Source organism: Wyeomyia smithii, chromosome 3 (assembly GCF_029784165.1).
Source record: "Wyeomyia smithii strain HCP4-BCI-WySm-NY-G18 chromosome 3, ASM2978416v1, whole genome shotgun sequence".
Taxonomy (NCBI): domain Eukaryota; kingdom Metazoa; phylum Arthropoda; class Insecta; order Diptera; family Culicidae; genus Wyeomyia; species Wyeomyia smithii.
Window position 1 is genome coordinate 194,105,432 of NC_073696.1, and position 143,162 is coordinate 194,248,593.

The following is a 143,162-nucleotide window of genomic DNA, read 5'->3' on the forward strand; positions in this document are numbered from 1 at the left end:
TTCAATTTCTTACTCTTATGAGTAATCAATTTTTTTTGACTAAAATTCAAAATTGAAACCATATTTAAAACCTTTTGGATGCTATCAAAGATTCTTAAGAAACCTTTAAAGTATGTTCTAGTAATTACCATCTTTATCATGTTCTTGTAACCAATCAAAGACTTGCTCAGCAGTTTGACAGTTTTCATAAATTATATTCGTCAATCCTACTCACAGTCGTTGTGTGATAAATTAAATCATAAATTTGTTGTGTGACTCCGCCCGTTAGTTTAGATTAAAGTTATAATTATTATTGCAATTTAATACAAAACAACGTTCGTCGCATATTGTTACTGTAATTAAATTTCAAAATTTGGATGTCATCCGCTGGGACTATTTGAGGTGATGTTTTACGTTGAAATTTACTTGCCTCCCGTGTCAAATAACCATCGTTCGGAATACCAAGCTAACGAAAAGTTTTGCATTATCGCACATCATTGCATTACAACTAAGCAATGACTTGGAAAATTGTACGTAGTAACCATCATCCTCCAACATGGGCAGTATTTTCCGGTGTCTCCACTATAATGAACAATCACTTTTCCGCTTTGCAGCCGCCAGCGGGAAAACACCATTATCAATTGTCATTTAATTGACAGTTTGCGGCAGCGCCTGTCGAGGGTCCACCCAGCGGTACTTTGTTTAGAATTTTCTCTACAACTTTTCATTACCAGTTAGTCGATTGCCCTCTAGCGTCCATTAAAGATGAATTTCCGCGATACGATTGTGGGATTTACACTGCTTGTTTTAGTTCTGTTTGATTACTTTTTAAATGTTTAAAATTTTTCCTAATAGTGACCTACCCTTTCAGAGTGCTGCAAGCCAGCTTCCTTCTAAAGCGATAGAAACTAAAGAAACTTTGCTCCATGAGTTGCACTCACTGCAAGAAGTAATTCCGAATGGTTATCATGTGAAAAATTCCGCAAATTCGGAAAATGTGATCAAAGTACAGAATCTCTTCGAGGAATTTCTTCAACAAAACCAGGATAGCATTAGTGCGGTGTTACGCGTTCTGAAATTGGTAGATCATGATGCTGAAAATGTTATTCTGGATTGCATACGAATTTTCGATTTGGAAGTATTAAGCAGCGCAAATATTATCTTCGAGCACGTTAGTAAGCCGCTGCTTTTTCAAGTTAGAGATCTTTGTGAGTTGGTCGCGGCTGGCCGGTTGGATACGATCGAAACTGTCTTAGAAAAGGTTGAACGTGAAGCAGCTGATTATCGGGTGAGGTTGGATGAAACGATGCAGGACATTGCATTTGTTTCGAGCCAGCTTAGTGGCGATCACATCACTGACAAAGTTCACTCGAAGGAGGAACTTATTTGGACTCAACTGGAGCGGTTGAACCAAACGTTTCGGGCACAGCTGGATAGCACTTTCACGAACTATTTTACCAGGTGGATTGGGAAGTATAAAAAATTCGCCTCAATGCTTCCGGAAGGGTTTGGTTCCGATGAGCAATCTGGAATTGTAACTTTGTTCGATTTTCTTGACTTTCTAGATAATGAAACTAGTGTATTGCAAGACGAATTGCAAGATTTCTTAGACTATTGGGTGTACATAGTTGAAGAGTCTTTAGAATCGGTAACGAATGGTTCTTTGGAAGTTGTATATTTCCTCCAGGATTATCCAATAGAACGTTTGTTGAATGGAGAAACTGATCTAAAATGTGTTACCGCTTACTATTCAAACCTGGACCGGACTCTCTTAAACTTTTTGGATAATTTTTACGAGTGTGTAGAATATGAACAGGAAATGTCCAAAGCATTTCGGCAGTTAGAATCCGTACTGGATTCCACGGATAAGGCAGTTCAATTTATCTTTGATAGTTACATCACATGTGGTAAGCTTTCCGAAAAATTCAAAGACGAATTAGCACTGGACGAATGTTTACAGGATGTAAGTTGAAATCAGTGCAACAAAAGTGAGAGCAGAATGTTATTTGTGTCATTGTTTTACAGTTGTCTGAGCCACTTGAACAAACGGAAGAATTTGTCGAGCGCAAGGCGAACGAAATCTACTACCATGTTGAAGATGCAATGGTCTTCAGTGGAGTCATAATGGGTGCATGCGTTCATATGAAAGCACGGGATGCGATCCTGGAAGTCGGTGAAAAGTTTGGTAATTTTGATAAGTGCAGTATGGGCGCTAGGAAATAGAATGCCATCCAAAAGAAACATTCATTTTTACCAGAGGATAATAAGTAACAGTTAAAACTAACGAACATTAAAAGTGTTGTTGAAGGGATGTTATTGAATTACAGTGTCAATAGAGGAAAGTATCTGAAGGATAAACAGTGTAAAATAAAAAAAATACTTAAAAGGTTTAAGCTCAATTATTAAACTCAACTATCAAAAATTTATGACACCATTAGCAATAGAATTCAGGTTTTTTTATAAAAATTTAGGGGCGCTGAAAATAAGTAACATAACAAAAAGTCATGAAATATTGTGTTACTAACATTAGAGACATCTCTAATTTGTTCGGCCCTAGACCGGTGAACGGTCCGTAAGCCAAAAAAAAAACTTAAAAAAAAACAGAGAGCACCAGAAAGTCGAATGACAGAAAATAGCAAAATCAACACTCTGGTTAATGGTAATGAGAAAGAACCGTTATTAGTGTCAGTAAACGATGATTCAAGAAAATAAAATGTCACATAAAATCTACATAAAGTGAAATTTCTAAGCATAAATATCGTGAAGGAAAACTGATGGCACTCATCAGCACTGGTTTATACTTTTGTAAGTCATTTCCATTTATTTTCGATTATGCTGGGTATGACATTCGCTCTAAGAATCGAATTGCTCCAAGCTTCTGTATTGACGATACCCGATTAGGCAACAAACACTGAATGCACTCAGTAAAAGATTCTCAACCCTCCGTTGGTTATGTCCCAGCCGTACATATTCGCCTCATGCATTACAATTTGCAGCGGATTTACCTGTTTTTCAACCACGTTCGTGCATACATAAATTAAACGGAAACCAGCGACTTCAAAGCTGCTGAGTTGCGGATCGTTCGGATTGATGGCCGGCAGTAGCATAACTGACTGGTTGCAACATTTCTCAGCGTTGATCGATGCTACCAAGAGCAAAGGTAACATAACCGTAACGAGGCCTGCATCAAATACAGGGATTTCGAAACCTGTAGCAGAACCAGAACTATATACGAAACCTAGCCTAGGTTGGGATATTGATATTCAGAGTTGCACCATAACTGGTGCAGCTTATAGTCGACGATCAACTCCATTCACTTTATGCTTAATGATGCCCGGGCAGGGTTCAGGTTAGTTCAATATATTAGCTGTCAGGGAGCACCTAGGTTTATTATCTTATGAACCGATGAAAGCTAGCATTTTATTTCCAATTAACCAAAACTAATCAATAGCCTCGAACAAAAAATACAAGTTTGTTCGTGTACGTTGGTGCTCAGGACTGCTAACGTTAGCAATTCAGAAGCAAAGAACAGACGGCTCTCTTCCGGTAGTTTGGTAAATATGTGATTCTACGCTGATAATGATAATGTTAATTTATAGCTATTTCACAACAGGTCAAAACGCAGATTTCGTGACTTCTTGTAGGCCCGTACTGAGATGTTTGTGCGGCTTTCCGTAGCAAATTATGTTTAGCTTCTTTTGTACTGAAGACTTAGGTTTAGATACACTCATAGCATATGATTGGTTAACTGCTACAACGCTAACATCAAAAGTATAGACGGCGTATCATTTGTTTCGGGTCATTTCATTTCAATATTATTCAGAACATGAATTCCAAATCGTCGTCAAATGTTGCGTTCATGAAAAGTATTCCCTAGCATTGAGCAAGTCCGATGCTTTCCAATCAATCCTGGCTAGGTATGCTACCTGGCGTCTTTCAAAAAATATTATTCGTATTTGTAAATCCCAGCCGTAGGGAACTTCCAGCAGTACCCGAAAAAAACTACCATGTGTTTTTCAGTGAGAACAGAAAACTTGCAATGTTTTTCGTTGTAACCATAAAAAAACATAGTATTGTTATAGTGAGCTTCCAGTCGCTACCATGATTGACCAAAGTTATTTGTTGTTGAAAAAATGCCGTTAAGATACATGAAAAACCACCTTTTAGTTAAATTATGATAATTGCATCAAATTTTAAGGTTTTTAAGGTATTTTTTTGGTGTACTTCGATGGAGATAATCAATGCGTCGTTGGTAAGCTGACATGTACTAAATATTCATCACATCATCCATTTTCATGCTACATATTATTACTTCCATTTTCTGGTTACGTGATGAAAATCGAATATCTCCATACATTTTACATTAAAGCAGGGTAAAGCAAAGCACAGGTGAGCAATTCTCACTGAAACCGTCCCACTGGTGACGCGAAGTCTTTCGAAAAAATATGATAGGGGAACTGCTCCATTATTCATTTCATTAGGCCGATATTCACGGAGAATGCACGGATTAAACACCAAATTTCCACGAAATCATTGAACAAATAAACAAAATACGCTTACGCGCTCTTTTGAAATCGTTCAGCATTGTATATTTAGTCAACTTAGCTAGATTTATCCTGAATTTTGTTAAACAAACCATTTTTCACAACGCTTCCATATCCATCTTAAAACTTGAATCACTGCTCAATGATTCATCTCACGACGCCCCCATATTCATCACAATGTTAATCATGAATGAATCACAGTATCATGAATGAACGTGGCCGCAGCCCGTTGTAGTAGGTTACCTAGGTATCCGCTGTAGTTGTTTACGTTAAAATATGGTAACCTAGGTAACCACTGCAGTGCCCTCGATTTATGTCAATTATGTCGGAATAATTCAACATTTTCAGTATGATTTTTTCGTATCAACAGAAACTGATTTGGCAACTTTTGATTTTCTTCAACGCAGTGAAAACAGATGAAAATACATACAGTTGAAATTTAGGAATTGTAGAAATTCATCTCATATATTTCTGCTAGTTCAAACTTGTATTTGGAAATTTGAGGTGAACATTTCGATGATTAAAGTATTCTTAATGTACTGAGTGATTTAGTTTAGTGATTGATAACAGAAGAGTTATGTGCAAAGCCATGACCGCAAGGATTAAGTAGAATACTTTTACAAGAAAGATAACACGGCTGCTTGTGTGTCAGTCATTTTTTCTAGTAAATAAACGTTGAATAATCAGATCAATCGAATTTCGCGCTTCAACAAGGATTGACCATTTTCAATAATATAGTGAGTTGCTTGTCATGGTTGGGGCTTGACAATTTTTAAAAATTTTGAGATGAATTTTTTTTGGATGTCGCGCTCATGACTGAACGAAAAGATAATTCAGTACGTTCTAAGACACGGAGATAAAGTAAAATTTATAACTTTTACAAATTTAAAAATGTGAACTGACTCATTAGAAAATATTAACTCTTCAATCAAATTTTTATTTCATCCTGAAAAAGACAATTTGTTGTTCGTTTTAGTATCGGATAAGATGCCGATCACATCTTTGCGTTATCACTGACAGTGTGAATAAAATATTCCTAGTGATAAAATAAACAGTGAAAAGCTGATTTAACAATCAAAAATAGACGGCTCACGTGTTGTCAAAATGAGTCAACTTTTCATTGAATGTATTTACTAGTGCCCACTATCGCACAGAGACTGCATTTCACTAAAGGGCGTCACTGCATCAGCCGCTATCGATGCTGAGATCCGCTGCAACTAGTTCGCTATCCATAGCCATGCCACAGTTGTGGCCGCTACACGCTGCCATTGGTATCCACTGTCCCTGAATCAGCTGGCTCAGCTGCTATCATTGCTGGCATCCGCTGGAACTAGTGCGCTATCCATTGCTACGCCACAGCTATGGCCGCGAAGTATTCTAGGGGTAAGCGGGGTAAGACCGCCCCCTTAAGCAATTCTGTTTATAGAAAAAAAAAAGTTGCGGCTGCAATTTCATTTTTTCTTCGCTAAGAGGTTCTTCTATTCAATACCCGCATTTAAAAAATAAGAACTGAAATATTTTTGTTTATTTTCCAGCTTTTTTTTTAATTTCAAAAATTCATTGAAAATGTGCAGATCTTTTTCATGCGGGGTAAGCCCGCCCACCAGCGGGGTAAGATCGCCCACCATTTTTTGAGGATAAACAATATTTTTAGGGCCGAAACGGTTGATTCTATCGGTATAGTGTCTCTGACAAAGTTGTAGATGGTATTTTTTTTTCTTTTTAAATAAAATATACACTGTGAAAAATCTGAAAATTTTTTTTTTCTAAGTTTTAACTTATTTTGTTTTCTGATTATTCAAGTTAAAATCAATGTTTAGGTAACTTTTTTGGTTTTCAAAATAAATATATTTTTCAGAATTGGGGTTTTTCAAGATATTGAATTCATAATATACCTATCTTTATGCTAAAAATTAAAACTCGTTAAACCTATCTGTATGATTCTTTTGAAGACTTATTATGTATAGAAAAATACTAATAATTATTATTTTTTTTATTAAAATTTTTAAATTTTCTACGTTTTTTTTAAAGAACAAAATTACCAACGACTCTATAAACCAAATAAACCGTAAAAAAAAATTCTTCACAAAAATTGAGCTATTAATATTTGTATTACTCCATGATCCAACAACCATAAAATTTTAGCTTACCTTTTGTAGATTCTACAGGCAAAAACATGTTTTTTTAAAAAAAAATTGAAAAAAAAATATATTTTTAATTCTATTTCTATATTTTTTCTTTAAATTTTTTCAGAGTGTGTACTTTTTTCGAAAGTAAAAAACTACTATTTGCAATTCTGCTGGAGACGTCATACCTATCAAACACACCGTCCTGGCTCTAAAATTATTTTGGTTCATTGACACCATTTTCACACAGGTTCACTTTTTTCAAATATAAGTCTTGTTAAAATATATTACTAGAAAAGCTTAAACCAAATCGAAAACGGTCGATTAACATCGATGTCTTATGTGGCTTGAGGTTGCTCTACTGATCCTGTAAATATTCCCTTTGTAGTGTCGAGGCATTTGGGTCTTGAAGTAAAACAACAAGCAGTTGGATTCGTGGCGGTTTTACCCCTTGTATAGTGGGCGACTTTTCCCCCAGTGGAACATTTTCATATTTGACCGAAAAAGTAGTCAAAATTACAAGATTACTCACGGCCTTCGATATTTCCGAAAGAAGATAGATTCAGGCAAGCGATTAAACGTATATTCACGAACAAAACAATAGATTTTTAGACTGAAAAACCTTAAGTCCCGTTGCCGCAAAACAATAGCGCATTGACTGGTTGCCAGCTGAAAGGTTGTTTTTGATTATTTCTGCAACCGTTCGTGCACTATCAAAACAGAAAAACGTGTAAAATGTTATGTAATTATACTGTAATAGACACGTTAAAGAAATTTTTCAATTATTTTATAACTTGGTAGTAAAACTACGGTGGGCGGTCTTACCCCGCAGGGCGGTCTTACCCTGTTTACCCCTACTTCAAAACAAAAAGTGGTTCGCTAGTGATAAAAAAAACTTTGGTTGGCTGCTGAACGAGTCCCGTTGTAGTCGTATAGAACAATGCGCGGATTTTGTTTTCTGAGGTAGGTGATCGAATTAAATGAGTTTTCGAGTGCAGATGCCCATGGGCGCAACTAAGGAAAATTTCTAGGGGGGGCTAGTTTTCATGCATGTCATTTAAAAAAAAGAGGAAAAAGTGTTAAAGTGCGCCCGTTAATAATGTATAAAATAGTGTCGTAACAGTAGAAAAAAATAAAAAAAAATGTCTAAAATGCATGACACATTGGAATCTGGTGCTATCCAATTTTTTTTTTTCAAAATCTCGGACTCAGCTCGAAAATCATAGAAGGTCGAATATTTAGAAAAAAAAAATGTTAGTTAGATAACACCCCGATGTCTCGTGCATTATTAAGACATTTGGCACAAAAAAAATCGATCTCGACAATTTCGTGAACCTGTGCATTTTTTACTAGGTCAAAAAAGTGAAAACTTCGCCGAACATATTGTTGCTGAAAACTTAATCAAATCTTGCATTCAAGGAGGTGTTCATGTCATAATTGATGATAAGGCAGTAGAATTGTTAGATTCGATTCCCATGTCGAACAACACGATCTCTGGGCGTATTTTTGACATGGCTAATGATGTCGAAAGCCCCTTTATTTTTCGATTGGAAATTTTAAATGTAGATTGATGAAGCCACAGATGTCGCAGGATTAGCATTTATGATGGTATTTGTACGCTTTCAATTTTCTTGAGGTTTCCAAGCAGATTTGTTCCTTTGAAAACCGCTGCCAATTTCAGTAACTTCATATCAAGCTGATCAATGATTATGTAACGGAAAACAATATTCCATGGGAAAATCTTATTGATGTATATACGGAAGGTGCGAGAGCTATGGCAAAAAATATTTAGTCCTGGCAAGAATTCAGAAAATAGCAAAAAATTGTCAATGCATTGTTCATCGTCAGGCACTACCTCTGAAGAAACTGTTATCATTTTCGAAAGAAGGATTGCAGGAAAGTGTAAGTGAAATAATCAATTTCGCTCTATACTGGAGTACGCTGGTTGTATGGATTGTAGTGGAAAGACGTTGTCCCGCGCATCAAGTTAGCTTATTAAATGAATGATCTACGCATTTTAATACAAGGTGAGATAATAACAATCTTCAGTACAAACAGCAAAATTACGTCCTTTAAGAGAAAAGTTAAAATTCGAGCAGAATTGTTAAAAAAACGAATCTGGGCAGCTTTCCAAAAACCCAAGCAGAAACTACATAGTAAATATCATCCAAGAATTTCCGCGAAATGAACGAGCTTTTGCAAGTAGGGATAATAATAAATAAAACCCTTCTAGTTGAATATTTTCGAAATGCGCAGGATTTGTTGGAGAGTTTTGAATAATACTTCCCCGATTAGTTCCACAGAAAATCGAAGGGATGGCGAAACGAAGTCAGAATCATTGACGTAAGGCGAATACGAACGCCAGGTTGATTGGACATCAGATACGAGCATGAAGAAGAAATTCAAATCTAAAAAATCGTTGGAAGATTTTTGAAGTCAGATGAAAAATGAACCCCTGCTATAGAGGTTTGGAAAAGTATTTCTGGTAATTAATTTCAGAGTTAGCAGTTCCCAAATCAAAACAATGCAAGTGCCTGAAACTAAAAACGCATTAATACTAGTTCTAAGCCAATGGATGATGACATCTCAATTTGTGTTGATTTTCACGCTCTGATAAGAAGTATGGAATGTATTTATATTGAATACAATCATTCTCTGGAAAAATTCTAGGGGAGGCTTAAAGCTTTCTAGGGGGGCTGAAGCCATGGATTAGCAGATTGGTTTAGTTAGAAAATATGCGTGTTTTCCTGTTTTCAATTGTATTTTCATGTTGTATGAGATGAATATATGAGCTGAGATGAATAACCTATGCAAATAAATTTACTGATAACATTCCCTATTCATTCTTAGGAGGATTCAAGCCCGAACTACGCGATGGCCAACCCATTAAAGCAAAATTATGGACCTTTAGAATTTTTTGATGGTACCGGCTGTCTAAAATAAAGCAATATATTGCTGCAAACTAACATTTTCGTTCATAACTTTCTTCGTGAAAGAAATCAAAGCTTCCTGTAGCCATACCCAGTACTTCTCGGAATTCATTTTGCTTTATATAAAGCATATTGGAGTTTTTATAGCGTTATTAATGCCTGTCCAAACGATTACGGCACCTTCTCTGAAGTTGCAAGGTTGTCTCGTCTCCTGAAACATCGGAATCGTCAAAAACGAACTTTTTCTTCACTGGAAACCTCTCTAGATCATTTTGCATTTCAGAATTGGTATTCCTCGAAGAAATTCAAGCGTGTTTTTTTGTATGCCGCGGAAGAAGTCGTAATATAGCAACTGCTTTCCTGTATGAAAAATTTGAGCCGGATTTTTGAACTTGTTGGATGTCCACCGGCGACTAAGTCAGTAGAAGAAAACAGGCCTCAAACTCCTGCATTTTGATAAATATCGACAATTTCAATGATGGAAACGAAAACTTTGATTGTCTAACTGTCTTACGAATATAAGAAATACCGTTAATCACAAAGAAATCTGTTAACAATTGCAATTGAAAAAAATTGACCTCTATTGCAGCCATTCAGGAGCCACTTCGGGTCCTGAAAAAACAACGCCTGCAAAACAGACGAAAACTGCTCAAAATAGGTTCGGGGTGATTGGAATAGTGTCCCTCGATTGGTAACTTTAATTGATGATTGGTAAAGTTTGCTAACTTAGTTTTACAATCTGAAAACAAGTTCTGACAGAAAAAAAACGATAGAGAACAGATTGATATACTACTGATTGAGTTTTATCTAACACATTTCGAGTATTTCGTCTAAATACACAGGCGGTTCCTAAAGCTGCTTAGAATATGTTCCCTACCTCATTTCAGTTGATGAAAGCTTGGATAAAACAACAAGGCGCTAGACTGCCGTTGTCTCTACCTGTAAAGCATGAACGTCCGCTAGAACGTTTCCTTGTAGCATATTGTGCACCAATACGACATTAGTAGGGAGTAGAAAACCCTTCTTCATTTTAAACAACGATTTTACTACGCTCGTTCTCTGTTAAAAACGTCCCCTGTAGCATTATTCTTAAAAATCTGGAAAATTGAAAATTATTTTAAAGCACGTATGCCTTAAACAATATCTTACAACCTTCAGTTAACCTGGCTAACAGTTATTTTGAATGATGTTTGAGTCAGACACATGCTAGCGAACTGAGCTAAGAAACTATCATGATGGCCTTATAATTATTTCTATCTCTTAATACACCAACCAAGTATTCCATGCTCACAAACACAGTAATAACACAAAATGTTTCCATTATTGGGCTGGGTATACTAGTGTAAGTAAGATGATAAACCATTGAAATTGACAATTACACTGAGCAAAAAACTAACACCAAAAATGATAGTGGCGTTATAAATATTTCCACCAGTGTATAGTTTTACAATGTTCTTCTTACGTGCTAAGCATTATTTCTAGTGTAAATTAATCCACCTAGCGGTGAGACCCTGCCTTTCTCCTTCGAACTTATAATTTGTTCAAATAGATTTACTCCAACACTTAAAAAATACACCTTGATTATTTCTGCTGGATTTGTTATTCATTCTAAACAACAAATTTTTGGTAGCCAACAGCACAACTATACCGAATATTTAAAATTTAACATATCATCGGCTTCGTGCAACACTGGCACAACTCAAAATTTTGCATTTTTGAGTTTTTTAAGGCAAACGATGCCAAATACTGTTAAGTTTCATCACACGAAATCCCATTTCAAAAATTACAAAAACCCAGAGTTATGAGTAGAAGTGCCTTTGCTGCACCAATCGAAAATTCTCCATAAAGTTAGTAAAAATAAGGTTTTAACTTGGATAACGTGAGCACGTAATATGTGCATAATAGACCCAAAGGTGCTAATTAAGGATTGGTAATCTTAAACTTCAAAGTTTTCTTGAAAATCGAATAATAAATTTTCGACGCAAATTTTCAAACGCGTTTTTCTCGAAACTATGTTTTCTGAGTTGTGCCATTGTTGCACGAAACCGACGATATGAAAATCAATTAACACATATACATACAAATATTCTATATATATTCTATAATATATAAATTCTTTTAACTATATAATACGATTTTGTTCTTGATTGTGGTATAATCGATTTGTACTCATATACTGCCTATAAATACTCAGATTCTTTAAGTCAACGTTAGTCAGTAGATTTCAAATAATGTTTAATTAAATGTTGTTCCTTATACATTAATTTGAATGATCCTATCAGTGAAATTGAAATTCTTTAACGCAGTTGATATTACTGATCGTTTCTGAGAGGTATACAATGAATGGCCAAATACCAATCAATAGGTGTTCTTGAAATCTGGATTATACCCCGTGGCCAGAATCCGACCTAAAACCCAATTTTCAATCTAGATGACGACTTCTGGTCGCCTGATAATCATAAAATCATAAATTCCATCATACAATTGCCGAACTGCCTAATCTGGGTATTTCTATGGCGAAGATGGCGACAGTTTCCGATCAACAGCCTAAAGTGACAAATATCATCCAATACGATTTGAAGAAGCGGTATGATACCCTGAGGCCAGAAATCATCTTCAGACGCTATTTTAAATTTCTAGACAGTAGCTTTCGGTTTCTACCAGTCTAAAAGGGACAAACATTGTCCAATGTGAGTTTTTAAGTACCCGGGATAATGCTCAGAGACCAGGAATCAACTTCATACATCATTTTAAAATCCGAATTTGCGACACCTGTTTTCTTGAAATAAGTCGTGTAAACTTTGAAAGAAGAGATTTTCAACATTTTTACAATTTAACACATAGTGGATAAAATAAAAATCCGATTACACTGGTCAACACAAGTGTTGCCCCGAAGGTCAAACTAAGAAAATATGAAAAATTATAGCTTTTCGTGTGAATATTTTTCTTTCTAGGGCAATTATTATGAGCTTTAGAGAGCATTTTTTTTTCGATTTTGTCAACCAGTGTTATAATCAAATTAAATGGGTACCAATAAAGCAACTAAACCTTCAATTTAAAACTAAGATTGTTTAAATCAGTGATGCCATCTTTGGCAAAACGAGTGAATTTGATCAAGTTTTCTGAACACGTTTCTTTTCATAACCTTCGAACTACATGTTCAATCATCATAAAATTCGTTAGTTAGGGTTTTCAAAGACAGCCCGGTCATTTGATACCTATTTTGTTCAAATCGGTTGTGTAGTTTCTGAGATAATGGAGTTTCATAACTTCTACATTTTGATACATAACTAGGGATGTCATGTAGAAAACTTCATGTAGTTTTCGACGAGTTTTCTACGTAGAATACCTCTGGTAGAATACCTAACCAAAAACGAGTATTCTACGAAAACCTACTAAGAGATTTTTGTGGTAAATTACATGATGAACAATCCAAATTTAAGTTTAAAAATACTCTTTCTTTTTAATTGTGATGATTATTTTGTGTGAATTGAAAACGAATTTTACATTTAAAATCGTTGCTTTTACTCTCCGTCGATTAAATTTGTTTTTGATGTGATTCATGAGTTTTCGTATTAGAAATACCTCCCGTTTCCAAAATATTCTAGGGCTTCCTAGCCAGTACAAGCAACAAACCTAGGTATGTTTAATTTTATCTTCAAAACTTTATATAAATTTGTAAATTAAGTAGCAATTCAGAACCCAAAAAATTAGTATTTACTTAACTCAAAACTGAGTAATACTGTACCCGCAAAATTTTGCAATTTTGTTACCTCTAATGTTGGGTACCCCAAGAATTTTTTCCGAAAAAACTACCTTTTGCCTCACAAAATGACTGCCAGATTTTTTTCAGGTTTTATTTTTGCCCTTTCCAGATTATCAAAATATTGACCTGGCAACGCTGATTGAGATGTTGGGTATGCTCTAAATATATGAGATTTGAAAGCGATGGCATAATTCTGTAGAAATCAGGCCTTAGATGCGCCTTTGCTGTTGTACTGATTTTGTATGTGACGTATATTATGCAAATTTGCTTTCATTTGCATTTTTGGATGACGACAAATATGTTGTTGAACCGTGAATTACTATTGAAATTATTGAGTGAAAGCTTTGTATGCTTTTCTGAGTTTCTTTATCATTGCTTGTTTCGCCATAATTACAAAATAGTCCGGAAAAACACTTTCTTGCTCCTTTGTGTTATTTTTTTTTGTTAGATTAATTCTTCCGTTTCTTGAATACACCCAATCAGCGCAGCGAATGGCATTTTAAGATTCATACTCTGAATTTTCGAGTGTTTGAGAGTTTTCTACTTGCAATAGGTTTTCTACCGTAGAAAATGTAGAATACAGTTTTCTACGTAGATTACTTACGAGTCCCGAAAAATCACGTAGAATACCATCCCTGTACATTACAGACAAAGTTACAGTCCGATTATAATAAAATTCCATATGGTTTAATCAGGCAACTAGACCTTTCTATTGCAACTTATTTTGTGAAAATCGGTCTATCCATATCTGAGAAAAGTGGGTGAGTTGAAACAGTCTTTGAAACATGTTTCTTGTAATAGCCTGATTTCACATTATTATACATAACGGACAAAGTTAAAGTCTAATATCAATAAAATTCAATAGAGTCTTATGGGGCAACAAGACACATGACACTAATTTTGTGAAAATTGGTTCAGCCATCTCTGAGAAAAGTGAGTGAGTTTAAACAGTGTTTGAAACACGTTTCTTTGCATAACTTTTGAACTACATGTCCAATCATCATAATTTTTTTTTACAAATGGTTCAAAAAATAAGCCCGTTCTTTTGATAACAATTTTGTTCAAATCGGCTTTGTAGTTTCTGAGATAATGAAGTTTTGTGATTTTCACATTTTGATACATAACCTCGAAACTAAAAATCCGGTCACAATAAAATTCAATAGGGTCTTATGGGGCAACTAGACCTTTCATTTGCAATTAATTTTATGAAAATCGGTCCAGCTATCTCTGAGTAAATCGAGTGAGATTGGGAGACCGTTACATACATACACACACACACATACAGAAAATGCTCAGCTTGTCGAACTAAATCGATTGATATACGAGATTCGACCCTTTGGAGCACTTTTATACCTTTGGTTTTTTCAGTGATTGCTATACCTTTCTAGGAGAAAGGCAAAAAGCTTTCTTATTCTAAGATGCCATGAAGGTGTATAAAAGCTGAGTTGTGATAGTAATGGAGATGAATCTATACGATTTGAAATAATAGCATTGCAAATTCGCGGTGTTGTTTAGGGGCCATCCACATACCACGTGGACAGATTTTTAATGATTTTAATCCCCCCCCTCCCCCTCCGTGGACAACTGCCCATATAAATTCTAAAAAAAATGTTTGAACCGTGGACATTAGCCAACCCCCCCCCCAAAGTTGACCACGTGGTATGTGAATGGCCCCTTACGTGTTTGCTGATTAATGAGCATGCAACGTGCTTCATACGATGGCTGAGAAAATGCAGTCCACTTCAAGTTGCGAAGCGCGTAAGGAATTGTTTTTGGACTGATTCTACACGTATTTCGTGTGTGGCAGCATAAGGATTCCATATGAGATTACAATATTCTACAATAGGTCTAACATATGTAATATACAATAATTTGATAGTGTACGGGTCTTGAAAATTGTGGCTGAACCGCTCAATAAAGCCCAGCATACTATTTGTTTTACTTATGATGGAGTTATAGTGTCCTGTAACGGTGTAGAACCAAGTGTAGAATAAGTTGACTTCTTTCTGGAATTCTTCTGCGTCGCATGAGTTGCTGATTTCCATGAAGTGTTTCATGTCGTCTGCGTAAATTAATATGTTTATTTTTTTTAGTATGAGGGAAATGTCATTTACATGCAATATGAAAAGAAGTAGACTCAAATGCGAACCCTGGGGCACCACGGAGGTGACTGAAATGGGGTTTGAAAGTTTGTTTTGGAAGCGCACTATTTGTTTGCGATTTGTTAGATATGACTGGAGCCAACTCAGAAGATGAGGCGCCACTCCAATTTTCTGCAATTTGAAGAGTAATAATGGTATGTTGATTCGGTCAAATGCTTTACTGAAGTCAGTGTAAAGGGCTTCTACGTGCCTACCATTATCCATTGCGTTGAGAATAAAAGTTACAAATTCCAAACAATTCGAGGTCGTTGAACGACCTTTAAAGAAGCCATGCTGTTTACTAGTGATATGGATTTTTACTCACTGAAAAAATTTGTCATTTACAAGTGATTCAAAAAGTTTTGGAATGCAAGAGATAATGGCAATTCCATGATAGTTACGAACGTCATATTTCGCGCCTGTTTAAAAAATAGGCACTAGATAAGAACAATTCCAGGTTTCAGGGAATTTCCCACTTTTCAGAGATAAATTGAAACGACATTCTAATAGAACTGTGAGTTCTTCTGAAAGATTCTTCAAAAACATGGGAATAATTCCGTCAGGTCCAGGCCCTTTCGATGCGTCTAAGCTTTTAAGTGCGTTTAAGACTTCGTGTTGAGAAAGTTGATTGACAGATACATGATTGGAGACTTCAGGGATGAACGCAAGGAAGTCACATTCGCGATCTTCTTCGGAGAATGTAGTGTAAACTTCCTGAAAGAAATTTGCAAAAAGATTACGAATTTCGGATGTGTTCTCGCCTACATTTCCATCAAAATGCATTCGTGACGGGAAATTACTACTTTTCAGTTTCGTGGTTACATAGTTGAAAAAATTTTTTGGGCATGATTTGACTTCATTTTCGATTTTATGGTTATACTCTTTCTGTGCGGTATTAAAGGCATGGTTGAGTTGGCTGCACATATCTAGTTAGTTTTGCAAGTTGGTACTAGTTTTTACTTTTTTGTACAGTTATGTGCTTTTTGCTTTTGATTTTTAAATTTTTTTAAATGTGGATTCCTTCGAAAGCTAACAGCATTCGGATACTAGTGGATGTGTAACCATCTACACATACTGCTGGCTGCTGGTCGTTCCTGAAAGCCAGGTACAGGCGGACGATTTTCATTATATTAGAGTCACGAAGTCTAGCCTTTAAAAAGCGCCCATCGCCGTTCGTTGACTGCTGCGTTAAGCGCACTATATGAGGCCGCATTGGGTCCAGTTCGAATTGGCTGTCGTGTGGTGCTGTGTTGTTATTGCTGATATCGCTATTATTGTTGTTCACATTTTCAGTCTGACCAGTGCGAACCTGTTCAGTTCTGTACGAGTTGATTGATTAGCCTTTTTGAAAGTTAATGAATTTCGTCCTGACGTTTTTGAAATAGAGCAATAGCTGCGAGAGAAAGGGCTTGTCATAAACGTATTGATTCTTTTAGAAAATGCTCCAGGTCTTTAACAAACTGATCACCCTAAGGTAAAAGTTGTTGTCTGACACCCAAACACCATATTAGATTAAAAACCATTGGATTTAAATTAAAATTTAGATTGAGAAATAATTGCAACATTCAAGATGAATTTTTCAACAATAGTTCTGATTAATTCCAGGAATGGTTGAAAAAAGGGAATGGTTTGTACAAACATTGTGGCAATCGTGGTTGATTTGGCAGACAATTAGATCTGAACTCAAGAATGATATGAAGAACCTCGACCGTCAAGGTCGAGTCAAGTACGTACGTCAAGTACGAGTCTAGTAAAAAAGACATTCTAGATGTTTTCGTAATTTGTTAAATCTTGGGGGCGTGACCTAATGTTACCCCGGCATACGGTATAGCTCAATTTTCAGCAATCAGAAAATTTTTACTTTTCTTAAACGTGCTCCTTGAACTGAAAACATTTTCGTGCATAAAAATCCGCATGTCATTGCTTTGTTTCCCAATGTTCGATCCCGAGTAACACCGGGAACTTCGAACTTGTCTTCGATAACAACTTTCAAGTTATTTATATGAGCATTTTTTAACGTGTTTCCACAGAGTTTTAGGTTACATGCAAAAACATATACAACAGTAACTTTGTTATGTTTCCAAAGTTTTTTTTTTTTCAAAATTTCGTAGATCGAGTTATAAACTGAAAAGAAAATTTTGCCTATCTGATATACCGAAAAGAGAGTTCAGTTTACTTCTAAAATGGTTAAGGACAGTGGATCAACATCGGAGACGCCTGTTGCGACAAAAGATTTGACTAAACAAGCTAGTCTGGGTTCTTCATTATTTACAAAAATAAACAATGAGTTCCAAATTTATTTGAACGATTGCTTGAAGAAGAGATTGCTTCCTTTGTATATAAAGCATACCGTTCCTTTTGTATTCTGGCCAGATTTGGTGTTGACTCATGACGTCAAATCTACTCTATCCAATCGTATTCCGATGAAAATGTTATGTTCGTTGAAAATGACATCAACCCACCGAACTAACCACAAATTCTCTCAATTTTAGTTCTACAAAATAGGATACATTGCGCGCGATTCAATGACAACATTGATATCTGGCTTGTGAATCCATTTTACACGTTATGCTTGCATGATAAAATATGGTGCATAACTCTTACTTTGCAAAACTACTAATCGTGTAAAAAGTATCTTTGAGGTTTCCATAATGTTCATGCATTGCTAATATTTATTTCCAAACAAGTCCTATATAATTTAACTGTAAACCAGAACTAGATGCAATCCAAGTATAGAAGGCATAGAATAAACAAGGTGTGTTTGACCAGAAGTGATTCAGGCTTTAGATGTTCAAGAGACTGTAAGAACATCTAGACCGCAGACTTACACTAAGCGACGCTTATGTCGAGATAGAACCGGATAGTTTTGTTTTCATTTTTCAAATGGATATTCATTACGACACCGCGATCGAGTAGACTAGCTTTTACCCATATCTATCCTGCCCTGTGGTGTGCCGAGATTTCACCCCAGTTTCTCTAGATGTTCCGACGGTGTTGGCTAATCCGGTTCAAGGCACAAACGTGTTCTCTCACACGTTTGCGAAATCACTTACCAGCGTTACGAAATCTGCGACGATGGAATGGCATTTTCGCTGGAAAAGGTTGTTCAACCTTGCAGTGCAGTTTTTCGCACACTGAAACCTAGCTGACCAAGTCGCGTGCTCCGGTTTAAGGTACCGCTACCCAGCGTTCCTTATTATGGCAGCCGGTCGACATCAATCATGTGTTGCAGTGTACACAGAGACGACTATAATTACAGTCTTCTATGCACGATTGGCCAGTGGGTACTAAGAAAATGTACTCGAAAGTCAATGGTTCTGGTGGACTTCAAGTTGCGTGCAGCCACACGCAGCACGATATGGATGTGTGATAATTTGACGTTTCATCGCAGCGCTGATTGTGGGCCTTGATGCATCGCGCATCGTTGGTTGATTTAATTCCAATTCGAACAGAAGTGCTAATCAAACATGTTAGTTTTGTTTCTTTTATTGATGTTATCCAATGTATATTTCAAAACCGCATACTGCTATATCATTATCGATTTGGCGAAACCGGTAACTATTGGTTGGAGTATAAAACTGAGGTACCCTTTGGAACACGCACGGTATGTTGTGGCAAAACAATTTAATAAAGGTGAGTTACTAATCGGGGTACATGTTTCTAGGTTCAAGGAATACCCGGTGCTCGGTAGCCAAGTGCATGGAAACTTTGAATTTGAACTTGATATCTTGGTACTTCATATCCGTGGTCAGCTTGTAGTTTCGTAAGAGTTCCGAGATGATGGTTTTAAGACTCATCGTTGCGTAGCGACTTCCTGTGGGGCGATAAAACGAAATTACATTATCAATTCAGCATTTCTTTCAAACAGAGCTACTAACCAATACACCCTCTTGGACCAGCACTGAAAGGAAGATATGCGAATGGATGCCGCTTTTTGGTTTCTTCAGGCAGGAACCGATCAGGATTGAACTCTTCGGCATCTTCTCCCCAAAACTCCTTCCGCCGATGCAGTGCGAAGATGTTGAGAATGAAAATGTTCCCTTTCGGAATTACAAATTCATCCAACTGTAGATCACTCAATGTTTGCCGACCGAAAACGGCAGCCACCGGGGCGAGGCGTTGAGATTCCTTAATTATTCGATCCATGTAGACCAACTGTTTCAATACTTCGGGATTGTATCCGGATTCACGTGTGGGAAAAACTTCTCTCAGTTCGACCATGGCTCGTTCCTGAATTTCCGGATGCATAGCCAGCAGGAGCGCCGTGTGGGCAGCTTGCGTAGCAGAAGTTTCATTCCCCTATCACATCAGGGACAGGAGTTAAAATAATTTATATGATGTTTATATTTGCCCATACTCACAGCAGCGATCATAGTGTAAATGTGATCGGTTATTTCTTCATGCGTGAACATTTTACCATCTGGCAATGGAGTGGTCATCAGCTGATCGATGAATATTTGAGGCTTCTTATAGGACAGCATATCGTCTTCCACCTCTTCAGGTTCAACCTTGTTCACTTGCTTATTGCCTCCTTTCGGAGAACCATTAGGATTGTTGTTGGAATCATTTTTGTTCTGCAGTTTAGCAAACTCTGCTCGTTTTTCGTGAATAATCTATCGGAAAAGCAGTCCCATGAATTTAAAAGAGTTTGTTACAGATAATACATAAACTTACCTTATCAGTAAATGCATAGCAAAACTTTCTAGCTTCCATTTCATAGCGGTAGAAACGGGTGAATCGATATACAATGTCCGGGTGAAGATTCGCATTGAACATGCGCAGACCCACGTTACGAAGAATCCTGCAATAGAGCAGAAGATTACGCATTCACCCTTTCCAAGCAAATCCAACCTCTAAAACTCACGCTTCCAATCCTACAACGAATTCCTGTGTTCCTTCGCGCTCCAAAACTTTACCACCCAGCGAGGTCCTACAGATCATGCTCAACGTACAGGGCGAGGTAAACTCTATGATGTTGAGCGCCTGGCCTGGCTTCCATTGTTTCTCTATACTCTTGATCATTTTATCCACACAGTCGGTGAAGATCGGTATGAAGCTGTTCAGGATGCGGCTGTTGAAGGTAGGATTCAGTACCTTGCGGTGAACTTTCCAGAGATCGTCTGTTGGAGGGAGAGAGAAAAAAGAAAGGAAATTTGTTAAAAATCGAAGTTCGTATGTGTTGTTGCAGGGGATATAGCATGTTTTTTCGAAATAACAAATTGAATGCGTATTCACTTCACATACCTACGAAAAATGTTTGAAATTTGTAATTGATTGTTGAAAATAATTGCAACTTAAAACAAGAACGATCAATGCAATGTCAATGGCAATGCTGAAGATAAACGAATGTTTTTTAAGTAAAGACATTGGAGGCGAAAGTTCAGTTATATTCTAGTGTAACTTATTGAATGGATTTTCGCTTGAAAATTGTTTCTTTGTTTTTTCCTGATATAATTTTTTTAACCCTAGAAAGATAGTCTGCGTCAATTTGACTTCTTTCAGAAAACTGGATTCTGGTATTTGTTATGCATCGATGTGTTAACACCGTAATGGTCACTCATTATTAAATTTTCAACAAAAATTTGCATTTTAAATGATTTAAAATTCATGCATCAATTTAATACCAGAATAAGATTATCTTTCCAGGGTTAAGCAAAAATATATTGCTGTGAAACGTCGAAATTCCATAGTATTTGTTGATTGATATACCTATTTAGTTGATTCTACACTTGGTATGTCTTTTGTTGAAGCTTAGAAACTATTTTTGTTCCAGACGGTCAAAACATTTTTGATTGTTTCTAGCGTTTTAATTTTTTTTTATTTAATTCAACTGTCAACTCTTTCGCTTTTGTAATGCGAAGACAAAACCTCGGAACATCTGCTGTGAGGCTGTGGTAGATTATACATAAGCAGAATCGAATTTCTTAGCAAGGGCTGCTTGCAACCGAGTGAGATTAGGTGTGCTAATCCTAGGAAGCTAGTTGGCTTTATAAAGCACATTATACCTGACTGGGAGCGTGCGGAGGCAACTGGCCATTTGTCCGATCAAAAATGTGTGACTAGTTATTCTACATGGTACGTATAGTAATGGGGATATACTACAATAGTTCTAATTATTGCGTCCATTCCATGCGTCCGTCTTCGAAGTCTAGTTCCACTTCAAAAAAACGTTATTCCCTTAGCGCATAAGATAATCTCCGTAAAATCCTAAGCAGTGTTGGATTTTAGTCAACTCTAAGCGGAAAGATAAATGGGCTTCCCGTTGAGATGTTTCTAGATCACGACGTAGCATGCTCCCCTTCTGAAAAATGCGAACTTTTCGCCACCCATTTTCGAAGCACATTCAACAGCTACTAGTAACTGAAGTACTATTCTCAATCACGAATCAGGTACAATTTACTTCATACTGCCTGCGTAATATTGATGCCGGTTTTCAGGTTGACGCAATATATACTGATCTCAAAGCTGCTTCCGTTAGAGATGATCATAGCGTATTGCTTCTAAAATTACTTCGAACTTGGTATCTCCGATGATCTTATTAGTTGGTTCTGGTCCTATCTCACCGCAGACGGCTTTATGTTTAGATCGGATCTGGATCATTTAAAAGCGTCTCCAACATATAAGGCGTACCACGAGGAAGCAACCTCGGTACACTTCTGTTTTCAATATTTTTCAATGAGCTGTCGATTTTGCTGCCGCAGGGATGTCGTCTTTTTTATGCGGATGATGTAGAATTGTACCTAATTGTGAAAAGCATCGATGATTGCTTTGTGATACAACTTGTGTGAGTTGACCACATTCGAGACTGAAGAGTAATACTTTAGTCTGGGCTCTCATTTCCCCTTCACTATGACAACATAACTAAAGCCAACAGACAGCTCGGTTTTATGTTTAAAATGTATAACGAATTTTGCGATCCTCATTGTATGCGCTCGTTGTACTGTGCTTTAGTGCGATCGATTTTAGAGTCCAAAGCAGTTGTGTGGTGCCCATATCAGCACACTTGGTAAAACAGATTCGAATCCGTACAGAATACAGAATACGAGATACAGTGAACTTGCCACCCTACTAACACCGGTGCAACCTGTTGGGTGTGAACACACTAGAACACAGGACATTTGTTGCTCAGGCTGTTTTCGTCGGAAAAATATCGAAGGAGAGGAGATTCTGAGCAAATTCTGACACAACTTAATTTTCACGCACCTGAAAGGACGGATTTTCAATCTCTCGATGCCCATCGTACGAAATACGGTCGCCACGAGCCGATCCGTTTTATGGCTACCAGATATGATGAGGTTTACCACTGCTACGAAACCAACTCCTCTAATGCGGCATTTCAACGAAAACCTCTGAATAGTGAGCGAGAACTTCAATGACGAGAATCTAACGCAACAAACTAACCAGGATAATTGACATTACTTCTAGTAATGTATTAGTTATAGCTTTATACTGACTGACCAATGTATATGCAACTTGTTCGTTTTTTTTTTGTGTAAGTTCATGATTATGCTTTGTAAATGTTTAGTAGAATGAGAAAAGGTATGAGGTATTTATGCCTTTTTGAGTAACAAACTGTGACTCGAAAGGGCTTTTCCTCATCACGAAAAATTCATTAGGGCTTATTTAGCCAGATGAAAATAACTAACAAATGAGTAAATAAGTAAATGATAATATCTCATCCCCCCATTAATTTCAAGTAATTTTATAATGTTTTAATATATTTTCTACTGTAAACCGCCTATTTATCTTCTTTAACAAGATATTCATTAAAAATATTTACTAACTGTTAGCGCACGAAATAAATGTAAAATAACACAGTGCAACACTTTTTTTTGCCTTGACTTTTATGCATGATTTTTTGATGCGAAAATAAATTTCCCCAAGTTTGAACATATTTCAACATAACGGGAAGCAATGGCGCCATTTTGAATTCCAGAAATTTTCGATGATTTTTTGACGCCATTTTGTTTTAAGACCGAATACCAAAATTCTAAGAGTTTGTCCACATATCAGCATCTTCTTACCTATCTTTTAAAAAAACAGATCTTAAATCGGACAAAAACTGAGCTCAAAACGGTGAATCTACGAAACCGGTTTTGGCATGGTTTTAATATCGAGTATGTCTGAGCATTAATGGTAATGCGCTAATATCTAAAAGTGGTAGTCAAATTATATCTTATATTGAGTAAAAAAGTCTTAGAAATTGATTGGTTGGTGTCTGATCTACGTATAATGTCAGCAACATGCCGATTTTGCCCCAATTCCCCTACAATACTAAAATAGGTTTATCTCGACTTTAAATTAACTTATTTGAAATCTGTTTAATGTAATATCAAGAGTGTAAGTGATACCTAAAGATACAATAACAATTTGTCTTCACATAATCCTCCCTTTTTTGCGTGGAGGGGGTTATTTTTCAATGTATTTTCACTCTCAAATCCTTCGAATCCCTTACGTACGATTATAACTGAAAAGTTTCACTTTTTTCGTAAAATCAACAAAGACACTAAGAAAAATCCGGAGAATGATGCGAATCGAAACATTCGGTATAGATTTAGGTAAATAAAAAAGGACAACGATTGAAAACATGGCGTCAGTAATGTTTGGACTCTGCTCGAAGAGGAGAGAAATGGTGACTTCGACAAAGTTGTAAATAATGTTGTCATAAAAATCTTTGCATAAGACACTTTTTATCTAACTCTTCTTGTTTTATATTAGGCTAGTTCCAAGAGCTCGATTAATTTTGAACATCTGAAAAACTGTAGCATATAGAAAGCATCAATGTTCAGCATATATATGTATATCATTGAAACACACACTATTGCCAAAAAAATATAAAAAAATCGAAAGTTTCAATCAATTTCGTAACGTGATTATGATGGTAATTCATCCTATGCAGGTTTTGTCTGCTAGTTTTTGCTTGAATGTGGTCTAGAAATATACAAAAAATGATATTTTTTTATATTTTTGGCAATGACTCGGTCTTTGTAGGTGCTATCTTTTTTGTGTCTTCTACAAAGTTGTGTGTTTCTATAATGTGTAAATATATGCTGAACGATGTTATCTTTAAAATGCTTTTAAATGTTTTTAGATATTCAATAAAATCGAATTTTTGATACTAGTCTGATACGAAAGAAAAAAGCAGCTATAAGAAAAAAGTCTTCAGCAAAGTTTTCCGATGGCAAAATTATCCATAACTTTGCTGAAGACATCATTTCTCTATAGTACAAGACTGAAAAGCAGGACTTTGAAGCCACTAGCCACTAGCGGCAAAGTTTCGAACTAAAACTTATTATCATTTTCTGATATGTCGAAAAAATCAGTTTTTGAAGGGTATATGACAATAGTTGAGTATATGACGATTTTGAGCTCTCGTACCACTGTGTCTTGGCCAGAGCGCTGTGGAAGGTAAATGTGAAGGTAGTAGCCGACAAAGAGTACCTTTCACATCTACTACAGCGACGACGACAAAGCGGAACGGGGTCTGAGTTTCGTGCTACTAGGGAACGAAATAAAGCGTGTCAAGTCGTGTCAGGTGAAGGCCTCTTAATGACCATCTTTGTGTGTTGAGGATCAAGAGCAGATTCTTCAAATGCGGCGTTGTAAAGCTCTTTGAGGAAACGTATGAAGAGTGTCCGCAACAACATGACATAAAGATCGTCGTCGGAGATAAAAACGCACAAACCAGACAAAAGGAAAGCTTCCGCCCCGTAGTTCATGGGGGAGGCCTCCCCGATCAGTCAAAAATATCAGGATTATAACAAAACCTGTTACGAACTTTTTGTATCAACTTGTGTTCTAAGCTTGGTCTCGTTAATAGTTAACATATCGAAATTTCTATCAAAATTACTTACTGATTCTTACAGATTATAGCAAGTTTTGTAAGGTTTTTGGCAGAAAAAGATCAGATTAAGTTGAAATGTACAATATTTTGTTATTTGACTAACAAATTTTGTTATAAATACGCTTTGAAAACTCACTTTTGAACATTCAAATTTATGGTAGCAGAATTTTATATGATTCTGACATCATTCTGGCATATCAAGAATATTACGGATTTTGATATTTCTATCAAGTACAGATATATTTGTGTTACCCGTGTGTTTCGATCCACCACTAAGGTTGCATATTCGATTTTAGGGTGCTTTTAGCAGCGTGCAGATTCCGCAAGTACAATTTAAAGAAACGATGCATGATAAACTTGTAGTCCCTAAGAAGTACTACAAGTTCGTTGTATATAGACCGTTCCGATAATTATAAATACACTCACGATCAACCGTCATTTCAAATAACGTGCAGTATTCAACCAAACGTTGGCTGCGTCCTGTTGTTTACATCCAAAAGAAACAGATGCTGTCATTTTTTCTAACATTTAGTGCGAAATTTTGAAAATGCGTGGCCTTTCTCCCGAGCAAAGAAAGCGAATTGTGCACAAATGGGGCACCGTGAGTGGTCTTTCTATAAGAAAATTAGCCAGAGAAGAAGGTATAAGTGTCGGAGCAGTTCAAACCGCATTGCGTAAGTATTGTGAAGAGTGCACATTTACTGATGCCCCAAGACGTGGTAGAAAACCCGGGCCTGTTGATCCCACAATGGACAAAAAGGTTAAGGAATACTACAAGCGGCATCCTTCAGTATCAGTACGAGATGTGGCGAGATAGCTTGGAACCTCGGCGAGTAACGTTATGCGTGCCAAGGGAAGAATGGGTCTGCAGACCCGTCGGAAGCAGAAGCAGCCAAAAAGAAATCCAAAACAAGCTGAATCTGTGAAATCGAGAGCTCGGAAGCTTTATGACAAACTTCTGACCAAAAAAATGGGGTGTGTTATCATGGATGACGAAACCTACATAAAACTGGACTATAAGACTCTGCCAGAACCGCAATTTTATACATCACCGAAGGAAAAGGATGTCCCTGGACCAGTGAAAGCCATTTACACCGAAAAATTTGGCAAGAAGGTAATGGTTTGGCAGGCCATTTGTGAATGTGGGAAAATATCTCGTCCATTCATCACGAATGGTAAAATTTACGTGAAAGAGTGTTTGCAGAAAAGGTTGTTATCCATGGTTAAGCAGCATATCAATCCTCCAATCTTTTGGCCCGATCTTGCTTCCTGCCATTACTCTAAGGATGCACTAGGGTGGTATAAAACAAATAATGTCACATGTGTCCCAAAGGAGATGAATTCTCCAAACTACCCTGAAATTCGCCCTATTGAAACTTTTTGGGCTTTGACCAAGGCAACCAGCGGACAATGTTGAAAAATTTGAAAAATATTGGCTTAAAGTGGTAAAAATGGTCGGAGAACACACTGTGCAAAAGCTTATGAGTAGTGTTAAGAGAAAAGTTAGAGAACTCGCGTGTCCTACGAAAAATAATCCCAACTTGAATTGAAACTGGAAAGAAAACACTTATCATCTATATTTCAGAATAAAATGACCCGAAAAATCCTGTATTTTTTGTTTTATTCAAGAAAGAAGATGTATTTATAATTTTCGGAACAGTCTATATGTGTAATGTCAGGGAGAGGAACTTGATTATCGATATGGCACAGATGGCCAGGTGTGACCAGAAAACAACACTTCGATGTTGTATCGAAAAGTGAGCATGGTAGGAGGAGGGGAACAGGAGCTTAAATGGGGCTTACCGGCTGAACTTTTTAAATTCGAAAGCGAGCGACTGTATAGTGCAATTCACCAAATTTCCCTGGGAGTATATTGTGAACTACCGGCAGACTGATTGGAAGGACTTATATGTTCGATCTATAAGAAGGGACGCAAACTCGAGTCTAATAACAATTGAGACATAACCCTCCCCAATTCCGTATATAAAATTCTCTTCCGCATTTTGTTCCATAGACTTAGGGTGTTGCAGGAAAGCTTTGTAGGTAAATACCATTGCGATTTCCAGCAAGACGATCTACAACTCACCAGACCCATTGCGACAGATCCTCGACCAGTTTTGAGAACACATCATCTGTTAATAGACTTGAAGGTGGCGTAGGATTCAGGGAAACGCGGCGAATGGGACAGATTATTCTTCCCAAAAGAACTGATTAAGCTTATACGTGCGACTTTTAATGGTTTCACAACAAGCTTCAGGACAGGCGGTGAAGTCTCTAATCCGTAGAGTTGGATGGTGTGAAGCGCATGTGTAGCGACAGGAGCGGCACCATCATCAAGAAATCTCACATGATTCTAGGCTTTGCGACGACATCAATATCATCGGTCTTGATCTGTGGAGAAAGCTTTTACGGCTATCAGAAGGGAATCTGTGTGAATTGAACTCACGGTATACACTTCCTAAACGAAATACATGATGGCTTGTGGAGAGTGTAGTAGTTCTACGGACTTGTTGGTACTGCGGTGGTGATGTGTGGGGATGCTTTCGAAGTGGTTGATGAATTCGTTTATCTTGGTACACTCGTAATGTGTGTGAAGGGAAAAAGACGGGCTGCGGCAGCGAAAGGGTCTTTCACGGATTGCGTAGTCAGCTCTACAGATCTACTCGAAATTTTCGCTCTACAACACGCTAATCTTATGAAGAAAAAAAAACACGCTAATCTTCCCGGTGGTGCCCTACGGACATGAATCGTGAACGTGGATGGGGGGCCGATCAGTGAGCGCTTGAGGTCTTCGAGCGTAGAAACCTGTGATCAATACCCGGTGGCAGGTAAGGTAATAGGCTGTGATGCACGTGTAGTGAGTTGTACACGACGATATCTTCAAGCTGATGCAACATGGCAGATTACAGTGGACTGGTCACGTAACACGTACAGGGGGTAGACAAAATGATTGGGACAGGCAAAATTTTGTCATTTTTTAAATGACCAGAACTTCACGAAAAATTCATCAATTTTGATGAAACTGGTTTCATTTTACTGGAAAACTATCCTAGTTTCCTTGCATTACTTGGGAACTTGACGTGTCCAGCGGACACTGGAAATGTTCCGGATTTTAGGAGTGTGTGTCAAAATGTGCTTTCGCAACGCGTTGAAGTTTCTCTGACATCTTGTTTTATTAGGTTCATATGTTTCCAATAAACTAAAATTCATTCCGAGTTTATTAGCACCGAAAGATTTACGGATTTTCGTCAAGGGACCACCGAGATATGAATTATTTAAGTATGTTTTTCACAGTTTGTTTTTGCTGTTGGGTACATGGTACACGAAAAAGTTTTTGTTAGAAAAACTTTTTTTCCCTCAGAGTGTACACTGTAATTTGTTCCGAAGAGTTTTAGACAACTAAATTGCGTACCTTAAAATTTCATTTAAAAAAAACTGAGATTACCGATACAGGTCGGATTCGATTATCCGGAACATCAAAAAAATTTCATTCCGGATAATCGAGTTTTCCGGATAATCGAATCACACAAAAAATACTGAAATTTTGCGATTAACGAATGTAAAATAAATATTTCTTTTTTTTATTTTACTTGTATGATGCAGTAGCGTAACCAGAAGTTACTTCTGAGGCAAAAGGGGGTAAAATCTTAAGAAGCAAAAAAAATAAATTGGACATTGATTATTTTCACTCAATTCGAACTTATCCCAAACATGCCGAAAGTGACTTAAATGGTAACAAATATGCCAGAAGGGATGGTAAAGGCAAAATTTCGGAATAAAAATTGAAAACGGACACCAAAAAAATAAAATTCCGGATAACCGAGTCTAAAATTCCGGATAATCGAATTCCGGATAATCGAGTTTCCGGATAATCGAGTTTTCGGATAATCGAGTTTCCGGATAATCGAGTTTCCGGATAATCGAGTCCGACCTGTATTTTTAAAAATCACTTTTGGTTTTTAAAATTATAGTTTTTCAAGGTTAAATTTTCAATTCAATCCTATCAATACTTTAGAATGAAAGCTCAGATCATTTTCTAGAGATCCATTGACAACCAATCTCCATCTCTCGTAATTATTTAGATATACTGATTTATAAGAAAGTGTCCGTTGCCCGGACGAACACATACGATTCGCATAGATTCTCTAGAATTCCTCACATTGGATTCGTGAGCGTGCTTGAAAAGGATTCCTGAAAAAGGATCCTCAGGAATGCCCTGCATATGGCTCTAGGATTCTTGAATAAGAATCGTGAGTGGGAATCCTCCGGATCGTGTTTGCGATTCCTTTCACGATTCCGTCACCGTGTTAATCGGTATCCTGGGGATTCTTACTCAGGATTCCTTGCGTGTTAGTAAGGGTGGACACGCATCACGCACAAAAGCCACTTCCCGACGTAATACTTAACCGTCGTTCCGGGAAGACCAGGGCTGGAGACTGGAGGGGTTTTAGTGGGTCGGGACAGGGATCAGTAGGTGTTTGGGGGAGTGTAACTACCCCAGCATCTCTCCCCTAGTCTCATCCCCACACCCTGAGTTCCCTTCTCAGGTGTCTGTTTGCAGATTTCCCCGCCACCTTTGAAAAAAAAAATGTGGACACGTCGAAGAATTAGAATAGTTTTCCAGTGAAATGAAACCGGTTTCTCAAAATTCGTTCATTTTTCGTGAAGTTCTTACTATTTATAAATTGTCAAAATCTTGACCATCTCAATCATTTTGTCTAGCCTGCGACTTCGCAGATAACTGTTAGTGTACAGAATAGTTGCGTGGCTTGTGCTACTATGGTGCTAGTGTCACCAACAGTCCCTTCCAAGTCAGCATTCGATCATACAATGAGTGGCTTGGACCTGCGTCTAATCTCGACACCAACTGGAAAGCCGAATTGACAACGTTTTATCCTAATACGGTCGATTCTCCTTCAATACTCGAGAAGTCAATCTTTATACAGATCTTAGATGTGTAAAATTTGGTAAACTTTATTCTATATTTGAACGTCTTGAGAGAGATTATTCATTTGCCGACTTTAAACCAGTATTATTGCAAGTTGTTTGTCTGGCTGTCTGCAACTTACAGCAGCTATAAGCGCCCGATCAGAAGAGCATAACTAAAAAATTACAAAATTTTATTAACACGAGGTACAATCAACAAATTTTGATACGATTTTGTATTTTCCCATATGCTTTTGATAACGAAATTGGATCTGAATGAGTTATGACCACAAATTCTGGAATGAAGTTATTCTGAAACAAGTCCAACAGATTTTTCATCTCTATCAAAACCTGTTATTTCTAACAATGGTTGCTATTATACTGTTCTTTATGCTAACGTATCTCACTGATACGTTAGTAACAAAGCTCGATATGGGTTTGATACTAGTGGAATAATTTTTGTTACAATTTCTGTTATTTTAACACCTAACGGGATCAAATTGAAAACACAACCTGAAAGGTTTTTCTCATAACACACTAACAGCTTCTGTTAAAGTTTTGTTTTGCCTTTCTGATCAGGCAGAGCTGACACATAAAACAGTTTTTTCTGTATCCACAAGTGTCTAGAAAAGGGCACAAACAAGAACCACAATTTTTCTCAGGACTTAGGTATTTTATCAGTTAACAAAATAAAAAAAAAATCAATCAATCACAGACAGCGAGCCTTAAACGTTAGAAGCAAAAGAAGACGTTTATCACAGTGAAAAGTCGTTCTCTCGTAAACATTTACAAGCCTGGTCATAAGAGATCAATAAAACTACAGAGATGGCAAATTTGACAGTCTGTGATTTTCAAATATTGATCTGTTTTGAGTGATAAACAGTATTTAGCTTTAATTACTTCAATAATGTTGTTCAATTACAAGTAGGATTATGTAATGTTGTGTTCATATGTTTCGCGTACTCTACTTTTCGTCAATTCAGTATTGCCAAGATATGCCAACTACTATACCTAAAATAGGAATCAGTTGTTAATGACTGTAAAACATTTCCAACACATCAAAAAAATTGATTACATAACTGATTCTAACCAAATTACATATAGTCAAAGTGAGCACCAAACACAATAAAAGGTTTGATCTAACACATTATGCAGGTACTGAACCGCAAAAATAATATCCATAATTAAACTCAGTCGATCATTCAACAAGCAAATTAACCCATAAATTAACAAGTCCAATGATCATTCTGTGCCGAACACGCATCAGTACTGGACGTGTTTGGTGATCGGTCCGATAGAGTATAAAACAAAAGACGTGTGAACAAGTGTTGGCATTGTTTGCCTGGTCGAGTGAAATAAATCCGGGTTCAAGGTCGTTCCTTTGTGCAACTGTTTCGCATCGTGACTGCCAGCTGGTGCGTAAGCCGATTTGGCTGCTGGCTGGATTGTGCTACAGCAGTGGACGAGACACAAACGAGGAAAAAGAAGAAGCCATCAGTGTCAGCGAGTCGTATCGCTGTGTGGAGTGATCTCACACCTGGCTCGCTGCTGGTGGCTGTTTGGTGCTGCTGTATTGGTGCTGCTGGCTGTAACGGCTGCTACTTCGAACGATCGGACAACCAACCTTACTGGAAGGGAGAAATAAAAAGGTACGTGTTCTTGTCAGCGCTAGTGCGCTAAACATAGCGCGATGGATGTAGATCCCTCGCCTCCCGCGCCACCATCCCCGAACCCCTCTGACCCTGACCCTTCTGTTACCCCCTCCCCTGTTCATTCTTCAGTCCCCCCTCGCCCCAGGCTTTACCCAGACGGAGCCCAGGGCAGCTATACTGTTTATTTTCGGCCAAAGGCAGGACCGAAATCGAAAAAGTTGAACCTCTTGCAGATTTCTAAAGACCTGACGAAGGAGTACAAGGGCGTGACCGAAATTTCCAAGGTCCGGCCTAACAAGCTCCGTGTCGTGGTCGGTAACCTGAAAGAGGCCAACGATATAGCTTGCTCTGAGCTCTTCACACGCGAGTATCGCGTTTACATACCCGCACGAGACGTGGAGATCGACGGTGTCATAACCGATTCGAGTCTGTCCGTCGAGTGTATACTGCAAAGTGCCAAAGGGTGCTTTAAGAACAAAACGTGTCCCGAAGTAAAGGTGCTCGACTGCAAGCAATTGCGGTCAGCATCGAACATCGGTGGCAAAACAGTATACACTCCGTCAGACTCGTTTCGAGTTACGTTCGCCGGGTCTGCACTACCAAGCCACGTCTCGATCCACCGGGTTCGTCTCCCTGTGAGGCTCTACGTGCCCCGCGTCATGAACTGCCTGAATTGCAAGCAGTTAGGCCATACAGCCGCCTACTGCTGCAATAAGGCACGTTGTGGCAAGTGTGGGGAGTCTCATGCGGAAGATTCTTGCAGTGTTAACGCTGAAAAGTGTATTCACTGCGGAGAAAATCTGCATGAGCTCTCGACATGTGCGGTGTACATGCAGCGCAGGGATAAAATAAAACGGTCTCTCAAAGAGCGTTCAAAGCGTTCCTACGCTGACATGCTGAAGAAGACCGTTACCACTTCTCCCGTTACTTCGAACCCCTTCGATCTGTTGCCCTCTGAGGAAACCGATTCTGACGATTCACCAGCGGGAGCGTCTTACGCCAATCCTGGGGAGTCTAGAAAGAGGAAAAGTGTTTCCTCTCCTAAACTTCCCAGAAAAGGTCCTAAGATTTCTCAAAGTGAAATGAAGGTTACAAACAAACCAAACAGTGCTGCGGAAAAACCGAAGCAAACTCCTCCTGGGCTGGCAAATTTAAAGTCCCAGAAGGAGTTCCCAGCACTGCCAGGAACATCTAAAACCCCAGTTGCTCCTTTTACACTCCCAGTTGATGAAACAAACTCTGGATTAGTGAAATTTTCTGACATTGTGGACTGGATTTTTGAAACTTTCAATGTACCCGATCCAATTAAAATTTTTCTTACAGCATTCCTCCCAACAGTTAGATCATTTTTGAAGCAGTTGACTGCCCAATGGCCTCTCCTTGCAGCGATTGTATCCTTCGATGCCTAATTCAACTGCGTATATGAAGGATTCTATCTCTGTCTTACAGTGGAATTGTAGAAGTATTTTACCAAAAATTGATTCGTTTAAAGTTTTGATAAATAAAAACAAATGCGATGCATTTTCCCTTTGTGAAACTTGGCTTACTTCAAATATTGATCTCAACTTCCATGATTTTAATATTATTCGCCTTGATCGAGACACCCCATATGGAGGAGTACTTTTAGGGATTAAAAAGTGCTATTCTTTCTATCGAATTAACCTCCCCTCGATTCCAGGCATCGAAGTTGTCGCATGTCAAATGACAATACAAGGTAAAGAGCTTTGTATTGCCTCAATATATATTCCCCCAGAGCACAGGTTGGGCAACGGCTGCTCTTTGATTTAATAGAACTTCTTCCCTCGCCACGTTTGATTTTGGGAGACTTCAACTCTCATGGCGTGGCTTGGGGTTCCCCATACAATGATAACCGCTCCTCTTTAATCTATAACCTTTGCGATGACTTCGACATGACTATTTTAAACAACGGTGAAATGACACGTATCCCGAAACCTCCAGCGCGCCCAAGCGCTTTGGATCTATCCTTATGTTCGACGTCGCTACGGTTGGATTGCACATGGAAGGTAATCCTCGATCCTCACGGTAGCGACCATCTGCCTATTCTTATTTCAATTACTAACGGGTCAACTCGCATGCGACCAATTGACATTCCGTATGACCTCACACGAAATGTCGAATGGAAGTTATACGAGGAAATGATTTCAAAAGCGGTCGAGTCGATTCAACATCATTCACCACTTGAAGAATACAACCTCCTCGCGGGCTTGATTCTCGACGCCGCGTTGCAAGCCCAAACGAAGAAATATCCCGGCGTAACGATCAAAGAACGGCCTCCCACTCCGTGGTGGGACCAAGAGTGCTCCGATGTCTACACGCAAAGATCCGACGCGTTTAAGGCCTACCAGACGGGAGGTATACCTGGCGACTATTTACGGTATTCGGAGCTTGATACCAAGCTTAAAAGCTTGGCTAAAGCAAAGAAACGTGGATATTGGCGTCGGTTCGTGAACGAGACGTCGAGGGAGACATCGATGAGCACTCTTTGGAACACAGCCCGAAGAATGCGGAATCGCGTAACGGTCAACGAAAGCGAGGAGTCTTCAAGTAGGTGGATATTTGATTTTGCCAGGAAAGTATGTCCGGACTCTGTTCCTGAGCAAAATATTGTTCGCGATGCGTCTCCGGGCCACGACGCGATAGAATCACCTTTTACGATGGCAGAACTTTCAGTTGCCCTCCTGTCCTGTAACAATAACGCGCCTGGATTAGATAGAATCAAATTCAACTTGTTGAAGAATCTACCCGGCAATGCCAAGAGGCGCTTGTTGAACTTGTTCAATAAGTTCCTGGAGCAAAACATTGTACCGCAGGATTGGAGGCAAGTGAAGGTGATCGCCATCCAAAAACCAGGGAAACCAGCTTCTAATCACAACTCTTATAGGCCGATTGCAATGCTATCCTGTATCCGGAAATTGATGGAAAAAATGATACTCCGTCGTTTAGACCACTGGGTCGAATCAAATGGTCTACTATCAGAAACTCAATTTGGCTTCCGCCGTGCCAAAGGGACGAATGATTGTCTTGCGTTGCTTTCAACAGATATTCAGCTGGCGTATGCTCGTAAAGAACAAATGGCGTCTGCGTTCTTGGACATTAAGGGGGCTTTTGATTCCGTTTCTATTGACATTCTTTCGGGTAAACTTCACCGACAAGGATTTTCTCCAATTTTGAACAATTTTTTGCACAACTTGTTGTCCGAAAAGCACATGCATTTTACGCATGGCGATTTGGCAACTTTTCGCATTAGCTACATGGGTCTTCCCCAGGGCTCATGTTTAAGCCCCCTTCTTTACAACTTTTATGTAAATGACATCGACGAATGTCTGGCAAATTCATGCACGATAAGACAACTTGCAGACGACAGTGTAATCTCTGTTACAGGAGCCAAAGCTGCCGATTTGCAAGGACCATTGCAAGATACCTTGGACAATTTGTCTGCTTGGGCTTTACAGCTAGGTATCGAATTCTCTCCGGAGAAGACTGAGATAGTAGTTTTTTCTAGGAAGCATGAACCTGCTCAGCTTCAAACACAATTAATGGGTAAAACGATTTCTCAGGTTTTGGTACACAAATATCTTGGTGTCTGGTTCGACTCTAAAGGCACCTGGGGTTGTCACGTGAGGTATCTGATGAAAAAATGTCAACAAAGAGTGAATTTTCTTCGTACAATAACCGGACAATGGTGGGGAGCCCATCCAGGAGACCTTATAAGGCTTTACCAAACAACGATATTGTCTGTTATTGAATACGGGTGTTTCTGCTTCCGCTCCGCAGCAAACACACATTTGATCAAACTGGAGCGAATACAATATCGTTGTTTGCGTATCGCCTTAGGTTGCATGCAGTCGACCCATACGATGAGTTTGGAGGTTTTAGCTGGAGTACTACCATTGAAAAACCGCTTCTGGAGCCTGTCTTCTCGTATTCTAATCAAATGTGAGGTCTTGAACCGTCCCGTGATTGAAAATTTTGAAAGGTTAATCGAACTTAATTCTCAAACCCGTTTTATGACATTGTATTTCAATCACATGTCCCAAAATATTAACCCTTCTTCGAATATTCCAAATCGTGTCGACTTATCAAATACTTCTGATTCTACTGTGTTTTTCGATACATCCATGATAGAAGAAACTCGTGGAATCCCGGATCATTTACGCGTGCAGCAGATCCCTAAAATTTTTTCCAATAAATATCGAAACATCAACTGCGACAATATGTACTACACTGACGGATCACTTCTTGATGGGTCCACTGGCTTCGGTATCTTCAATAACAATTTAACCGTCTCCCATAAGCTCGATAATCCTGCTTCTGTTTACGTCGCAGAATTAGCTGCAATTCAGTACACCCTAGGGATTATCGAAAAAATGCCCACGGACCATTATTTCATCTTTACGGACAGTCTCAGTTCCATTGAGGCTCTCCGATCGATGAAAGATGTTAAGCACTCTCCGTATTTCCTGGGGAAAATACGGGAACATCTGAGTGCTTTATCCGAAAAATCTACTCAGATTACCTTAGCGTGGGTCCCTTCTCACTGCTCGATACCGGGTAATGAGAAAGCGGACTCTTTGGCTAAGGTGGGCGCAACAAACGGTGATATTTATGAAAGACCAATTGCCTTTAATGAATTTTTCGCACTTGTACGTCAGAATACGATCATCAGTTGGCAAAATGCTTGGACCAGAGGGGAATTGGGAAGGTGGTTACATTCCATAATCCCCAAAGTATCGACGAACCCGTGGTTCAAGGGGTTGGATGTAGGTCGGGATTTCATTTGCGTGATGTCCCGGCTTATGTCCAATCACTATAGATTTGACGCGCTCCTCCGTCGTGTTGGGCTCGGGGAAAGTGGTATCTGTGCCTGTGGTGAAGGTTATCACGACATAGAGCATGTGGTTTGGTCATGCCCTGTACACCGTGACGCCAGGTCTAAATTAATAGCTTCCCTGCAGGCCGAGGGTAGACAGCCGGCTGTTCCTGTTCGTGATGTCTTGGCGAGCCGTGACCTATCCTACATGTCCCTTATATACGTTTTCCTGAAATCCATCCACGCCCCAGTCTAGTCCCGTTCCCCTCCGTCTACACCCAACAAAACGACAAGAACACGTTTGAACCTTAAGCACAAAACCAGCAACCAGACCCCGCACAACAGAACCAGGACCCAAGGACTACGAGCCTCTGTCCCAACTCACGACATCGTGGCTCAGCAGAACGAATCCATACATGCCATTCGACGATTATCAGACGACCATTGAACAACAAAACACTGATTGGAAATCCCATGCTAGTTTTAAGTTAGACTTAATTTCAGCTCGTAGTCGGCAGCGAGGATAAAAAATTTGCTTTAGTTTTTAAGTCATCAGATATAATTGGCGCCGTTAAACATTAAATTGTATTTGTGCCGTGTCAAATAAATGTTATGTGAAGAAAAAAAAAAAAAAGTCCAATGATATTAGGATACGCTCTCCAAGCAAAAGCAGAATTTAAAAACAAATGCATGCATAGTTTATTATGCTGCGGTCCGTGCATTTTATTTCGATGCTATGCTCATTGAAAAACGTTTCTGCTGCAGCAGCAGGCAGTATAATGGCATGGTGGACTGCGTTATTGCACCGATACAGGGTTTCCATTACGTTGAACCTCAGCCGGTCTGCAAACTCACGCTGAAACATAAATACTATTTAAACGTCGTTGGTACGTGTACCGTATCGGGAAATCTCGTACGGTGGCAAGCATCCTTTTAAAATTGGTCACGAGCAGGCGTTTATTATTACTGGTTTCTTGATGTCCGCAATTGTTGAGTTTAAAAGCCTTTTGATTTATTTCAAAAATCAAACGGATTCAACTGACCGTATCAGAATTTTGTTATTTCCATATTTGTACCCACTGTGAACAAGCTTTAACTTTCCAGTAACGATTTTCCCGTACCATATCAGTACGGCGAAAACCTGTCCTGATGTTCTTCTGTTTAAATCCACATTAGCTAATGGGATGATATTACGTAACGAACCCAATCCGCGGAGTCAATCAGTTGATATTTATCCATCAGTAAAATTACCGCTGTTGCTGGCGGTAGCATTCTTAATGATATAATCGTTACAGGTTGCACTTGCACCTACTCGTGAAACGGTTGCTGCAGGCCGAGCGCGAAAAGTTAAGCTTTACTTATGCACGCAGCTCGTGGCGGCTAGCAAGCAATTCACACCAGTTCGAACACAGCCGTCGCAGCTTATTGAGCGGTGATTGAACCGATGTCGAAATCTCACCTATTGATTGCAATCAGTAATTTTGCGGAAATCGGAACCACTCGTAGACCTGTGAGCTGTTCTAAACCGTAGACTTCCAGTTTTCCCCCCCAGGTTCGTGATCTGCGATAATGTTCCCATGCTAATAATGAAGGCCGAAGCGATGCTAACCATAAACATTATCCACGGCACTCGGCGGCCGCAGAGGCCTGGTAACTCAGGGCGGTGGAACAAATTCGTAAATATAGATGTTTACATGATGTGTACAACTTCTTGTGCGCCAGACTGTGTGAGAATGGCTAGAATGATTGCCGGTAAATGTGAATGAATTGCCATTAAAGTAAATCTTTATCACGGGTGAGACAGGAACACGTGACTGGAAGGCCTAATAAACAATATTATTCTATTCTAGCTACCACGGTTCAATGAACGAACATCGGGTGAAACTGAAAGTAACCGTTCTATTGTCCTGGATAAAAACTGATTGCGTTGTAAATAATATTTACGATGTGAAAACGCTTTTATATTGCTCATTCATGCTTTTATTTTCAATGCAACGGGTATCGGTGCCCTGCAGGAATAGAATGCAGAACTCTGCCTCATGTGCCATTGTGTTGTGTAAAGTTAACCAAAAAGACATGTTTGCTTGTGACCTAAAACTTGGTGTTTAATTTGTTGTTGAGTATATTTTAAAGTCGAATCGTAGATTATTGTATATTTTCAGCCAATTGAACTGTAGGCTCGAGAAAAAAATTATAAAAAAAAATTAATTTTTGAGTCTCACGTTGAAAATGTAGTTTAAATTTGATAATTTTTCTTCTGAATTGTCAAGATCTGACTTGGTTTTTTTATCCCAAGGTGACTAAATTGACCTTATGGTAAGCTAAATGTTGAATTTGGCCCGCTTAGTAGCTCTTGTCTTTTCCATCGCACTTTCTTATGCACGTAGCATGCAATTGCAACTCGATGCGTATATGTTTTAACCAAGTGCGAAGAATGTTTATGCCGGCAAAACCACGGACACCGGTGGCGACCGTACCTACCACACGCAACTATTTAGTCTGCAAACAAATCAACAGATTGTTGTCATAATTGGCCGATATCATGTTTGACATGCTGGCCAGCTCGGTCGATTATGATCTAGGTAAAGTTGCCTGCGAGAGACGGGTTGGTGAGCAAACTAGGCCGGTGAGTCGCAAATGTTTAGCCGACACTTGTCGACTTGTGGTTGCATAGCTGAAACCGATAGTTTCGCTTGCTAAGTGACTTTTTGTGTGTGAAACGTTTTGTACTACATCCAAAGTCGGACTGGTTTCGACTCCGGAGGTCGTTTAATTTGCATTGAGATAAGGATTCAGAATCTATGCTGAAGATACAACAAACAAGTCGACCTCAGATATGTATTCATATACAAAAATAACACTACCGGAGAGAGATTGTTTTCTTCTAAATGTTGAATTAATGAGTTCCTTGCAAAACTAGTATGCTGACAAATGGATGCACATTCAGCGGTTGTCGCCGACGCGGAAATCGGCTGCTGCAACAAACCTGTTGCAGGGTTCATACTGATATACATACCGCAATGTGACTACAGTCATTGACACAACAAAGTTATTGCAGGCGCACAGTGACTCTACCACTTGCACTTGCACGTTGGGAAAAGGAAGATCAAATTACATTCTCGCGCACGGGCTTTACTCTAACTTGCTTAGCCATATGAAGTCAAGTGAACACAATTGGGTTATCGGTTTATCTCTACGAGAGTAAGCAGTTACTCACTTTGCCGGGAATGGTAAACGTTATGCTATTTCCTCAATCACGATGGAGCCTATTCTAGCTTTGCTGGGGTCTGGTATTTATTTCATCTATAGCATTTTATGGTTTTAGTTATATGTGGAATATTAGCAATAATGTACAGCGATATTTTTATGTATGCCAGAAGTGCATTGCGCAAAAAGGCCACTGTAATAGTTCATATTTCAAATTATTATCAAAAGTCAAAAATTACTCTGGTTATAAGAAAATTGAACATTATGACGGGTGACGACTAAAATTTTTGATTTTTTTAGAGGCTTTTTTACTCAACAACAAACACGCTCAGAGAAAAGTGAAAGTATGATTATATGAGCTCTCTCTCTCCTGCTTATGTCAGTATTTTTGTTCTGTTTATGAATGCTCAGTTCAAAATCGCGTCGAAACAAGAAGCCGCATTGTGGATTGTGTAGTTCTAACTGAACTGCACAAAAATTTTGGCAAAAGCGGTTTCGGCTGTGGATGATTTCTTGCAAAACTCAACATTCGCTAGGAAGGTAGTGGAAGACAGGCCAAAGTAATGGACAAAAAAGGACTTCGTTCTCATATCTAAATCATGGCTCAAGTCCAGTGGTTTGGCTATCAATCACGATGTGTAACAGGTGTGTGTGTTTTGTACAGGTAAGGCATCATCACATTACAGCAAAAAATACAAACGATCCTGAACAACCAGTTGACCTCATTTTTTTAAATATGGGGTTCTTATGCCAGTTTGTTTTTTATTCGAAGACCCATCTTTTGGTATCTTTCTTTTAATTGTAACTTATTCGTACGTTGCATAAAAACAAAATGACTTATGCACCAATACGTCATTTTGTTTTCAATACAAAAGTAACTCGTTCGTTTTTGGGCCGTATTGAAAAACTGATCAAATGCATGTACGCCATAATGTTATATCACGGAAGTATAGCGATAGTTGGCAGTTGAAGTCTCCATAATCACAACTGATAACTTCGATAAGTTTGATCTTTTGAAAACTATTATTGAACTGGACGACCATGGTCTCAAGCTTGGAGAACTAAACTCTCTTCAATAGTACACGCAAAAGTTGGATGGTGCGAAACCAGTACAAAATTGAGCGTTTTTAGCGCAATTGTTGATGTAATTCGGAACCAGTACAATGATTATGTGTTGGGCATAACGCAATTAATGCTCTAGCGTTTCTCCAATGTATTTGGCAGCTACAAACTACTACACCTAAACAGTTCCAACTGGTATCAAGCAGCATTGCAAAGCGAGCGAGAAGCAAAACCATTCTCCTCCTTTCTACTTGAGGACGAGATATATGCTACGCTTTTCAAGTCTTTTGCACACACGCTTTCGAGATACTTTTTCTACTTCATGCATTCCTCTGAATAGCAGCAAGCACGCACCGACAGTATGAGTGAGACTAACAACAGTGGTGTCAAGTATGTACAGCACGGGTGTCTCGCTCATCAGTTCGGTTTTAGCTCACGAGAGAGAAACATCGTTTGATTGGAACTCTTGAAACCGATTTTTTCCATATTGTCTATAAGATTTTATACGTGATTGGAGTGAAATAAAGTAGCTACACAGGGTTGACCGCTGGAAGATGACGGAGGATTCAGGCGGTAGAGATCCGCCTTGGGCCTTCGGTTCCAGGTTCAACGGTTTAAGCTTGGACCAACAAGATTTGGATTGGACACAGACACATACGAAAGGAAACAATCGAGGAAACAAAGGAAACAAAAGAACGGCAACACTAGAAACGCAACGAGAATACCAGTTCACGAAACAATTGAAAGTGGATTCAATACCAACTCACAATGGACCACGCTATCTTGTTTTAAACCGTACCGATGGAAAAAAGACAATGACTACTGTCTCCCCATTTTTCATCAGGAAAGCAATAGACAGCATTACTACAAATGTTTCGATCACCAGAACGAAAGAAGGCGGATTACTACTAAAAACCGTAGACAGACAACAGGCAGTAAAACTACTTAAGCAGACCAAACTAGGCGAAACAATAGAAGTTGAAATAAAGGAACATCCAACACTAAACACAACACGTGGAACAATTTTCTGCCCAGACCTCAACATGCAGACCGACCAGGAAATCGTCGAGGAAATGAAAGACATACACGTTATTGATGTCAAACGAATCAAGCGCCGTAAGGGTGATCAGTATGAAGACTCAGGAGCATTCATTCTAACGTTCAATCTGGGAACCCTCCCTGGTTCCATAGATGCCGGTTTTCATCGCTGTAAAGTCCGACAGTATGTACCACCTCCATTGCGCTGCATGTACTGTCTGAAATTTGGCCATAAGAGGGATCAATGCAAAGGAAATCAAGTTTGTGCTTACTGCGCCAGTTTATACCACGATAAAACTGAATGCCAACAAAAAACCACGTGTGTTGTTTGCCGGGAAGACCACCACGCCTTATCTAAGAACTGTCCAGTATACATCGATGAACTCGAGATCCAGCGACTAAGAGTAATCGAAAAGATCACTTATCGTGAAGCAAGACAAAAGAGAAGATCGCAAGCACCAGACCCAAATCCCCCTCGGCTGAGAGAATTGTTCTCTAGTCAACTCAAAATTCGAAACAATATCAACAACGAGAGACAAGCAGAGAACCCGATTGGAGACCAACGTACAGATAGAACCGAACGTAACCCACGCAACTTTAACAGCAGTACTCAGATGAACACCAGGACATCCAATCTCCAACCCGAAGACAACTCATCGAATCACGCCAGCGATTCACTAGACGCAACTACAACTACACAGCATAGACATCAACAGCAGACAGAAGCTCAATTTCAGAATGACTCACGATACAGTTCGATAAATACAGGTACCACTAACACGACTAACAACATGATTTACGGAATAAACGGAAATACAACTGATCCTAACACTACTAACTCAATTAGAAACCTCAGTAATCTATCGCAAGCAATTTCTCAGTCGATATTTGTCGATGAGATAGATATAGATAATATCTAGTTTTTCAAATTGCTCAAACCTCTTGGCTTACTCAACACAACCACAATGGATAATTGCATTTTACAATGGAATATTAATGGATTTTACAATAATTTCAACGAACTAAAATTGATTATGTATCGTATTAATTGATATTTTTCGGTGAACAATTACAAAACATTTCTTACTTTGCGTGACGTTTCGGCCTACTGTTGCGTTTCAGCCATCTTCTGACGCAATTCGATCGCCGCAGCTTTTCGTCACCTCTTTCAGCGCCGCACGATCAGGTGATACCTGATCGTGCGGCGCTGAAAGAGGTGACGAAAAGCTGCGGCGATCGAATTGCGTCAGAAGATGGCTGAAACGCAACAGTAGGCCGAAACGTCACGCAAAGTAAGAAATGTTTTGTAATTGTTCACCGAAAAATATCAATTAATACGATACATATGAAGTAACGGTGATTATACCAACAAATAAAATTGATTATAAAAGATTTCAACCCATTTGCAATATGCATCCAAGAGAGTCATTTTAATCACTCTAGGGCACCTACGCTTAAAGACTATTCAATTTTCTATAAACTTGATCAATTTCACATGCGGGCATCAGGAGGTGTAGCCATATGTGTAAAAAACGAATTCCATGCCAAAGAACTAAATCTCAACACAAACTTACAAGCTGTGGCGGTCAAAATGTTTTACCCACTTGAATTTACACTTGTTTCACTATACTTACCCCCAGGCCAACAAACCCAAAGAACAGACATAGATCATCTTATACAACAATTAAGTGTTCCATTTCTCATAACCACTGACTGCAACGCTCACAATGTTATGTGGGGAAGCAGGCAGAACAGTACCCGTGGAAAAATGCTGGAATCAATCATAAACGACTGGAACTTGAACGTCTTTAATGATGGGTCACCCACACATTTCAGTGTGGGAAATAATAGCTATTCCGCCATGGATATCTCATTTGGTACTCCATGCCCATCAAACCATTTCTGTTGGACTGTTCACTCTGACTTATGCTCGAGTGACCATTTTCCAATCTCACCGCTTTCGAAAATGCTAAATACTACAAGACGCCCCCGTTGGATAACTTCTTCGGCTAACTGGAACCAATACCAGACTAATATAACTCTTAGCTTGAACGGAAAATCTCCAATAGAACCATTGAGCCAACTCGATCATCTTACCTTAAGCATTACGAACGCAGCAAAGCAGTCAATTCCCCAGACATCGAGCATAGTAAAGAAATGCAAACCTCCCTGGTGGTGTAAAGATATACAAAACTGCATCAAAGCACGAAATAAGGCATTAAGAGTATTTAACCAAAAAATGGACACTGAATTTGAAACAAAATATAAAATTGCAAAAGCTAGAGCCCGACGACTTATTAGGCAACACCAAGAGAGTCCTGGCAGAAGTATACAACATCAATCGATAATTTAACACCAATAAAAGAAGTTTGGTCTAAAGTACAAAAGATATCAGGAAAAACCAATTTTCAAGGAATAACCTGCCTCAAAAGCAATTCTAAATTGATTCACTCACCAGATGCAATTGCTGAAGAATTGGGCAGAACTTTTTCTTTATCAGCTAGTTCCTCGGTCTATTCCCCACAATTTATTGAATACAAAAATTATACACAAAATACTGAAATAATTTTGTTTGAAGAAATTATTCAAAGTGATTTGAATGCTAATTTTTCAATGCAAGCGTTACAAATCGCCTTGAAAAACTGCAAGGGCTCCTCCACTGGCCCAGATAATATACACTACGATATGCTCAAAAATTTACCAATAAATGCACACTACTATCTTCTGCAGGTATTTAATAATATATGGAATCAGCGTTTGTTTCCGGCACAGTGGAAAGAATCAATTGTAATAGCAATTAAAAAACCTAAAATATAACCCGTTAAATCCCGCAAACTATCGTCCAATATCATTAACCTGTTGCATTTGCAAAGTCCTCGAAAAAATGATAAATCGTAGACTAATGTGGTACCTTGAATCCAACAATTTACTAGATAACACCCAATCGGGTTTCAGAAAGTATAGAAGTACAATAGACAACTTAGCTGTACTAGAAAATGATATCCAAGAAGCTTTTCATAAAAGAGAACACTTGGTGTGTATCTTTTTCGATATTGAAAAGGCTTATGACACTGCCTGGAGATTTAATATAATGAAAACACTTTCCTCTTATGGAGTTAGAGGTAACATGCTGTGGTTCATTCATAACTTTCTCCAAGATAGAAGTTTCCGTGTAGCAATTGGAAATACGTTCTCACCAAAATTTACACAAGAAAAAGGGGTCCCACAAGGCTCAGTGCTCAGTGTGACACTATTCCTAGTGGCAATGAACACTTTAAAAAACTGTATTCCGCAAGGTGTTAGGAAATACAAGTTTGCGGACGATGTAGCAGTTTATACGTCCGGATCAAGCCTAACAAAAATACAACAGCGTTTGCAGACCACCTTAAATAACTTAGAAAAGTGGAGTGAAACTACAGGATTTCGTTTTTCCGTCAGCAAAACAAAAATTGTTCATTTCTGTCGTAAAACAACTTGCAATACTAACCCTCACTTAACTCTCTACGAACAGGAAATTGAGGTAGTAAATACCCACAGATTTTTGGGAATGTTCTTTGATAGAAGGTTAAACTGGGATCGACACCTGAAACACGCTAAAACTAAAGCTCTGGGAGCCATAAAAATAATCCGCACTTTATCAAACACAAACTGGGGGTCAAATAGGAAAATACTCCTTACCTTACATAACACACTAGTTTTGTCAAGGCTAGAATATGGAAACATTGTATACAACTCGGCGTCAAATACACGGTTGAAACAACTGAACTCAGTTCACCACTTGGGTATTAGATACGCAACAGGTGCATTTCGTACAAGTCCGACCGTTAGTTTACTTTGTGATGCAGGTATGATGAATTTATCTTTCAGAAAAGATCTTCACACACTAGTATACGGAATAAAATCAATGGCATTACCAGATCATGTGTTATTCAATAAACTATCTAATCGTCATAATTCATCCTCATCAAAAAAATCCAAATCTATAGAACAGCGATTCAAAATGTTATGCTCCATATACAATTTAGAAATTGAAGATGTTTACTACCGTGGGTTCCACCTAAACCCCCCGTGGAATATTGGAGAACTGAAAGTAGATTTTTCTATGAGCAAGACTTTAAAATCAAATACATCTTCTGGAGTCTACCAGAAAGAGTTCCTGGAAAGAATCTCTAAATATGATGGATTTTATCTTATCTATACAGATGGTTCAAGGCTTGCTAGTAACGTTGGCTGTGCTGTATTCAGTACACTTTATCAAACGCAAATGCGTTTACCCAATCAGACGTCAATTTACTCAGCAGAACTTATTGCAATAAAAATCGCTATAGAATATGCCATCAAAGACGATTTACATAATAAATTCTTAATTATTAATGTGTCAATTTTTTACCGGGATGTCCATAGTTGAAGAATGGGCTAAAATTCAATAGACATGAAACCGAGAAAAACGCATTTCAAATGTTTTTGTTGGTTCAAACAATTGTCTACGTCCATGACAACTTTTTTCATGAGTATGTCTCCACCCCCATATCCAGCATATCCATCTTTTCACGAACGGTAATGGCGTATAGTGCACGCAGCCCATTTTGACGTTTTCTGTAGGTCAGGGAAGCTGGATAACCTTGTCGTCGAGTTGAAAAAGAACAATCCGCAGCCAAATTAAGTCCCTCCAGTATTTTTAACGCAGTAACCATTTTTTGCCTTTGTAAACGCGACATCAATAGACAAACCCGTATGAAATTTGGCTAATACGCATGCGTTGTGAAATATATCAAGGATTAGGGGTGGATGAAACGGCTCTTTTGCAAGAGCGGCTCTAAACCGACTCATGGTTCACAATGATTCACGAGCGTTGACAGTTCGTGTTGTCTCAGTAAACTTCGGGTTCGCGCGAACCAAACAGTTCTGGTGCGCCCAAAGGACCGTGGTTCTTTTTCGTGAGCCGTTCGTTCTTTCGCTCTTTCCTAAGAACCGGTTCATATGAACGACTAGTGAGCCGTTCGCCCATCCCTAGCGAGGATGAAAAGAACGACGAGACAAGTTTGCACCTCGAACTGAATATAAATTACCAGACCACAAGACCGTCTCGAAAGTTTGACATATATTGTATACAATCATTACTATCTGATTGGTGTACATTGGGGGGGCAATGGAAATTGACTTTGACAGTTTTATTTAGAAGTAGTGTTCAAAATTTCGCCTTCACGAACAGTTAGCAAAATTTCGATTTTTTGGATAACACCCGACCTCGACGTTTTATACATTTATAATAACCAGTTCACATGATGTAATATCGCCCATCTTGATTTCAAATCCCATACTCCAAATTTTCCGTGAAAACTAGATGTATGTATGTTTCAAGATACGCGATATCACGTGATATCTGCTATAGTGTGAACAAGGCATAAGACATTTGGCACAAAAAAAAACTATTACAAACTGTGCTTTTCTTCATAAGTCGAGAAAGTGAAATTTAGACCAAATACTCCTGAATTCCGATTTAGCTGAAATTTTGCATTGCATTGGATATTGAATTTACCATTTTGGATATTAGCCAACATTATTTCATATTTGCTACCTCTGCAAGTGCACTTTTTGAAAATTGGCTTCCGTAGGGACGTTGTTTACTATCGTTGTGGGTGTTTACTATCCTGCCGTGAGATGACATTGTGACGTAGATTCAAGTGATCAGTTTTTCAGTACGGCCCAAAAACGAAAGAATTCTTCGTCACTTTTGTATGGAAATGTGTGCCAACGTCACTTTGTTTTTTTGATTTTATGTAACGTACGAATAAGTAACAACGAAAAGGAAGATACCAAAAGATAGGTCTTCGAATAATGAACAAATTGGCATGAAAAACTCATATTCGAGAAAGTGGCACTTACGTCACTTTGTCATCTCACGGCAGTATCAAGCACCAATTTTTTGATTTAGATAGAAAAGGCATATGCGCTTATTTTTCAACTATGAGTAGCGGGGTACTCGTTAACTCAAATATTGCAAAAGTTGAATTGAATGGTCGTGTATATGCCGTGCTGTATTCTGTTCTGCATGGTGTCGCGCTCGCCATTTTTGTTTATTTGAGTTTGTTCTGCGGATGTTCCGATTTTTTTATGAATTGGGTTGTTCAGCTATATCAGTTTTTCATATCATCTGAATGATCTGAATTTTCAAAATAAAACGTGATTTAAAAAAAATTCTATCATTGTCCTTCGCTTTTTAAATCACGATTTAAAACTTCTTGAAATCTGCTCGAAACCGCTACAATGACAGTTCGCCCACCTACGAACTGTCATTGTAACGATTTAGAGCGAATTTTTATTTTTCATTTAAAAACCGAAGGAAAATGATATAAAGTTTAAAAAAATCACGTTTTGCTTAAAAAAATTACACTCCTTTGTAAGATATATAAAAATCGGAAATCCGTGAATAACTAAACAACCCAATTAGAGTCTGTTTTTTTAAGCGGTTTTTTTATACGCGGATTTTTTACGAGTTTTTTACGCGGATTTTTGAGTTAACGCGGTTTTTTCACGCGGATTTTTGAATTACGCGGTTTTTTACGCGGCTTTTTCAATTAACGCGTTTTTTTAAGCGACACCGCGCTAATTCAAAACAATTTTTGCGAATTTCCGAATTAATGTGGGTTTGGAACCAGAAACGTTTAAGTGTTTATCTAGTAAAAGACTTAGTCCAAAAAATACCCTCCGCCCACCGAAAGATCCGGAATGACCGTCAAAGAGGACAATTTTAAATACTGGTTCTAGAGCGTCTCGGGTTTTTCTGAAGCCCTTCATGCTGGACTACTTTACGCGGATTTATAAAAAAACGTGTTTTTTACGCGGATTTTTAAATAACCGAGGTTTTTTTTACGCGGATTTTTGAATGAGCGCGTTTTTTACGCGGATTTTCGAATTACCGCGGTTTTTATGCGTTTTTTTACGAGGTACGTATCCCCGCGTAAAAAAAAAACCTGACTGTATACAGGTTTGGATTGCTTTTAGTGCATCCGAAACAATAGACCATTTCACGAACTGACAGGTGTCACGGATCCTGCTGATGTTCTTGATGCTTTCAAGTGCATTATGTCAGCGGTTCCAAACTTTCTGTCAAAATTTCGTTCATGAATCAAGTTCCCAAACGTCTCGTGAAATGGTCTATGGGATGAGCGACAACGAAAACTTTTAGTAAAAAAAAAAAAACCCTGAGAGTACACGCGGTTAAAGAAGATGGCAATAAACTAAAAAAGCCGTATCGTAGATGTTGTGTACGAAAACTCGATGAACATGATTAATTAACCAGAAAACGCAAACAAAACAAAACCTTCATAAATATAGCCAAAAAAAGTCTCAAAAAGCTTATACCGAACAAAAATCGATTTTTTGTAAATCGATTTTTCAGGCTCGATTTTCTTATGAATCGATTTTATTGATTTTGATTAATCGATGCAGGAGAATCGATTTTTGTTCAAAGATCGCCCATTGCTAGTACGAATAGCCAAACAAAAGAGTGTATTATTCGCGCTAAAGGCCAACTAGATTGTGAGTTGTGTCGCTTAACAATGGGCGATATTGTACCGGTATCGGAAATATCGATACTTTTGAGACGATATTTCGATTTCTTGGATCGATACACAAGCGTCCGATACTCGACCGTATCGATACTGAAAACCGCGATATTTGTATCGATATTCTTTTATGCATACGGACCAGCTAGCTGACATCGCGCCATGTTACAAGGGCTAACATCTCAATGTGTACACGAGATCACCGCCACTTTTCATACGCTATGTTATGCTGTCTATCAGTGTCAGTGGAGCCCACTCATCGTAGAACCGCTGCGATGTTAGCTGCGATAAAGCAAAGCAAATCGGATAGAGATGCCAGCTAGTTGATACGAGCTGGAACCACTGAAAAGCTGCCACTGTCAGTATAAATATCGCACAACTCTATTTGCACTAGCAAAACTTAGATGGAGAAATAGATAGAGAGAATGTTGTGAGCCAAACGAACTGTCAAAATCTGAGCCAAACGCAGCATAGGGCCAAATTCGAAATTTGTTTCACTTAAGCCACACATTTAAAGCCAAAAAGAAGTGCTCAATAATAACGTGTTCTCAAATACTTCCAAAAATGGGCTACGTTGCATTATTAAGCCACAAAACTTATATTGTTTCTCTGACAATTGATTAAAATATTGTTTGTTTACATTTATACTCAGCTTCATTTGTTTTTATTTGAATTAATTCTACTTTCTGCGTTAAAATGCATCCACAAACCCCGCAAACGAAATTCAACGTTATCAGAAATGATGTTTGGCTTCGATTTAGTTGGGCTATAACCCAACGAGCGGGAGCCCAACTAAAACGTAGCCCAACTAAACATAGCCCAACGAGCGAAACTTGACTGTATTTTAAAAACAAATATAAGTTTTCTGGTTACACTGTTCAGATCGAATATTGGCAAGCGGAAACTAACTCATGCTTTCCGTCGACACAAGTTAGAGTACAAGTGAAAAATAAAATTGCAATATTTATTAGTTAGAAAAATTCAGCGGTAGACTTCACTATCTTATTTTCGCTGACATATCTAACTTTTTTATGTCATCAACTTCCTCATCAATTAATATGGAAGTGTGTCAATAATTTATACAAATAAGACGGGAGCTTCACAGCCCATTGGGCCTGTGAATACAAATCTTGAAGATATAAGTTGTTTAATTCATTTGTTTGCCAAAGCTCAGAATTTCTGCATTACCTGTATGTATTTGTTTGTGAAGTCATTTGATCCATGCTGCTCTAGAGAATGCGGATAGATACCAGAAAAACAACAAAAAGTCGGCACATCAAATTTTCATTGCTGGAAACCACAAAAATTTTGCTGATTTTTGGTGTGCTGTGCTTCCAACAATCTGTTCAGCAAAATGAAATTTGCTAATTATTCAGTAATGCTCAATTGCATAAAAGTGACAGGTCGTTTGCTGCATGTTCAGTAAAACAAAATACAACTTGCTGGTTGTCAGCTATGACAATTTACTGTTCATTCAGCAAAGCATAAAACAATTTGCTGGTTAACCACAGTAAGTTCAAGGGAACCATGTTTCCGTCAGGCACCAGATTCCATCCGCCGATCGGATCATAGGCAAATTACTGTTGAACTAGAGATGTATGATTATCATTCCAACTTTTAAGTTCATCTAGCCCAACAAGGACTTGGCTATGGTCCCATATTCGCTATCAGGAGCTTAGCGATGATCCCGTACCAGCTGCACAGCGATTTGGCGCGTTTTACTAATGACAGCTTGACGTAAATTTTTTGACATATCAATTCTTTTTCTGGATTCCAGCAAACATTCATTTACTGTTTTCTGTTCAGCAGATAGTTTTGCTGTATTTTCGCGAATCACTGAATCGATTACTGGTTTTCAGTAGATGTATCATTGTTTCAGTTGAAAACCGAAATAACGACTCGCAACTTTCGATTTTTAACCTTATACACAATGCGGATAATGATGCATCTAGTGCGCTGTATAGCGCATCTGACGCGCAATACAGCGCACTAGATGCGACACTATGCGCATTGTGCAAAGGGTAAACAAATCGAAAGTTGCGAGTCGATTTTTCGATTTTCAACTGAAACAATAATATAAAAAATTCAAAAAATGATCTCAGCTAATGTATCGATACTTCTGGTATCGATACTTTTTGACCGATATTTTGAGCATCTCGATACCTTTGGTTTTATGGGTATCGATACTGAAGTATCGATACTCTCCGTCATATCGCCCAATGCTAGTGTCGCTACGTTCTGTACCCGGCTCGCAACTTTGGCTGTATTGGTGCAAAATACCAGCTGCAGTTTTGATCTGTGCACAGTGAATAGATCTTTCTAATTCAAGGCCATCATTTGACAGTCGAGTCGTGTCGCTGTGCTGAGTGATCTCACACCCGGCTCACTGCTGGTGGCTGTATTGGTGCTGCTGTACTGGTGCTGCTGGCTGCTTTGGGTGCAGCTTCGAACGATCGGACAACCACTGCTGGAAGGAAGAAGTAAATAGGTACGTGTTCTTGCCGGTGCTAGTGCGCTAGTGCGCTACATTTAGCGCGATGGATATAGATCCCTCGCCTCCCGTGCCACCATCCCCGAACCCCCCTGACCCTGACCCAGGCTTTACCCAGACGGATCTCAACAGGGCAGCTATACTGTTTATTTTCGTCCAAAGGCAGGAGTGAATTCAAAGCGATTAAACATACTGCAAATTTCCAAAGACCTGACGAAGGGGTACAAGGCCGTGACCGAAATTTCCAAGGTCCGACCTAACAAGCTCCGTGTCGTGGTCAGTGATCTGGCACAGGCCAATGCTATCGCTTGCTCTGAGCTCTTCACACGCGAGTATCGCGTTTACATACCCGCACGAGACGTGGAGATCGACGGTGTCATAGCCGATTCAAGTCTGTCTGTCGAGTGTATCCTAAAAAGCGCAACCGGTTGCTTCAAAAATACCGAAACACAGGCGAAGATTTTGGATTGTAAGCAATTGCGGTCCATGTCTCTCGTCGGCGGTAAAAAAGTTTACACTCCGTCAGAATCGTTTCGCGTTACGTTTGCCGGATCTGCACTCCCTAGCCACGTCTCGATCGACCGGGTTCGTCTGCCTGTGCGATTGTATGTACCCCGTGTTATGAATTGCACCAATTGCAAGCAGTTAGGCCACACAGCCGCCTACTGCTGCAATAAGGCACGATGTAGCAAGTGTGGGGAGACTCATGCGGAAGATTCTTGCAGTGTTAATGCTGAAAAATGTATTCACTGTGGGGAAAACCAGCATGAGCTCTCCACATGCCCGGTGTACATGCAGCGCAGAGATAAAATCAAGCGGTCACTTAAGGAGCGTTCAAAGCGTTCTTATGCTGAGATGCTGAAGAAGACCGTGACCACTTCTACCATAACATCGAACCCCTTTGATCTGTTATCCTCTGATGAAACCGATTCTGACGATTCACCAGCGGGAACATCTTATGCCAATCCTGGGGAGTCTAGGAAGAGGAAAAATGTTTCTTCTCCTAAACTTCCCCGTAAAGGTCCTAAGATTTCCCAAAGTGTAATGAAAAGTACGAACAAACGAAACAGTGCTGCGGAAAAACCGAAGCAAACTCCTCCTGGGCTTGCAAATTTAAAGTCCCAGAAGGAGTTCCCAGCACTGCAAGGAACATCTAAAACCCCAGTTGTTCCTTTTGCACATCCAGTTGATGAAACAAACTCTGGATTAGTGAAATTTTCTGACATTGTGGACTGGATTTTTGAAAATTTCAATGTACCCGATCCAATTAAAATTTTTCTTACAGCATTCCTCCCAACAGTTAGATCATTTTTGAAGCAGTTGACTGCCCAATGGCCCCTCCTTGCAGCGATTGTATCCTTCGATGCCTAATTCAACTGCGTATATGAAGGATTCTATCTCTGTCTTACAGTGGAATTGTAGAAGTATTTTACCAAAAATTGATTCGTTTAAAGTTTTGATAAATAAAAACAAATGCGATGCATTTTCCCTTTGTGAAACTTGGCTTACTTCAAATATTGATCTCAACTTCCATGATTTTAATATTATTCGCCTTGATCGAGACACCCCATATGGAGGAGTACTTTTAGGGATTAAAAAGTGCTATTCTTTCTATCGTATTAACCTCCCCTCGATTCCAGGCATCGAAGTTGTCGCATGTCAAATGACAATACAAGGTAAAGAGCTTTGTATTGCCTCAATATATATTCCTCCCAGAGCACAGCTTGGGCAACGGCTGCTCTTTGATTTAATAGAAGTTCTTCCCTCGCCACGTTTGATTTTGGGAGACTCAAACTCTCATGGCGTGGCTTGGTGTTCCCCTTACAATGATAACCGCTCCTCTTTGATCCATAACCTTTGCGATGACTTCGACATGACTATTTTGAACAACGGTGAAATGACACGTATCCCGAAACCTCCAGCGCGCCCAAGCGCTTTGGATCTATCCTTATGTTCGACGTCGCTACGGTTGGATTGCACATGGAAGGTAATCCTCGATCCTCACGGTAGCGACCATTTGCCTATTCTTATTTCAATTAATAACGGGTCAACTTGCATGCGACCAATTTACATTCCGTATGACCTCACACGGAATGTCGATTGGAAGTTATACGAGGAAATGATTTCAAAGCGGTCGATTCGATTCAACATCATCCACCACTTGAAGAATACAACCTTCTCGTGGGCTTGATTCTCGACGCCGCGTTGCAAGCCCAAACGAAGAAATATCCCGGCGTAACGATTAAAGAACGGCCTCCCACTACGTGGTGGGACCAAGAGTGCTCCGATGTCTACACGCAAAGATCCGACGCGTTTTTGGCCTACCAGAAGGGAGGTATACCTGGCGACTATTTACGGTATTCGGAGCTTGATACCAAGCTTAAAAGCTTGGCTAAAGCAAAGAAACGCGGATATTGGCGTCGGTTCGTGAACGAGACGTCGAGGGAGACATCGATGAGCACTCTTTGGAACACAGCCCGACCTCGACGTTTTATACATTTATAATAACCAGTTCACATGATGTAATATCGCCCATCTTGATTTCAAATCCCATACTCCAAATTTTCCGTGAAAACTAGATGTATGTATGTTTCAAGATACGCGATATCACGTGATATCTGCTATAGTGTGAACAAGGCATAAGACATTTGGCACAAAAAAAAACTATTACAAACTGTGCTTTTCTTCATAAGTCGAGAAAGTGAAATTTAGACCAAATACTCCTGAATTCCGATTTAGCTGAAATTTTGCATTGCATTGGATATTGAATTTACCATTTTGGATATTAGCCAACATTATTTCATATTTGCTACCTCTGCAAGTGCACTTTTTGAAAATTGGCTTCCGTAGGGACGTTGTTTACTATCGTTGTGGGTGTTTACTATCCTGCCGTGAGATGACATTGTGACGTAGATTCAAGTGATCAGTTTTTCAGTACGGCCCAAAAACGAAAGAATTCTTCGTCACTTTTGTATGGAAATGTGTGCCAACGTCACTTTGTTTTTTTGATTTTATGTAACGTACGAATAAGTAACAACGAAAAGGAAGATACCAAAAGATAGGTCTTCGAATAATGAACAAATTGGCATGAAAAACTCATATTCGAGAAAGTGGCACTTACGTCACTTTGTCATCTCACGGCAGTATCAAGCACCAATTTTTTGATTTAGATAGAAAAGGCATATGCGCTTATTTTTCAACTATGAGTAGCGGGGTACTCGTTAACTCAAATATTGCAAAAGTTGAATTGAATGGTCGTGTATATGCCGTGCTGTATTCTGTTCTGCATGGTGTCGCGCTCGCCATTTTTGTTTATTTGAGTTTGTTCTGCGGATGTTCCGATTTTTTTATGAATTGGGTTGTTCAGCTATATCAGTTTTTCATATCATCTGAATGATCTGAATTTTCAAAATAAAACGTGATTTAAAAAAAATTCTATCATTGTCCTTCGCTTTTTAAATCACGATTTAAAACTTCTTGAAATCTGCTCGAAACCGCTACAATGACAGTTCGCCCACCTACGAACTGTCATTGTAACGATTTAGAGCGAATTTTTATTTTTCATTTAAAAACCGAAGGAAAATGATATAAAGTTTAAAAAAATCACGTTTTGCTTAAAAAAATTACACTCCTTTGTAAGATATATAAAAATCGGAAATCCGTGAATAACTAAACAACCCAATTAGAGTCTGTTTTTTTAAGCGGTTTTTTTATACGCGGATTTTTTACGAGTTTTTTACGCGGATTTTTGAGTTAACGCGGTTTTTTCACGCGGATTTTTGAATTACGCGGTTTTTTACGCGGCTTTTTCAATTAACGCGTTTTTTTAAGCGACACCGCGCTAATTCAAAACAATTTTTGCGAATTTCCGAATTAATGTGGGTTTGGAACCAGAAACGTTTAAGTGTTTATCTAGTAAAAGACTTAGTCCAAAAAATACCCTCCGCCCACCGAAAGATCCGGAATGACCGTCAAAGAGGACAATTTTAAATACTGGTTCTAGAGCGTCTCGGGTTTTTCTGAAGCCCTTCATGCTGGACTACTTTACGCGGATTTATAAAAAAACGTGTTTTTTACGCGGATTTTTAAATAACCGAGGTTTTTTTTACGCGGATTTTTGAATGAGCGCGTTTTTTACGCGGATTTTCGAATTACCGCGGTTTTTATGCGTTTTTTTACGAGGTACGTATCCCCGCGTAAAAAAAAAACCTGACTGTATACAGGTTTGGATTGCTTTTAGTGCATCCGAAACAATAGACCATTTCACGAACTGACAGGTGTCACGGATCCTGCTGATGTTCTTGATGCTTTCAAGTGCATTATGTCAGCGGTTCCAAACTTTCTGTCAAAATTTCGTTCATGAATCAAGTTCCCAAACGTCTCGTGAAATGGTCTATGGGATGAGCGACAACGAAAACTTTTAGTAAAAAAAAAAAAACCCTGAGAGTACACGCGGTTAAAGAAGATGGCAATAAACTAAAAAAGCCGTATCGTAGATGTTGTGTACGAAAACTCGATGAACATGATTAATTAACCAGAAAACGCAAACAAAACAAAACCTTCATAAATATAGCCAAAAAAAGTCTCAAAAAGCTTATACCGAACAAAAATCGATTTTTTGTAAATCGATTTTTCAGGCTCGATTTTCTTATGAATCGATTTTATTGATTTTGATTAATCGATGCAGGAGAATCGATTTTTGTTCAAAGATCGCCCATTGCTAGTACGAATAGCCAAACAAAAGAGTGTATTATTCGCGCTAAAGGCCAACTAGATTGTGAGTTGTGTCGCTTAACAATGGGCGATATTGTACCGGTATCGGAAATATCGATACTTTTGAGACGATATTTCGATTTCTTGGATCGATACACAAGCGTCCGATACTCGACCGTATCGATACTGAAAACCGCGATATTTGTATCGATATTCTTTTATGCATACGGACCAGCTAGCTGACATCGCGCCATGTTACAAGGGCTAACATCTCAATGTGTACACGAGATCACCGCCACTTTTCATACGCTATGTTATGCTGTCTATCAGTGTCAGTGGAGCCCACTCATCGTAGAACCGCTGCGATGTTAGCTGCGATAAAGCAAAGCAAATCGGATAGAGATGCCAGCTAGTTGATACGAGCTGGAACCACTGAAAAGCTGCCACTGTCAGTATAAATATCGCACAACTCTATTTGCACTAGCAAAACTTAGATGGAGAAATAGATAGAGAGAATGTTGTGAGCCAAACGAACTGTCAAAATCTGAGCCAAACGCAGCATAGGGCCAAATTCGAAATTTGTTTCACTTAAGCCACACATTTAAAGCCAAAAAGAAGTGCTCAATAATAACGTGTTCTCAAATACTTCCAAAAATGGGCTACGTTGCATTATTAAGCCACAAAACTTATATTGTTTCTCTGACAATTGATTAAAATATTGTTTGTTTACATTTATACTCAGCTTCATTTGTTTTTATTTGAATTAATTCTACTTTCTGCGTTAAAATGCATCCACAAACCCCGCAAACGAAATTCAACGTTATCAGAAATGATGTTTGGCTTCGATTTAGTTGGGCTATAACCCAACGAGCGGGAGCCCAACTAAAACGTAGCCCAACTAAACATAGCCCAACGAGCGAAACTTGACTGTATTTTAAAAACAAATATAAGTTTTCTGGTTACACTGTTCAGATCGAATATTGGCAAGCGGAAACTAACTCATGCTTTCCGTCGACACAAGTTAGAGTACAAGTGAAAAATAAAATTGCAATATTTATTAGTTAGAAAAATTCAGCGGTAGACTTCACTATCTTATTTTCGCTGACATATCTAACTTTTTTATGTCATCAACTTCCTCATCAATTAATATGGAAGTGTGTCAATAATTTATACAAATAAGACGGGAGCTTCACAGCCCATTGGGCCTGTGAATACAAATCTTGAAGATATAAGTTGTTTAATTCATTTGTTTGCCAAAGCTCAGAATTTCTGCATTACCTGTATGTATTTGTTTGTGAAGTCATTTGATCCATGCTGCTCTAGAGAATGCGGATAGATACCAGAAAAACAACAAAAAGTCGGCACATCAAATTTTCATTGCTGGAAACCACAAAAATTTTGCTGATTTTTGGTGTGCTGTGCTTCCAACAATCTGTTCAGCAAAATGAAATTTGCTAATTATTCAGTAATGCTCAATTGCATAAAAGTGACAGGTCGTTTGCTGCATGTTCAGTAAAACAAAATACAACTTGCTGGTTGTCAGCTATGACAATTTACTGTTCATTCAGCAAAGCATAAAACAATTTGCTGGTTAACCACAGTAAGTTCAAGGGAACCATGTTTCCGTCAGGCACCAGATTCCATCCGCCGATCGGATCATAGGCAAATTACTGTTGAACTAGAGATGTATGATTATCATTCCAACTTTTAAGTTCATCTAGCCCAACAAGGACTTGGCTATGGTCCCATATTCGCTATCAGGAGCTTAGCGATGATCCCGTACCAGCTGCACAGCGATTTGGCGCGTTTTACTAATGACAGCTTGACGTAAATTTTTTGACATATCAATTCTTTTTCTGGATTCCAGCAAACATTCATTTACTGTTTTCTGTTCAGCAGATAGTTTTGCTGTATTTTCGCGAATCACTGAATCGATTACTGGTTTTCAGTAGATGTATCATTGTTTCAGTTGAAAACCGAAATAACGACTCGCAACTTTCGATTTTTAACCTTATACACAATGCGGATAATGATGCATCTAGTGCGCTGTATAGCGCATCTGACGCGCAATACAGCGCACTAGATGCGACACTATGCGCATTGTGCAAAGGGTAAACAAATCGAAAGTTGCGAGTCGATTTTTCGATTTTCAACTGAAACAATAATATAAAAAATTCAAAAAATGATCTCAGCTAATGTATCGATACTTCTGGTATCGATACTTTTTGACCGATATTTTGAGCATCTCGATACCTTTGGTTTTATGGGTATCGATACTGAAGTATCGATACTCTCCGTCATATCGCCCAATGCTAGTGTCGCTACGTTCTGTACCCGGCTCGCAACTTTGGCTGTATTGGTGCAAAATACCAGCTGCAGTTTTGATCTGTGCACAGTGAATAGATCTTTCTAATTCAAGGCCATCATTTGACAGTCGAGTCGTGTCGCTGTGCTGAGTGATCTCACACCCGGCTCACTGCTGGTGGCTGTATTGGTGCTGCTGTACTGGTGCTGCTGGCTGCTTTGGGTGCAGCTTCGAACGATCGGACAACCACTGCTGGAAGGAAGAAGTAAATAGGTACGTGTTCTTGCCGGTGCTAGTGCGCTAGTGCGCTACATTTAGCGCGATGGATATAGATCCCTCGCCTCCCGTGCCACCATCCCCGAACCCCCCTGACCCTGACCCAGGCTTTACCCAGACGGATCTCAACAGGGCAGCTATACTGTTTATTTTCGTCCAAAGGCAGGAGTGAATTCAAAGCGATTAAACATACTGCAAATTTCCAAAGACCTGACGAAGGGGTACAAGGCCGTGACCGAAATTTCCAAGGTCCGACCTAACAAGCTCCGTGTCGTGGTCAGTGATCTGGCACAGGCCAATGCTATCGCTTGCTCTGAGCTCTTCACACGCGAGTATCGCGTTTACATACCCGCACGAGACGTGGAGATCGACGGTGTCATAGCCGATTCAAGTCTGTCTGTCGAGTGTATCCTAAAAAGCGCAACCGGTTGCTTCAAAAATACCGAAACACAGGCGAAGATTTTGGATTGTAAGCAATTGCGGTCCATGTCTCTCGTCGGCGGTAAAAAAGTTTACACTCCGTCAGAATCGTTTCGCGTTACGTTTGCCGGATCTGCACTCCCTAGCCACGTCTCGATCGACCGGGTTCGTCTGCCTGTGCGATTGTATGTACCCCGTGTTATGAATTGCACCAATTGCAAGCAGTTAGGCCACACAGCCGCCTACTGCTGCAATAAGGCACGATGTAGCAAGTGTGGGGAGACTCATGCGGAAGATTCTTGCAGTGTTAATGCTGAAAAATGTATTCACTGTGGGGAAAACCAGCATGAGCTCTCCACATGCCCGGTGTACATGCAGCGCAGAGATAAAATCAAGCGGTCACTTAAGGAGCGTTCAAAGCGTTCTTATGCTGAGATGCTGAAGAAGACCGTGACCACTTCTACCATAACATCGAACCCCTTTGATCTGTTATCCTCTGATGAAACCGATTCTGACGATTCACCAGCGGGAACATCTTATGCCAATCCTGGGGAGTCTAGGAAGAGGAAAAATGTTTCTTCTCCTAAACTTCCCCGTAAAGGTCCTAAGATTTCCCAAAGTGTAATGAAAAGTACGAACAAACGAAACAGTGCTGCGGAAAAACCGAAGCAAACTCCTCCTGGGCTTGCAAATTTAAAGTCCCAGAAGGAGTTCCCAGCACTGCAAGGAACATCTAAAACCCCAGTTGTTCCTTTTGCACATCCAGTTGATGAAACAAACTCTGGATTAGTGAAATTTTCTGACATTGTGGACTGGATTTTTGAAAATTTCAATGTACCCGATCCAATTAAAATTTTTCTTACAGCATTCCTCCCAACAGTTAGATCATTTTTGAAGCAGTTGACTGCCCAATGGCCCCTCCTTGCAGCGATTGTATCCTTCGATGCCTAATTCAACTGCGTATATGAAGGATTCTATCTCTGTCTTACAGTGGAATTGTAGAAGTATTTTACCAAAAATTGATTCGTTTAAAGTTTTGATAAATAAAAACAAATGCGATGCATTTTCCCTTTGTGAAACTTGGCTTACTTCAAATATTGATCTCAACTTCCATGATTTTAATATTATTCGCCTTGATCGAGACACCCCATATGGAGGAGTACTTTTAGGGATTAAAAAGTGCTATTCTTTCTATCGTATTAACCTCCCCTCGATTCCAGGCATCGAAGTTGTCGCATGTCAAATGACAATACAAGGTAAAGAGCTTTGTATTGCCTCAATATATATTCCTCCCAGAGCACAGCTTGGGCAACGGCTGCTCTTTGATTTAATAGAAGTTCTTCCCTCGCCACGTTTGATTTTGGGAGACTCAAACTCTCATGGCGTGGCTTGGTGTTCCCCTTACAATGATAACCGCTCCTCTTTGATCCATAACCTTTGCGATGACTTCGACATGACTATTTTGAACAACGGTGAAATGACACGTATCCCGAAACCTCCAGCGCGCCCAAGCGCTTTGGATCTATCCTTATGTTCGACGTCGCTACGGTTGGATTGCACATGGAAGGTAATCCTCGATCCTCACGGTAGCGACCATTTGCCTATTCTTATTTCAATTAATAACGGGTCAACTTGCATGCGACCAATTTACATTCCGTATGACCTCACACGGAATGTCGATTGGAAGTTATACGAGGAAATGATTTCAAAGCGGTCGATTCGATTCAACATCATCCACCACTTGAAGAATACAACCTTCTCGTGGGCTTGATTCTCGACGCCGCGTTGCAAGCCCAAACGAAGAAATATCCCGGCGTAACGATTAAAGAACGGCCTCCCACTACGTGGTGGGACCAAGAGTGCTCCGATGTCTACACGCAAAGATCCGACGCGTTTTTGGCCTACCAGAAGGGAGGTATACCTGGCGACTATTTACGGTATTCGGAGCTTGATACCAAGCTTAAAAGCTTGGCTAAAGCAAAGAAACGCGGATATTGGCGTCGGTTCGTGAACGAGACGTCGAGGGAGACATCGATGAGCACTCTTTGGAACACAGCCCGAAGAATGCGGAATCGCGTAACGGTCAATGAAAGCGAGGAGTCTTCAAGTCGGTGGATATTTGATTTTGCCAGGAAAGTATGTCCGGACTCTGTTCCTGAGCAAAACTTTGTTCGCGATGCGTCTTCGGGCCACGACGCGATAAAATCACCTTTTACGATGGCAGAATTTTCAGTTGCCCTTCTGTCCTGTAACAATAACGCGCCTGGGTTAGATAGAATCAAATTCAACTTGTTGAAGAATCTACCCGGCAATGCCAAGAGGCGCTTGTTGAACTTGCTCAATAAGTTTCTGGAGCAAAACATTGTACCGCAGGATTGGAGGCAAGTGAAGGTGATCGCCATCCAAAAACCAGGGAAACCAGCTTCTGATCACAACTCTTATAGGCCGATTGCAATGCTATCCTGTATCCGGAAATTGATGGAAAAAATGATACTCCGTCGTTTAGACCATTGGGTCGAATCAAATGGTCTACTATCAGATACTCAATTTGGCTTCCGCCGTGCCAAAGGGACGAATGATTGTCTCGCGTTGCTTTCAACAGATATTCAGCTGGCGTATGCTCGCAAAGAACAAATGGCGTCTGCGTTCTTGGACATTAAGGGGGCTTTCGATTCCGTTTCTATTGACATTCTTTCGGGTAAACTTCACCGACAAGGATTTTCTCCAATTTTGAACAATTTTTTGCACAATTTGTTGTCCGAAAAGCACATGCATTTTACGCACGGCGATTTGGCAACTTTTCGCATTAGCTACATGGGTCTTCCCCAGGGCTCATGTTCAAGCCCCCTTCTTTACAACTTTTATGTAAATGACATCGACGAATGTCTGGCAAATTCATGCACGATAAGACAACTTGCAGACGACAGCGTGGTTTCTGTTACAGGAGCCAAAGCTGCCGATTCGCAAGGACCATTGCAAGATACCTTGGACAATTTGTCCGCTTGGGCTTTACAGCTAGGTATCGAATTCTCTCCGGAGAAGACTGAGTTAGTAGTTTTTTCAAGGAAGCATGAACCTGCTCAGCTTCAAACACAATTAATGGGTAAAACGATTTCTCAGGTTTTGGTACATAAATATCTTGGTATCTGGTTCGACTCCAAAGGCACCTGGGGTTGCCACATGAGGTATCTGATGAAAAAATGTCAACAAAGAATGAATTTTCTTCGCACAATAACCGGACAATGGTGGGGAGCCCATCCAGGAGACCTTATAAGACTTTACCAAACAACGATATTGTCTGTTATTGAGTACGGGTGTTTCTGCTTCCGCTCCGCAGCAAACACACATTTGATCAAACTGGAGCGAATACAATATCGTTGTTTGCGTATCGCCTTAGGTTGCATGCAATCGACCCATACGATGCGTTTGGAGGTCTTAGCTGGAGTTCTACCTTTGAAAAACCGCTTCTGGAGCCTGTCTTCTCGTATTCTAATCAAATGTGAGGTCTTGAACCGTCCCGTGATTGAAAATTTTGAAAGGTTAATCGAACTTAATTCTCAAACCCGTTTTATGACATTGTATTTCAATCACATGTCCCAAAATATTAACCCTTCTTCGAATATTCCAAATCGTGTCGACTTATCAAATACTTCTGATTCTACTGTGTTTTTCGATACATCCATGATAGAAGAATCTCGTGGAATCCCGGATCATTTACGCGTGCAGCAGATCCCTAAATTTTTTTCCAATAAATATCGAAACATCAACTGCGACAATATGTACTACACTGACGGATCACTTCTTGATGGGTCCACTGGCTTCGGTATCTTCAATAACAATTTAACCGTCTCCCATAAGCTCGATAATCCTGCTTCTGTTTACGTCGCAGAATTTGCTGCAATTCAGTACACCCTAGGGATTATCGAAAAAATGCCCACGGACCATTATTTCATCTTTACGGACAGTCTCAGTTCCATTGAGGCTCTCCGATCGATGAAAGATGTTAAGCACTCTCCGTATTTCCTGGGGAAAATACGGGAACATCAGAGTGCTTTATCCGAAAAATCGTTTCAGATTACCTTAACGTGGGTCCCTTCTCACTGCTCGATACCGGGCAATGAGAAAGCGGACTCTTTGGCTAAGGTGGGCGCAACAAACGGTGAAATTTATGAAAGACCAATTGCCTTTAATGAATTTTTTGCATTTGTACGTCAGAATACGATCATCAGTTGGCAAAATTCTTGGACCAAGGGGGAACTGTGAAGGTGGTTACATTCCATAATCCCCAAGGTATCGACGAACCCGTGGTTCAAGGGGTTGGATGTAGGTCGGGATTTCATTTGCGTGATGTCCCGGCTTATGTCCAATCACTATAGATTTGACGCGCATCTCCGTCGTGTTGGGCTCGGGGAGAGTGGTATCTGTGCCTGTGGTGAAGGTTATCACGACATAGAGCACGTTGTTTGGTCATGCCCTGTACACCGTGACGCCAGGTCTAGATTAATAGCTTCCCTGCAGGCCGAAGGTAGGCAGCCGGCTGTTCCTGTTCGTCATGTCTTGGCGAGCCGTGACCTATCTTACATGTCCCTTATATACGTTTTCCTGAAATCCATCCACGCCCCAGTTTAGTCCTACCCCCTTCCGCCTTCATCCAACCAATCGACAAGAACACGTTAAGACCCCGGATCCGGAAACATCAATCAGACCCGCACGATACTCTCAAGGCCCGATGGAAACAACCCAATATGCCAGTCCGTAATATCTTGGCCCAGCAGCGGAACAAGTTTAATATGCTGCTTACCTATGGCAATGAAAACCATCAAACAGCAAACCTGTGCTTTTAATGCAAAATATTCTAGCTTTAAGTTAGATTTAGTTTCAGCTCGTAGTCGGCAGCGAGGATAAAAAATTTGCTTTTAGTTATTAAGATACTTTAGAAAGTAAGCTACCAGATATAATTGGCGCCGTTAAACATTGAATTGTATTTGTGCCGTGTCAAATAAACTATAGATGAAGAAAAAAAAAAAGCCACAAAGGAATACCAGGAAACGAAATTGACGATGAACAGTGATCAAATAACAGCTTGTAAACGAGCTGTGATAAATAAATGGCAACGTCTCTGGGAAAATGTTGAAAACAATAAATTAAGTTCGATCAAATCTAATGTGTCGCATTGGAACACCTTCTATTGCTTGCAAAGAAAAGATTCAGTTGTGATTACCAGACTCAGGATTGGGCATACAAAAATGACCCACGAGTATATTTTTAAGCGAGAAGAGCCCCCTCAATGCCTAACTTGCAATCTGCCACTAAGCGTCGAGCATATAATTATGCACTGCCCAGAATATGAAATTTTGCGAGCCAAACATAAAATCGATAGCCAAAGTTTGAGTGATAATCTTGATAGAGTAAACAATTTATTAAAATTTCTTAAAGAATCTAACCTTTATAAAGAAATTTGATATTATTCTTAGATAGATTTAAGTTACTTTTCTTATGTATCATTAAATTAACTGTAAAATTTATATTTGATTAAGATGCAAATAGCCGTTAATGTGCTCGGCATCATAAATAAACTATTATTATTATTTTTATGTCTCGCTCATTTCGTGAAGCAACGAGATATCGCCTTGGACGTCGCAATCCGAACCGAAAGAGAAGCGAAAGAGCAACCTGCAAATTGTATGTGACGTGTCTAGTCTGGAAATTCTACGAGCGAGAGAGAAATTTCTCTCGTTGCTTGAGAAAAAAGCGCGTGCACAGAATGACAAAAAAAAATTCTCAATTTGCCATAAAAATTCAGCAACGCTTTTGTGGCTTTGTGGAATGGAGGGTTTCGCTAGTTTTGCGGTGAAGCTAGCGTTGATTACAAAATGTTGTGAACAGAATTTTGTTTCGTTTTTTTGCAAATTATTCAATGGTACTTTTTAATGACCAAATCCATCGAGATAAATCGATCGAGTATTATAGCTATTTAAATCTAGTGAGTTCACAAGTTGAGTAGCAGTCACTAATACACTCGACGTGAGAAATAAAGTGTCGGTATATGATACATATTTTGATTTCATTCTATGTCAATGTATTCGTAGTACAACTGTTGCGTTATGCGTTTCACACATTTATTGTGCGATTTTTGTGCAACATTTGTGCGAATCGGGAAGACACAATGATTGTACAAAACTTCAACTTTTGCGTGTACAGTGAGCATATCCGCAGCCACATGCTCCGATTGACAGTATATTATAGTCAGCACAACTTATTGAACGGGGTCCTTGGTAAACTGGAACTTGGTGTCCACGGGTTTTTTTTTTTTTTTTTTTTAAAGGTGGCGGGGAAATCTGCAAACAGACACCTGAGAAGAGAACTCAGGGTGTGGGGATGAAACTAGGGGAGAGATGCTGGGGTAGTTACACTCGCCCAGACACCTATTGATCCCTGTCCCGACCCACTAAAACCCCTCCAGTCTCCAGCCCTGGTCTTCCCGGAACGACGGTTAAGTATTACGTCGGGGAGTGGCTTTTGTGCGTGATGCACCCTCTTTACTCTTATAACCTCCTAGCTAACTACCTGGAGACTGGTAATTAGCTACCACTGGCGTGTTGGTGGTTGACCCGCCACACACGTTGTAGCTCCAGAACAATCTGAGAGGCGGCCGCACAGACCGCGTTCCAGATGTCCGGGTCTTCGCACATCCTCCGGACTATATTGTCCGGAGTAGTGCCAGGCCCGCTCACAGCCATCATGTTGCTCCTCGCTCTTGCGAAACGGGGGCATACGAAGAAGACATGCTCAGCAGTCTCCTCCTCCTCCACGCACTCGGGACACATGGGGGACACCACGTGTCCGAACCTGTGCAGATATTGCCTGAAACAACCATGGCCTGACAGGATTTGTGTCAGGTGGAAGTTCACTTCACCATGTCGTCTCCCGACCCAGCCGGATATCTCCGGTATGAGTCGGTGCGTCCATCTGCCCTTTGTGGAGTTGGACCATTCCCGCTGCCAGTGGAGCATCGAGAATGACCTTCTGGTACCTCGTATGCCCCTTGTGTCACGTTGGTCGAAACACTCTCTGTCCTCCTTGATGGCGATGCTGATAGGCATCATGCCGGACAAGACACAGATTGCATCGTATGACACCGTACGATACGCACTCGCAACTCTCAGGCACATGAGCCTGTAGGTACTTTCCAGTTTACCACGGTAACTGTTAGTACCTAGCGCTCTGGACCACACTGGCCCACCATACCTAAGTATGGACGAAACCACGCTGGCAAGAAGTTTTCGCTTGCTGCCATAAACCGCTGAGCTATTGGACATCATACGAGATAGTGCTGCAATAGCCGATGAGGCCCTCTTACAGGCATAGTCGACGTGACTCCCGAACGTGAGCTTGTCGTCCACCATAACCCCCAAGAGCTTCAGGGATCGCTTCGAGGTGATGGTGCAGTCTCCGACTCTGACCACCGCCTGTTGCTCCGATTTACGGTTGTTCACAACCGTGACCTCCGTCTTATGATGCGCGAGCTCAAGTTTCCTGGAGCGCATCCAGTCCTCGACCTTGCGTATACAGTGCGCGGTCGTCAACTCGACCTCCTCGATAGACTCGCCGTAAACCTCCAGCGTTATGTCGTCTGCAAAGCCGACGATCACAACCCCTACAGGGAACTTGAGTTTCAACACTCCGTCATACATGACATTCCACAACACCGGGCCCAGGATAGAACCTTGCGGAACTCCTGCGGTAATTGGGACGCACTTCTGACCCTCCTCCGTGTCGTAAACAAGTACTCGATTCTGGAAATAATTTTCCAGAATCTTGTACAGCGACACCGGTACATGGATGCTCCTGAGCGCGAGCGCTATGGAGTCCCAACTGGCACTATTGAACGCATTCTTCACGTCGAGCGTGACGATTGCGCAGTAGCGTATTCCCCTTTTCTTGCGCCGGATTGCTACCTCCGCCGTCTTGATGACGGAAGAGATTGCGTCCAGCGTGGACCTGTCCTTCCGGAAGCCGAACTGGTTACTTGCCAGACCGTGTAAACCCTCCGTGTACCTCACCAGTCGGTTGAGGATGATCCTCTCAAGCACCTTGCCCGCGGTGTCCAGCAGGCAGATAGGCCTATATGCCGATGGGTCCCCTGGCGGTTTCCCAGCCTTCGGCAATAAGACCAGTCTCTGCCGCTTCCACCTGTCCGGAAAGAGACAGTCATCCAGGCACCTCTGCATGACTGCCCTGAACAGCCCGGGGGCCGTTTTTATCGCCAGCCTGATCGCCAGGTTAGGGATACCATCCGGTCCCGGTGCCTTGTCACCTTTAGGGATTTGGCGATCACGATGAGTTCCTCATTCGTAACCCTTGCCTCCTCCCCTGCCTCGACACGGCTGTCGTCGCTCACGGATTGGATGCTCGGCAGGTTGGCCGACCATCTCTGGTCTATGTCTGAGATACTGGAACGTCGGACGTGAGACTCGACTGCCGGAGGCCAAGGACTTGGCTCGTGGCGTGGAAAGAGTCCCTCGATGATACGCTCCAGCATCGCTGGTGATCGCTCTGCAGGCGCCAGCGCGCCTTTAGTCTTGGCCATTACGATCCTGTAGGCGTCACCCCACGGATTTGTATTGGCACTCGCACATAGCCTATCGAAGCAGGCCCTCTTGCTGACCTTTATCGCACTCTTTAGCATCGATCTTGCCGAACTGAATGCTGCGCGGCGCTCTGTCCTCTCTTCTTCGTTTCGCGCACGCTGCATCCTCCGTCTTGCACGGAGGCACGCACTGCGAAGGTCGGCTATCGCGTCCGTCCACCAGTAAACCGGTGGCTTTCCATTCCTAGGTTGGCGAGTCCTAGGCATGGTGGCGTCGCACGCCCGCGATAGCATAGCAACTAGTTGGTCAGCAGTCGGGCGGAGCCAACTGCCCCCCTCGCGCTCCCTTCTCATTGCCTTTTCGAATACCTCGGCATCAAAGTGCGATGTCTTCCACCCGCGAACGGTCGGAGTGTTGGCTCTACCCGTCGCTTGCCGCCTCTCGTTGTTGTCTACACTATAACAGACCGCCTGGTGGTCGCTATTAGTGTAGCCATCATCTACCCTCCAGTTCTTGATCAGTCCTGGGCTGGAGAACGTCACGTCGATGATCGACTCCGCACCATTTCTGCTAAATGTACTTTTGTTCCCAACGTTGGCCAGATCTAGGTTGAGCTTTGCAAAAGCCCCCAACAGGATCTGGCCCCTCTGGTTCGTGAAGCGACTTCCCCACTCAACAGCCCAAGCGTTGAAGTCGCCCGCCACCACCAACGGCGTTAGGCCCGTTAGCTCCATGGATAGGAGGTCGACCATCTGGGTGAACCTTTCGGTAGACCAACGTGGCGGAGCATAGCAACTGCAGTTGAACACTCCGTTTACCTTAGCAACTACGTACCCTTCTTCTGAGGTTGAGACAACCTCCTGAACCGGGAACTTGCTCGTCGTACATATGGCCGCCAAACTGGACTCATCCGCAACCCAATTACCGTTTCCGGGAGGGATGCGGTAGGGATCCGATATGACGGCGATGTCCGACAACGACTCAGTGGCTGCTTGGTGTAGCAGCTGCTGAGCCGCGAAGCAATGGTTCAGGTTCAGTTGCGTCACCCTTACGCCCGTGGTTTCGCAGCCGGCTTACCGGCTGGGCACCTGGGGCCTCCCATAAAGTGTTTGGCGTCCCGTTTCCCGGAACATACCATGCACTTGGGAGACTCCACACAGTCCTTTGCTTTATGGCCTGCATCTCCACAACGCCTGCACAGCTGGCTCCTATCGGGCCCCTTGCAGGTCCAGGACTTATGTCCGCCCTCAAAGCACCGGAAGCAAATGTCCGGTTGCTGTAGTATGCCCAGAGGACATACAGACCAGCCGACCTTCAACTTGCCCTCTTTCAGGGCCAGGTTAGCGTCCGCCGACGGTAGTCGGAAGGTAGCTATCTGGGTCCCCGCCGGACCTTTGCGGAGGCGGATTGATCCTTAGCCACCTCCACCCCGCACTTCGCTTTTAGGGCTTGTGCAATGTCGCACCCCTCAGTGATTTCGTCCAGGTTTTTAAGCTGGAGAGTCACTTCTGAGGTGAGTGCCCGCACTTGCACCTCCTTCCCTAGGACCTTTTCAGCTACCGTTTTGTAGGTAGCCCCCTTGTTCTTGGCGTCCTTCCGGAGCTCAAGTATCATCTCGCCAGTGCGAGATCGGCGGATACTCCGCACATCCGCCCCCAGATCCTTGAGCTGGGTTTCCCCCCTCATCTTCTTCAAGACTTCTGAGTACTTCGACCCATCCGTCTTGAGTATAAGGGCATCACCCCTACTCCGCGCCTTTTTGACCTTTTTTGGTCCTCTGGCCGCTCCGCCATCATGTCGCGTCGCACCTTCCCGACGCTTCCTACCCTCTACGGTAGTCCAAGGGTTGCCCGTAGCCTCCACCTGTGCCTTTTCCGCGGTGGACCTTGAACCGGTTGGCGTGTGTTCCCGTGGGAGTAGCACGACCAATCGTTTCTTGGTGTTCCCGGGGGCCGTTTCCCCCGGGGACTGCCTCGTTCGCTTAGCGACCTGCCCCGTGGAGCAGACCGACGCGAACGAGGGGGCGTCTGTCTGCACCTCTCTAGATGCAGTCGCCCTCCCGGTCCTGGCCGCTTTCTCGGCCGCCTTCACCCGAGCTACGAGTTCTTCGTGCTCCTTTCTGGCTTCATCAATGGTGCTCCGAAGCAGGAGGAGGCTCTGCTTCAGGTCGCCAGCGATGTTTCGCCTGTTCGCCAAGAACTCGATTATGGCATCGAGTTGTTCAGACAGCGCCGCCACTCTTGGCCGCGTGTCCATACACCTTTCGACGGCCTTGACTAGCAAGGGACCGTCTACCGAGATGTCTGGTGTGGACACCGACGGATTCGCCGTTTTTCCACCTCCAGACTTCGCCGCATCCGTCTCCGCCTTCTTCTGCGGAGACCGCTGGATGCCACCTCGTGCGAAGGGATTTGGTAACCCCTCCGCACCCGTCTCTTTTGTTTTTGAGTTCAACATTTTTGTTTATTGGGTCCCCCTACCAGCCGCTATCCTTATCCATAATGGAGTAGTCGCCTAAATGGTCCCAAGGTAATCTATGCCGGAGCGGTGAGGCCATGGCTAGGGGCGGCTGCCATAGCGCCTTATGGGCAACTATGACACCCCTGACCGGCGCAAGTCAGGAAAAGACATCTGATCCTACTCCTGCCGGGTTCCCACCCGGCAATGGACTCGGAACGTACTGGAAGGCCTGCCAGGTTTTACGGGACGGTGTCCACGGGTTTGGATCATCGCTATAGCTACTCCGTTTCCAGTTGCTGGATGGTACTCTGGTTGTCTGCGTACAGCACGACTGGTCTTTCCGGCTCGTGTAGTTTATCAGAGAGTAGGGTTGAATTTAACCGAACCTACTAAAACCTCCAGCCCTTATCTTCCCGAAACGACGATTAGGGGAATAGCGTTGCGTGCTCCATGCATCCTATTTACTCTTATATTTCGCAGCTATCTATCTGAAGACTGACAGTTAGCTACCACTGTTGGTGGTTGATCCCCCGTTGTGGTTCCAGGATTATCTAAGGGGCGGCTGCATAAATCGCACTTCAGGTGTCCGGGTCCTCGCACATTTTCCGAGCTAAGCTACCCGGGATAGCGTCTAGCCCGCTCACTGCCATCATATCGCTCCCTGTACGCACAAAATGAGGATATACGAAAAAAACATGCTGAGGGGTCTCCTCCTCATCCAAGCTCTTGGGGCAAATGGGGGACGTATAGATACTGCTTCAGCAAACCATGACCTGATAGGATCTGTGTTTGGTTCTCCATGGCGCCGCCCCATCTACCTTTCGCAGAATTGGACCATTCCCGCTACCATCTAATCATCGAGAATGATCTTCTGGCACCTCGTATACCCGTTGTGTCAAGTTGATTGAAGCACGCTACATGCCGTACAAAACGCAAAAGGCATCTACGGTGCTCCTACAGATTATTATATTATCATTATAAAAAAATGCACCAAAGGATCTGAGTACACCATTCGGTTCATTATGACGTCTTGAATGAATCTCTGGTCGAAATTTAAAAATCGTCGTACAGTACATTTTTGAGTAATTTCTTTTGAAGTTCGTAAAAAACAAAACGTGATATAAAAACGACGAAATACTCATTGTAAGGCACGTTATTCAACCACCTTTCATGAAATAACTTCCAAAATATGTTCTACACATCCCAAGCATTATATTCCATGACATTTACCATTGGTGAGAAATCTCACTGTACACAGTGGTCTAAGCCCGAAAATCGTGATTGTTCTAGATTTGACTGTGAAAAATTGATTTTATGTACTCAATGTTTTCGGCAAAGTTGTTTCATAGAACAAAGTCTTACTTTTGGCGTTTTTGGGTTTTCGATCAATCCATCTAACAGTTAGATAAAAGAATTATTTTTCTAATTTTTAATCTTATAGTGCTGCAATAGACATAACCTTCAGCGTTTTGTTGTCCGCTACGCCGACGATCACAACCCCTATAGGGAACTTTAGCTTCAACAATTCGTCGTACATGACATTCTACAATACCGTGCTCAGTATGGAACCTTGTGATACGCCTGTGGTTATTGGACGCACCTCTTATCCCCCCCCCCACACCCCCTCTGTGTTGTAAACTCGTACTCGATTCCTGACGTAATTTTTCAAAATCTTGTACAACGACCACAGCTGCGAATTTTCACTGTTAGCAACAGAATATCAGTTGAAATTGAAGTTGAAATCGAAATTCCGCAGCTCTGACAACAATTCTAATAAATGGATGCTCCTCCCTGCGCCACTGCCATCTCTACCGTCTCAGTGATGGAGAGAATAGGATTCTGCGGGGACCTACCCTTCCGGAGGCCGAAAGATTTCTTGTCAGACCGTTTACATCCTCTTCGTGCTACTCCATTCTGTTGAGGATAATTCTCTTAGCACCTTGCCGGTAGTGTCCAGCAGACAGATGAGACTGCCGATAAGTCTCCAAGCGGCCTCGATTGATGATAAGGCAGGTTTGCTTGCCATTCAGCAACTCGCACCGCGGCCAGATTTAGACGAAGATGCTTTTTCGCTAGTAGGTACTGCACGAATCGTTCTGCCTTATTCAATCCGAGCAACGAGACGCTGATCACTGCATCTGGTCTCATATTTATCGCTGTGTAGGGCAAACCACCAACTAAGTCCTTACCCTTACTAACACGCAGAGAATCCTGAGTAAGAATCCCCAGGATACCGATTAACACGGTGACGGAATCGTGAAAGGAATCGCAAACATGATCCGGAGGATTCCCACTCACGATTATTATTCAAGAATCCTAGAGCCATATACAGGGCATTCCTGAGGATTCTTTTTTCAGGAATCCTTCTCAAGGATGCTCAAAAAATCCAATGTGAGGAATTCTAGAGAAACTATGCGAATCGTATGTGTTCGTCCGGGTATTGGACATCATGTCATGCGGTCAGTGATCCAGTCGTTCGTAATTTCACCACTTCCAATAGTTAGTGCGTAAATATTGCTGCTGCCGTCGTCTCGGGCGATCTTTGCATGCTGACACACAATCTGTTTCTATTCTGTTGCATTCCGTCCTTTTTCCCCAATCGCGCTTTGATTTTATTTGCTAACCACAATTTCTCCCGAATTAAGTTCAACGTTAAGGCGGAACGCATTTCGAGGGTAAAGATTTCGTCAATCTTCGAGGTCATAACGTCCTGTACCGCAAAGATCCTCCATTTTGCTGAGGTACTTGTCCATGTTGTTCCCTTTCGTGTATCGGATCTTACACATTCGTTGTAGTAGAGTAACTCCAGTTGATAGAGTGGTCTTGATGTGAATTTTGTCCATCCTAACTAACACATATAACTCGGTGATGGAATCGTGAGAGAACTCGTTTCTGCGATATAGGCAGAATCTGTTCGAATCGCATATGGAAAACCTTCTCATTGATTTCTCAAGAATCCAAATGCAGGAACCTTTAGGTTAGGTTAGGATGAAGGTGTCCTGGTTGAAGCAAACTTTTTACGTCTCTACGAATAGTTAACCCAAGTAGATTGCAATGTATTGTACCTACATTATAAGAAAATTGAGAATAAGTTTTGAATCAGTTGTGGTCACCTTAGACATTTTTTCAATACTAATTTGTAGAAAACAGTCCCTGACATCCGACAAGTTGGGTCTGCTTGGAAAACGCTAACTCTGATTTGCGTTCTGAAAAGACGGTGGATCTGCCTGAGAAAATGTAGGCTTCAGCATAGTCATCTCTTTCTCAAAATTTTCTACTTTCTGATTCAACCCTGCTGGTTAATTCAGTTCTGAAAGTATACAAAGCCTTTGTTTGGAAGTAATATGGATTAAACATTTCTGTAACTCATGGTTAAAATGAAAATTTTTAATCGAAAATGATTCCGATTTTAGATTCAATAATATATTTATTTGGCTTCTTCCGAGTTGAATCTGAAATGATATGATTCAAAAAGACCAAACTAAAGCAATGAGCTGAACACTGCAACTGTATAAGTACCTTGCATCCATCTAGCAGTAGTTACCTCAATTTTCCAGGGTGCGGAAGAATATTCAAACCGAATCATAAGTTTCAACAATTAACATTTACACAGATAGACTATTCGACATGACTGACGTTCCGGTTCGGCGAACACATAAGTTTCGCATAGGTTCGCTGGGATTCTTCACGTTGGAATCGTGGGCGTCCTTGATAAGTAATCCTAAAAAAAAAACTTCAAGACTGCCTTCCTTCTGGGACCAAAAATGAAAATCGTGTAATGAGAATCCGTTGGATATGAAAGCTTTCACTTTAGAGGTTTTTTAGACTTCGAAACGCCCGGACGAACACATTAGTTTCTAGGGCTACCCACATTGGAATCGTGGATGTTATTGATAAGGAATGCTGAAAAGGGGATCCTCAGGGCTGCCGAGTTTATTGGACTAGGATTCTTGAATGAGAATCGTGGTAAAGGAATGTTTCGGATACGAAACCTTTCACTTTAATCGAAATGGACTCGACGGGGTACCCGGGTATCTTTTTTTGAATGTTAAAAAATTCATAGTTCACCTCACCAATTTATATTAGTGACATAAAGTGTCAACTTTTCATAACATTAGTTTTTTCATAACAATAGAGGTTAGTGAGTTAGAAGAACTTGACCTTTTTACTCCGCCATTTTGAACTTCAAGATGGTGACTTCCACTCTCTAGAAAACAACCTGAAATGGCCGAATACCACCCAATATGAGTATTTCCGGAAGCGGGATGATGTCCGAAGACCGGAAAACGAGCCCAGACGCCATGGGTTCCAAAATCACGTCTTCACGTTAGGTCACGAACTTTTTTGATTAGGAGCGCTTCGGTGCAGAGCTTCCATGGTTCATAGTTGGAGTTGTTGAGCTTCGTGTAATGCTAGAGGTTGAGCTCTGCTTGCATGGAAAAAAAACTTTAACACGTGTATATGGCCCATTAATATCTTGCGAAGTGATTGCTTCAATCAGTTTGATTTCTCAACACGGTAAATGAAAAGATGTAACAGAAACGAGCGGAGCCAAATTTCGGTCAAAATGCTGGGTAATCTGAACAACTCAATGCTAAACCGTGTCTATGAAACTATATTGAGGAAGGTAACCCAATCGAATGTTGGATATTGTAATTTTAATGTTTAATTCTTAAATCGTACTTTTAAGAACGAAGTCGGATAAAATAGGATTGGGACTCCTCTTGGTAAAATTAACTTGAAGTTCGAAACTCATTCAAATTCTGTGACAAAATTGATAATAAGTTATCAGTTGACCTTTGATACGGTTCCATTAATCAGCGCGCTCGAGTGCTAACTGGCGTTAGCTGAACTTTTAAAATCGAGTATTTTTTTTTTAAATTAAAAAAAAAACTTTATGAACGTCATTTTTCGCAGTTTCACAGGATACATGCAAAAAAATATTTTTTTGAAAGTTTCTCACATTCATGCACTTGAAGGAAGTTTGCTGAAAAATAAAAAGAAATGTTCGCATATTTCAGATGTGAACTTTGGGCTCCACCGTGTGCCGTAAAAAACCGGCAGCCGCGACCTTTAGTATATTCACCATTTTGAAATCATTATTCATGGATAATTTTTATAGAGATAATTCCTGTGTATTATTATTTTCTGAGTAAAATATAATAAAATTGACGCTTTACAGGAGAAGCCCTGCTCGAAAACGGATTGGAAATTTCTTTCCGCAAATCGCTGGTTGGTGGAGTAAACTAGCAAAGTATTTTAAACATTTAACGACTTCCCTTTAAAATTGCTTTGCTCGTAGCAAAATCAATCTCAGCTCAAATGAAAAGCATATCACCCAATGCCGGGTTTGCCAACGCTATGGCCATGGTTCAAAGTTTTGTAACATGGACCAAAAATGCCTCATTTTTTGGAGACTCTTCTCACAAAAAGGACACATGTCCTGTGAAAGAGAGTAAAAATTTTCGCTGTGCGAATTGTAACGGCAACCATATGTCGAATTTTTATCAATGCCCAGCCCGTTTAGCAATTGTTAAGGCAAGGCAAGGTAAACAAAATTCAATTTCTCAATTAAAACCAACTTCAAAACAAAATTCTCCAAGCGAACCAGTGACGCATAGTTTACCTACTCCTTTGCATACCCGTTTAACTTATGCACAGGTTACAGGTAGTTCGAACGTTAATATGAGTTAGCAAAACACGCTATAAAATTAATGTACACCTATTACTCCAGCTAAAATTGCTGCCGAAAATATTTTTTCTAATGTCAACTGCCTGGGGCCTATTACGGCAGGTAAACTTTCCTTTTTGCAACAGGCAATGTTCGATCTTGTGAACGCCATGTTGCAGGCAAAATCAATGTTTGAAGCCATTCAAATAGGCACAAATTTTACTATTAAAATTGTTTCTAATTTAAAATTTAGCAATGATTTTAAATAAAACAATTAAAATATTAAATTGGAATGCTCGCTCATTGAAGGCCAATGAGAATGAGCTTTTTAATTTTTTAACAGTAAATAATGTGCGTATTGCAATTATTACAGAAACATTTTTGAAACCTAACATTAAATTAAAATATGATCCCAATTACGTGGTTCATAGATATGATAGGATTCAGGGTTCCGGCGGTGGAGTTGCAATTGTTATTCATCGCCGAATCAAACATCGTGCTCTTCCTCATCTTGAGATGAAAGTTATTGAAACTTTGGGAATTGAAGTTCAAACTGAACTTGGGATTTTATTTATTGCCGCAGCATATTTACCATTTCAATGCACACGCGAGCACAAAAATTATTTTAAAGGTGATTTACAAAAACTCACCAGAAATCGTTCTAAATTTTTTATAATCGGCGATTTTAACGCTAAACATCGTTCATGGAATAATTCTCAAAGTAATTCCAATGGCAAAATTTTATTCAATGATTGTTCTTCAGGATACTATTCTATTTTGTCTCCGAATAGTCCTACATGCTTTTCTTCTGTAAGAAACCCTTCAACAATTGATTTGGTGCTAACAGATCAAAGTCATGTATGTAGTGATTTGATCACACATGCTGACTTTGATTTTGACCATCTTCCAATAACTTTTTCTTTATCACATGAATCAGTTTTAAACCCTATGAGCTCTGTTTTTAATTATAACAAGGCGAATCGGGAAAGATACAAAACTCATATTGAGAGAAAATTCAATAATGAGCTTGATTTGCAAAACGAAGTGAATATTGATTCCGCTTTGGAAGCATTAAAATGTGCAATTGTTGATGCCAGGAATAATTCTGTTCCAAAGGCTCAAGTGAAATTTGATACACCAATAATTGACGAAAATATTCAACTTCTAATTCGTTTGAAAAATGTCCGCAGACGTCAATATCAACGTTCTCGTGACCCTGTTTTTAAAACTATTTATGAAGATTTACAGAAAGAGATTAAACATACATTTACTCTTCTGAGAAATCAAAATTTTGAGACTAAAGTTGAAAAATTGAAACCATATTCAAAACCCTTTTGGAAGCTGTCAAAGATTCTTAAGAAACCTTCAAAGCCTATTCCAGTTTTAAAAGATGGTGAATGTTTTCTTGTATCCAATGAACAAAAGGCTCAAAGACTTGCTCAGCAGTTTGAGAGTGTTCATAACTCAAACTTGAATTTTGTGAGTCCAATTGAAAATGAAGTCACACGTCAATTTGATTTAATTTCTTCCCAGAATTTTTTACCTGCAGAAATAATTGAAACTAACTTGTATGAAGTAAATTCAATTATTAAAAATTTCAGAAATATGAAAGCACCTGGTGACGATGGAATCTTTAATATACTAATCGAACTTCTCCCTGAGAGCACAATGGAATTTTTAGTGAAAATTTTCAATTGCTGCTTCAAAATTGCATATTTTCCTAAATTATGGAAAAATGCAAAAATTACTCCAATTTTAAAACCGGATAAGAATCCAGTTGAAGTTTCAAGTTATCGACCAATCAGTTTGCTTTCTTCAATAAGTAAACTGTTTGAGAGAATTATTCTTAACCGAATGATGTCACACATCAACGAAAATTCAATTTTAGCAGATGAACAGTTTGGATTTCGCCATGGGCATTCCACTACTCATCAATTGCTCAGAGTTACTAATATGATACGAGCTAACAAATCTGAAGGTTATTCCACTGGAGCTGCTCTTTTAGACATAGAAAAAGCATTCGACAGTGTTGGGCATAAAGGTTTGATTGCGAAATTGCAAACTTTTAATTTTCCAATTTTCCTTATCAAAATTTTGAAAAATTATCTTACTGATCGAACTCTGCAGGTTGTCTATCAGAATTCAAAATCTGATAGATTTCCTGTCAGAGCAGGTGTACCTCAAGGTTCAGTCTTGGGTCCAGTCCTGTACAACATATTCACTTAAGATCTTCCTGATTTGCTCCAGGATGCACAAAGTCATTGTTCTGCGATGACACAAGTATTTCCGCAAAAGGAAAAAGTCTTCGTGTCATATGCAGTCGTGTCATATGCAGATATTTTTTCTTCCTACTTGCAAATGTGGAAAATCTCTCCCAATGCTTCTAAAACTCAAATGATAATTTTTCCGCATAAGCCTAGGGCTTCTTTCCTCAAGCCAAACAATAATCACGTTGTCAAGATGAATGGGGTTATTTTAAGTTGGTCTGACAAGGTTAAGTACTTGGGACTAATTTATGACAAAAAACTTATTTTCAAAGAGCACATTGAGAGTTTACAAGCCAAGTGCATCAAATATACGAGATGTTTATATCCTCTCATTAACAGGAATTCTAAACTTTGTTCAAAGAACAAACTTTTGATTCACAAACAAATTTTTAGACCAGCAATGCTTTATGCTGTACCGATCTGGTCAAGTTGCTGTTCAACAAGGAAGAAAACGCTTCAAAGGATTCAGAATAAAATTCTGAATATGATTTTGAAGCGTCCTCCTTGGTTTGGTACACTCGAATTACATAGACTTACTGGTGTTGAACCATTAGAAGCTATGTCAAATAAAATTATTAACGATTTTCGACAAAAATCGTTGCAATCCTCAATAGCTACGATAAGCTCTCTTTATAGCCAATAAGTTAGCAATTAAGTTAGTTGTAAGTTTACTTCCCCTTTTCTGACAAGTAGGTTTAAATCCCTACGAATGATAAGTCCTAATTGCGAAAGCAAACAAATCCTAACAATTAAAATTACAAATTTCTAACAGTGATGAGAAGTCACCATTTGTGATTGGACACACATACTCATTATTTACTAATATTTATCATAAATACTTAAGCTACTAACAAATCCCCCCCTTAAAAAAAAATCTCAGCTCAAAACAAAACGGATAAATTACTATGTGGGGAAGTAATTCATTAGCACTAACTCTTTAATTGGTTTGGCCCAGACAGTTTTTTGTCGAAATTTTTTGCTTGTCCATTCGTATAACAGCAGATTCAGACACTTGAATTTAGATCCGTATCCCAAGCATAATGGTTTAGTTAATAATTGGATTATGAAACGAAATGTAAGCAATAGTTGCTAAGTGTGTGAGTTTGCAATTTTTAAATCGCAGGGACCGTTACTCGAATGTAAAACGTAACAGAATTGAAACGAAAGTCACACTTTAACAGCAACTGATATTCAAAACCGGTTGACATGAGCTTTCCAATTACGCGGTAGAACGAGAAAATATACCGGTGGAACGAAATGGGTACGTTGTTTAATGTAAATCGGTAAAAGGTTTACAATCAAGTTACGTTCCATTCGCTCTCCTTGTGTGTTCCTAAAAGGCCATTATCCACTTATGAAAGTTATAGCATATGAACAATAAAATTCTTGTGATAGGGTTTTCTATTTCAACAGAAATGTTGTTCATTAATTTCGACAGAAATGTTGTTCATTATTGTTGAACTTAATTGAAATACATAACACTCCAACGTGTGAAATGCAAAATATGACAGCCCTGCCAATTGCCACTGACTGTTCACTTTGGTGAACTATTTTTATGGAAAGTAGCTTATATTCTAGGCACAACAACTCGCGTAATTACTGGGCTAGTTGATAAGCACTAAATCTTTTCAATTGCCTGCAAACGATGAAAAGTTATTGGAATAGAAATCTAAATAGATGTCTTTATTCTTGTCCAATGACACAATCAAAATAAAAATAAGGAGTAAACTAGGCCCTGCAGAACAATCTAGATTTCAATTGAAATATCAAGGAGTGAAATGGTTAAATGGTTGCCTTTGCATTAGTGAAGGTTTATGTTACTTATACGATATGTATTTCCGATGCCATAATATGTAATATTGATTTCGCAAAAATGTGGTTTAGTACACAATTCAGAGCCAGTCCGCGAGACCGCCTTTCTAAGGGACGTTGTTTTGATGTTCTCCGATTGGGCTGAAATTTTCAGCGTTTGTTTGTCTATTCAAGGTAGGAAATTTTGCGAAATTTTTACCTTGAATAGACAAACAAACGCTGAAAATGTCAGCCCAATCGGAGAACATCAAAACAACATAGCTCTTAATGTCTTTGTTTGGTTGGAAACTGATTCAAACATCATATATATTTCATATAGGCTTCGTGAAACTATTACACTGACAGAAATGTGCCTCGAGTTGTTTGTTATTGTTGTTGAATGATAGAGTTTGCTTCTACATCTGCATGGTTTTCGTGTACTTATAGCACAGACAAACAGACGTACCTCTGCATACAAAATTCTAAGAAAATTGTGGTTCCGACTAACTTGTGTGACATCTACTGGACATATTCCGCAAAAGATAAACTTGTAGCTTTTCTGTTGATTTTGGCAGCACGGTGCTCGAATACTGTCGACTGAGTTTAAAAGGAAAGGCACATTAGCGCCACCACCGCTGCGGCGGGAATATTCCGCATAACTGAAACTCATTTGAAATGACCGTTATTTTGATCCACGGAAATAAATCTCGTGGTACGTCTGTTTGTCTATGCTTATAGGTTTAGTATCTTATTATACTTTCTTCAAGAACACAATAAAATGCAATTGCCGATGGACGGTTTTTTTATAGCGGCCAATTTTCAACCACTTTGTCATGTCTGTCACAAATCTTACAAGTACAGATTTTAGTATAGATTATTGGAAGAAAAAGTACAGATGAAAAAAAATTGTCAGTTCTACTGCTAACCAATTTTGAAAACATGGTTTTGAGAAAAACGCGTTTAAAGTTTCAAAAGCTATAAATCTTGAGAATCGCAGTAAAAGGGCCCCTAAAAAATTTTTAACCTTCAGTCAGCTATCCCTGCGCCGTAAAGTTATCCTTATTGGGCCTTATTTTCCTCTTCTTCCTATCTTTGTCTGACGTAGTGCTGCACTTACCCTTATTCGCGATATCGGACATACGATACTCAGCGACTTTGACGCGGCTGGTGCCCGATCCCACGCAGAACTCAAACTTGTTACTCATATTTAAGTACTTTTGAATATAACTCACAGCTAAGAACTATAGAAAAACTCAAACAAAGAACGTACACAACGAGAACGGCTGATCGACTAGACAAAGGGAAATTGTGAGTAAACACGTGCTGTAGAGACTCTGTAACCGTCGAAACTTGATGCAGCGATCTCTATACTTCAAATTTGAAACACGATATCGATCATAGGTAACTTCTACTAGTTTATTGCGCATTCAAATAAAAATTATCAAAACGTCGCTGATAAACTGGCGGTCAGGCTCACTTCCGATGTTTATTTTTGATGTTCTCGCAACACTGCAACCATCGCAGCCGCCACTGCGCTGTCAGTCCGGTTTACAAAACAAATACATTGGAATCATTCCCGCAGTCCATGTTGTGTAAACACGCAGTTGTTCTATGTGTTTGTAAAGTTGTTCTATGTGTTTGTAAAGTCAGAAGAAAATTCGGAAGTCGGAAGTCCGACTTCCTAACTTCAATTTAGTGCTGGCGCCACAATTCAAAGTTCCGAAACTAAAAAAAACGAGCATCGACAAAATAAACGAAAAATGTGATTTTGGAGCTTAAAAGTTGTTCGGTAAAAATTGAGTAAAAGAACTTTGGGTTTATGTCAGTTTTTGGGTGATGTATGTTTTGATTCTAGGATAGTTTTAGCATGATTTAAGTAATAACATTCTTCTTCAGCCAAACATACTGTCACGCTTATTACGTGGTTCATAGATATGATAGGATTCAGGGTTCCGGCGGTGGAGTTGCAATTGTTATTCATCGCCGAATCAAACATCGTGCTCTTCCTCATCTTGAGATGAAAGTTATTGAAACTTTGGGAATTGAAGTTCAAACTGAACTTGGGATTTTATTTATTGCCGCAGCATATTTACCATTTCAATGCACACGCGAGCACAAAAATTATTTTAAAGGTGATTTACAAAAACTCACCAGAAATCGTTCTAAATTTTTTATAATCGGCGATTTTAACGCTAAACATCGTTCATGGAATAATTCTCAAAGTAATTCCAATGGCAAAATTTTATTCAATGATTGTTCTTCAGGATACTATTCTATTTTGTCTCCGAATAGTCCTACATGCTTTTCTTCTGTAAGAAACCCTTCAACAATTGATTTGGTGCTAACAGATCAAAGTCATGTATGTAGTGATTTGATCACACATGCTGACTTTGATTTTGACCATCTTCCAATAACTTTTTCTTTATCACATGAATCAGTTTTAAACCCTATGAGCTCTGTTTTTAATTATAACAAGGCGAATCGGGAAAGATACAAAACTCATATTGAGAGAAAATTCAATAATGAGCTTGATTTGCAAAACGAAGTGAATATTGATTCCGCTTTGGAAGCATTAAAATGTGCAATTGTTGATGCCAGGAATAATTCTGTTTCAAAGGCTCAAGTGAAATTTGATACACCAATAATTGACGAAAATATTCAACTTCTAATTCGTTTGAAAAATGTCCGCAGACGTCAATATCAACGTTCTCGTGACCCTGTTTTTAAAACTATTTATGAAGATTTACAGAAAGAGATTAAACATACATTTACTCTTCTGAGAAATCAAAATTTTGAGACTAAAGTTGAAAAATTGAAACCATATTCAAAACCCTTTTGGAAGCTGTCAAAGATTCTTAAGAAACCTTCAAAGCCTATTCCAGTTTTAAAAGATGGTGAACGTTTTCTTGTATCCAATGAACAAAAGGCTCAAAGACTTGCTCAGCAGTTTGAGAGTGTTCCTAACTCAAACTTGAATTTTGTGAGCCCAATTGAAAATGAAGTCACACGTCAATTTGATTTAATTTCTTCCCAGAATTTTTTACCTGCAGAAATAATTGAAACTAACTTGTATGAAGTAAATTCAATTATTAAAAATTTCAAAAATATTAAAGCACCTGGTGACGATGGAATCTTTAATATACTAATCAAACATCTCCCTGAGAGCACAATGGAATTTTTAGTGAAAATTTTCAATTGCTGCTTCAAAATTGCATATTTTCCTAAATTATGGAAAAATGCAAAAATTACTCCAATTTTAAAACCGGATAAGAATCCAGTTGAAGTTTCAAGTTATCGACCAATCAGTTTGCTTTCTTCAATAAGTAAACTGTTTGAGAGAATTATTCTTAACCGAATGATGTCACACATCAACGAAAATTCAATTTTTGCAGATGAACAGTTTGGATTTCGCCATGGGCATTCCACTACTCATCAATTGCTCAGAGTTACTAATATGATACGAGCTAACAAATCTGAAGGTTATTCCACTGGAGCTGCTCTTTTAGACATAGAAAAAGCATTCGACAGTGTTGGGCATAAAGGTTTGATTGCGAAATTGCAAACTTTTAATTTTCCAATTTTCCTAATCAAAATTCTGAAAAATTATCTTACTGATCGAACTCTGCAGGTTGTCTATCAGAATTCAAAATCTGATAGATTTCCTGTCAGAGCAGGTGTACCTCAAGGTTCAGTCTTGGGTCCAGTCCTGTACAACATATTCACTTCAGATCTTCCTGATTTGCCTCCAGGATGCACAAAGTCATTGTTCTGCGATGACACAAGCATTTCCGCAAAAGGAAAAAGTCTTCGTGTCATATGCAGTCGTGTCATATGCAGATATTTTTTCTTCCTACTTGCAAATGTGGAAAATCTCTCCCAATGCTTCTAAAACTCAAATGATAATTTTTCCGCATAAGCCTAGGGCTTCTTTCCTCAAGCCAAACAATAATCACGTTGTCAAGATGAATGGGGTTATTTTAAGTTGGTCTGACAAGGTTAAGTACTTGGGACTAATTTATGACAAAAAACTTATTTTCAAAGAGCACATTGAGAGTTTACAAGCCAAGTGCATCAAATATACGAGATGTTTATATCCTCTCATTAACAGGAATTCTAAACTTTGTTCAAAGAACAAACTTTTGATTCACAAACAAATTTTTAGACCAGCAATGCTTTATGCTGTACCGATCTGGTCAAGTAGCTGTTCAACAAGGAAGAAAACGCTTCAAAGGATTCAGAATAAAATTCTGAATATGATTTTGAAGCGTCCTCCTTGGTTTGGTACACTCGAATTACATAGACTTACTGGTGTTGAACCATTAGAAGCTATGTCAAATAAAATTATTAACGATTTTCGACAAAAATCGTTGCAATCCTCAATAGCTACGATAAGCTCTCTTTATAGCCAATAAGTTAGCAATTAAGTTAGTTGTAAGTTTACTTCCCCTTTTCTGACAAGTAGGTTTAAATCCCTACGAATGATAAGTCCTAATTGCGAAAGCAAACAAATCCTAACAATTAAAATTACAAATTTCTAACAGTGATGAGAAGTCACCATTTGTGATTGGACACACATACTCATTATTTACTAATATTTATCATAAATACTTAAGCTACTAACAAATCCCCCCCTTAAAAAAAATCTCAGCTCAAAACAAAACGGATAAATTACTATGTGGGGAAGTAATTCATTAGCACTAACTCTTTAATTGGTTTGGCCCAGACAGTTTTTTGTCGAAATTTTTTGCTTGTCCATTCGTATAACAGCAGATTCAGACACTTGAATTTAGATCCGTATCCCAAGCATAATGGTTTAGTTAATAATTGGATTATGAAACGAAATGTAAGCAATAGTTGCTAAGTGTGTGAGTTTGCAATTTTTAAATCGCAGGGACCGTTACTCGAATGTAAAACGTAACAGAATTGAAACGAAAGTCACACTTTAACAGCAACTGATATTCAAAACCGGTTGACATGAGCTTTCCAATTACGCGGTAGAACGAGAAAATATACCGGTGGAACGAAATGGGTACGTTGTTTAATGTAAATCGGTAAAAGGTTTACAATCAAGTTACGTTCCATTCGCTCTCCTTGTGTGTTCCTAAAAGGCCATTATCCACTTATGAAAGTTATGGCATATGAACAATAAAATTCTTGTGATAGGGTTTTCTATTTCAACAGAAATGTTGTTCATTAATTTCGACAGAAATGTTGTTCATTATTGTTGAACTTAATTGAAATACATAACACTCCAACGTGTGAAATGCAAAATATGACAGCCCTGCCAATTGCCACTGACTGTTCACTTTGGTGAACTATTTTTATGGAAAGTAGCTTATATTCTAGGCACAACAACTCGCGTAATTACTGAGCTAGTTGATAAGCACTAAATCTTTTCAATTGCCTGCAAACGATGAAAAGTTATTGGAATAGAAATCTAAATAGATGTCTTTATTCTTGTCCAATGACACAATCAAAATAATAATAAGGAGTAAATTAGACCCTGCAGATCAATCTAGATTCCAATTGAAATATCAAGGAGTGAAATGGTTAAATGGTTGCCTTTGCATTAGTGAAGGTTTATGTTACTTTTACGATATGTATTTCCGATGCCATAATATGTAATATTGATTTCGCAAAAATATGGTTTAGTACACAATTCAGAGCCAGTTCGCGAGACCGCCTTTCTAAGGGACGTTGTTTTGATGTTCTCCGATTGGGCTGAAATTTTCAGCGTTTGTTTGTCTATTCAAGGTAGGAAATTTTGCGAAATTTTTACCTTGAATAGACAAACAAACGCTGAAAATGTCAGCCCAATCGGAGAACATCAAAACAACATGGCTCTTAATGTCTTTGTTTGGTTGGAAACTGATTCAAACATCATATATATTTGATATAGGCTTCGTTAAACTATTACACTGACAGAAATGTGCCTCGAGTTGTTTGTTATTCTTGTTGAATGATAGAGTTTGCTTCTACATTTGCATGGTTTTCGTGTACTTATAGCACAGACAAACAGACGTACCTCTGCATACAAAATTCTAAGAAAATTGTGGTTCCGACTAACTTGTGTGACATCTACTGGACATATTCCGCAAAAGCTAAACTTGTAGCTTTTCTGTTGATTTTAGCAGCACGGTGCTCGAATACTGTCGACTGAGTTTAAAAGGAAAGGCACATTAGCGCCACCACCGCTGCGGCGGGAATATTCCGCATAACTGAAACTCATTTGAAATGACCGTTATTTTGATCCACGGAAATAAATCTCGTGGTACGTCTGTTTGTCTATGCTTATAGGTTTAGTATCTTATTATACTTTCTTCAAGAACACAATAAAATGCAATTGCCGATGGACGGTTTTTTATAGCGGCCAATTTTCAACCACTTTGTCATGTCTGTCACAAATCTTACAAGTACAGATTTTAGTATAGATTATTGGAAGAAAAAGTACAGATGAAAAAAAATTGTCAGTTCTACTGCTCACCGATTTTGAAAACATGGTTTTGGGAAAAACGCGTTCAAAGTTTCAAAAGCTATAAATCTTAAGAATCGCAGTAAAAGGGCCCCTAAAAAATTTTTAACCTTAAGTCAGCTATCCCTGCGCCGTAAAGTTATCCTTATTGGGCCTTATTTTCCTCTTCTTCCTATTTTTGTCTGACGTAGTGCTGCACTTACCCTTATTCGCGATATCGGACATACGATACTCAGCGACTTTGACGCGGTTGGTGCCCGATCCCACGCAGAACTCAAACTTGTTACTCATATTTAAGTACTTTTGAATATAACTCACAGCTAAGAACTATAGAAAAACTCAAACAAAGAACGTACACAACGAGAACGGCTGATCGACTAGACAAAGGGAAATTGTGAGTAAACACGTGCTGTAGAGACTCTGTAACCGTCGAAACTTGATGCAGCGATCTCTATACTTCAAATTTGAAACACGATATCGATCATAGGTAACTTCTACTAGTTTATTGCGCATTTAAATAAAAATTATCAAAACGTCGCTGATAAACTGGCGGTCAGGCTCACTTCCGATGTTTATTTTTGATGTTCTCGCAACACTGCAACCATCGCAGCCGCCACTGCGCTGTCAGTCCGGTTTACAAAACAAATACATTGGAATCATTCCCGCAGTCCATGTTGTGTAAACACGCAGTTGTTCTATGTGTTTGTAAAGTTGTTCTATGTGTTTGTAAAGTCAGAAGAAAATTCGGAAGTCGGAAGTCCGACTTCCTAACTTCAATTTAGTGCTGGCGCCACAATTCAAAGTTCCGAAACTAACAAAACGAGCATCGACAAAATAAACGAAAAATGTGATTTTGGAGCTTAAAAGTTGTTCGGTAAAAATTGACTTAAACGAACTTGGGGTTTATGTCAGTTTTTGGGTTATGTATGTTTTGATTCTAGGATAGTTTTAGCATGATTTAAGTAATAACATTCTTCTTCAGCCAAACATACTGTCACGCTTATTACGTTATCATGACTATGACCGTTACAACCATACGCAAAATTTTCACTTGTTCTTTTAAAAGCAATGACGAAAAATGCTTTTCTTTGTACTTAATTTATTTCTTAAAAAGTAATAACAAATAACAAAAACACATACTATCGCATATTTTACCAATGTTATTAGTTTATTCCATCTCCAATTCGTCCGGTGTGCGTGTATTAGTTTATTCGTCATACGCATACGGAGTACGGATCAGATGACCGGACTCTGTTCCAGACTTACGCCGGTCAGGGACGATATAGTTGCCCATGAGGTGCCATGACCGCATGCTCCCATGGAATACCATAAAGTATCATGGGATTATATAGACTACCCTAGAATTGATGAGGATAGCGGTTGGAAGGGAACCCATCAACAAAGAAATAAAATCCTTGAACAAGAAATCAGCGATGGGCGCGGAGAGACTACCAAATCCATTCGCGATCTCCGCAGAAAAACAGCATCAAAATTCGAGGTTGTAATAGCTACAAATACAACGGTGTCCACACCAGATATATCGATAGACGATTCCTTGCTGGTCGAGGCCGTCGAAAATTGGATGATCACGATGCTAAGAGTAACCGCACTGTACGAACAGTTCGATGCGATTCTCGAGTTCCTGGTGAACGAGGAAAATCTCGTCGGAGACCTGAAACAGAGCCTCCTACTACTTAGGGACACCATAGATGAGGCCAAAACAGAGCACATGGAACTCGCAGTTCGAGCAAGGGCGATCGAAAAAGAAACTAGGACCAGGAGGGTGACTGAATCTTAAAGGGTGCAGACAGACGCCCCCTCGTTCGCAACTGTTTGCTCTGCTGGGCAGATCGCTACCAAGAACCGATTGGTTGTGCTAGTCTCTCCGATTTAGGGTCCACCAAAAAATCGGCCGAAGTGGCAGTTGTGGGAAGGCTTTGGGTTATCGTATTAGGGATAAGACGCCAAGAAAGCAGCAAGTGTCGACGCCAAGAAGATGAAGCGCCGAAAAGTTCATAGATGCCAAGAAGATACGTAGCAGGGGAAAAGCCCTCATACTCAAGACGAACGGATACTTCAGTCACTCAAATCACTCTCCAGCTTAAAAACCTGGATGGAATCACCGATGGACGCTGGGGATGTTGATTTAAATAACTCTTACCAAGTAATATAAATAGAGATGTTAGTGAGTACTTTGAAACGTGTTATTATTTTATGGTTGAGAAACATTCGATCCTGAGATTACTACGCTTAGTCCTCTGTTCAAACTGGACTTTACCGTTAAATTGGTTCCATTTCAAAAACTGTTCAGTCTAAACACATCTTTACAGAAATCAGCGCTCAACATATTTATCTATTCATCAAACGTGCGATAGGTAAAACCAGTAACACGTTTTGTCGTTCAGCAAGTCGTTGTTACTAAATTTATTCGTCCCGCAATTTCACTACTCATTTCTAGTAAATAACAGGTTTCAACTCTTCGACTCTTGGAACATTAACTTAAACCAATCACTTTCATGGCTTCCATGGCAGCACAAAATGAAAAAGTAAAATATCTAAGCTAATACATACACGGCTGGGCGGACAGTCCTTCGTCAACCCGAAAGAACCTGTACACGTACGGCTTTCCCATGCTGGCCGAATCCGTCATCACTTTGTACATGAAATCTGCATGCAGTGGGCAGAACACCGGCAGCGGTCCGAACATGATCTTGACCAACCGGTGCTCGGAACTGCAGATCCGATTCAGGTTTCGGAACGTTTGATAGGTGTTCTTCTGGGAGAATTCCAATCCATTTCCGAAGAACGGAACCAGTGGACCGACACTCGGGATTTTATCCGCGAATCCATACTTGAGCCGCCAATACGCCACAAAGGCGGCCACTATCCCGACGATTAGGGCGATCGTCCCTAACATTCCGATTGCGGGGTTCGGTACGATTTTGCTAAAAATCGCATCAACTCACTGACCATCGAATTACTACTGAACGGTAAAGTGTGCCAGCCGAGCTGGAAAAACGGTTTTGCTTTTTCTTCTAAAGTTCAATGCTTGCCAGCGCACAAGTTCTTCAGTGGCCGAAGAGTGGTAAACCGGTACGCGTGTGTACGAGCAATGAGTGGAGCGGCAGGCCCCCGCACTGTAAAAGGACTACCGTGGCAATAGGATGGCTGGAGGTGTAGACATTGAACGTGTGTTTGCCGGTTGCGAAAATTCATGTTTCTGCGTGGTACCTTTAAAAGTTTGCATCGTTTAATATGGCTGCCGGTGTGTGCCAAGCTGTCGGTTGCGAATTTGTTATTTACATTTTCTGATCGGTGTTACTGCAAGGAGGGCGAACGTGGTTGTTGCAACATTGATTACATTCGGAAAATACCTTCAATAGGTGTGATTCTTTTGTATGTTTTATATACCTATACGTACGTTTCATAAAGCTAATCAGCATGCTTGAAATGCTCTATCTAGAAGCTATTTTTATAAATGCTAGCGTAAAAAAATGTACTATTGAGGTACGTATTTCGAAATTGTTTGTTCAATGCAAGGGTCAAGATTAGAAACCTGAAGAACTGGAGAAGAAAGTGAACGTGAACTTGTAATTGAATTTTATGCTCCATCGAGTTAGTTAAACTCCATACCTAGTTTTACACTGAGTGAAGGGTATTGTGATATTTTTACAAAACTAGCTAGTAGTTCGTTTTAGTCGATAAAACATAACACGTTAATTTTCAATACTTTGTTAGAGAAGTATATTCAATGGTCGATGAGTGCCCAGTAATTGTTAATAAAGTAACTAAATTATTCAATTCTCTGCCACACTGCGTTTTCGGCACTACATCGGGACTTACAACAATTTGACTTATTTGGAAGTTTATATAGAATTGAAAACTATTGTTTTCTCAACATGTCTCTAGACCAGAAATACTATATGTATGTGTATATCATGTTCCGGATATCTATAAAAAAAACATAGAAGGGCGCCTAATTAATAGAACAAGTGGACAAATGCAAAAAACCTAAATTAATCCACCTAGCGGTCAGACCCAGCCTTTCTCATTCAAACTTTTATTTTTAAAAGTAGAATATATATTCACTCTTTAGGTTCTTGAATATTGATGTTGTAATCTATACATATAATAGGTTCTAAAATATTGATGTTGTAATTTATACATATAAAAATGCAGTCCGGCCTGCACTGGTTACCTCGCAAAAACTACTACGATAGATCATTACCGTGTCCAATGTCAATGTTTCATCGCATAACGTTGATTTGCGAAATTCTTGCGATTAATCTTCTTCTTCTTTTTCTATATCTATAAAATAGATGATACCAAGCCCGCGTTGCTGGGCCTCTTAGTTTGTAACGACAATTATGTATTTCTGGAATGTGCCATAATTTCAAACATGTATTACCATGCAATAAAAACCTAAATTAATCCAGCTAGCGGTCAGACTTAGTATTTGTAAAAATAGATTTACATGAATGCTTAAATCCAATAAACGTTTATCCACTCTTTGGGTTCTAAAATATTGATGTTGTAATTAAAGTATAAAATATGAAATTTGACGTAATGTTAGTACTTAAGAAATAGCGAAATAAAAGCAATGACTCTTAATTTCGAACAATTTAATCACGAGCGATGCCGGGAACGTTCAAATAGTACGATACCACATTTAAATCATGTTGAGGCCATATATATTGATCGAAGCAGGTAAAGTGTTGAATAGTCTTTGAATTTCTTTTCTTTCTAAAACTTTTAAACAGCATATCAAATTGTTATGAAGTTTGTTATTTGTAAGTTTGAGAGAAGACTCATTTGTATGACACTAGTTATGTTCAAATAAGTCGTGTAATACTTGAGATAATAGACTTTCGTTGTTTTACAAATTAAAACATAACGCTTGCTTAAGTTTGGTTACAATCAAATGAAAAGGTAACGTATGAGGCAGCCAAACTTTGAAACCACGTGTTCAATCATAATTCATCAGTTAACCCTTAACTAGCCCGTTCATCTGATATCAATATTGTTCAAATCGGTTGTGTAGTTTCTAAGATAATGAAGTTTCGTGATTTTCACATTTCGATACATTACAGACGAAGTTACAGTCCGATTACTGCAAAATTCAATAGAGTGTCATGAGGTAGGTAGACCTTTTATTTGATACTAATTCTGTGGAAATCGGGTCAACCATCTCTGAGAAATATGAGTGAGTCCAAGTAAGTTGTCTTGGAATATGTTTCTTTTCATAGCTGGATTTCACATTTTTAAACATAACAGGCGAAGTAATAATCCGTTTGTAAAAAAAATCATTAGGGTCTTCTGGGGCAACAAGACCTTTCATATGACACTAATTTTATAAAAATCGGGCCAGCCATCTCTGAGAAACATGAGTGCGATTAAATAGTCTCTAGAACACGTTTCTTTCCATAACTTTTGAACCACATGTTCAATCTTCATAAAATTCAAAAGTTAAGGGTTTTTAAGGTAGCCCGTTAATTTGAAACTAATTTTGATCAAATCAGGTGTGTGGTTTCTGAGATATTGATGTTTCGTGATTTTTACACTTTGATACATAACCTCTAAACTAGAAATCAGATTACAATAAAATTCCATAGGGTCTTATAGGGCAGCTAGACCTTTCATTTGCAATTAATTTCATTGAAATCTGTTCGGTCAGACCATCTCTGAGAATAGTGAGTGCGAAAAAAGGTGCACATACACACGTACACACCCACACACAAACATATACACCTATACATGCTTATATGCAGAAAATGCTCGATTCATCTAACTGAGTCGAGTAGTATATGACATTCGGCCATTTGGATCACTTTTCTACCTTTTAATTAGCCAGTGATCGTTAGGAGGAAGTCAATATGTTTACTTTCATTATGTGATTTCACATTTTCATGAACAACGGACAAAGTTACAATCCGATTGCAATGAAATTCAATAGCAACCTATGGAGCAACTAGACCTTTCATTTGACACTAATTTTGTGAAAATCGGTTCAGCCATCTCTGAGAAAAATGAGTGAGTTTAAACAACCTCAGGATAACTTTTCTTTACATAACTTTTGAACCATATGTTCAATCATTACGAAATTCAAAAGTTAAGGGTTATGAAGACAGCCCGATCATTTGAAACCAATTTTATTAAAATCGGTTGTGTGGTTTCTGAGATATTGATGCTTCGTGATTTTTACATTTTGATACATAACCTCTAAACTAAAAATCCGATTACAATGAAATTCAATAGCAACCTATGGCGCAACTAGACCTTTCATTTGCAATTAATTTTATGAAAATCGGTCCAGCCATCTCTGAGAAAAGTGAGTGAGAAAAAAAAGTTGCACATACATACACACACACACACACACACACACACACACACACACACACACACACACACACACGCACATACACACATACATACATACATACAGAAAATGCTCAGTTCGTCGAAAGGGGTCGAGTGGTATATGACATTCGGCCATTGGGACCACTTTTATACCTTTGGTTTTTCCAGTGATTGCTATACCTTTCTAGGAGAAAGGCAAAAATATAGCTTTTCAACCATTTCTGTAAATTTTGGTGCCACTACTTTGGTTCAAAATGCGTCATAGCTTTCGAATCATTTTTGTAAATTTGGTGCTTCTAGTCAAGTCGGAAGAGGATAAAGTCGTAAACATAAAAACGACGAAACCGCCGAACAATTAATCTGCAGCCTTTTGACGCACTTTTAACCGAACAAGGAGCACCAGAATTCATTAAGAAGGTTAAAAAGCTAGAATCTTTCAAATTTTGCCAGTTTGAGCACAGTGTCATCAGCTAATAGAATTGAAAACTTTCCCATTCAATGAATTTTTGCTCATCCCTTATAAACCAGCTCAATCGGATGTCATTTTAGCTCAATCAGATGTCATTTGCTGTCATTTGCTGTGGTGAAGAAAACATAAAATAGAATTTTCATAGGGAACACGATGAGTATTTCCGAGTCTTGTGCTTTTGAATATTCGAAGTGGTGACTCGAAGTCGGCCATTTTTAGATTCAATGAGGTTTCACCTTAAAATTTATCATCAGGCCTGCTGGCAGTGTTGCTAAACAACATGTTTCATTGTTTTGATTTATGTTTTTTATTAAGTCACCTGTTATAATCTAAAATATTTTCAAGTGAACATTCACAATAAAGTACAAACGTACAAATACAGGTGTAGTGAGAGATCCGACTTGGATCATCACTTATATCGATTACCAAAAGATCTAAAAGTGCGCAAGGAGATAATACGGTTTTGCGTGAAGCATAAGAACAGCATACCGCTGCTCAATGCCGGAAGTAAATAGTGTAGTGTAAGCTTATTTCTTCTTTCGAATTCGTTCTGAATTAAGTTTGGAGCATACCTGTTGAGGCATAGGGTAACGGGGGTATTTTGGCCAGCTTTAAGAAGTGTTCGCACAGCTCATACTCTATTGTACCATTGTTAAAAGCTAAGTGTCTATTTTAGTATACACCGTCCAACAATGCAATATATTGAAAAATATCTTAAAAATATCAAAACTTCTACGAAGTACTAAAAACATATTTTGGTCCACCAAATTTCTACTTTGGTCCACCTTTAAATCTACAGACGTGTATGGAAATAGTTCGGACTAATTATATTTAAGATCATCATCGGTATTTTTAGAGCAAAAATAGTGGGCATTCTTCTGCTGTGAATTTTTGTAAATTTTAGGCATCTAAAAATGAAATGACTTGGCTACTGCGCATTTGCAGCGGTTTCTTATAAATAACAGTTGTAGTTTAACAAAAACCATTTATCCAGCTCTTGATATGTTCTATGCTTATGATATGCTATGATATGCTTCATATGTTGAGTTGACAGGGCATATAGTCGCTGCAACTGGCCCGGCTACCATCGAACTGACAGAGGAGGCTTCAGTACGAAAACATAAAAAGAAGAAGAAGGTGAGTTGACAACCTGGAAAGAGCGTTAAACATAACTCTGGCCCTCACAAGTTTGTATCTCCCACCTCCACAAGTTATATAATTACACTAGAATGCCGATTGAAATATGAACACAACTGGTTGGTGCTGCCTGGGCAATGTTGTCATCCGACAATGAGAAGGTGCGGCGCGTAGAAGGAACGCTTCGCCAATCCGGGCGTCTGATCACCAAGTTGGTGCGGCTCAAAACAGCGTCTGATCTTCAAGTTAGGAGCGTCTGATCAACGTCTAAGTGTCAGCGTGGGACTCTAAACAGAGCTGACACGATGGTCCCCGGTGAAACAGGGGGTCAGGTAAGGTTCAACCTCATCAACTAGCACTGCCCACATGAAGGAAGACCGGCAGTCCGAAGTACCTACCTACCTCCTTCCCCCGCAAAGATATCAACAAATCCACCTGGAGATCACCCGACCAACAGACAGAGAATCAAATCGACCACGTTCGTATCGACGGCAGATTCTTCTCCGACATCATCAACGTTCGCGCGACAGTGCTAACCTTCCACCTCGAGTTTAAGTTGGTAGTGATGAAATCGAGGTGGTTGACGAGTTCGTGTACCGGGGCTCACTGGTGACTGCCGACAACGATACCAGCAGAGAAATTCATCGGCACATTATGGAAAGCATGCATACTTTGGTCTCCGGAGGACGCTCCGATCGAGTATAATTCGCCACCACAACAAATTGACCATCTACAAAACGCTGATCAAACCGGTAGTCCTCCACGGGCATGAGACATTGACTATGCTTGTGGATGCACCCTTGCGGTCTTCGAGCGGCCGGTGTTGCGTACCATCTTCGACGGACTGCAGATGGACAACGGAACGTTGAGAAGGCGGATGAACCACGAACTGCAGGTGCTGCTTGGGGAGCCATCTATCGTCCACACCGCTAAGATTGGCAGGCTGCGGTGGACTGGGCATGTTGTAAGGATCTCGTAGACTGCTGAGTTGGAGAACTGCAACCACGGACCGAGTGAAATGGAGACGACTCTTACGTACAGCAAAGGTCACACCACGGCTTGGGACTGTTTGGTAAAGTAAGTAAGCCTTTGAAAAGGCTGGTTAATGCAATTGTAAATTTTATTTAGTTATCGAATAAATGCATCATGCTTAGACCGCGTACGATATCCATTCTGAAATATTTATATAACTGAAGAGTTTGATAAATAATAATTAACGTACCATATGGTCGGGTCTTGAATACCATTATTCAACTATTTTCGTTTAGAGCCGCCATTACACTAAGGTGTTTGGTCAAAGAAGTATATGCGTAATCCTACATGATTATTGCGGTCTTGTAACCAAATAATTATATATATATTATTTAACTGCAAAACTATAATTGCAATTATTTTTATTTTTAAAGTAACAACGAAAAAATTTTTTTTTCGTTACTTTGAAAGCAGCAATGACAAATGATTGACCTATTGGAAAACTACAGAAACTCGAAATCAACAGAACCCAAAAAACTCTTGTATAATTGTGGTTTGTAGTGTGAATTTGTTCTGCCGAAAATATTTTGAAATTTGTCATAAAACTCAAACCAGCTGAAAAACTCAATGTGGGGCAAAAGTACGCACTAAGTGCCATTAACCTTAATGAAAAAATGCGTTTAATAACAAGGTTTTTTTTTACAGAAATTACTCAGAATAACCAGTGATTTGCGAATATGCTCCGAAACTAAGAAATTTTGGTTTTATGATTTAATCAATAAAAATTCTGGTTTTATGATTTAATAAATAGAATCTTACAACCATTTTAATGGTTTTGTTAATATGCTTTCGAAATGGTCCTTCTGCGATAGATTGGGGCTTCTAGAAGCCATAGAAACAATGAAAATACAAGGTCAAATACCATCCAATATTTATTTTGGCAACCGGGATAATGCCCACATATTGGAAATAGCCAAGAAGCCATTTTGAATTTCAAGATATCAACATTTTAGAAAACAACCTAAGATGGTCAAATACCCTCCAATAAGTGTATTTTCGTAATCGAGATGATGTCTAGAGCGTGGATAACGACATTTTGGATTCCAAGAGACGACTTCCGGTTTCTGGCAAATAATATGGGTATTTTCGAAATCGGGATGATGCTCTGAGACTATTCAATGACACCAGGCGCCATTTTGGGTTCTAAGATATCGACTTCCGGTTTCTAGGAAACAACCCAAAATGGTCAAGTACCCACCAATATGTGTATTGCTGGAAATAAAAGGATGCCCTGAGGCTGGAAATCGACTTCAGACGCCATTTTAAAATTCTAGATGGTGACTTTCGGTTCGTCTGGTGTCGTGTTCAGACCTTTTGGCATCATTCCGAATCCAAAAGTGTTCTTATGAGATGGTATTTCGTCGATTTTGGATGTTTTTCAGAAACCGGAAGACATCCTCTTGAATTTAAAAATCGCGTTCAAAGTTGATTTCTGGTGTCTGCGCATGCGCATCATCCCGACCGGTTGTGTTCCGGAAACCGGAAGTCACCATCTTGAAATTCAAAATGGCGTCTGGAATCGTTTTCAGGTCTCTTGACATTCCGAATCCGAAATAACTCATATGGGGTGGTATTTGGTCAATTTTTACTGTTTACCGCAAACCGGAAGTCGCCATCTTTAATTTATAAATAGCGTCTGAAATTGATTTTTGACCTCAGAGCATTTATTCGATTCCATTAATACTCATATCAGGTGGTATTCAATCATTTGTGGTTGTTTTGCGGAAACCGGAAGTCGCTATTCTGGAATCTAGTAAGGCATCTGGTGTCGTATTCGGGTCTCCAGAAACCCCAGTGGAATCTATTCCGGATGGTCCATTTTCGGGGCATACCTTTGACCTTTGAACCAAGAATTGAAAGATTCATAAAGTTTCTAAGGTTCAGAACATATCCCCAGAAAACCGGATTTCCGGAAATAAGAAAATTGTTCCGGGGCACCGCTCTAACGCAGCTAAAAAGAATCAGTGCGAAACTAGCAGAAACAATTAACTTTATTGAGGATAGTGTAATAAATACACTGTTCATGCAGTTCTCATGCTACAAACAAAATTCGAAAAACTCTAGTAATACATTTTAAATACAAAACAAAACCGAATTTTATAAAAAAAATTTGCAATAGTTCTGTTGCAAAAACAATTAAGTGCGTACTTTTTCCCCTCACTACTCTACAGGTCTTTCAGTACGTAAATGGTGATGATTTCAATAGCTTCATAATCCTTGTTGAAATTACAACATGATTTCTGTAACGCTCTAGGGAATAAAACAAACATTTGTTTTTGATTTTTCTAGCTTGGCACCATGTCATCTCCGAAGAGCTCGAAAAGTGTAGAGTTTGGACAAATATTATCTTCTAAATCAAACCAGGTTCATTACATAATACATTACATAATAGATAACGAAAGCAGTATCGTCTGCTTGGTATGCATGTTCTGGTAGTTCTTCATATCATCCGAGATGCCTCAACGAATTACCGCTGAACTGTTTTCAGTCGTTGCTTAAGCAGGCAGTGGTCTACAACATAAGTAATAGTACACTCCTTGACCAAGCGTCAAATATTTGTAACATTTTGACCAAATTTTGATCAAATATAACACTGGTGGACAAAATAATAAAAAGTGCACTCAAAAGCCCAAACCGGAAAAAAATAAAATATTATTGCTAGAATTTTGGTGCCCCTCGCGTCAACTTACGTGAGAGTTTCGTATAAAAATTGCTCGCCGGGTTCGTCGCTTTATCGTTATGTTTACGAGACAACTCATTTAAGTCTCTAAAAAACAGGGACACCAAAATTCACAGGAATAATTAAATAGCTATAATCTTTTATATTTTTCGGTTTGAGCTTTGGAGTGCACTTGTGTTGAACAGGTCCCCGTGTTCACACGGTTGTGATGTCGGGTTCGATTCCCGATCAGGTCGAGGATCTTTCCGAGCTGAACATTTTCTCGACTCAGCACTGGGGCACGGTGTATCGTTGTACTTATCCTACACATGCAAAATGTGCCAAAAACAATATCGATAACGAATTCTGTCAACTTATATAGTTGATCGAGACCACATTAGCCCTCCAGGCTAGCGTGCGATATTGTTATTGTTGTGTTGAACAGTGTCATTGTTTGTCAAGAAAATATTTGACCGAAAACTGTTCGGTCAAATATGAAAATCTATACTATCTTACGGTTCATGTTAAACTTTTTCAGTCGCTGTCCAGATGAGTTCAGGGTATGAAAGTTCGCATGTTGATTTCTCGGTTGATGACAGGAATCCAAATTTTTTAAAGAGACAAACACGGACAAGCAACAAAAAAGGAAAAATTTTGACCAAAATATATGGCAAACGTCACTGCCTGACAATCACACTAAGCATGGTTGGCCAAAGAGTAACAAAATATTTGACAAGAGTGTTTAATGTCAAATAAATTTCACCATTACACTTACGGTTAAATATTTTTTCGGAAAAACGTGAAATATGTGACCATATTACAAACAACAATAGACTCAGGTGACTACCCTGTGCGACACCTGATTGTACATCGAAAGAGCTAAATGTTTTTTGAACACTTTGACGTACCGTGTTCTTTCCTGAAAGTATGTCTTAATCCATGTCAATGACGGTCCATCGATATGTACTGAGAATAGTTGCGGCTCGCCAAAGGCCTCCTATTCCCACCACATTAAAGGTCTTGCTTATGTCAGTATACACAAAATTTTTATAATACCCTTTAGATATGAATTTCGTGCCCATGGAAGAGATTTGATAATGGTCAATTGATTTTACTTCCAAGAAGCAGTTGTGCTGTGGAAACACGCTTTCGAATTCGTTCGTAAACGTGGGAGCAGATGAATCGCTCGAATAATCAGGAACAGCGGACAGAATCGCTACACGTCAGTAGTTCTTAGCGATTGAACGAGAGCGCCTTAATAAAGATAAAAGCAATATAAAAGATTTCGCTTAACCCTTTGGGTTGTTCAAAGTAGTTTAAATAACTAAATTGTCTATTTAATTTAAAAAAAAAATCAGAGATGACCGGTTTTTTTAAATGACTTTTCGTTTTCGAAATGTTTTTTTTTTTTCAGTGTAACCTCTCAAATTATATTTTTTTTTTAATTTTTTTTTTCAATTTTTTAGATATCATTTCTTGATGATTTTTTAAATCTATTTTCATCATCCAGATATATCGCTTCATATAAATAACTTAAGCCATTTTAAAATGATAGTACAGAAAATTGTTGAAGAAAGTATATTAAGTTGCTCAGTGCAGTAAGGCCTACACACACCCACAAAGTTTCATTGGATCATGAGCAACATCTGATCGAGTTGGTGCGAAATCATTCTTATGAGAGATTTTTCTCAGAGGCGGAAATTGACCAGGTGATAACAAAAAGTAAAAGAGAATAGAAAGAGATTTAACAAGTTCATCCTCGAATTCCTTCATCAACTCGGCTGGCAGTTTATTCGATCCAGCTGCCTTACCAAGGTCCAGTTCGGCTCAGAGAGCGCTTGTATTCAGAGTGTTTTCTATTCGACATGGCGGGAATTGGTGATTACGACCAACTAGGGAACCCCCCCTTATTGTTGTTCTTTAAAAGTAGTTGGAACCAAGTTCCAGAATTCTTATTACTAGTGTTGGATAACGAAAATGCTACATGTCAATTTACTGCAAAAAATATTTATCCAAAGAACTAAAACCAAAAAAAATCATCTGCCTAGCTGTAACCAAAAGTACTACAAATCGGCAGTTGATGAGAAATTTGCACTTTACATAATGAAGACTGAAAACGTTCTATTTTGCCAGAGATATGCCCATCCTGCCTTCATATGGTAATCATGGATCACGTCAGTATCACTGCTTGAAAAAATATCGTATTAGATTACCTCTTAAAGAAAACATATCCGAATATAATTTATTTTTAACTTCATGTTTAATGAAGATTTCTAATTCATAGATCACATCTTTCGTCTTGCCATTATTTTGAGTATATTTTTTCCTTCAAGCTTAAGGTATATTTTCATATTTTTCATAGAGAATTGAAATAAAAGCTATCAACTTTCGAAATTTGTACTAGCATAAGAAATTTCCAGAGGATCGACAATTTTGGCATATTATTTCGCTACTTTTTCTAGTGTGTTAACTGAATGGCAAGTTGTGTTTCATTTCAATGTTTGATACGTACTTGCTGTACAGTTCAGCCCTAGAGAACAGATCAAATAATGTAATCATTTCAATCAGATTCGTCGACACTGGTTACATATTTTAAACTATATGATATAAACATGTGAAAATTAATTTTAGTTATAAGAATAGATCAAATGATTGATACTTCACTTTTGAGATCCATTTTCCACATTGATGGATGATCTATCGTTCTATCGTTCCGATAGCTCATAATCACAACGATTCACATTAATTGGAATGTAGAACTGAAGAAATGAGCCTTCCTTTGTCATTTTGTCAACACTTGTGACTTCTTATAAATTGAAACGTTGAACATGAGCTCCTTTTCTGCCCATGTGACAATCATAAATTTGTTGTTAGCCTGTAACTTAGATCACAGTTTCAAATTTGAAAAATTTGTAGTTATAACATAATCGGAATAACTTTCATGAACAAGTTAACTTATGTACATGGTGTGATGCATATTTTATGACCTTTCATTTCTACACTTTGAAATTTATATTTTCAAAACATGCTAGGAACACCACTGTATGCTTCCACTCTCCCACCACTCATTGGAACCTCAATTAGAATTACCACCACCAAGACACTTTAGAAGTCACTATTAAAGCATAGGTAAACAAAAATAAATTCACATACATTCCGCGATCAGCAATCCTCGCATCACCCGCAGGAAGCCGTACACGTACGGCTTCTCCAAACTGGCCGAATCACATAGCACCTTCTGGATCAGATCCGGATGGGTCGGACAGATGATCGCAATCGGACCGAATTTCAGCTTGAAAAGTCGTTTATTCTCGCTGAAAGCACGTGTCAAATTCAAAAAAATCTGGTACGAATTTTTATTCGCAAAATCCAGTCCATTACCGAAAAAGAATCGTAACGGTTCTACAGCTGGTATTTTTTCCGCGAACTTGTATCGTAACTTAAAGTACAAACAAACCGAGATCCCGATAAATGCAAACAAAGCTATCGTTATCATTATGAAGCCACGAATATTTCGGTTCAACACAAAGAAGCGCGAAGATTCTCACCGCTACTCTACCGATCCTGAAAGACGCTGTTTTTTTAGCCGCCGTCGCGTGCGAAACTCGTCCCCGTACTGAACGATCGCCGCTGCAAAGTGAAAACTCCTCTCTACTACCAAGCCTGCAATCGACGGTCGCCCATACGGAAAACCGACCGTGGCGTGAGCTCAGTAGCAGAGTGCCGAAACAACACATACGAGAGCCAACCGTCAACATGGGCGTTCAAAGTTGACGGTGCAGGAAAAAAGCAGAACATTTTCCTCCAGCGCGAACTGCTTGCTACTGGCCACCGCGCAGGTGCGATTTACATTGCTTTGCTGAGCCATTTATGGAAGTGAGGCATTTTGTGTTCAGTTTGCTGCGCCACTCAGTAGCAACAGTGCCTATTTTAAGGCGATTTTCTAAACCCCCATCTCAAGTTGATCGTGTTGCGTTGGGATGCTTTGTTACTGGTACTTCCTGTTTGATTGCTTGTGATAACAACAAAAGTAGCAACACGATCGCGATCTGATAGATACGCATCATGCTTTGTTTTATAATAAACGCCTAATATTATGAAATGTTCAAGGCTAGGTCAGATATATAGATATACTCGAATCTTTCTTGTTCTTTGGAAAAAAAAAGCGAAATTACGTGTTTTGCTCTGGCGAAACACTTACGACTTTAGAGAGACTGATTCAATAAAAACAATTTTCAAATAATTTTAGATAGATTCCACTGTTGAAAGCAGCAATTTCAGATTCTGGGTACCAAAGGTTAAGCTTAGAATTTGTTGTAGCCTGACCTGACGAACAGTTCAAATCGCACTGATCGACTCGCAGTGGTCCAAACATAATCTCAACCAGCTGGTGGCACTCTATGAACCACAAATTCTAACTAGATTTCAAAACATTTGTAATGTGGCCTTCCGCAGAACAAATCTAAACAGCTGTATTTATAAACAAGAAAATTAGCGTTACACATTAGTTGAAACTTGCTCACGCGTTGCGTAATTTCCCCTCAACAGAGTGACGGCTTTCACAAAGTGATAAACCGGTACTCGGGTGCATGTGCAGAACAAACCGAGGGTACCTTGAAAGGATTCTAAAGTACGGCGCTAGGACCGACTTGGTAGCCATTGATCATGAATGGGTTGGTTGTGGAAAGTTCACATTTATAGAGCCATTGAAATTTGCATCAATTAATGTGTCTGCGTGTACCTAACAGGTTATTAGTAATGGTTTTAATTTCCAATTCAGATCACCGTTACAGCAAGCAGGGGGAACACGACTGGTGATGGTATTATTGGTGTTGAAATATCGATGATATTGAGAAACCCCTCATGCTCTAGCTTGCTTTCTGTTACCTTTATGGTTGCTTACTTGTGCGTATGATTTAAACGTCGAAAACATGCGCTTACGATAAAGCTGCCTTTACTCGACCTAACAAAGCAGCAATCAGGCTGCCCCAGACAATGAAAATATGTTTGATATTGACATGCATAATTAGAAAATGGCAAGTTTAAACAACACAACCAGAGCAAACATGTATACTTTACAAAGTTTCTGTTATTGACCTCGTTGTAAGTAATAGCAGAAGATTGTTTTTATTGCAACAACGCCGTGCATCCTGCGAAACATTTTACTCGTGAACTTGTAGCTAGAAAATGAATTTTTTTTCGGTATGCATGGGGGCTTGGCCCTTAACGTTCTGCTAATTACTGTGCAATGTTTACCGGCAGTAAGTGGCTTGAGTTGACCTAAAAATGTTTGATTCGATTTCTCGACGGTTTCGGAATTCTTTATTTGATTTCAATGTTAAGAATAGTGAATTTGACGGTTTTCGCATAAGCTCGGCTGTTAGACTTCATTAGAGTCCCCTGATTTTTTCAATAAGTGACACAGCATGATACATTTTCAGTTTGAATGTGCTAAAAACGGGGTGTCCTATGAAATCTAAAATTAATAATATAAAACTAAAAAATCAAGTGTTTTTTTAGAATTAATTAAAAATATCTTCAAACATTAAACAGGAAACGGTTTACTTAGAACTGAAGAATTTTTTAAGGCTCTGCTGTATGTTATATCGTGTATACTGATTTTTTTTTGTTTCACATCTCTCACACTGCATTGCAGGCTAAAGCAAATTGTTAACCAAACTTTAATGTGCCGATTGTATTAAAATTATTGGACATTATGACGAAAGCTATACGTGTATTAAAATTAAGTCACATGTTTCGAGAACAAACGAGCGAGATAAAATTTCTTTTCAATGCAAAATCATGATGAGAATCAAAAGACGAAATATTCAAAAAGAGAACAGATACTGAAGTACAGTAATTCAATAACTTTTCAATTAGCGAAATAAAATAAATTTCATTATAAAGCTTGCTTCATTTTGAATTAGGAAATATTGTCAGTTTTAGAGTAGCGCCCTTAGTTGTCAAATTTGAAATGTTTTGACAGCTTGTTGTTTGAAAACTATTCCCTTTTCAGTGCTAATGCTCGAGAATCCGACGTGCACTCTCAAAATCATAGGAAAAAACACTGAAATTCGCCAAATCAAGCGTTTCCGAGAAAGTGACCCGAAGGAATTAAAGTAACCATCGAAAGCAAATACACAATCGACAACCGAACTGGAAGGTACTAAGAGCACTCAAGGTAAACCCAGGACTCTCGGTTCGGGATTCCGCCAAAAAATGTGATGCTGACAATGGTACTGTCCGGATGATTCGTCTACGCGGAGTTTTACAAATTCTACAACAACAAGTTTTAGTTTGTGTCTCCACCCCTAGCGACGCTGCAAAATCTAACTTTTCAGTCTCACACTTTAGAGAAATTAAGTCTCCAGCAAATTTGTAGATAATTTTGTTATAAAAAACTCTACTAGAGGCTATTATATTCTAACATTTCTTATTTTAGAGATACACGATTTTTTTTGAATATCTAAAAAACAACGCTAAGTATATATCCGCACATCATTGGAACACACAGCTTTATAGACGACACAGAAAAGCTTTTACAAAGACCGAGTTATTGCCAAAAAATCTGAAAAATATCATTTTTTATTCTCGCCCAGATCACATTTAGGCAAAAACTTGACGTAACCTGCATAAGATGAATAACGGTCGTCACATTATCTCTACGAAATTGATTGGAGCAATTGTCCCCTCCAGTATCTTTGCCCGACCTGTAATTCAAAAAGACATTTATATTTTTATAACTTGATCTGGAAGAAGCTATCATTTTCGTATCTTCTACAAGGTTGGTTATTTTAAGCTATAGCATATATATGATATACTGAAGATTATTGCCTTCTGAATACTATAGTTTTTCAGGTATTTGAAAAAGTTAATATAAGGGACTAGTCCAATATAAAACGTGTTGCTGCTCAGCCTGGAGGGCTTTTCCCAAAGTCTCTAATCCCTAGTCGTTCCTCTGGAGACTGTTTGGGGTTGGGTTCCCAAGACCTCCTTATCTTCTACTCCCTGTCGGCCGTGAGAGACTTGAAGGTCCTCACTACTTCGAAACCAAGAATTCAACTCATTTATAATTTTAACTGTTTTTATTCCAAACAACCACTCGCTCCGCTTGTCCGGCTTTGCTGCCAATGTTTCAATATCGCTGCTCTTTTCATGCTTCTCAGTTGAATTTTTACCAACATTTGAGCCACGGGAGCTTCCAGCGCTGTGGAAACAATCTTTCATGATTCCTGTATTCAAAAGGGTGAAAACGAGACGTGGGAAACATTAGAGAAATTACCAGCCTTTCTGCAAGACCTACGCTCTTTGAAAGAATCGTTCGCAGGGAAAATCTAAACCGTACCAAAAACTTTATTTCAGTTGATCAGTAGTTGATATGCCGGGTCGTACCGTGTCGACTAAATTGATTGAATTTCCAAGAACAAGATGTTGTGGCTGTTTTGACACAGTAGATCATCGAATACTTCTGCATAAGCTCACTAAACTCGGTGTGTCTTGGAGTCTGACTTCATGGCTATGCTCGTATGTGTCAGGCCGCACTTTGTGTGTAAAGCAACAGTAACACTTTCGAAGTCCCTCAAGGTGTTAATCTAGGTCCTTTACTGTTTGCGTTGTACTTCAACAACATCGCCATTCTGTTGGGTATCAGGTGCGTATCGGTATATGCAGACGATCTGAAGATCTACCTTTTTATGAAATCTATCTAGAACTGCCACCGCCTGTTGGACACCTTTGCCGACTATTGTAACAGTAAAGAAGTTAACAATATGTACCGCTAAATGTCTGATTATAACATTCCATCGTTTTCATGCGTATCATTTCTTTCGATTACTAGATAAATGGAATGGAAAGCAGATTGAGATCGTCGATCGTCGTGACGTTCTGTTGAATCAGTAGCTCACGTTCAACCAACATTTTTTCGCTTTAGATTTGAAGATCAACACTGTTTGAAGGCATTATACTGTGCATTAGCTCAACCAGTCCTGGAAAATGCATCATCCGGAATCCTCATGACGTGTGCTGGTAAGATAGAGTAGAAAGCGTTCAACGAAGATTTTTTCGTATCGCTCTGAGACATCTGCCCTTGAGTTTGCTATTTTACGTTGATTTTCGAGATTCAAGTAGGTTGCTCCGTTTCACAAATTTACTCACAACTAGTTTTCACCGGTCCTTCATGAACCACTGACATCATGTATCATACTAGTCGAAGATTCATTTGACGAAGTAAAATATTTGTCTGAAGTAAAGTATCTAAAAGTTATGCTGTGTGAAAAACAAAATTGACGCTCACATCTACAGGGTGGCAACATAGAAGTGATACAAGTATTCGAGTGCCCCTCGTTGTGACCTTTCCAGCTGGTCTCGAGGTACGATGGCGTCCTAACAAGCCAGTCGTTGCAGGTTCGAGTCTCGACTCGGGAGAGACTGTTAGTGTCAATAGGATGGTAGCGCTAGCCCCGAAATTGTTCTGCAAACTTAACAGTAGGACACCTGAAAAAATGTCCAATAGCAAGAGATGGCGCTTTTTCAGTGGTAGTAAAATCAAAATTTCTCTGAGTGTTTTGCTCATTGAGCGGGAATACAGCTATCAAATGTCTTCTAAACATTTTATTCTAACTTTCTGGTACTTACTTTCACTAAACGCAATCTATTTTTATCAAAATACATGTTTTTCCTATATAACTCCATTGCGTCTTACTACCATTCGTCCATGAGCCCGTGGTATTGATTTTGACAACGTCTCAAAATTAGGGCGAGAGCCGTGTGGTTGAAAGCCGATGCGCACAATACTCATTAGGGTGGTTCAAGGTTGCAAAAAGCAAATTATCTCTTAGAAATCTTCATACAAATTTAAAATGCAATACGATAAGCGGAGTCACCAGTAATTGACTTCCGATAAGTTTAGGATTTTTGAGGGCTCAAATGGAAGCAATAAAATTTTGTTCTGGCTCTTTACCATCAAGTTTTAACATTTCCATCTGACGATGAACCGCTTTAATACTCTTAGCCAAGCAACGACATCTAGTTCTGGTGTGAATGAAAAAATCGATAGTTTCAGCAATTTTTAAATAGATGGCAATACACAAACAGTTACGTTCACGTGTGATTTATTAGCAAAAATTAGCGGCGGTGTCCCGTTGGCTGCGAAGTCTGTGTATAAGAAGCAGAAGGTCGAGTTCCGAATCGAAATGTAACACCCCAAGGCTCGTTGTGTTTTCTGTCACAGCATGACAAACATCTGAGCATGTTTTGAAAGAGTGACGTGTTTACTGTTATTCGGAATAAGTATAGTCAGTTTTCAGTTCCGCAATCATAAAAATTGCAATGGATTTAAATAGAGAACAAATAAAGGCCTTGTACCTGCAAGGATTGACTAATATCGAGATCAGGAGAGGCTGTCACATCTGAATTGAAGCAAATTGTTCGACTACAGGACCATTAAGCGTTTTATCAGGTGTTCCCAAGAATTAACCTGGTAAAAAACGAAGTGGGCGGACTGTAGCCTTCTTCAAAGCAGTGAAGGAACGTTTAAGGCGAAATCCAACCCGTTAGACAAGCAAAATGCCATGTGAAATAAACATGAGCCACACTTTCATGCAAAATGTTATCAAAAAGAACCTTGGTTATTCAGCTTTTAGGGAGCAGAAATATCACGGATTAATTCGTAAAAACATTTCCGACTGGGTTGCTAGATCTCGATTGCTACTGAAGACGCACGCAGGTCAGAACATTATTTTTTCGGACGAAAAGTTGTTTACTCTGGAGGCAACTTTGAACAAGCAAAATGACCGTGTTTGAAGGAGCATGTCTTCATGATATACCAGCCAATAAAAGAGCAATCGAGCGATATCAAAACGCGACCAAAGGGAGATTATCATTGCTATTCATTGACAGAGTGTGAAGATAAACAAAGAGTACTACTTGCAACACGTTATCAAAGGCCATTGGCATCCTTGCGCTAGAATGCATTACTCAGGTGACGAAATACGTGAAATTTCATTCGAATAAAATATGATGAATTAATTTTTTTTCATATGTTTGGGTTGTTTGGCATGAATGTTCTCTATGCATGATTGTTGTATGAGATTTCGACTGTTGGGAATTTTACGATGGTTGGTTGTAATTTCGGCTAAGCAGTCTTGAATAAGTAGAACGATCTGGTTTTTCACTGTCCGACGTTTCGTCACTGATCAGTGACATCTTCAGGGGAAACTGTGGGTATTCATTACCGATTAGGGTCTGTTTTAATTCTTAAAGTTGTTAACAATTGGTAAGAGTTTAGCTGGTTGTCTGTGACTTACATAATTCTTGTTCGTTCCTTGTCTGGATGCTTTTTAGAGCTTATCGTCAACTTTATTTGGGGCGATTCGGGGTACATTCTACAATATTGATGTTCATAAAAGTTTGTGGTATGTAAGTCACATAAGGATTGGGGAAAATATTTTTCGTGAAGTGTGCTTTGTTATAGGAAAATAGCTTTTAAGTGAAAAGTGAGCGGTGAATGGAACCCTCATGGTGAATGGGCACTGTACGGTAGCAAACGCAATCGTATATTCTCCGCAAGATCAGTAGAACTTGTTCGAATTTATTCTCGGTCAGATCAGTTTTTTCTTCTTAAAAACCTCTTGTCCACCCAATTTCATTGACAAGATAAATAATAGTTAAACATATACGATCAAAAGTATATTTTTAAACTTGACTCTTAAATGTATTTTTTTAAGATTCACGATAGAAATTATTATTAAGATATTTTCAAACCATCACCATACACGCATTATAAGAATTGCACAAACAAATTCACATACATTGTCCCAGCAGCAGACCACGTTCTACCCGGAGGAAGTTGTACACATACGGCTTTTCCATGCTAGCCGATTCCATTATCACCTTCTGGAACAGGTCCGGATGGTTGATACACAGTATCACAATCGGTCCAAAGCTTAGCTTGAAAATTCGCTTCTCATCGTCGAAGAACGGACGCGACAAACTCTCCCAAATCTCAACTGCATTTTTCTGGAAAAAGTCCAACCCGTTGCCGAAGAAGGGCACTAGCGGTTCCACCGCTGGTATCTTTTCAGCAAATCTGTACCGTATTTTAAAGTACAGGTAGTAGGACAACGTAAACACCGCTAGTAGAGTTATTGTTATCATCGTGATTTCACGGGAGCTGTTTTCTTTCTCCGGCACTTTATGCACTATATATCGTGTTGATCTTGAATCACCGAAGTTTGTATCGCCGTCACGTTCGAAACCCGCACCAGTACTGACTGATTACCGCAGAGGTACCAAGGAGTAAAAACCAAACGTGGTGTGCATGCAGAGAACCTTCACATGCACCCGAGTAGACCGCCAACCCGGCCTGCTGGGAAAATGCAGAACATATTTTACCAATGCCGACCGATCGTAAACGGTCAGCTGTCAGCAGTAGATAACGAGTCTATGTTTGAATCGATTCGAGTGTGTTTACTAGCAACCCTACTATAGTGAACACGATATGTAATGCACTTCATAAAATCTTGCTGCGCGCGCAATTCAACCCAAACGGCTTTCAAAAATCAACAATTAACACAACCAATAACACAAGAAACCAAACGGGTGGGGTCTAGTACCTAAGCAAAGTATATATCCATGGATCTAGCGAAAAATTTGCACTTGCTTACAAAATTCAGAACAAACCAGAATAGGCTCATTTTCCTTGAATGCTTTCTGGTCATAAATGCTGGAAGACATTTGAAACTGACCCTTTTTATTTTTTTCTCGCGATCCTTAGTTAGGAATCTAGCTGCCGTGAAGGAAGGTGTCTTTTCCGTAAGTTTACCATTCCACCATGCCATAGGTTTCTACTTCCCAATTTTCATTTCATCATAAGTCTTGTGACTCTTAAACAGTTACCTTTTACCTATTTATTTGATGCACGAAATGTTTCTTGGGTTCTTTGTGGATGCTTGGCGCATTATACTTAGAGTTAATTGCTTACTAATTCGTGATCTATGCTTAGAACAAATTCCAAAGTTCACACCTGATCTCAACAGTCAATTTTCTCGAAATCAGAATAACCATAATTCACAGAAAACATAACGACAAATCAGTAATTTTTAATCTTTAAATTCATTTTTGTAAGCTAAAAGTGTAAATGTTGTTTGGAAAGAGAAACAGAGTAATAGACAAAAAAATAAAATAAACCAAAATAGTATTTATTGAGTTATTTTAAGTTTAGGATTTGAAATAGTTCCAAACTTTTTGGGTTGGGTCTAACAACTCATCATTTGAGATAAAAATCTTACAGGTCATCTTATTTTGCAAAGTACTTTTGGCGTCGTTTCACCAGGATGCCTGGTTCTTTAGACAGCTTTAACAATGCATCGTACTTAAATCGTAAATCTTCGAGACGAAAATGGCTTTCAAATTGAAAATTTATCAGCAAGTGTACCATCATTATTTTCATGCTCATAATGGCGTAACGATTACCTAAAATTTAAAAACTATTTTCAACAGCTTATTACATTTTTTTCTGTTCATGCTTACCAATACAGTTCCTATTACCACCACTGAATGGTAGATACGCGAACGGATGGCGTCCCTCCGATCGCTCCGGAGCTAAATTTTCCGGATCAAATTCTGCCGCTTCTGGCCCCCAGATATCCTTGCGGCGGTGTAGATTAAAAATGCTTATTGCAAAAACCGTTCCAGTTGGTACTTTAATTCCGTCCAGCTCAATGTCGCTCATTGTCTTTCGCACAATTATCGGTCCGATAGGAAAAAGTCGAAGACACTCTTTGATAAACATTTCCGTGTACCGCAAATGGCGTAAATTTTCTGGAGAAAAATTCAGTTCACTACTAACTGGAAACACTTCCTTAATTTCTGCGTAAACTTTTTCTTGAAGGTGTGGATACATAGCGAGCATTTGTGTAATTAGTCCCATTTCCATGCCGGATGTGTCACTGCCCTATAATGACATTGGAAATAAATACTTCTAGAATATAATCATTTTGGTTGCAATTATACCGCCGCAATCATTGTGTAAACGTTTTGTATAACCTCAATATCGCTGAGAACTTTTTCGTCGTGAAGATTCAACATTTGATCGATGAAAATTTGAGGCTTCCGGTAATCATCCTGATTCGAACTCGTGATTGACCCTGATTGTTTGGTCCTTCGATTTAAAGTGTCTTGGAAGATCTACAAACGTTGTAAAAGTTGTTCATCTATCAATGTTAGCTTTAGTTATACTTTCGAGCTACCTTATCTGCATATTTGTATGCCTCGTTCCTCATTGCCTCTTCATCTTTATAATCCTTTTGCAATTGATATATAAACTCCGCGTGTAAAAAGACGTTCAGAAATCTTCTAGAGATATACTCTAAAATACTACATAATATGTTTGTGAGCAGAAAAATTTTGCGCAGTCCCCAAACTTACGTGGTTACCAAGTGAGCCAGCTTGAAGGCACCTGGATCCTTATTAATATCGCACCCGATAGTGGTGCCACATACCATTTCCAATGTGCACAGCTTCATGAAATGAGTAACTTGAACTGGTTCATTTTCGGGATTTTGCGAAAGCTTTCCCACTAAATTCCGTGCACACCTGTCGAAGATTGGCACGAATTCGTTCAGAATCTTTTGGTTGAATGACGGATTGAGCGCTTTACGCTGACCTTTCCAAACGTTATCTGCAGTTTGAAATAATTAACATATTATGAACTTCAATTTATTGCTAAAAATGGGTTGCTCACAGTGGGCTGCAAATAATCCGAATTGCATCTTAAAAAGATCGTAAAAGTATGGCTTTTCCATACACTGTGGATGGGTAAGTATTTTTTGTGCCATTTCCGGATCGTTGGTACAAATCAGCGGGACGGCGCCAAGCCATAATTTGAACAGTTTGGCCGGATTGCTCATGGCAGCTGTAATGCTATCAAAGCGCTGCTCATCGCTTGTCCCCAAGAATAAAAGCGCATTTCCGAACAGTGGATAACATGGTTGCACCGTTGGCAGATCCTTAGCAAATGTCATCCAACGGCGAAGTTTTACATAGTATATCACACTCACTACAGCTACAACTAACACAAGTATTCCAGCAATCATTGTCACTCGCTGGAATCTGACTAACTTTTGACAGTTCCGTGAGCCGATACGTACCGGGTCCACAATCCGACTGTTCACCGAATGCCACCAGGTAACAATTTTTATTGTCTCACCTCGCCGTATGACGGAAGTCCGCCTAATGAGGCCTAATAACTAAGTATTATGGTACGTCACATCCCATCTAATTGAAATTACTGAGCCAGAAATATTTGCAACAATGTATTGATTAGGTTTGTTTGGAAATGTTAGTAAATACTTGAGAATGGAGAAAACACTTTGAAGCCTGATTCAACTGATTTACTGACAACAGTCTATACATTCAAAAAATGGAACGAAGTTTAAAATTGCAGCGTCGAGTAATATTTAACTGTTAACATTAATTTCTTTATTATTGATTATGTTTTGCTGATAATCTATCATCGGTGCAATGCCTTTTTTCACCAAAACCAGAATAGAATATTATTATTACCAGAAACTTTGAAACAGGTTGGAGAACTGATTCTTTTTTTGCAATTGAGAGAGACTTTGCTGCAAATGTGTTGCATATGTCATACAGATTATTATATAGTCATGCAAATTAAGGTTCAAAGGTTCATAGATAATTACGTCTGTCAAGTAGGGTAAACAGGTATAATACGCCCCCCCTAAGGAACATCGTCAATATTGTAGCTATGTATATCATAAACAATAAATCGTTAATGCAGTTGGATACACTATTTAGTTGGTAATGCATTGCGATTACTTTGTTTTGTAATTACTGTTACACAAAAACGCCATAATTTTATTAAAAATTATGACTAAATTGCAAGCTTTCCAATCTACCGGGGCAAAACGCCCCAGATGCAGTATAATATGCTCCATGCAGTAGCTTCATATGCTAGCTCAGCATGCGTTTATACATATTTACCCTAACTGAGAAGTCGAAATCAAGATTCACTGATAACACCAGCAGCATACGTTAACCCTACAGAGTCATGCAGTGATTAAATCCGCTTTTCGGTGAAATATGTTGAGAAAGTTAACAGTCCCAGTTATCGAAAAAAATGTCAATATGTATGCTAAAATATCCAGGTGCATGAATGAAAAGTTTTAAAATAAACGAATTATCTACCTTGAAGTGTTTCGAACCACAAGTGCAACTTCATGACTTTTTTTATTCATTTATTTACTTACGTCAATCATAGTAGACTACATCTTGAAATCTATTGCTATCATCACAAATATAGTTATGTAATTCTAGTGTTCAATTTTTTTTCAAGAGCATTTCGTGACATCGTTAAATCAAAAACTTAATATTTATTAAAAAGACTCATCATACTGTCAACTGGCCCGGCCATGGCATATTCTATCCTATAAGAATTTAATGAAAAAATTTTTCGCGTTCTTAATGAGCGTGTAGGAGCATAAAAGTTGAGTTTTCCTAGCAAATTTTCCGAACTTATGCGTTGTGAAACTAGATCGTTGACAAGAGTTACCGAAGCAGTTTCTCTTCTTTCTTCTAGTGTTTCTATATTAATAAGCATGCAACGCGATTCATAACAAGGGAGAGGAAATGAATTCCAACCTAGTTTTCTTAGTGCATATAACAAAAACTGTTTCCCGATCAGTCAAAAATACCAGAATTATAACAAATCTTGATATTTTGTTACGAACTTTTTGTATCAACTTGTGTTCAAAACTTGGTCTCGTTAATAGTTAAAATATCAAAATTTCTATCAAAATTACTTACTAAATATTACAAATTATAGCAAGTTTTGTAAGGTTTTAGGCAGAAAAAGATCAGAATTAGTTAGAATGTACAGTATTTTCTCAATTGCATAACAAATTCTGCAATAAATATGCTTCAAAGAAAAAACACTTTTGAACATTCAAGTGAATGATAACAGAATTTGATAGAAGTCTGTACTTTCTATCATCCTGGCAAATCAAGAATATTACAAGCTTTGTTATTTCTATCAAGCTCAGATATATTTGTGTTACCCGTTTGTTATAATCGTTTGATCGGGTTTTGTACGGAATCGATTCTATTGGAATGGACGTCTTGATAAGGCGACCAAACAACACTACAGTATTCTAAAATAGATCTAACATATGTAACAAAGAGAGTTTTTATAGTGTACGGATCTACGAAATGATAACTGGACCTTTTTATAAAATTTAACATACTGTTGGCTCTATTGATGATCGCATTGTAGTGATCAATGAATGTTAACTTACAATCCATAATAAATCCTAAATCTCTAATTTGATAACACCTTTCTACAACTTGATGTCCAAGAGTGCAACTGCAACGTTCAGGATTTCTTTTTCTTGTGTAGGATATAATATTACATTTTTACGTTGACTAACGTCTATATCGAAGTTAGGCGCCTGAATTTGAAAATCTAGTAATTCAACCAGGGATAACCAGGGAAAAGTGGTCAGGTTTTGAGCGCTTATTTTTCAGTCATTTATAGTCAGGTTTTCGAGGTTTTGGCATCAATCGATCAGAAATTTTTTTACGGGTAAATTTATGTAACAAAAATAAACTATTATTTGAGATACACTATTAAAAATTGGTAATTGATATCGATTTTCTTCGGAATATCACAAATATTACAAAACTTACAAACTATTTTTTCGTGTGCATCACCGTGTGGATCCTTCTAATTTCTATCCGAGAACAAAATCAACCTGCTGATCGACAACGCGCGCAAAATGATAATGGATAGAAATTAGAGGGTAAGTTTTGTAATATTTGTGATAATTCGAAGAATATGTGACGTAATTTTAATTTGTATTTATTTTTGTTTCATATAATTAAAGTTCTGAGGATGGCTGAAAAATAGTAAGCTGAAACGTAAACTATATTGTGTTTTGTTTTATTAAATCTCACCGAAAAAAATCAATCAAACCCGAGAAGATATTTCAAAAATTACAACCAGTCTCATATCAAATCAAACCCGAGAAGATCTTTCAAAAAATACAACCAGTTTTCAAATAAAGTTTCAACACATATTGCTGGACGGCAAAAAAAAACATATATTTTAGAAGTCATGTGTACTGTTGTAATGGCACCCACGTGTCCTGTGAAAGCCTGCAGGGGTCCGTCACATTAGGTTACATAAGGGCGCCAATCATCGTATGGAAAAAAAGTAACCAGAAAATAAAAAAAAAAAAAAAACCCTATACAAAATGTTCACCTGCTCGAAAAAACACCCTGTGCGAAATTTCAGCTCAATCGGACTTAAAATGGGGTGGCGCAAAGCGATTGAAGTTTGGCCTTTTTTGAAAACCGAAAAATCACGCAAGGGGGGGGGGGGGGGGTACGTGAAATTTTGGTTTTCGATTTTTTTTTTTTGATGCTAAATGACTTAAAATTTCATGAAACGTCGAGAATTGGTGTCATCTGAAAAATTTTTTTTTTGCAAAAAACTGCTCTCTGGGACTTAGTCGTTTTTTCAATTGTGGGAGGCGGAGTTCAAAATTTTTAGAATTCATCTTTTGAAATTGATCACTAGTCTCTTAAAACAGCTTGTATAATGATATACACTATAACTAGCATCGCATACATCATGTTTCATTAGGGTGGTTCATTTATTCGACATAGGGTGGTTCATAATATTGTGCAAAAATGAGTATAAAATAAAAAAAAACACTTCGGTTCGTTTGATTGGTGTGACGTCTTCGACAAAGTTGTGAATAATAATTCTGTATTTCCAAAAAAAAATACTTTCAAAAAATTATTTGATTAATTAATTTAAGAAAAATAAAAATTAATTATTCGAAAGGCTTATATTTTAAAAACTTGATTTTTTTAATAAAACCTACAAAAGATTATCAAAACAATGAGACCAGTCCGATCATTTAGAAATCACGAAAAATAAGTTATCATATTTTGAAAAAAAAGAGTGATCTGAAATTAGGTCGTAAAGTATTTTGTTTAGGGTTTTTTTTTTGAAATTCGAAATGACCCTTTTGGCTGACACCCTAGGTGACATACTTAGAACCCGGAAAGAAGCCGGTTTCCTACCGCATTCTTTCTACGTTGGCACTGCCTTCAGCTGTGCATGAAAGTAGTTCAGAGCTTGCTTACAGTTGAAGCCAAGTCTTTCGCTTGGCTTGGGTGACGAAAACCGCCACCTGTAAGCACAACAAGGTTCGGTAACTCGTCACAGCATCGCGAGGGTGAGTTACTGGTAATTGTTTGTAAACAAGACAGAGTGGCTAAGCGCACGGCTCACCGCTTCGGAAGATTAGGCTAAGTAATGTTCGAAAATAGAGACAGGCCGAAGAAAGGCCATTAGAGTAATAAAAATAGGCAGTGATTTCGCGAGGGGAAATTGTCACTCGCGGAATTCACTCTTTGGCTAGTAGTAAGAACTCATATTCAAATTTAAAGACGACCGTAACATGAAATTTCAAAGGAAATACGGCTTTTTCAGTCTTAAGGGTATATCAAAACGCTACTATGTCTTAAGTCCGACGTTTCGGCCTTTGTACTTGGCCTTCCTCAGGGGATCTTTAAATTTATTAAAAAAAAATTTTTTTTTCTTCTAAAACTAACATTGTTCTTTTCTCAAAAAATCTACATAAAGTTGTACCGTTTTTTTGTTCAGCGTACAGAGCTTTACGATAGGTTGGCATAGCTATCGATAGGTTCTCCTTCAAAATACCTATATTGAAACGTTAGAGTTAGTTTGAGCTTTAGAAACTACCTACATACTTTTACCCCATCACAAAGCACGATGCGTTGGTGGATTTAATTCGTTTTCTCGGGCTTTTTATCGCACCTCTGGTAACACCAAGATGGACTCTAACTTATAATTTTCGTTTCTATTAATAAATGCATGAAAAGATAAGTATAGGACAAGTATAGGACAAGAGAGATACTCTATCCTGCTCACTATTCCTGTTCAGTAGAGATAGAATTGCATCTATTGGTACTGGTTTTGGCTGTAATGTCGTTTCAAGCTGTATTGATACGATGGAGCTGGTGGAGATGGTGGCCGGGGTGGTGGTGGTGTTAGCACTGGTGGTGAAATATTTGTTCTGGTTCTGGTTGTTTTTCGCAATCGTATGCAATAGTCCGGCGTAGATCGAGCTTATTCCTTCAACATCTATCCTGTAGTTTACAGTCTGAGGAGTGTTGTAGATGTGAAATCATTCAAGCATTGGTAGTTGAGGTGCGGAGAAAGATCTGTCAATAATTTTGGTTTCCTCCAATGCAAACCGGTGTTGATGTTTGATACAGTGCTCTAGAAGAGCTGTTTTGCTACTCATCTCGACTACTGCTTGATCATTGTAGGTGTGACCCGCGTTCGAGATACCATCAAGTTTGTTTACATTCGACTTGTGGCCACTCATACGGGCTTTCAGCTTGTTTGTATTCATACCAATATAGCACCCCGCGCAGTTTCTGCACGGAATATTATAAAGGGTGATTTTTTAAGAATTTGGTTTTTCTTTAAAAAAAAACGCATAATAATTACAAAACTGTATGAAATCTTTATTTGAGCCGATAAATTGGTTTATGCCATTTACTTTTTAAAGATAATTTCATTCAAATGTTTGCCACAAATACGTTTTAAATGGTCCATACGCAAAGTCTAATTTTGGGTCACTTTTTCGAGCATTTCGCGAATAACGCATGTAATGTTGTCTTCCAAGGCTGGAAGTGTTGTTGGCTTATCCGCATAGACGAGAGACTTAACATAGCCCCACAAAAAATAATCTAGCGGTGTTGACCGTAACGTTGCGATTTTGATCATCTTTGAAGAAGTACGGACCAATGATGCCTCCAGCGTGTAAACCGCACCAAACCGTGCATTTTTCTGGGTGCATTGGCGATTCTTGTATTACCTCTGGTTGCTCTTCGATCCAAATGGGCAATTTTGTTTATTAACATACCCACTTAACCAGAAATGAGCTTCGTCACTGAACACAATTTTTCGGTCAAAAAGTGGATTTTCGGCAAGTTGTTCTAAGGCCGATCCACCAAAAATTTGACGCTGCGGCAAGTCGTTCGGCTTCAATTCTTGTTCGAGCTGTATTTTATAAGGCTTTACACCAAGATCCGTTCGTAAAATCTTCCATGTAGTCGAATAACACAAGCCCAATTGCTGCGAACGGCGTCGAATTGACATTTCACGGTCTTCCACTACACTGGCTGATACGGCAGCAATATTTTCTTCTGTACGCACTCTATGTATACGTGTTGGTGGGTTTATGTCCTACAGGGTAAAACTGGTTTGAAATTTCGTCACAATAGCTTTAATAGCTTGCTCGATTATGACGAATGGTCGTAATGCGCGAAAAACATTTTTCACAGAGGACGAATCGGAATATATATAGTTTCGTAAGCTGTCAGTGGTCACGCACACGCCAAACGCAAGTTACTAAACTGTCTTTTTTCCTAGCACACTATGAACCTGAGGTACACCAAAGTTTGTAATTTTTTTATGTGTAGCAACCACAAGTTACCATTGATTGCGTTTAGTCCTCTACACACCTCCTCTCGCCTGATACGGACCCATTGAAGCGTGAGAAAATCAGAGTGAACTGAGTTTAAACTTTCTTAGACACACGTGTTATTATTCGCACATGGCTACATGTTCTGATCCAGTTGCATCGACAAAAACCGCCAAAAATATAATGTTTCGCTGGAGACAGAGGAAGATGATTTCGGGATGGAAAAGGAACGTGGTATCATAAATATTCAGCATGACCCAGAGATTTGAAATTAACCAAACCACTATCAGTTGATTATGAATTAGTCCTCTAACATCAGCTTCATCAAAATTAGGTTGTTAAGAGATGGCATAAGACGGTACCCGACTATGAAAAAGTCAAGTACATCATGGGTTATTTAAAACAAGAGCTCCAACGTAATCCATTAACTATACTCTGACTATACTCTGACGTTCAAACTGTACGGTTAAAGCGATAATTCCTTCGCCGATATGTAAAAATATCACCAGTCAATACGTTTTCAATAATAAGATATTATATTATTGCTTTATAAATACAGATACAGTATAAGCTTACACTATTAGTCATTACTTTGAAACATGATGTCAAATTTGATTAACAGTCTTTATTTTAGATGTTTGAAATATCGCCATGTAGTTTTCGATTTTTCTAAAATCTAACATAGGTACTGTCCTACAAAAACCAAGCATTTGATTTGTTTGAAAAAAAAAAAAAAAGAACAAGACAAATTCCGAAATCGACGTGAAAACCCACTTGAATTCCGAAATTCGCGTAGAAAACTTTATTTGCTAAAGGTTTTTAACCATTTCTGCTAAATACTATCGAAAAAGAATAAACAGCAGTGTTATTTCCACCTACGAACTGAGCTGAACATCAAGGAAAAATGAGCCGTTGAGAGTAAAAGTGGTACATGTGCCATTTTTACACTTTTTGGGTTTTTTGCATAGTTTGATGCAGAACGCAATAACGTACTATCCAAGAAAAACCGAGATCTGATAACCTAAACCAAAGTTATGGCAAACACTTTTTTTGGTAATTAACATTATCACCGTTTCGTTGAGAGCAAAAGTGGTACATGTCCAGTCTGTGCATGTTAGATGAATTGTAAGTCGAGGATCTTAAGATACAAAACAATCATGTCTTCAGCAAAGTTGGTCAAGTCATAAAGTACTTTCAGATGAAAATCTGTCTGCTTTGGAATTTTCTCACTACGTGGCGCTAGTGTACCCGTGACTGTTTTGTAACAGCAAGAATTTTACCTACTTCAGTATCAACTCGTATTCTGTGGCCAATTTAGAAGATAACACTTTGATATAGATATATATTTACACATTGGATCCGAGTTTGGCTTTGGGCAGACCACCGATAGCCTTGCGGAAGATCCATAAATACCGTAATTGAGGTTAATCTTCTAAAGTGATCCTAGAGGTTCCTAGTTATTTTAGAAACTGCTTCTGTGGAATTGACTAGAAACGAAATGATCTTTTGATCGAAAGGTGGTTCAAGGTGGCCACCAGATGGTTCGTCGGAAGATCCGAAACTAGCGTGAAATGTCAATTTTCAAAAGTGTTCCTGAAGCTCCTACACCACTCCCAGGCGAAAATAAGTGATCTCATGACAGAATATGTAGCCCTCCGAAAGATCCAGAATTACCGTAAACAAGATAAATTTCAATAATCAGGTCATAGTCCCGCATGGATACGGTATATACCTCTCCAAGGTTGTAGTATATTTTCAGTTCGTCCATTTTTCCGTGTTTTTTATCGAAACTATCACATGCAATAATATACCATAAGCCGAGATTTGATAACTTATACCAGAGTAATAGTTGAACTAATTTTCAGTTTTCTCCTTCTACGATATTTCTGGATCCGGAGGGTAACCGGTAGTCTACCGAAAGTTAAACCTGTGCCCATCGTATAGTTCTTGTTGGTCAAATAACAATCCTAAAGATACTAGAGTGTTTTCTTTCGAATTGGCCCCAGCCTATCTAGATAATGTAAAATTTCTTCTGTTATTTCTTCTAGGCTTTGCCATGACTAACAGGCAAACTTTTGCACGAGTGAATGGAGTAGTTCAGTATTTTATCGTAGGCAACTATTTTGCAAATTGTTATGTTTTTCTCGATCACATTTGAAATCGTAGAAAATCTGAGTGTATCTCTGCCGATCCACTTTCATCAAACCACTTAAAATTATTACGCATTAGTAGATACTTTAAAAATTCAACACACGTAAACTGTTTCAACTTAAATTTAACAAATGCCAGATGATTAGATGCGTAAGAGATTCGTCTTATTACTCTAGTGAGATTCAACCAATGAAAAATTTCGATCGCAGTGAACGTTGTGACCGGGAATCGAAAACACTTATTGAGCAATTTTGAAAAATTCTGCTCATTGCCACACAACAAAGTTATATATATCATGAAAATCAGGACAAATGCTAAAATATAAAAAATAAATCAGGACGCCCAAATAGGTTTTAAAAATCAGGGCATGTCCTGCCAAATCAGGACGGATGGTATCCCTAGTTCATGGTGAAATGGCAAACCAAACTGAGTACATTAGACTTTGACAGCTGCCAGAATTCCCGCGTAAACGAAAAATCACTCTTTATTTTGAAATCTGCGTTTCAGCAAGGCTTGACTATTTTCAAAGTACAGTTGTTTACATAATCAAAACTTGATCATGTTTAAGGCTTGATTAGGTGCCATCCACATACCACGTGGACAGATTTTTAACGATTTTGATGCTACAGATCAGGTTATAATGAATCATGACTCCCCGTTAACTGCTTGGCAATACTGGTCCACAATATAAAAACAAAAGAATATAGTTGGAGTAGTTCTAAAAGTAAGAAATAGCAAAGTAAGAGGGAGCAGATTACCTATTTTTCGAATCTATTACATACAAAAAAGATTTTTTTTATTGATTTGCAATCAATGTTTCAACACAAAATAATCAAAAATATTTAGTAGTTTAGAAACAACGTGTTACCACATGCATTAGACATACGTAACAGTCAGGAAGAAATCTTCCAAAAAAGTTAGTACAAAATGAACTACTCGAATGGTACAACCCTCTGAATAAAATCACGGTTTGAGGGCAGCGTACCTGCTCAGCCCTGCATTTGTCTCGTTCCTACTCGAAAAATGCTGCATTGATTTTGTAAATAACTTTTTGACAATTCCTTATGGGATTTTCATTGGGGCTCGATAAAGCCAAGAAAAAGAAAATTCATTCTGTTCATTATTTGTCGAGCAGTTGGACAGGACGAGGTACGAAGTACTATGGGGCAACGTGTACCAGAAAAAAACGCCAGTGTTACGTATGTCTTATGTATGTGGTGTTACTTTAATTTTGGTAACCAATAAGTCATTTAAAAATACGATATGTTTTTTTAAATGACTTATTGGTTACCTCCAATTCACCGTGGAACCTTAAATCGTAAGCCTAAAAAACATAAAAAAATAATAAAGCTATCGGTTTTTCAACTTTTCTAATTTAATACGTATTCTAATAACCAAAGTTTGTCGATAAAGAATATATAGGTACTAAATGCGAACATGATCAGAGCAAACAAAATCTGATTATAAGGGAAGGGAAAAATTTTCGTTTTTATCATGTTTTGATGGCTGAAATGAGTTCAGGACCCCAAAACTGTCATGTAATGTCGTTTTTAATCATTTTAAAAAAGACTCAAGTTTATTTCCGACTTTTTACAGAGACTTGCCGTTGTAAGCTACCATAGGTCATATTTAGTACGATGCTCATGGCTCATGATCATTAGACAAGTTAACCCAGATAACATAAATAAGTATCTATATTAAGCAATCTACACACCAATTTCCCAATAGCCAAATTCAGTAATCTTTACTAAATTTCAACAATAAAAACCATGTGCTGATATCTCTGCAATCTAAATAGGTACTGAAAAATTAGTAGTTCATTTCGCTTCACCGACTTTCAGCAATGTTTGCTTTTATTGCTGAATACTCGGCATGTCGTCGACGACGAAGAACTGTTGCAGGACCTGCAATCGACCTCTGCGACGTAGAGGAACTATTTGGTGAGTGGAACAGTTAATTATTCTTGTTTTTCTTTTCCGGTGTCAGGTGGAGAGCTAGGGCAGATAATTTAAATCGCTTCCTTGGTTATTGGATAGACTTCCGCGACACGAAAAACGAGGATCGAACTTTTTTTTGTGAAATAAGGGTTGAGGTTAAATAAATCATGAGGGAAAAATCATATTTAAACTTGTTTGAAAACTTATACGAAAAATTTCAATTGAACTAATATTTCAGGAATATTATGGGTCTTTGCTGAATTCTATCAGCCAAGAGCTGTGAAATAATGCGATGGCCCATATTTAGCAATTCTTCGAACAATGCTGAAAATTCAGTCTGTCAAACTGAATGACATTTCGCGTTGCTGAAAATTTAACAAGGTACCGTTTAACAGAATGACATTTCTCATTGCTGAAAAGTTTAGTGTGTAGGTGATCGGAACCCAAGCAGCAAAATTTGTTTCGATTATGAACTTTGTGCATCACAGCAACAAATTCTTATGCGAAACTAAGTTGCAGCTACATTTCAGTTTCTTATACAATGACAAAAAAAGGGCAGGAGGCGGAGCCAACTGCAACATTTTCGTTGTTTCAACACAAGTTACAAGAGTGAAACAGTAATGTGTATGAACTTATGCGTGGAATTTGATAACAACATGGTAACTGCTGCATGGTCAAATTTTAGCAATGAAGATGTATCGTAGCAGCAACTTGGGCGAAATAATTAAATGGCGTTGTGTTAAACAAAAGATTTTCTGTATAGCGATTGATCTTTGATTATTTGGAGAAATTTGATGAGGATTCAACTCCAGTTATCAATTTCTATTCAATTTTTACGTTTCTACTATTTACGTCGTTTGATGTAGAAACTCCTGCAAGTTTATAGCTCAGTATTTATTTTGCTTCTCTAATTATGCTCATGCTTATACTCAGTTTTTAATTTAGCTTCTTGAATTCATCAGCACTTCAGCGTGATAGTGAAATTCAAATAAATTTATTTCATTTGGTTTTAGAGACCAACATTTTTCTGCCGAATTGTAAAAATGGTGTTTGGATGACTTCTAGTCCAAGTATCAGAGGCGCGATAAAATAAAAGGTCATTAGTTAGTCACCTGAGCAATGTTATTATTTTATTTAACATTTTAAACGTTACAAAGGTGTAATATTTCCCTCTCGTGTGTTGTGAAGATAATAATATTTGCAAGAAGCGCTGTAAAGAACCTGGATGTGATGATAAACAACAACATTCCCGTATGTGAACTACTCGCCTTGCCTTGAAGACATGGACATCAGGATGAACCTCAGCAAAAAGTTACAACGCAGTACATAATCTCATCTCAGAAACTAATATAGACTGTTCCGAAAATTATAAATACATCTTCTTTCTTGAATAAAACAAAAAATACAGGATTTTTCGGGTCATTTTATTCTGAAATATAGATAATAAGTGTTTTCTTTCCAGTTTCAATTTATGTTGGGATTATTTTTCGTAGGATACGCCAGTTCTCTAACTTTTCTTTTAACACTTCTCATAAGCTTTTGCACAGTGTGTTCTCCGACCATTTTTACCACTTTAAGCCAATCTTTTTTAAATTTTTCAACATTGTCCGCTGGTTTGACATATTTCCTCAGCTTTGCCTTGGTCAAAGCCCAAAAAGTTTCAATAGGGCGAATTTCAGGGCAGTTTGGAGGATTCATCTCCTTTGGGACACATGTGACATTATTTGTTTTATACCACCCTAGTGCATCCTCAGAGTAATGGCAGGAAGCAAAATCGGACCAAAAGATTGGAGGATTGTTATGCTGCTTAACCATGGGTAACAACGTTCTCTGCAAACACTCTTTCACGTAAATTTTACCATTCATTGTGTCATTCGTGATGAATGGACGAGATATTTTCCCACATTCACAAATGGCCTGCCAAACCATTACCTTCTTGCCGAATTTTTCGGTGTAAATGGCTTTCACTGGTCCAGGGACATCCTTTCCCTTCGGTGATGTATAAAATTGCGGTCCTGGCAGAGTCTTATAGTCCAGTTTTATGTAGGTTTCGTCATCCATGATAACACACCCCATTTTTTTGGTCAGAAGTTTGTCATAAAGCTTCCGAGCTCTCGGTTTCACAGATTCAGCTTGTTTTGGATTTCGTTTCGGCTGCTTCTGCTTCCGACGGGTCTACAGACCCATTCTTCCCTTGGCACGCATAACGTTACTCGCCGAGGTTCCAAGCTTTCTCGCCTTATCTCGTACTGATACTGAAGGATGCCGCTTGTAGTATTCCTTAACCTTTTTGTCCATTGTGAGATCAACAGGCCCGGGTTTTCTACCACGTCTTGGGGCATCAGTAAATGTGCATTCTTCACAATACTTTCGCAATGCGGGTTGAACTGCTCCGACACTTATACCTTCTTCTCTGGCTAATTTTCTTATAGAAAGACCACTCACGGTGCCCCATTTGTGCACAATTCGCTTTCTTTGCTCGGGAGAAAGGCCACGCATTTTCAAAATTTTGCACTAAATGTTAGAAAAAATGACAGCATCTGTTTCTTTTGGATGTAAACAACAGGACGCAGCCAACGTTTGGTTGAATACTGCACGTTATTTGAAATGACGGTTGATCGTAAGTGTATTTATAATTTTCGGAACGGTCTATATAAGGCGAACGATCAACCAAAAGTTGCTGTTACATGACTTGAGAACGTGACAGCAACTTTTAGGAGTATCGTTGTGTGTTTGTTTTGTGTATCTCGCAAGCATCACGTTGGCAACTTATACGTTCTGCCCACTAGGTCTATCCAGTGAAGGTTAGATTTTCAAATGACATTTCCACGTTTCAACAACAAACTCAACATCGCGAATTACGTTGTTGGTGTAAAGATTTTTGAAGCAGCGATGCAACTTTAGTTGTTGCTTGTATCTTAACAATTTCATCGTAGTAACAAATAATGTTCCTTGAAACCTCAGAATTTCATAAGTGCAACAAATGATCACAATTTATTTTTTTATGATGTTTCAAATGTTGCTTGGGAAGTCCAGAGATTGTGAAGTACTCGTAATTTGTGTGATATATTTCACATTTAAATGTACAAGTACAGATTCTTTTCCGGCTTCAGCGCTGATCGTGAATATCTGTGAATGCCATAGCTTGTTTAACCATGAGAGGCTTAATTTAATACAACAGGTTGGGTGGCTTTCTAATCAATACACGGTTTACTAAAAATCAATCATGCTGCAGGCGTGCCATTCCTTCAATAACCCAAGGTTTTTTTGTGGGAGCGCAAAGTTTTGTTTCGCTTACAACAAAGCGATTATCATGTCAGCATTTTTCTATACAAAATCCTCTAGTTTTCTAGCGAAAATAGTAGGCGTTGTCTACTTGTTGAATTACTTGTTGATAATAGGAATAATTAGAAAATCATGACCATTAAAACAGAAACTAAGTCAGTGTCCCTAGTGTATGTAGAAGTACGCCAAAAGGTCGGTCGCCTTTGAGTTGGCTTACGGGAAATCTTATTGAAGTCTTCGAAAAGTTATCTTTGCTAGGAGTACCAAAATTCACAGAAATAGTTGAAAAGCAATAATCTGTCATTTTTTTCCAGTTTGAGCTCTAGGACAAAACCTGTGTTTACCGATGTTATTAAAAACAATTTCAATGTGTAATTACTAACGAACCAGAAAATCTGAAGGCACACATGTCTTATTGGTTAAATTCGCGTAAAACATTTGAGGCCAAGCCGTGCACTTTATTTCCATATAGCATCGATAGCCGTTGCATTGAAAAAAGCACGAATGAGCAAAATAAAAATGTTATTACATTGTTCATTTTATTTACAACCCAGTAAGTTTTTCTATCCAGGACAATAGAACGATTAATTTTAGTTTCACCCCATGTTCATCCATTGAACCGAGGTAGCTATAATAACATAATATTGTTTACTAGGCCTTCCAGTAACATGTTCCTGTATCACCATCATAAAGAATTATTATAATCGAAATTCATTCACATTTACCGGCAATCATTCTAACCATTTTCACACACTCTGCCTCGCAAAAAGTTGTACACATCATGTAAACATTTGTATTTACGAATTCGTTTCACCGCCCTGAGTTATCAGGCCTATGCGACCGTCGAGTGTCGTGGTTAAGTGGTTAAGTGGTTAGTGTCGTGGTTTGTGGTTGGCAATGCTTTGGCTTTTATTATCAGCATGTGAACATAATCATAGATTACGCACCTTGGAAGAAAAACTTAACCCATTATGAACCGGGCCTAGATCCCGATCATGATTTTCATGCTGCGGGCTTGATTTATTCTAATCAAGAAAAAAAATTATGAAAAAAAGTTTTTTTTTCGAATTTCCACAACCGAGTTTTTAACTGATCGTTTTACACTACAATGGGCCCAAGCGTGCCAAAATATTCTTGCAAAACATTGATAAATGGTACAAAAACAATGTCAGATGTGAGGTTCTAGAATTTATTATCATCAATGGTTTTTATTAGTTTTCAGCTTTGAAACAATTATTGAAAAATTGTGTTTTTTTCACATTTGCGCGAAACTCTCCCCTCCCTACGGAATGAGAGGGGAGGGGTGCCCGACAGATTTTTTGTACCTAGTATTCCTAGCTATCATATACAGAAAACAGATTATATTTATCTCATCTCAGTTATGTGTAAAACATTTCTAAAGTACTGTTCGATGAATCGAAAACCTAGTCCATAATGGGTTAAAGTCTATGGTTTAGAACTGCAGATCGGCTCATAGGTTATAGAATGGTTTCGATTTCTTCAGCAGCGTTGAGCCAATCCATGCCGATCGGTATGAAAATACACAAAAATATAATCGACCAGTTTTGATTTGAATGAAACTTTGCACATTTATAAGTAAACTGAGTATTTTACACTGGTGGAGAATTTTGTAGATTCAAAATGCACTAAAAAAATTGCTATCTCATCACAAGATTTTATTATTCTACTTCGCCGGTATATAAATACCAATTTCGAGTCACCAAAACGTATTCATCATTGTTTTTTTTTCACAAATTCATCATTGGTTTTGATTACTATAGTTTTTGTTTGAACGGTTGTTTTTATAGTGATGTAACTCGAATGATACATAACACTGATAATTAAAGGTTTTGCTCTAGAACTCAAACTGGACAAAAATAAAAGCTTTTTGCTTCTTATTGCTCTTTAAATATTTTTGTGAATTTTCGCGAAAATAACTTTTTCAGAAACTTAAATGGGTTTTCCTGTAAGCCAACGAACCTGGCAACTACCTGTAAGGAGCGACGAACCTGGCAGCTACGCTGCGGCCTTCTGAGGTACTTTTGCATACACTAGGGGCACCAAAATTGTATATCCTTTTTAGGGCAACATTTTTTTCGCTTTTGTCGACCAGTTTAATCAAATGCTCAAGCGTTGTTCCGGTTTCTTGAATATTCTATACTTTGAGCTGTTCTATTTTCATTAATTCTAAATGAAATTTTAGCTGTATTTCGTTATAACGTTAATTCTCACTGCAATTGAAATTCTGATTTGATTCATTTTCAAAGGTATACAACGTTTCAGAGGCACATTAAATTCTCAACGTGTTTGTTGTATATCACATTTCAATCAGAAAGTAATTTTCGACTATGAGAGTTTTACGATCACGATCGTGGATCAGAATTGATTTTTTATTGTCTCGAAATCGATTAATACGCTGCTAATAAGAAGAACTTACTGATTTGAGGCAACTTACAGCTTAAAGTTAAAAGACAAGTACCCTGATTATACCGCATTCGTTTTTTTCCTTTCCAGTTAGTGTAAAACGTCTCACCTCCAGTACCATAAGTATCAATTATCTACGTGTTGTTCCAAGAGTCCCGTATAAAAATTGCTCACTATTCTCTACGATCTGTATCAAAGGTGACGGACGCACAAATAATTATTTCAGTCAGCGGCGGTAACCACGTAATAATTGGAATTTCATCTATCAGCGTCATTTTCATCAGAATTTTTTACCTTTTAATTTAAATGAATCAGCTTAGTCAGAGCAGACAAAAACAGTGTCGCAAATAAATACTCGAAATCGGTAAAGATGATTTCTTTTTCCTTTTACAATGACAAGTATTCAGCCTCGTGGAAAAAAAACTTTTATTCGTGTAAATATAACGACAGTCAAACTATTAAAAGCTGGCCAATCTTCTCGATCGACGAACGGTTAAAGCTTTCCCAGCAACCGTCAGAATGTTTCTAAAGAATAATATTCCGACCACGCTTGAACTAGCGATACTTTCATACCAGTTAATGCAATACTGCAGATTTCCTTAATTATACCTAGCACAAGCAGAGCACGCTAGCTGGTGCAGAGGTGCTAAACTAACTTCAGCAGATAAACGTAGTATGTTCGACGGTACCTGAAAAGTACTTTTAAATGCGAAACTATTGTTTAATAAAAGCAAATGTTATACTATACTAACCTAAAACAAATTTTGTTAATATAAGGAACTTAGTTTCCTGTTCACAGCGTGTACTAATGTTACCAGCATAGAGACAATAAAAGTCAGCAAGAGCATGTAGCCAGTCGATCAGTTTGAGAAGCAGATTCGGATTATCCGCGCGAATTCGATCCACGAAGAAGGCACACGTCGCATTTGCTGCTAGTGGACAATGATTGTTCTAGTGTTGTTTACAGTGGTGCTTATGCTAGCAGTGTTGAAGTATGCTAGGTACAGGCAACAGTTATCTTTCACCAAACTTTTACCGTCGGTTACACCATGTTATCCTATAATCGGTAATGGTTTAATGTTTCTTGGAAAAAGTAAGGAACAACGTTTCAACAATTTTACCAAGGCCGTTAGTAACCCAGCCAAACTATTTCTGGTATGGTTTGGGGTTGTTCCAATAGTCGCAACAAATGACCCAAATATGGCACAGAAGATTTTCAACGACCCAGAATGCCAGGAAAAATCATATCTCTACAAATTTTTCAAATTGGATTATGGCCTATTTTCATCAAGACGTAAGCCGTTTGGATAATTTTGTAGCAGTCTGGAAAAGTGATTTATTTTATTTTAGATTGTATTTGGAAAGGGCAGCGGAAAGCTTTAAATCCAACCTTCAACGTAAAGATTTTAAACGAGTTTATTCCAATTTTTGATAAGTGCTCTCAGAATCTAGTGAAAAGGCTCTCTACGGTAGTGGAAGGCAAACCAGTTAAGATCATTCCATATTTGCTTCAGTGCACTTTGGAAATGGTGTGTGGAACTACCTTCGGTGTAGATATGGAAAAAAATCCTGAATGGGCTGAAATTATGAATATGATTCAAAGGTAAAAAAGAGGGCCAATCATAGTGAAGGAACAATTTATGCATAAACTGTTGTGTTCACAGAATATTTCATTTGTCATCCCAGCGGATTCTAAATATACACTATCATTCTGAGCTGATCTATCGATTTTCCAAGAACTACCAGGAAGAAACCGCTTTGAGAGAAAAAGCCTACACTATTGCGAACGAGGTAAGTAGAAAAAAAATGTATTAATAGTGAAATTCAGCACACTGTGAAATAACGAACTAAAGGACTTCTATTTGATATAAAAATTGTGATCGGCAGTGAAAAATTTTATTGTCAAGAATCATCAACGTAATTTTGTTTAATGAAATGCATTGGGTATTTCCCTTTGTATACTACCTTGACTAGGTCACCATAAAACGCTTTTGGTTTTCCTTAAGTAAACTTCATGCATTAAATTTATATTAACCACAGAAGGGAATGAACGCTTTTGAATAATCGTAATATCAACAGAATAGAGAAGTCACCACATTTTTCAATCCATATATCCTATTCAAAATATTGTATTATATATTTCCTATGGTCTATTTTCGATTTGCTATTTCTAATTTCGTATTTCGTATTTAGTATTTCCTATTTCCTGTTTCTTGTTTCATATTTGAAATGATTTTTGCTTGACACACACAGGAAATTTATTCTACATCAATTCAAACTTAAACGAAAAATGTCGACTATCTTTAGCAACTACAATAATGATATCGTCTTATAGTCGTAATAGTTTCGTCTGGGTACTGGACTAATTCAGAGATTACATTTTCATCCTCAATTTCCAACTCATTCTTTCGTTAGATTTTGCAAGGTGCCATAGAACGTAAAGCGAGAGAAACTGCTGCGGGGGCGAACGCGACAAGTGATGGTGATACAGGAAGTGACTGTTTCCGCAAACCACAGATTTTTATCGATCAACTGATCGATCAGGACATTGGCAAGAAATTTGAGCACATCGAGATATTGCATAACGTATACACGATGATTGTAGCTGTAAGAAGTCTTCTAATCATTCTAATATGTCATCACAATTATAAAGCCGTTTTCACTCCCACAGGGTAGCGACACTTCAGGCAACGAGATGGGCTATGTCGCACTGATGCTTGCTCTGCATCCGGAGCTACAGCAAAAAGTATATGCCGAGATCATGACCGTATTTCCAAAAGGAACAGAATTGTGTTTCAACCCTGAGACGCTGCGGCAGCTACAATACACCGAAATGTTCATAAAAGAGTGTCTTCGACATTTCCCAATAGGTCCACATCTCTTCCGAGAACCAATGAAAGACATAGAATTAGATGGAATAACGATACCCAAAGGAACTATGCTTTGCGTAAGCATATATCAGATTCACCGAAGGAAAGATGTTTGGGGTCTAGATGCGGACAAATTTGACCCGGAAAATTTCTCGCCGGAGCGCAGCGAGGGACGACATCCGTTTGCATTTCTTCCGTTCAGCGGAGGAGCTCGAAACTGTATCGGGAGTCGGTACGCGATGATGAGTATGAAAGTTATGCTGGTGCATCTTTTGCGACGTTTCCGGTTCAAAACAAGTTGGTCTTTTGAAGACATTCGGTTCGAATTTGATTCTTTGCTCAAGCTTTCCGAGGAACCGGAGTTCTATTTGGAACGTCGAACGGAATCAGTCAGTTTCACGTGAATCAACCGTAGAAATCGAAGCAGCTCAGTAATTAACTTCGCCCTAACCTGAACCTTTCAGCATTGTGCGCTTTCCGCTTTGACTGATTACTACTCGGAAGAGTCATTAACCGGTTAACCGGTTGATGCAGTAGGATCGTACATCAATGATACAAAACTTACGCAATCACAGTGCAATTCAAATTATTCATAGATATAATTACATTATTGACGTGGGACTACGTCTTTGTTTTCTATACTGGTATGCATTCTGTAAAATTGGAGTTGAAACTGGCAAATGTTGCGTCAGATTTCAAACGATAGTAACAGCGTAACCTCATGATGGATAACAATAACCAATATGTTGTTGGATAGATAAAATGTATAACAAATTTGTAATATGCTAGTTATCATTATTTTTTCATTGCAAAGCGCCTTAAATCCATAAAATGTGCCAAGGACAAATTTACGCGAACAATGAACCAATTACATGCGAGTATTCCTAGCACAGACGACATGAATAGACACCAACCATTCCCTGCGATTTACTCTGTATCAATATCCAAAAAGAAATTGACAGAGTCTCCCCGTCCCAATAGGTCAATTTATGTTTGCTTTCATGAATCTAGACTAATTTGATGTCTCGAAGGTAAAGGTTTTTCGAAAAGTTTGAAACAACACCTTGCTTTGAACAATTTCTAAACCTGCTAGTAATAGGGTTGCTGATATTTTATCGATATTTGATATTATCGATATTTGCCCCTCGCAATATCGATCTTTTCGAACGATATCGGCGCATTTGATATTATCGATATTTCGATATTGCGACTCGATATTGCTGTCCGATATTCTCGGTTGCCATCAGGGGAGTGCTGCCGTCGAAATTTTGCCTACCAATCATAAATTCATCATGGCATCAGAATTAAATTTAAAATGCTTACACGCAATATAAGATATTCATTGAAAGAGCACATTATACTGAAAACAAACGTTAAGGCTTGGTTTCTCCATTGATAAATATATTGATTTGAAAATAGGTCAATAGCAATTAAAGGACGTTTACTCTATTTCAGCTATTTTAAGGCAAATCAACTAAAAAGTATAGGTACCAGAATTGTTGGTACTAGAATCAATAAGGGATCATTCAAATAATACATAACGCTCTAGGGGGTGAGGGGGTATTTAGCGGAGCGTTATATTGCATGTGGCAAACATGTAAAATTGCGTTACATGGGGGTGGGTGGGTATTGAAAATTGACAAATTCCGCGTTATGTAATATTTGAATGGTTCCTAAGTGATAGATGGAAAATGTAAGCAGTTCGACAGAAATATGGTTGCCATATCTCTATTTTTATTGACAGCATGCTTAGAGCGAATTTCCAGAAATTTGGGTGTGGAACTTCTCGGGGCAATAACCACCACATTAAACCGATCAAATGCGATGCCTTGGTGTTGCATTGGGATGGCAGAATCGATGAATTTCAGTAAACAATCGGTGTTACAAAAGCGATAACATGAATGTTCAGGTAGGATGCTTCAGTAACTGGCTGGTGATTAGTCAATGGATCAGTGACGATTAGGAGACGCGGCTCACGAAACGTCGGTTTAATCTGATTGGAAAATGCACCTTGCGTAAAGCGATCAGCAATCGGCCCGCTGTCGTAACGGACGAGATGAAATAGCAAACACTTCACCGGAATATTCAATACTAAGGCATGAAACATGCTGAACGCCAACGCGACCGATCGGGTGAGATTCTTACCGTAGGTTAATGAACAACTCTACTCACGGCTGTTTATTAACCTTCGGCAAGAATCTCGCCCGATCGCTCACGTTGGCGTTCAGCTTGTTTCAGGCCTAACAGAAAGCCAACCCGGTGGCATCACAGACGTTTACGTTCAACATGAGTGAAGCCCGGGGCCTATAAACGTCAACATTTTTCCTACCAATCATAAATTCATCACGGCGGTAATATTTCATTTCAAATGCTTACAAAACTTATCTTATTCATTAAGAGTGCACATTGTACTGAAAACAAATGTTGAGCTCTTGTTTTTTGTCCATCTAGAACGACATTTACTCGAGAATAAGTCTACCGACGAAATGGGACGTTTACTCTATTACACTTGTTTTAGGGCAAACCAACCGAAAAGTGGGTACCAGAAATGCTGGTACCAGAATCAATGAGTGGTAGATGGAAAATGTATGTGGTTTGACAGCCACAAGAGCCCTCTGGTGAAGCCAGCATTAGCTGGAGCACTGGATCAGTTTTACATGTAATTTGACAGCTGATTCATCGAAACACGAAAAAAAGCAGTGTTCATACGTGCATACAGTATCGGTGTTCAGTGGCAGTGTGCTTTTGTATTGTTTTCGGGTGATGTATTTATTGCACGAAACGTCGAGTGCTTTGCTGGATGAAACAAAAAAATCACAGGAGGGTTGTGTGCAAAGCCACGACCGCAAGGTTGAAGTAGAATACTTTTACAAGAAAGATAACCCGACTGCTTTCGTGTCAGTCATTTTGAAATCGGATTTGTTTCGTATATACCGCTTGTTAAGCACAGTATCAACAAATCGTAATAAACATCACACTGCAATGCATTTGCAGCAGCATCAAACCTCAGTTTCAGTTTATTAATGACCATTCATTATGCTCCTCCAAAAACATTTAGTAGCCTTGGAAAAGGCCGATTGTTGCAATTGCAATTTTCATTCAATTATTGCATAAATGCTTCATGGTCAAATATACCCGCTGCAACTGCTACGCTATTCGTAGCCATGCCACAGTTGTGGCCGCTATACGCTGCCATTGTAGGGATACCATCCGTCCTGATTTAGCAGGACATGTCAGAATTTGAGCAGAATTTTTGAAAATTGCTCAATAAGTGTTTTCGATTCCATGTCGCAACGCTCACTGCAATCGATTTTTTTCCATTGGTTGAAACTCAGTATAGTAATAAGAAGATTCGTTAATGCATTTACTGTTACCATTAAGCATCTGGCTTTTGTTAAGTTTAGGTTAAAAACAGTTTACGTGTGTTGAATTTCTAAAGTATCTACTGATGCGTAACAATTCAAAGCGGTTTGATAAAAGTGGAGATACACTCATTTTTCACTAGGTATTTTTCCACACGTATTTAATTAACGTGGACTTTTAAATGGAAGGAATTTTGAATTACGCGTTTTTCCACGAGGTACATATCCCCGCGTAAATAAAAACTGAGTGTATTACAACGACCAATCAGAGTTCGAATTTTTCGTTTTTGACAAGGCTTGATTATTTTCAATAGTACAATAGTTTGAATAATAAAATTACAATTATCTTCATTTGTGAAGAATCTTAGAAGATTTTCCAATCTATTGCTACAAGAACAAAGGAAATCCATTGAATACTAACCGATTTATTAGCATTTGAAATTGGACATATTTTTAACTTTTTTCGGTTTTAGATTTTCATTTCACATCCCTATGTAGCCGAACTTCCTGAGAGAAGTATTCTACTTCAAAAAAATGCATTGCATTATTTTAGAATGTAAACAACGTTTATTCTTGCCGATTGCGAACGGCGGTGTTTCTTGCAGGCAGCTGACATCGCGCGATGATTTAAGGAATAACATTTCAACGTACGTGTAAATGAGATAGCATATCAGCGCCACTTTTAAACATTTACAAAGCTAAGTTAATTTTTTTTTAAATAAATAAATTGATTCAAGCGCATAACTCTGTGCAACATATATTATGCTTCGCTCGTTGCGCTCACACTGCTGTGTGAACCTTCAAAAACATAAATGAGACTAGCGCCACTGTCTTTCACGGCAGCTTCAGGAAACAAGGCCGATGCCACCGGGTTGCTGAAAGCCGAACAAAAAATATACACTAAAGTCGCTTTTTACGCGGGGGTTACGTGCCGCGTGAAAACCGCGTAAATTCCGGAATCCGCGTAAAAAAACGCGTAAATTCCGGAATCCGCGTAAATAAACCAGCGTTAATTCTGCATTCCGAGTGAAGGGAAACCGAAATCCGCGCAAAAAAAATATCGCGTAAATTCCGGAATCCGCGTGAAAAAAACCGCGTAAATTCCGGAATCCGCGTAAAAAAACGCGTAAATTCCGGAATCCGCGTAAAAACGACCTTAGTTCATAGAAGAAAATATCGATAAAATATCGATATCGGCGTGCATTATCGATTTCAATACCGATGCCGCTTTTAATATCGATAAAGCAAATATTGATATTCTATTTTTAATATCGACAACCCTAGCTAATAGAACTAATAGAAGCGTAATAGAAACTGATGTCTTGAAAGAAAACATGCTGGTAAAAGCAACATTACCGTAGAGTATACGTGGAGCAGAGCGCCGCTAGTTTCTCGTCGTCTATCATTGCAGCGGGCACGACTTCTATTCGCGTGCAATCAAAACTGTAATGCTGCTACTGATGGTGACTGAAAGTTTATCTCATTAATATGATAACCATAAAAACCATGAATTACTCAACAAGCAACAAGAATTGACTTTTTGCAACGGTTATAAGTTATTTTTATCTATTTTTTATATTCGACATTCACTGAATAATCGTGACCGACATAATCTCGAACGAGCAAATTCATAGAAATATAAAATTATAAAAGAGTAAGAGCCGGCGAGAGCCTAAAAGAAAGAATTGATCTATTAAAAATCTTTTTTTTTGCATTTAAACATTGACTAAACATTGATTAGATATTTTTTCATTTCCAACTTAACAAAAAAAATAATATACTTATATTAACTGTCTTCGTAATACAGTGAATGTATTTGTTGGCAAATAAAACAAACTTGAGAAGCAAAAAACAAAAATGAATCTTTTCAAGCTTTACCTTGGTTGTAATTGTTGAATGTTGTTTGTACAAAAGAAAAAAAAAACACTACAGGCACAACATCACTAAGTGTAAATAAAATTCTTTCGAGTGTAATTAATATATTTCTGAAAAAAATTAAGGAAAGGCTGAGAATTTAAATACGTTTATCACTGAACAAACGAATTTATTGTGTCTGTAATTACAGTAATTACAGCGTTTAGTCCCACGTCACCATTTCATACAACCCTAGGGCTGTATACCTTGTAGTATTCATTTTTCGAAATTATATATTTATTTGTGCGTATAAGAAATAGTTTATTTAATTTTCAAATTTAACTAAGTGTAAATTTCACCTATTATATTTTTTGCGCTGGTCAGTTTGATACGCCGAATTACTGTTCCCAAAAAAAAATTCAATTAATTATTTTGACAACTCAAATTAGTCGTTTTGCAAAAAAGGGTATCATAATTTTTTTTATAAGCTTGAGAGGTTTTTATAAGCCAGGATGATTAAAATCGTATCAGAGAGTTATGATGAGAAAATTCTACTGGATTCAAATCACGCATACAACGTCATATTTTATATCATCTCTCGAGAAGAGTACTGATATGACAAATGAATTGTCAAAATGTTACACCGTGAATTCATAGCCTTTTAGCTGTATGCGAGTTTATCGCTTCTCGCATATACGCTCGTTTGATTTTTTCATCTTCTTCAATCGATGATTCATTATCGTCTTCCAATCCGATTGAGCAGTAGAACGAAAATCTAATCGAATCACCTCGTGAGTAAAAGTATCGCGATAACCAAAAATTGCATCGCACACCGAAAACTCAGTGAAGAAGAAAACTGCAAGCGGTAGAACAACTAAAAAATTGCAAAAAAAAACAAGAACCAGACTTACAAATTTGTCTGTGGAAAGCAAATCTTCAGAGTACTAATGCAGTTTTATCCGATTTTTGAAGATTTGTTGTTAATTTTTGCAGAAATTGCAGATTTTTGACGTTTTTGACGTTTTTTTTTGTGAAACATTTTATATGTAACATTTCAATCATGTATCATAGCGATGTAAAAATCGACACATATGGTTCTGGTTTCTGCATCTTTCGATTCCTATATTTTACAAGGAATGGTATTAGCATCAGCAATCCGACATAATGTGTTATAACAGTCATTATTTGAAAAAAAAAACAACCACGTGTACGTTACCCATACACAAATATCGCAAAAATGTAACAAATATTGCCTTTACACCTCGCACCTTTATCGCTACCACGTGTTTGGTCAATTCATAAATCATCCAACTGTTTCCGTGGAAGAGGTGGTCTCATTTTCATACATAAAAGCATAGTAGCACGGGCATGCGACTCGCATTCATTTCAATCTGACTTCTGAAATAGAAGCATCAGCAGCAGTTCTTAAAAATTTGCCGATAGATGATGCATATGAAGAACATACAACCACAGACAAACAGACATGCCACTCAATGGCGATTTTATCGACCAAAAAAATAACGATTATTTTGATTTTTCTATTAGTGGGCAATAATGTCGTTAGTGTCGCAAGCGTTCACATTTATCATCGAAGACAAAAACCATCAGTAATGCCTCTGGTGTTGATTTGAGCAAGTGTGCACACCCATTAACAAAAACAAAAACCGTTTTACGAAAATAAGTTAGTAGGCAATAAGCTCACATGGTGGTGCATGAGTGTAACGTTTCAAATAAGGACGAAGATTTTTCAGGATTTTTTTTTTCGAAGAGGCACGTCTGTTTGTCTGTGATACAACAATAAAACTTTTTCAAACTCCGTCATTCTCGCTTCCGCGTTAGCGGTACTTTTTTTCTCTAAAGCAATAAAAACGACAAGTTTTTTTCCTTAAGGCAAACGACCAAACCGTAAACACAGAAGCGAGAATGACGGAAACGGAAAAAGTTGTATAGTTGTATGTGCTTCATATGCGTCATCTGGTGTTGGTGCTTCGGATTTGAAATGACCGCGCGCCGCATGTCTGTACAGTTTTTATGCATGAAAAGAATCCTGAGACTATGTTCCCCCTCCCCCCAACTTTTCAATTGGGAAATGTAAAAGTGCGCGTCAGAATTCAATTGCAATGATGGTGGGGGGCCGCGGTGCAGAGGGCGGAAGGAGCAAAAGCAAAAGGGGGATTAAGTCTGATTTTTTTTCGGTTCAATTTTTGTGCAGCAGAAGTCAGTTTCCGGCTGTAAAATGAACAAAGTGACTGGGGGTTGATGAAAAAGTGCTAATTAACAACTAACCGAAACTAAATTCAGTTTTTGTATAATGAATTAGCGGTAGTTGTTTCAATCAAGGTTGTTAATACGAAAGATTATCGTTGATAATCGTGATCGCCGTTACCGATAACGTATGGTATCGTTATTGACGATGACGATACCGTCTTCAAACATTAACGATATCGGCGATAACGATAGTCACCAGACGTTATCAGCTCACTAACGCCTTATGCCAGTTTTGTCTGCTGTGGTAGCGAATGGTGTACGACTTGATCAAAGCAGGCACGGGGTGAGGAAACGTTTTTTCACTTCGGAGGATTGGTGACGAAACATCACTAGGCAACAGGAAGAAACTTTTCCTTATTTGTTTATGTTTCGCTTCTCATCAGGAAAATGAATTTCTCAGTTTTGATTGTTTTAGCTTATGAGGCGCTTTTTAAAGCACAAATTCGAATAGTAAGGTATGTAGCATAGTCATATTTGCATTTAAAATGTATCTAAATGATATATCTAATAAAACAAGAGATGGTATTGCAGTGGATGGTAATAAACAAACGTTATTGATTCGATACCGTCCAGTAGCTATCGTCATTGACAATGACGATTATGTCTGAAAACGTAAGCGTCATCGTCGATAACGATAACAGACGGTATCGTTATCGGCGTTTACGATAAATTATTGATTAACAACCTTGGTTTCAATACACTGTCATCCTTAGACCAAAAAAATCTACAATTGAAAAGTACTCTAGAAGGTCGAAAATTGATGAATTTTCGTGATATTTTTTTTTTTCAGATGTTTGAAGTATAGTGAAATGTTCGAGTATTTTGGCTATTCTTTAAGGTATATTTGAAGATGTATTTTCCATGGCGTGGATGCAAATATAGTGAGTTTTACGCTGTTAGCAGCTGGGGACGTGGATGCTCTCTCTAAATCAGCACTTAAGTGGTGGTAAGTTTTTCTCAGCATTAACTGAACCAATTGGGCTGAAGTTTTGTTCATGTGAAAATGGATTATCCTACTTGTTACATTGCCGTTTTTAGAAATTCCAAAAACTTTTCATGAAAAAACACTATTTAAAAAATCATGATATATTGAGAATTTCAGATATCGAAAAACGGCTACGTAACAAATTAGGTAAATTATTTTTACACGCTAAAAAATAGAGCTAAATCGGTTCAGTAGATGCTGAGAAAAACTTACCGCCAAAATACTCGAACACTTCACCTTACTTCATACCAGGCTTGGTTCCGCTCTTTTGCTCATTAGGCTTATTTTGCCAAGAAGGCAGAATTCGAAAATGTCATACATGAAGCACTTGTAGAGACACTCTATCTTTACAATTTGTCTGAACGTTGTAATGTTGAAATTGCAATAGTTCCATAGTTTTTTTCGTAGGTACAAAAAGTGCAGCTACTCCGGTTTTACAAGCTTGGCCTAACTTTTACGCTTGTACCTATGGCAATTTCAACATTACAATGTTTGGACAAACTTGTAGAGATAGAGTATCTCTACAAATGCTTCATATAATTGTTCTAATTATGCTTCCTGGACAAAATAAGCCTTGATAGCATGCTTCAAGGCTTAGCATGCTTCAAACATCCGAAAATAAAATTACAAAAATTCAATAATCCTAAACCCCTCAAAGAAGAGTCCCCCCTTCATGAATTTTCTCCATTGGTTATACACATAGTGGTAGATATAGTTCAAATTAACACGAGCTTGAAAAAATATTCTTCCGGTTATGGTTGTAATAGTGCACTGGCACGCTGTCCTCTACAGGACAAATAGGATTGAAAATTGAAGAATTGATTTTCTTCTTTCTATAATATATGTGGTTGTAACTAAAATGCAGAAAAGGTCACAAACTTGAAAACAAGTGCTCTAATATATGGGGGTGAAAGCTCAAGTATTGGCACACTGTCTGTCCTCTAGTCTACGAGATAAAACTCAATTTATGACATAACGACATTGCCTTTCGCAGTGAGGGGGTAGCGGAAAGTTACGTCCTGAATATGCCATTACAATGAGACCTAATAATATTAAAGCGATGATGAAATTAAAACCAATGACTTTGGCAAGTAACAGTTCAGAACGTGGTAATTTTAGTTTTCTACCCTCTTGCTCACTTTGTTTTGTGTTAATGAATGGTAACTCCTCGTTGTCCTACGTCAATAATGCTGTTGTGTTTCAGATATAACCTTCTACTTTTTTCCGAGTGCCCCATATTTGCGCAAATTTTCTAGAAATGTGTTTTTTGCCTGTTCAATAGCAATTTTTTCGACATCGGCCAACAAATATCAGTAAACAGGGCACTTCCATCAAAAACCGGCGAACAAAAAACATTGTGTTACGTTATGACAATTATAAACAACGCTTGCGATCCAGGAAGAATAGGTGATAGAAGTTAAGGTGATCGCAAGCGTTTCTCTCTTCCGATAATTATCTGCCCGTGATTATCTCTCTTGTACTCTTGTTTCTATCGGTGAAAAGTGAGTCATCGGTTTGTAAATTTAACTTTTGATAGAGAATACTTTTTTCAGCGAGTGTCTGAATTCGTTCACTCAAAGTGGCTTCGTATGATAATTGTCATAATCGACTGATAGACGAAGTTGACTCACACGCTGAAAACAGGTCCAATGTTTATCACCGAGTTTATCGCCGATCACTAACATTGCTTAGAAGTTGTTTTCTGCAAGAGCGTATGTTTTATGCAAAGTTTCATTCAAATAAAAAATGGTCAAATGGTTTTTGTTTTGTATACCAGAAAATTTCAAAAAGGTTGTTTGTTTAGCAAGCTATGCGAATGGGAAAATGTCTCGCCCATTTATTACGAATGATGAAATGAATGGTAAAACCTTGATCAAAAAGCATAGCAATCTTACAATTTTTTGACCCGATCTTGCTTCCTACTACAGTAACTGTTCGCTAACTGGGCTTCTTTTTAATTGGGCGCTTGCTAACTGGGACGATTCCCAGTTATAAAGAAAACAAACGTTAATGATCAAAACGAACTTAAATTGAGAACATTAAAGGATGATGCTGCTCCTTGTTGGTTTCGCGGTAAACTTTCTAGTTTGCCCTTCTAGGTTGGGATCTAATAGTAACAAAAACAGTAACAACACAAATAGAACTGCCTGAAACTCAACCTGAAAATTCATATCTTTTTATAAAATTGTCGCGATGCGCCATTAGCCTGCTGTTAATCGATATCCCGCTCGATGTTTATTTACCTTCGAAATGACATCCCAGTTCGATTTCGATAACTGGAAAGAGCTTGTCGCCCAGTTAGCGAACAGTTACTGTATTACTTCAATGTCGAAAACGTATTTGCGACGATGCTACATCGTCCCGAACTACACTTTGCAGCTCGAAAACGAACATGCAAACGATACTACACTCAACTGTCATTTTTTCATATGGCATTTGTTTTTGTTGTTGGTGTTTTCAAACTACCTACATCCTATTTCTTCAGGTGTACTTCCCATAAAAGCATAAGAGTCCCATATGCCTTTTGGCAAATTTGAGTTTATGCTGTCAATGTATCTAATTTTGTTCATATTTTCGTATGCCTTGATGAAATTTGAAAGTTTGTTCTAAAAAATGTTGGAAAAATACCAAACCTTGCCTGCCCCATATTGAAAATAGAGGCATACGAGTCCCATCCTAAGTATATACTTAATTGTCTTTTAAAAACAACATTTCACATATGTTATCAGTTAAAAAAATGTGTTCACATACAAATATC

The 143,162-nt window shown here is 38.8% G+C and overlaps 4 protein-coding genes across 8 annotated transcripts; 2 read left to right on the plus strand and 2 right to left on the minus strand.

Moving 5' to 3' along the window:
* The first annotated feature begins 664 nt into the window (after nucleotides 1-664).
* Nucleotides 665-2,705, plus strand: LOC129729916 (uncharacterized). Its single transcript, XM_055688828.1, has 3 exons — nucleotides 665-789; nucleotides 851-1,942; nucleotides 2,005-2,705. The coding sequence occupies exons 1-3, from the start codon at nucleotides 745-747 to the stop codon at nucleotides 2,200-2,202; spliced, it is 1,335 nt and encodes a 444-aa protein (XP_055544803.1). The 5' UTR covers nucleotides 665-744; the 3' UTR covers nucleotides 2,203-2,705.
* Nucleotides 2,706-18,976: 16,271 nt separating this feature from the next.
* On the minus strand, nucleotides 18,977-109,982 carry LOC129730571 (cytochrome P450 4C1-like). Of its 4 annotated transcripts, none has more exons than XM_055690006.1 (6): nucleotides 109,534-109,982; nucleotides 20,351-20,606; nucleotides 20,161-20,287; nucleotides 19,848-20,099; nucleotides 19,365-19,785; nucleotides 18,977-19,300 (listed from the first exon to the last, which is right to left on the minus strand). In XM_055690006.1, the coding sequence occupies exons 1-6, from the start codon at nucleotides 109,877-109,879 to the stop codon at nucleotides 19,128-19,130; spliced, it is 1,575 nt and encodes a 524-aa protein (XP_055545981.1). In that variant the 5' UTR covers nucleotides 109,880-109,982; the 3' UTR covers nucleotides 18,977-19,127. The 4 variants fall into 4 exon arrangements, with proteins under 4 accessions (XP_055545981.1, XP_055545983.1, XP_055545984.1 ...); XM_055690008.1 differs by lacking the exon at nucleotides 109,534-109,982 and adding an exon at nucleotides 101,879-102,369 and having other exon boundaries at nucleotides 18,983-19,300; XM_055690009.1 differs by lacking the exon at nucleotides 109,534-109,982 and adding an exon at nucleotides 101,390-101,515 and having other exon boundaries at nucleotides 18,983-19,300.
* Nucleotides 109,983-110,901: 919 nt separating this feature from the next.
* On the minus strand, nucleotides 110,902-113,266 carry LOC129730572 (cytochrome P450 4c21-like). 2 transcript variants are annotated; one of them, XM_055690010.1, is made up of 6 exons: nucleotides 112,467-113,261; nucleotides 112,151-112,403; nucleotides 111,973-112,099; nucleotides 111,737-111,910; nucleotides 111,254-111,677; nucleotides 110,902-111,196 (listed from the first exon to the last, which is right to left on the minus strand). In XM_055690010.1, exons 1-6 carry the CDS (start codon nucleotides 112,816-112,818, stop codon nucleotides 111,021-111,023), a joined length of 1,506 nt encoding a protein of 501 aa, XP_055545985.1. In that variant the 5' UTR covers nucleotides 112,819-113,261; the 3' UTR covers nucleotides 110,902-111,020. The 2 variants fall into 2 exon arrangements, with proteins under 2 accessions (XP_055545985.1, XP_055545986.1); XM_055690011.1 differs by having other exon boundaries at nucleotides 111,076-111,210; nucleotides 112,467-113,266.
* Nucleotides 113,267-129,918: 16,652 nt separating this feature from the next.
* LOC129727216 (cytochrome P450 4c21-like) lies at nucleotides 129,919-133,458 on the plus strand. Its single transcript, XM_055684799.1, has 5 exons — nucleotides 129,919-130,359; nucleotides 130,416-130,668; nucleotides 130,730-130,856; nucleotides 131,481-131,672; nucleotides 131,737-133,458. The coding sequence occupies exons 1-5, from the start codon at nucleotides 130,008-130,010 to the stop codon at nucleotides 132,337-132,339; spliced, it is 1,527 nt and encodes a 508-aa protein (XP_055540774.1). The 5' UTR covers nucleotides 129,919-130,007; the 3' UTR covers nucleotides 132,340-133,458.
* Nucleotides 133,459-143,162: the final 9,704 nt, after the last annotated feature.

Excerpts from the sequence above, each read along its gene's own strand:
- LOC129729916 (XM_055688828.1), top strand. The coding sequence starts at position 745 with ATGAATTTCCGCGATACGATTGTGGGATTTACACTGCTTGTTTTA. Across the intron at positions 790-850 it reads GATTTACACTGCTTGTTTTA|AGTGCTGCAAGCCAGCTTCC; the intron begins GTTCTGTTTGAT and ends CTACCCTTTCAG. Across the intron at positions 1,943-2,004 it reads TGGACGAATGTTTACAGGAT|TTGTCTGAGCCACTTGAACA; the intron begins GTAAGTTGAAAT and ends ATTGTTTTACAG.
- LOC129730571 (XM_055690006.1), bottom strand. The coding sequence starts at position 109,879 with ATGATAACAATAACTCTACTAGCGGTGTTTACGTTGTCCTACTACCTG. Across the intron at positions 20,607-109,533 it reads TGGTCTGCTGCTGGGACAAT|ACGATCTCTGGAAAGTTCAC; the intron begins GTATGTGAATTT and ends TCCCTCCAACAG. Across the intron at positions 20,100-20,160 it reads GCTATGCATTTACTGATAAG|ATTATTCACGAAAAACGAGC; the intron begins GTAAGTTTATGT and ends CTTTTCCGATAG.
- LOC129730572 (XM_055690010.1), bottom strand. The coding sequence starts at position 112,818 with ATGATTGCTGGAATACTTGTGTTAGTTGTAGCTGTAGTGAGTGTGATA. Across the intron at positions 112,404-112,466 it reads CGGATTATTTGCAGCCCACT|ATAACGTTTGGAAAGGTCAG; the intron begins GTGAGCAACCCA and ends TTCAAACTGCAG. Across the intron at positions 111,911-111,972 it reads CATACAAATATGCAGATAAG|ATCTTCCAAGACACTTTAAA; the intron begins GTAGCTCGAAAG and ends CAACGTTTGTAG.
- LOC129727216 (XM_055684799.1), top strand. The coding sequence starts at position 130,008 with ATGATTGTTCTAGTGTTGTTTACAGTGGTGCTTATGCTAGCAGTGTTG. Across the intron at positions 130,669-130,729 it reads ATTATGAATATGATTCAAAG|AATATTTCATTTGTCATCCC; the intron begins GTAAAAAAGAGG and ends TTGTGTTCACAG. Across the intron at positions 130,857-131,480 it reads CCTACACTATTGCGAACGAG|ATTTTGCAAGGTGCCATAGA; the intron begins GTAAGTAGAAAA and ends TTCTTTCGTTAG.